The sequence below is a fragment of the Pipistrellus hanaki genome (assembly GCF_964339955.1).
Source record: "Pipistrellus hanaki genome assembly, chromosome: 7".
NCBI classification, from domain to species: domain Eukaryota; kingdom Metazoa; phylum Chordata; class Mammalia; order Chiroptera; family Vespertilionidae; genus Pipistrellus; species Pipistrellus hanaki.
The window spans coordinates 38,488,037-38,632,215 of NC_140509.1; the positions used below are offsets into that span (position 1 = coordinate 38,488,037).

General features: G+C 39.3%; 2 protein-coding genes across 5 annotated transcripts; both read left to right on the forward strand.

Annotated features, from left to right (window-relative positions):
- The first annotated feature begins 44,874 nt into the window (after positions 1 to 44,874).
- Positions 44,875 to 50,294, forward strand: RIPPLY2 (ripply transcriptional repressor 2). The gene is made up of 4 exons (XM_084890637.1): positions 44,875 to 45,896; positions 46,096 to 46,180; positions 46,488 to 46,543; positions 50,021 to 50,294. Exons 1-4 carry the CDS (start codon positions 45,811 to 45,813, stop codon positions 50,166 to 50,168), a joined length of 375 nt encoding a protein of 124 aa, XP_084746763.1. The 5' UTR covers positions 44,875 to 45,810; the 3' UTR covers positions 50,169 to 50,294.
- Positions 50,295 to 52,571: 2,277 nt separating this feature from the next.
- CYB5R4 (cytochrome b5 reductase 4) lies at positions 52,572 to 105,564 on the forward strand. Of its 4 annotated transcripts, XM_084889149.1 has the most exons (16): positions 52,581 to 52,806; positions 57,402 to 57,555; positions 66,070 to 66,170; positions 67,929 to 68,010; positions 73,972 to 74,001; positions 78,291 to 78,351; positions 79,974 to 80,031; positions 82,259 to 82,352; positions 85,136 to 85,168; positions 86,046 to 86,168; positions 92,203 to 92,343; positions 94,144 to 94,296; positions 97,339 to 97,489; positions 98,015 to 98,101; positions 103,509 to 103,673; positions 105,045 to 105,564. In XM_084889149.1, the coding sequence occupies exons 1-16, from the start codon at positions 52,732 to 52,734 to the stop codon at positions 105,100 to 105,102; spliced, it is 1,566 nt and encodes a 521-aa protein (XP_084745275.1). In that variant the 5' UTR covers positions 52,581 to 52,731; the 3' UTR covers positions 105,103 to 105,564. The 4 variants fall into 4 exon arrangements, with proteins under 4 accessions (XP_084745274.1, XP_084745275.1, XP_084745272.1 ...); XM_084889146.1 differs by lacking the exon at positions 73,972 to 74,001 and having other exon boundaries at positions 52,593 to 52,806; XM_084889147.1 differs by lacking the exons at positions 92,203 to 92,343; positions 94,144 to 94,296 and having other exon boundaries at positions 52,593 to 52,806.
- The last annotated feature ends 38,615 nt before the right edge of the window (positions 105,565 to 144,179 follow it).

A 144,179-nucleotide genomic window follows, 5' to 3' on the forward strand; every position in this document is an offset into this window, starting at 1 on the left:
ATCATACTTAATGGTGAGATATGCAAAGTTTACCTGCTAAGATCAGGAACAGGGCAACTATGTCCTTTTCACCGTTGCTTTTCAATGTGTCTTAGCTGATGCAGTAAGACAAAAAAGGGAAATAAAAGTTATATTTATAGGGCAGTGAAATTGCTCTGTGCAATACTATAAGGAGGAGAAAATGTAGGTTTACATTTTTCAGTACACAAAACACAGAGTTTATTTTTGTTATTATTTATTATTTTATTACTAGAGGCCCAGTGCATGAAATTCATGTACAGTTGGGTCTCTAGGCGTGGCCAGCAACCAGGGCCAATCAGGTTCCCTGCCTCCCCACCTCTCCACCTCCCTGTCTCCTCCTTCCCTTGCTCCCTCAGCACCCAGCCACCACCACTGGTCACCCACCATGATCCACACCACCCCCTGGTGGTCAGCACACATCACAGGGAACAATTGAACTCCCAGGCTCCTGGTCGAACTCCTGAGGGGACACTTTGCATATTGGCCTTTTATATATATAGATTTTCCATAGAACAACTTCTAACCTACTTTTGCCCAATTCTGTATAGGGATGGACATGTGTCATTATATATTTGTCAAAACCCATGGACTGTAATATCAAGAATGACTCCTAATGTAAACTATGGGCTTTGGATGATAATGAGGTGTCAATGTAGGTTTATCAGGTGGTAATAAATGTACTACTCTAGTGGGGATGTTTGATAGTTGGAAAGGCTGTATGTGCATGAGGTAAGGGGTAAGTGGGAACTCTAGACTTTTCACTCAGTTTTACTATGAACCTAAAACTGCTCCAAAAAGAAAGTTTGTTACTTCAGAAAATTAAATGGGGAACTTTACTGAATTATATTCAGTATGTACAACCCATAGAACATTGTTTTTAATCCATGTTTAGCCAGTTCAGGGAGAGGTGACACTGTCACCGTCACTAGTTACTCTCCCTTGTAACATTTCCAAGACCCTCACTTCCAAAAGTTTCTATTCCTTTCCTAGATCTAACAGGGTGAAATTGGAGATAAGTGCTAAACATTTTTAGAAAAGTTATTTTTCAATCTGCACGATAGTTCTGCTGATTTTATTAATAAGAAACTTGACTCTTCACTAGAAAACCTCCAACCAGACCAGATTCATCTATGCAACAAACCAAACTGTGACTTAATGTTTCACATCATCGTAGTCTTTGAATTTATTTTTTTCCTAAAACTGATAGAGGCTTTTAGATAATCTTGATCCAGACCCAATCATAAATCATGTTTTTCTTGTTGACTTATATTTCCCACAGACCTGCAAAGATCTCTTAACTTACCAATATTTGCTTATTGTTTATGTGGTCAGAGAAATGCTGAGAAATTTTGTTCTAATATATTTCATGAACTGAGTGAGAATTTTGTAAATAGGAAAGATTCTAGGAACCATCTCATAAAATACTTCATTTCATAGGTAAGAAGCCTGAGTAAACTTAATGACCTGATTGGGGTGTCATTACAAATTAGCAGCAAACTTCAGACTAGACCCTAGTTCTCATTACTCCAGAAATAAAGAATTCTGAGTTCCCATAATTCAAAGTGTTGGCCTCAAAAAAAAAAAAAAAAAAGGGAGAATATTTACATACAGGCTTATGCTTTTGACAATTAAAATTTTGAGGAATATGAATTACTAATTTGACCAACAAGAGTCAATGCATCGACTCATACTTTCTTGAGCTTTGTAGCATTAGCTTGCAGTAGCAATGCACTGTAACACAACTCAGAAGACAAAAGAATTTATGGCAGGATATGACTTCAGCTTGGTTTCTCCGTAAATAGAAGCAGCTCTATTTAGAGAACAGGTGTGTTATTAGGGAAAACACACTGACTTTACACTTCGAGTGCACTCCACTGAAGTACTCAGTTCCTGACAAAGAGAATCGAGGACATATGCTGAATACTTAATGACATGCTGTTTTGTGGTCTCTCCCAAACCACAATGTGAAGGTAGTAGTTGTTTGTGTAGAGTGATGATTATATTTGGTGCATTATGTTCCATTTGGTATGTAATATATACCATGTCAAAATCGGTAGAGCTGTGCTCCTGAGGAAGAGAAGCAATGTTTTTATTGGTGCATAAATCAGTTCTCCCAAATAGAATGCATCTTCATGAGAGACAAGCAAAAAAACAAGTTATTCTCCTTACTTAAGCTTTTTAATGTGTCCTTCCCCTAAGATGACTTTTCCTTTAAGTGAAATAATGTGTTTATTTCTTTCATATAGCTGAATTTACTCCCCACTTCGTTAAAAAAAAAAAAAAAGTACTCAAGAACTTTTAAGATGTTTTTAGGTTTCTACTAAAAAGCAAGCTAGACACTTTCCTACTTCAAACTTCATTCAAATATTTTGAAGCTACTTGCCTGACATTTCTTTCCCTTACTCATGCTCAAACAGCTATTCTAATTTTAACTTTTCCACTGATAACTTCTCTTTAGGAATAACTTTGATTTTATTCCTGATTTACACTCATTATAGAGTTGCCCTAGCAAGCAGTGTATTGATTCCCCCCCTTTAATTATTTCTTGTTCCTATTTAATATTGATATTTTTGAAAGTGTTATTACATCTCAAAAATTCAGTGCTAACTATATAAAATTCCTTTGTCACTAGTGATGAAACATTATAACATTCTTTTCCTGTGTCACAGCCCCCTATGTTGCTGAACTCACTGATCATTTGTTCATTTCCATCATTTCTTCACACTTAGGTATACAGGATTTACACCAGGATGCAAATAACTGAAAAACTATTAGGTGGCAGAAATTATATATTGATTGGCCATTCTTAAAGTTCATATTTTTTTTCTTCTAGACATTTCTGATTATCCTAGCACTTCTCCTTATCACTGCCAATGAGAGTGCTGATGATTTACTAAAGCAGATACACTGAGAGCCTGTACAAATACCCATGACCCAGCTAACCAAACCAGAAGGGAGGGCACGGTAAATTATCTTTTCTTATGAAAAGTGAGATAATTTATATTAGAGCGACTTGTGTATGTAGCATAAGATCGTGTAAATGTAAATCCAAAGTATTAAGATGCTGAGGTGTGGACAGTGTACAGAGGGTAGAAGCACTTATTTCTAAGACTCAATCCTGCCACTAACCACTTAACACCATTCTGGGAAGTCATTTAATTATCCTTTTCTATTGGGTCGGCAGCTAAGTAATTGCGGGTTTCACACATATATGGCTTCAGTTGAATTTTTAGTTTGCAGACGTAGTACAAATGTAAAACACATTTTGTTATTTGATAGTTGGCTATTCAGCTGTTAATCAGTAAAAAAAGTTTTTTGATCTGTTTTGTAGTTTTCGTTTGGCGTTCGTTGAAAAATGGAAAATCAAAAGGAACATTTTCGTCATATTTTGCTTTTTTATTTCCGCAAAGGGAAAACGCATCGCAAGCTCATAAAAAGTTATGTGCTGTTTATGGTGACGAAGCCTTAAAAGAACGGCAGTGTCAAAATTGGTTTGCCAAATTTCGTTCTGGTGATTTTTCACTCAAAGATGAAAAACGCTCTGGTCGTCCAGTTGAAGTTGATGACGCCCTAATCAAAGCAATAATCAATTCAGACTGTCACAGTACAACACGTGAGATTGCAGAGAAGCTTCATGTATCACATACATGCATTGAAAATCACTTAAAACAACTTAGCTATGTTCAAAAACTCGATACATGGGTTCCTCACGAACTGAAAGAATCACAGTTAACGCAACGCATTAGCAGCTGCAATTTGCTAAAGAAACGTAATGAAAATGATCCATTTTTAAAACGACTGATAACTGGCGATGAAAAATGGGTTGTTTACAACAATATCAAGCGGAAAAGATCGTGGAGCAGGCCAGGTGAACCAACTCAAACAACATCAAAAGCTGATATTCATCAAAAGAAGGTTTTGTTATCAGTTTGGTGGGATTACAAAGGAATTGTCTACTTTGAACTCTTACCACCCAACCGAACGATCAATTCTGATGTCTACATTGAACAACTAACGAAATTAAACAATGCAGTTGAAGAAAAGCGGCCCGAATTGACAAATCGAAAAGGTGTTGTATTCCATCATGACAATGCAAGGCCACACACATCTTTGGTCACTCGGCAAAAATTAATGGAGCTTGGTTGGGATGTTTTGCCACATCCACCATATAGTCCTGACCTTGCACCATCTGATTACTTTTTGTTTTGATCTTTACAAAACTCCTTGAATGGTAAAAATTTCAATAATGATGATGATGTCAAATCGTACCTGATTCAGTTTTTTGCTAATAAAAACCAGAAGTTTTTTGAACGTGGGATTATGATGCTGCCTGAAAGATGGCAAAAGGTCATTGATCAAAATGGGCAATACATTACAGAATAAAGTTATTAAGTTCCATGAAAAAATTGTCTTTGATTTTCTTTAAAAAATCCGCAATTACTTAGTTGCCGACCCAATATTTGTGCTTGTATCTATTTGAAAATTAGTCTAGCTCCAAATCTATCATGTTTTTATTACAATTTATTACAATTATTTTCCTATATCTTTCTCACCTATTAAAATTTTGTTCTCCTTTAAGATAAGAATCCTATTGCATTAATTTCTCCATAACTCATGCATAGCCCTGTCATTGATTCAAAGTAAATGATCTTTTTTTTTTTTTTTTTGTATATATTTTATTGATTTTACTCAGAGAGGAATTGAGAGGGACAGAGAGTTAGAAACGTCAATGAGAGAGAAACACCGACCAACTGCCTCTTGCACACCCCCCACTGGGGATGTGCCCGCAACCAAGGTACATGCCCTTGACCGGAATCAAACCTGGGACCTTTCAGTCTGCAGGCCAACGCTCTATCCACTGAGCCAAATCGGTCCCAGCCAAAGTAAATGATCTTATGAGTCATGCCATAATGTTTAAGGCCTTTGGTACAAAGTCTGGTAACTTTTTTTCAGTTTGATTTTAAATAAGTTTTGTGGGGGGGAAATTTACTAGAAAGTGTATTTGGGGAGTGCTATCCAATCTATATATATAAAAGCCAAGTGACTGAAACCACAAAATGACTGGAATGACTGTTTGCTATGATGCCAACCTACCCGATCGGGGCCCAATTGCCCCTCCCAACCTCCCATGGCCCCTCCCCATGGCTGGCCCCGCTCCCGATCAGCCCCGATTGGAGTGGGTTGACCAGACCTTACCCATGCAGAAATTCGTGCACCGGGCCTCTAGTAGAAATATAATACAAGACACAAATATGAGGCACATATGTAATATTAAGTTTTCCAGAAGCCACACTCAAAGTAGAAATAAAGGCATAATTAATATTAAAAATAGATTTACTTATGTAATATATCCAAAAGTATTATTTTAACATATAGTCAATAAAAAAATTACAAAAAATATAAAATAACCTTTGTGTAAGGAAGTGAATTGAGGGATGCGATGTGCAGGGGATCATTTTCTCAGACAAAACCTCTGTGGAGTATCAGCTGCAGTCTAATCCGGAGGTGGCTGTCAAAGTTTAAATGTATGCACGTGAATCTCCCACTGAAAGGGGAGTTCTGTGTGTCAGAGCCTGCCAAAGGGAGCCTACGTCCCTCCTTCTGTCAGACAGCTCAGCTCCCACACCACGAAACCACGGCAGTGCTGTGAATGCATCGTTTACGGTGTGCTCTTCAGTGAGCACCATATCCAGCTGTCCTGCTTCTTGCTTCTGCAGGTTTCATCAGGCTCCAAAACGGGTGGCTGTCTGGGGCAGTGTGTTCAGAAGGATCCTGTTAGAAGGATTTGCAGCCTATGTCTGAGCTCACTAGAACAATGTGCTCTTGGTATGGGATGTGGCAGTGCATGTGCTAACGGTTTGCCCTCTATGTTGAGTATGTTTGATATTAATAATGTCTAATACTTAGTAAATACTTACTCTGCCAGGCGCATCTATGAAGCACTTCATGACTGATAGCTCATTTAATCCTTTCAGCAATTTGAGATATGTAACATTGTTATCACCATTTTACAAATGAGGAAAATGATGCCTAGAGACATTAAGTTGTTCAAGATTACATGTCTGTCGAGCAGTTGGTCTGTGAGTTATGTGCAGGCAGTAATTTTCCAGGATTTATATGCTTAACACTATGCATACTGTTTAGATATATTCACCTGAGAAGTATCTTATCTAATCTCACTGGTAATGATACTAAAATTGATGAAACTATGAAGTCTCTGAAATCCTCAGCCATCTGTCCTGGCCTTTCCTTAAAGGGACAAACTGACAGGCATGGGCAGGGGGACACTGACTCCTTCCTTAAGTGGACTTGAAATGACATGTCTCCAAAGTATGGTCTTTCAGATGCATCAATGTGGAAATTTTAGGAGGCTGTGGGCTCAATGAATTCATTGCTATGTATTTCTTTGCTTCTTTCCTAGGAAAGACACTAGCCATGTGACCAATGATTTTGCTTTAAATGTTTTTTTTTACTAAAAGGCTCATTAAGATGCCTTTTAATATATTTTATTGATTTTTACAGAGAGGAAGGGAGAGAGATAGAGAGCTAGAAATGTCGAAGAGAGAGAAACATCAACTAGCTCCCTCTTGCACACCCCCTACCGGGGATGTGCCCGCAATCAATGTACATGCCCCTGACCGGAATCGAACCTGCGACCTTTCAGTCCATAGACCGACGCTCTACCACTGAGCCAAACTGGTTTCAGCAAGATGCCTTTTGTCTAATTAACCTGACAGCAGAACATCAATCAGCATATCCCAAGAAGTGCATCGATAGTCTTCACTTATTATAGTGTTTGGAACACAACAGAATACTTACTGTATTGAGAAAAAATAGAAACTTTTTTTAATGAAATGCCTGCTTTAAATATGATTTATTTATTGTTTTGTTTTTTTTTTTTTTTTTTGTGTGTGTGTGTGTGTGTGTGTGTGTGTGTGTTTTCCTGTAAATAGCATGGAATCTGTTTCCAAATTTTTTCTGAAGCAGGGTAGTCTCATGTAGCCAAAAAAACATAATGATTTCTCTCTAAATTAGTTCCATATTGCATTGAAATAGCATATCTCTCTTGGACAAAATATATCAGGACAATAAAATGTAACAATGCTTGTTTTTGTTAAATAGGCATGTTACTGAGGGGAAGAAGACAGTGGTTGGCAAAGATTTTTATTCTTTGGTAAAATTTAGGAAACATACTCACAGGTAGTTTTGCATTATGTACTCATACTCTGATCTTCACAAGAAGAGGATAGATGAACTATCTCTGCCACGCCTTCACATCCCATTCTATTTAAAGACACAAATGGGTACCCATTTTACTAGTAAGTCTTAGATTCTGCATCATAAAATGTAGAAGAAAAGGCTTTGGCTTTAAAAATTTTGAAGACTAGAGTTGTGAAATACCCTCATTCATGTTAATGCTATGACTTAATATTATTATGATGATTAAATCTTAACATAGTTCCCCTCACATATTTATTTTGCTCAGAAATGTCAACTTACAAACCTGTCATACTCAATAGACATATTTTGAGTTACTACTGAGCACTAGCCTCTGTGACAGGTAGCATTAGTTGCAAAATAGACATTGATCAAATACATGAGTTGATTTGTTAAATGCCATTGTTGAATAGCATTCATTAGTATGCCAAAGCATATTTAACAAAAAATTATAGTTTCAGTATTGGTATACTAGTAATTAATATTTATATTTTTCAAAAATGCAATGGGTCCTGGCTGGTGTGGGTCAGTTAGTTCTACATCATCCCATGTACAAAAAGTCACTGGTTAGATTCCCAGTCAGGGCACATGCCCAGGTTGCAAGTTCAATCTTTGGTTGGGTTGCATTCGGGAGGTAACTGTTTGATGTTTCTCTCTCACATCATACAAAATTCTCTGATTTTGAACCACCGTAATATTTCTTCATCCACTTTCCCCTTGGAGTCTCAGTGTAGGCTCCCTACTTGTTCTCCAAGCCTCTTCCTGGCCTTGCTCTTTCACTAATCCCACCTTTTGAGCCAATATTATCTGTTTCATTTCTACTCCCTTCCCACCCACAGTGAGATTTGGTACTAAGCTCTTGTCTTAGTCGATCTTAGAGTTGCAGCTTTCCTCTTATGTTGTTTATATTTTGAGAGCAAGGCTCTTGCATTTGAGCTCTCCCATAGCCCTACTTCTTAGGGCCCCACTTCTTAAGGCCACAGGCCCCTGCCTAGGTGTCCATTCTGAGGCCTTCCTCCATTAACTTGCCTATCTCACCAATTCTATGATATGAGTACCAGGGCTCTGCCTTTTCCTTGTTTGGCCATGCCTCAAGATCGGAGATTGTCCTGAAAACCCAACCTAATAGCAAGAGTCTTGACCCTGTGGACAGACCTCCCCAGGAGCCACTGCCCTCCCCTGTATAGCTTTCTGGCATCACACTCCTGCACTTTCCCCATCCCTCATCAATCCAGCTCCGTTAGAGCTGGACATCTTCCACCCACTGCTGACTGTTTGCTTGAATCCTCAACAAAACTCTTCGAACGGTTCAGCCAGGCCAGGAGCTGTACCACTAATCCTTTGCCACAAAGGACCCCTCAAAAAATATTCAAAAAGAGAGGAGTATCTGTGCAGTGTCTAGTCAGAACACAGCCAAGCCAGTCAGAGAGACACAAGTTGTTACCTACATAAGTGTCAAGGCTAGAAATAAGAATGACCTGGAAGGCTGAAACTGGTTTGGTTCAGTGGATAGAGCATCAGCCTATGGACAGAAAGGTCCCGGGTTTGATTCCGGTCAAGGGCATATAACTTGGTTGCAGGCATATCCCCAGTAAGGGGTGTGCAGGAGGCAGCTGATCAATGATTCTCTCTCATCGATGTTTCTAACTCTCTATCCCTCTCTCTTCCTCTCTGTAAAAATCAATAAGATATATATTTTTTAAATGACCCGGACGCATGAATACATGGAACAGACTGTCCGGTGCTTAAGGGGAGAGGGGTGGGGGTGACTGGATAAAGATGGTGAAGGGGTTAGGGAAAGAACATATATGCATACTCCAGGAACATGGACCATAGTTTGGTGATGACCAAGTGCGGGGAATTGGGGGGAGTGGAGGTGAGCAAGGGGATGGGAGGAGTCACTTGCAATAATGTCAGCATTAAACATTTTAAATACAAATACTAAATTTTAAAAAATTGAATGAAAAAAGGAAATAATTAGGCAAAGTGGGACTCAAGACAGATTAGGCACAGGTGGAACAAGGCCTGGTGCACAGCAGGGTCTGTAAGAAAGTCATCCTGCCGATGGGATACCGGGGCCAGCAGGATTGGTGTGCTTTTGAGGATCTGGGTAGGGTGAGGACAGGGCCTTAAGTGGTGATCTGCACCAGAAAAGTGCCCGCTGTTGGCCCTCTGCCCCATTTCACTCTGAGTAAACTGCCATGACTCACTAAAAAGGAAAATTCCCAAAATACAGCAGTCAGATCCAACAGCATCCTTCTGAGTCACCAAACTGACATCCTCAACTCTGCCAGGGCATTTAGATGAAAATGAGCAGTTTTATTTTTAAATACATTTTTAAATTATTTTCTTATTTCATAGTAACTATAGAAAATAAGGAAAATACAAATAAGTAAAAAGAAGAAACAGGAAAATCAGCAACAAATATACCACTTGTATTTAAGTACTGTTAATATAAAATAATTTGGGTGTATCCTTTATACAAAATTATCTGACTACTTTTTAATTTTGTATATTTAGTTATTTGAAATAATCTGATAGTTTTTTTTTTAAAGTATGTTCTGAACAGCCTCATACTAACTTCAACTGGTTTACAAAGAATTTTAAGTGAGAGATTGTGGAGACAGGCAAAGAAAGCAAAAAGACTAAGACCGGAGAAGTGTTAACTATAATAGAAACAAAACACTATATTTTGGGGGGGGGGGGAAATCTGATTTTTAAAGAAAAATAAACACTCCAATTACCAACTTGTTCTTAGAGCTCTCACTACTTAGATTTCGATTCAACTTAAATTATTCGTAAATTGCAATTGTAACTGTATTTGTATGGATGAAGCCTGTAGTCAATATCTAGAGGGCAGTCATTCTGTGAAAATACGGTTCCAAGCAAGATCCCAGCCTCACTCAGCGATTCTAAATGTTCGGTTTTTCCAAGACAGTGAAGCCCATTGGATGTGGTCAGTCCCGTGCTGGTTGGATGCACCGCTGTGAGGTTTTTCTGCAGATGTTTGTCTTGTTTCTGTTTGTTTGCTCGTTTTCTTCCTACCAGGAGATGTCTGTCCTGGCCATGAGACCTCCTACCTTCCAGTGTGGAATTACTGCTTTTCCCAATAGACCACAAAGCTCAGTCAATTCTATCAGCATCTTCCTAAACATTGCTGGAACATTTAAACTCCTCTCTGAATTGTCTTGTTCTTCTTATCCAGAGAGATATCCTTAAACTGTCAAATAATAAATGTCTTCTTTCTATAGTAGAGGCTTGGTTTCAATATTTTCAAACTCACCTGTCCGTGTTACCCTGTGATGTATTACTTGACCACCTTTACAGGAGTTAAACCGGGGTATTCAGTTCTTCTATACGTGGCTTATCTGAAGCCCCTTGCAGTGAAATACTGTATCATTTTAAAAAATGAGCAAGATGTGATGATTTGTGATAATTTATGGGCATATGAATTCTGTGGCCCAGCCTTTCTAAGTTAATTTTAAAAATAACAACTAAAATAAACCTTGTGGGACCTGTATGACTGCTATATTCTCATAACTTCCCTGGCCTGCCCTATGCTTTTGGTGTTCATCCTTCCAATTTCTTTGATTCTCTTTATAAATTCTTCTTATTGTCCCAACACATGGTATAATTTAGCCGTTGAGTCCATATAACCAGAGAACGCTTTTTTAATGAAATCATTAGCAGTGTTCTCTGACACTTCTCAGAATTATGTAGCCCAGGAGCCATTTCTCCCACTCCCCCTTCCTTTCCACCCAGGTCCTGACCACATTCTGCCTCTTCCAGAAGAGTGGTTTCCAATCATCGGACTTGCCCCCCCCCCCCCCCCCCCCCCCCCCCCCCCGAGCAGGATTTTAGTGACGGGACAGAGGTATGAACAGTGTAAAAATCTCTCAGGTTGGGTTTTGCAGCAGCCAATCACTTTCTTGCGCTAGTAGGTTGTGTTACTTATCTCTCCTTTTCCCTGCTCTGACATGTTTCTCCGTGTCAACTTTTCATTATATTGTGAACCTTTAGAACACCACCAGGTTTCTGAGAACCCAGAGGATGCCGTTGTGTTCTGGAGTTGTTGCTGCCTCTGTTCCTCCGGTACACCACCCGATTCCTACAACGTCTGTTCAGCTGCGTGTTTCATTTTCCTTACCGTTTACCTCAAGGGCTCTGGGTGGATTTATCTCTTGTTTAAAACTACTGCTGAAACTGGTTTGGCTCAGTGGATAGAGTGTCGATCTGTGGACTGAAAGGTCCCAGGTTCGATTCCAGTCAAGGGCATGTATAATACATTGGTTGTGGGCACATCCCCGATAGGGGGAGTGCAGGAGGCAACTGGTCAATGTTTCTCTCTCATTGATGTTCCTAACTCTCTATTCCTCTCCCTTCCTCTCTGTAAAAAAATCAATAAAATATATCTTTGTAAAAATTAAAAAAAATAAAACCAGCTATATCCTTAAACCAAGTTTTAATGCTTTAAGCTTCCATGACTCCTCTTTTAATGCTCAGGTTTTCTGGTGTTTGACTTGTTTTCTCTTGTCCTGAAACATGACAACCTTTTCTCACCCTGCTATCAGAACATAAAAATAGATGCCCATCAAACTTTTAATGTAAAACTCTTTAGTACCCACATTCAAGAAAATATTCTGTGTGTGTTTATTATTGATACAGAAATGTTTAAAAAATGTTTAAAATGACTTACATTTGAAAAATGAAACATTAGCATTCCCTGGAGCTGACTCACATGGAGTAGGATATTTTAAAAATCAGTAAACATAAATTCTGTGGTCTCATTCTCAATAATTTTCCAAGCCACCATTTTTCAATGTGCCCATTTGCTTAAATGTCCAGTCACTGTTTCTTGATGACTAAAGTTATGATTCCATTCTGAGACTGAAAACTTGTTAAATGAGCTTTTGGGATCATATGGTGCACTCTAGTGGGGTCTACTTGAATTACAAACAGTCCTGTTTCCAACTCTTCCCCCCACCATTTTGGGAGAGGGTGGGGCATGACAAGAGGCAGAAATTAGTTAAAAATATACTATGACCTAATATTCATGATTTTTAAAGCTGGAGAACTTGAGCAAAAGAGACATAGTTCTGGAAAGGACATGGAGATGCACATTTCCTTCCATCGCGTCTAATTAGCACTTCACCGAAGGCAATCCAGAAGACAGATTGCTAGCCTAAGCATGTGTGAAGCAGAGGTGTGATCATGCGACATAACCATGCTTGTGTTCACTTTGAGAACATTTCAAATAGATGTTAAACATCGTTATCATCAAATATTTACACAGCATTGCTTGTGTACATGAAATTGTACTAGATATTATAATTCGTTTTCCCCGAGCTACTTTATACATTATAACTAACAAGCTGCTGCACACAACTGTTTCTTTATAGGTCAAATCATGCAATAGAGGAACTGAAATAGAACTCTTCTAGGATGTGGCAATGTCATGCCATTGTGGGAAATGGCTATGCTCTATCAATCATGTTCAGGGGTCAGAGACAGTCCAGCATGGGGAATTTCTAATCCATTCTCCTGTAATATAGCACATATTTGTTTCTCTGTATTTTTTAAGAAAGGCAACACCAATAGCCAGTGTAGGTGTGAGGCTGCACAAGGTTGCAAAGCAGAAAGGACCGAGGTAGGCAGTTCCTCTTTGCGCTCTTTCACCAGTCAGCTGGGAGACTGGGCAAGCCCATGGATAGTCTAGGCCTCCCCTTCCTCCTCTGTAAAGTGGGAAGGTTGTCCATATGTTTTTCTTCATTGGTTGGTTCATGAGTTGATGTTATCAGTGAGATTGCATTGTTCACAAGAAGAAAGATTATACTCCAACTTGACAAATAGATGCTAAAACTGGGTACTAGAAAATAAAATACTATGAAATGGGCCCATTCCCCAGAAATTCACATGTAGTGCATCTCAGGAAAGAATGTGTCTTACGCCAGTAACAATTACCTCCTATAAAGTTTTTGTCTGTCATAAGTCATTCCCACATCACAACATAGGTGTGTTCTCTCTATGAATAAAACAATGGTTAGAAATGTCACACTGTGGTATCCATGTTGACATTAGACCTGGCTAAACCAATGAAATTTAATCAGATTTTTAATCTTTTCTGTAGATACTAAAGATCCAAAAAGGGTAATTAAGTCTGCTTTCATGAAATATTCTAATCTTAAATTTATGAAGTACTAAAAGCACATTTGAGAGATGGAAACATTTAATATAATGGAAGACCTTAGGGTGACTATATTTATACACAACAGAAACTCTCATTTGGGAAGGGCATGCATTTGCTTTAGCTGTTTTCTTCCTGTTACATAAGGACCTGGGCACCAGCCAATGGACATCTTGCTACAGAGAATTGACAGATGCCTTAGGAGTAAAAGTGGAGGTAAGCCAAGAAGTCCAAATTCACACACTTCATATCACTATGGACAAAGCAGTTGCTTTAATGAAAGATATTTCATTAAATATTCCATGCTATTTCAAAAAGTATAGAACATATATACACACCCCATAGACACAGACAACAGTCTGATGAAGGACAAGGGAGGGGGAAGTGGGAGTGGTTAGAGGTGGGCAAAGGCAGGGGGAAAGGGGACAACTGCAATTATGTCAACATTAAAAATGTTTTAATAAAATAAATAAATAACTGGGAAATGTTCATTTAGATAGAAAAAATAAATAAAAACAAATTACAAATTTTCAAAACACTGCTTAAACATTTCAAATGAAAAATCATACTCTTTGAGCACCTTCTCCTATGATAATTTTATAGTAGTACATTTTAATTAAGAAAAGAAAAATAATTCAGATTTAGCATGGCAGATTGAACTTTTTAAAAAATATCTACTCTGGGAAAGTTGTTGTTTCTGCCCTGTTCTCACTTGCCTTTCTTCTTCACCTGCCATATTATATGGGTCCCTACAGTCCTCTTATCTGCCCTCTATACTCATCGCTCTGTGAACTCCAGAGAGAACTCTCGGCTCTCATGGTTCTAGCTGGAACATCTACATGGATGACCTCTATTTCTCTACTCCCATCTAACCCCGTTAGTATGCTCCAATTGTATTTTCCCACCCATCTGAAAGACAGGCCTCTTCAAAATCACATCAGCACCCTACAATCAAGAATTTAAAACCTACCTCATCCTTGCCCTTCCTAACCTGACTCCACATTGATCTCAAGGATATAATAAAATTTGGAGTAAATTTTGACCAGATCCTCTTTGTCATACTCTAAATCTCAGACTCTCTTCAAGGTGATTCATTGAAAATGTCTCTTTATCTTTCTATCAGAATAAATTCTCCTTTTTTTTTCCTATTTATAAGTGAACCCAACCTTGATAGTATACTTTGAGTGTCTGAATATTACAATTTATCAGAGTTTAGCTCATGATTCACATCTTTTGTTAAGCCTTCCTAAATATTATTTTTTTTAAGTTTCTTTACTGATTAAGGTATTACATATTTGTCCTCATCCCCCCATTCCCATCCCAAACCCCTCCCCATTAATGCCCCCGTCCCCCTGTTGTTCGTGACCACTGGTTAGGATTATATGCATGCATGCAAGTCCTTTGATTGATCTCTACCTCTTATCCTCACCCTCCCCTACCTTCCCTCTGAGGTTTGACCGTCTGATCAATGCTTCCCTGTCTCCGGGTCTGTTCTTGTTCATTGGTTTATGTTGTTCATTATTTCCCATAGATGAGTGAGATCATGTGATACTAAAATACACATAAAAGAACAGAAAATGAGACAAGCAATAATGTATAATATCAAACATTGCATAATATGGCTGTGAGTAGAGCTAAATAGAGGGATGATAGAGAAACTGACTGGCTTGGAGTCTCCAAACTTCTCTCTCATTGCTTAACTTAGAACCAAAATTGACCCAGTTCAGAAAAAGGAGTTGTGGCTGAATTTGCCAAGTGGATTAAATAAATGTAAATAAGAATATTAAGTATGTTATGTAAATATTATGCAATGTTGATATTACACATACAGGTTTTTGGTCCTTTGTTGGTGAGATTATTTTTTTTTTTCCAAATGCCAAAACAGATCTAAATCTCTATTTTGGGAGGTGAGTCATAGTTATATGCATATTCATGTTATTGCCTCTCAGGAACACGTGATGTTTTATCCTTGCTCTTATATGATAAAAATGATAGGCCATTGTGCTACAAAGATAATGCTATGTCCTAATTTGAAGAGGGTTCAATGGGTAGGCCCCTTCTATCCTCCAAAAGTGGTGATAAAACAGCAAAGATAAACCACTTGCTCTATTTGTTGCAGTTTGAGAAATATACCTTCCTAGAAAAGCCCCAGAGATCCTTTTTGCAATAAATAACAATAACAATAGGCCAATTCCATTCACTTCCCCCCAGTAAGGAAACATCTTCAGTTGTGTGATTATAGGAGAATTTGACTGAGGATCATCCATAACTCAGTTATATCACTTCTAATTTGGAGATGGGGAGATGTGGAAGAAGTAACCCCTGATATTTCCCAAGAATTCAGTACCGGAATCAGAATTTAAAAAAAAAATAATAAAAAATCTTGTTGTCTGACTGGTATGGTTCAGTGGTTGAGCCTAACCTATGAACCAGGAGGTCATGGTTAGATTCTTGGTCAGGGCACATGCCCAGGTTGCAGGCTTGATCCCCAGTGTGAGGTGTGCAGAAGGCAGCCTATCAATGACTTTTTCTCATGACTGATGCTTCTAGCTTTCTCTCCTCTCCCTTGTATATATATATATATATAAAATGATTTCTTGCCCTGGCTGGGTGGATCAGTTGGTCCCATACACCAAAAGGTTGCAGGTTTGATTCCTGGTCAGGGCATATACCTAGGCTGCAGGTTTGATCTGTGGTCTGGGCATGCAGGGGATGTGATTGATTGAATATTTACCTCTCCCTCCCTCTCTCTGAAAATCAATAAAAACATATCCTCATGTGAAGATTAAAAAAAAAAAAAAGATTTCTTTGTGCTCTCACATATTAGCCACAAACTGAGGGAATGTATTGTAATTAATGCACTATGCCATTTGTACTTTCTATTTATTTATATCTAATTAAGTATTTCCCCAAAGAGTATAAGCTTGTGAAGGGTTACAGATGTCTACCCCTTTCTCCTCCTACTCACTCTTCCTACTCTTTCTGCTCCACTCCCTTCTCCTTCTACTTTGAATTCTCAAACAGTATTGGTTAAATAATAGATATGTAGTAAATATGTGCAGGTTAAATAAAGAATTTTTTTTTAGAACATTGAGAAAAGTTCCGTTTATCTGTTTCTGGTAATGGAATAAGTTATGTTCAGCTTCTCTTCCTAATTTGACTTTATAAGGTTAATATTTACTAAATTCCCAGGAAATCTTGAAACATGGGAAAATATGGGGAAAACCACTTAGATTTACGAAGATAAGGACATAAGCACAACACTCCTATTGTTTGGTTCTTCGCTAAGATAATAACATCTGTCAAAAACTACCATGCGCCATCCAAAGTATCAGAGATTAAAAACACAAACAGTAAGTCAATTGATGACTCACCAAAGGGATACAAGTTTGAAAGGAAGAAAACAGCTGAAGCAAATGCATGCCCTTAGAATAATATATATAAGTACATAGTTTTGCACATTATATAATGAGTAATAAAGACTAGAACAATGGAAAAACAGTGAGGATAGAAGAGGAGGGAAGGGAAGGAGAAGGTGGAAGTCTGATGGTGATTATCTAGTTGCCATGTCATTGTGAAGCTACACGACAAGAAGATGTAGGGGGGGAAGATGACTAAATTAACTTTTCTGTTCTCTTATCATTAGCATCCTATTGTTGCCAAGACTCAGGAAAGTGTTTCATTCCTGCAAGGTTTCTTGTGCTTCAATAATATGATTGTTTTATATTATTGTGGTAAAAATGTGTTCCATTTCTTGATTCAAAAAGTGATCAATGATGGGGGGTGAAAAGTGCAAAAACTGAGAAGCTCTGATGTACTCACAGAAACATGTGCTGATCCATGGGGGTTTATATTTTCTCAGGGGATAACCCAGCCATCAACAACAAAAATGCTCCTGAAGAGAACTAGAAACTGAGACCATATCACCCAAACTGAAGAGTAGTAACAATGAAAGGTAATAGCCACCATTCATTGAATTCTTACTATATGCCAGGCACAGCTAAGTGCTATACAGTTATGATTTCATTGATCCACACAAAACCTTATAAATTAGAAACAATCATCATCCCAGTTTTATAGATAAGCAAACAAAGGCACAGAGGAATGATTTGCTTGAAGTTAGAAAATTATCAGAACCAGGATGTGAACACAGGCAATCTGATTTTAATTTTCATGTCTTAGTGAAAAAAAAAATGTTTCATTCTTATTATATGCCATTATACCACAGTGCATTTTAATACATTTTAGGTCATTTTGTTATAATAAATGTGAATCCAATTTTGCGGGGGGGGGGGGGGGGGGGCGGGGGAAGATATCTCCTAACAAGAAGTCCTGGTGGTTAACTGGGATCAAAATTTAAGAAAACAACAATACAAAGGCCTAGCTGCCCTTTCAGTACAGGGACCTCTCATGCAAACTGCACAAATGAGAGCTGCTCTGGCCAGGGGCAACAATTTGTGGAGCTTGCTATGTGGGAGGCAGAGGCAGGATCCGACAACAAGAGAAGTGCAGGCGCTGGCAAGTGGATGTCCAGAAGTGCAGGCACCAGCATCGGCTCCACTCCTCCATTCCACTTTTTCACTCTAAAGGATCTTCTTTTGCCTATAAATCTTTATATCCAAAAGGCATTTACTCTTGGAAATAACAAAAGATCATTTTATTCTATAAACAGATTCCTTCATATTGGTTTGGGTGAAGGCTCCACAGAAGCAAATGTCCAGCGAAATGATTCAGGCTCCCTGTTTCAAGCTGCTCTGACGATCACACACACGGTGTGTTGCACGGAATGGTAGACTTCCAGTGGGAAAGGAGATGTGGGCAAGAAGCTAATATTACTGATCTAGGATATCAACATGATCTCTGGGAAGTCTCCCCCTTCCAGTCCTAGAAGGCAAATGACTGTTATTATGGTTATCCTTCTTATTTTATCTATTCACAAAACCCTACAATTGTGTGGGTATCCAAATCGTTGATTTATGAGGCAAAGAGATTTAATGGATTATCCTTAATTATAAACTGAGTTAACTTTTTCAACTAGGGCCAGAACTGATTCTACATGGTCAAGGAGATGGCAGGATTTGGAGTAAGAAGTCCAGCTCACCAGCTCTTCTCTAAGTTATAGATGTTTCCATTCTCACTTTCCTTCTCATTTGTCTCATTCTTTCCTTCCTTCACATAAGTACCCAAATTGGCCCAATGGCCAAATGACCAGATAGAGGTTTTTTGTTCCCCTAGTATTCTTGCTTGATGATGGCTATAGGTTATAAATTTCATCCCCTCCCCTTTTAGGAATGAAAGACATGAGGTAACAAGAAAATCTTTACAGGGATAGAAGTTGCAAAGAATATTTTGACCATTCTGACCTGCCTTGGGCAGTTTTAATTTACTTATCTTTTATCTATATCCTCACATAGATAGAAAAATAGATCTATTTGTGTCTCTTATAGTTCACTCCAGCTCTTCCCTTATTAAATGTTTCCTTAGAATATACCCTAATGCTTTGTGCTAAAACATCTTACCTCATTATCCAAATACTAATAATCAAAATTACATAACTTTGAACAATCACTTATAAAGATTCCCCAAGTTGTGAGAAAAAAAATATTCAAGAAAGAAATGTCATGCTTTTTAACAAGAAAGGGTGATAGACAGTGAGAAATCACATGCTCAGGTAAGAAGTGTGACTTTCACCTCTTGTTGGATGCCTGGCAGGATTTCTTAGAAGAGGAAAAAGAGGATCCACTATGTGATTGATATTTGCACTTTGAAATTTGTCCCTCGCCTGAAATCAGGTCTCGGTGTTTACTCAGCCACATTATTCCTCTGTGTGATGACTCACAGGAAACAATGCATGATTTTTTAAACAGAAAAACAAGCGCAGCTCTCTTTTCCTGAGCATCTGAATGATGAAAGGATAGAAAATGTCTTCCCACAGTCCCACTCAATCCTCACTCAGTTCCGAAGAGAACATAAATGCTGACATTTTTTTTCTGGCCTACGCAATGGGAACTATAAAAAGATGCTGGGAGTGGATTTGATAAAAGGTTTTCTTGCCAGCTATAATTCCAGTGTGTGTGTGTGTGTGTGTGTGTGTGTGTGTGTGTGTGTGTGTTTGGTAAATATCACTAGGCTTTTCCTGCATTTCTCTCTTTTTTAAAATATATTTTATTGATTTTTTTACAGAGAGGAAGAGAGAGGGATAGAGAGTTAGAAACATTGATGAGAGAGAATCATCAATCAGCTGCCTCTTGCACACCCCCTATTGGGGATTTGCTCACAACCAAGGTACATGCCCTAGACTGGAACCGAACCCTGGGACCTTTCAGTCCGCAGGCTGACACTCCGTCCGCTGAGCCAAACCGGTTCCAGCTGCATTTCTCTTTTATATCTTTAGAGAGAAATATCATAAAGGTCTGAAGTGTATAAACATATAGATTATGATTACAATGGGAAAGCAAAATACAGCCAAGTTATCAATGATGTATACTTCAGCTTTGCACAATCCCAGCATTATATTAAATCATCCTTGGTAGAATACTAAGCATGCTTGTAAAAAAATGTTACTTAGAGTACAATATATGCACTTTTTTGGGTTTTTATTGCATCAAGAAAACTGGTAATCAGCAAACATTGATTGGATTAAGGATTGCCAAGAGCATCATTTCAATTTGGGGTTTATTTATTTACTTTGCTTGGAGCTTTTTCAATTTATTTTATGCTCTTGTCAATTTGATCTGCACCACTCTTCATTTAGAGTCTAGTAGATACTGGCTCTTAGGTATGTACTTAAGACAGAGACTGAATTCCACTTATTCATGGGCATGCTATCCCTATAAAATGCTTAAACATTCAAATCAGACAAAAGGATGAGCATAAAGTCTTAATTTCCCAGTGAACACTCATGTTCTTTTATATCATAAACTGAAGATTGATACTCAAGAAATACATAGTGAATACAGACCCTTAAATATAGATTTTTTTAAAAAATAATAGCAACTTTATAGAGATTTACAATTGCCAGAAACATCTGGGGGTAAATTACTTTAACTATTTTTTAACAATAATCCATTGAGGTACAAATTTAAATAAATGACAGGAGCAAAAATAAGTAAAAAGATTATTCTGGTATTATGTAGAGACATTATGATATCCATATGGGAAATGTAGTATGTTCTTATCTTGTAAAAATATAATTCTCTGAATCTAAAGAACTAACTTTCCAATAGAACTGACTGTGGTGATGGAAATGTTCTATATCTTCTCTCTCCATTGCAGTAGCCATTATCTCCATGTGGCACTTGCAATGTAGCTAATGTAATGGAGGATCTAAATTTTAATTTTATTTAAATTAATTTAAATAAAGATATCCACATATGATTAATAGCTACCATATTGCACAATTTAATTCTAGTGGGGGAAAGCTTATTTTTGATCCTCAAAGAAAAGTTATACTACAGTGACAAGGATGAGATAAAAGTAGACACTTAAAAATTAATAGGCATGAAGAAAACATCTGATTTAAAAAAATTATCCAAAACAAACATAGAACTTACAAAATTCAACAAGAAAATAACCTCATTTTAAAAATGGGCCAAGGACCTTAACAGATATCTCATCAAAGAAGATACATAGAATGCAAATAAGCATATGAAAAGATATTCTACATCATATGTCAGGAGGGAAATGCAAATTAAAACAGCAAGGAGATACTACTATACATCTATGATAATGGCCACCAATCCAGAACACTGATAATACCAAGTGCTGGCAAGAATGTGGAGCGACAAAAACTTTTCTTTGTTGCTGATGGGATTGCAAAATAGTGTAGTTACTTTGGAAGAGAGGTTGGTGGTTTCTCTTAAAACAAAACATACTCAGCAATCATGCTCCTTGGTATTTATTCAAATGAGTTAAAAACTTGTCCACACAAAAACCTGCACACTGAAATTTATAGTAGGTTTATTTGAAATTGCCCAAACTTGGGAGCAATCAAGAAGATATCCTTCAGCCCGGCTGGCATAACTCAGTGGTTGAACTTTGACCTATGAACCAGGAGGTCACAATTCGATTCCAGGTCAGGGCACATGCCCAGGTTGTGGACTCAATTCCCAGTGTGGGGTGTGCAGGAGGCAGCCAATCAATGATTCTCTCTCATTACTGATGTTTCTATTTCTCTCTCCTTGCTCTCTTCCTCTCTGAAATCAATAAAAATGTATTTTTAAAAAAGATATCCTTCAATAGGTGAATGGATATAATCAATGGGCATAATCTGGAAATAAATTTTAAAGTAGGATCTAACTCTAAAGGTTTAGACAGCTTTTTAGGAAAATAATTTTTCACTTAGTTTTGACCTCTCTCTGAAACTTTTGACTCAGCTAAAAATTCCTTGAAATTCTGTTATCTTCTAGAGTTCTTTGGCATTAATGTCCAGATTCTACTTCCTCTCTTCTATTCCTTCTTATTCCCCTTTTCTGGCTCCTTGGTATTTCTTTATTTATATGCTTCCTGTTTGGGGCTTTGTCTCCTGAGCCCTTAAGATGCTTCCATTGATACCTGCTTGTTCCACCCAGTCCCTCAGTTCACTTTTCACATCCATAACTGTTTTTCACTCCCAAACCAGCACCTTGAGCCCCAGACTTCATTTAAGCTGTCTCATGCTTCTCCATTGCAGGATCCTTCTGACTGAATGTCCCACAAAACCCAGCATCAGACAACTTGACTCAATGATTTCTAACACCTTCTGACCCTATTAGGCTATAGGTATTTCATTTTCATCTAAATCTTATTGACCTTCCACATTTTACCTTCTGTGGGTGGTAAAATTATTCTTCTATTCTTGAGACTAGAAAAATTGGTATTTATAACATTACCCTTTCATTTATCCCCTGAGAGCAACTCATCAACAAATCAATCCAAATAAATAATTGTTCCCTGTAATGTCTCTTATATTCACTTAGCCTGCTTTTCTCCAGGGCAAACTGGAGGCCTGGGGCTCTAAGAGGTAAGGCAGCCTAGGCATGGGAGTGGGAAGGGGGGCATGGCCATGTGATCAGAGCACAGAGCACTTGGGGTTAAGGTTTCATGAATCAATAAGAGGTCAAAGCGACTCCATGGGAGAGGATTGAGAACAACAATGAGAAATATGGGAAAGGTTTTGCAGTATAGAACCTGCAAGACAGAGTGAGCAGCTTTGAGAAGCAAGGTCCAAAAAGAGTTCTAGAAGCAGTTGGATGTAGGTCAAAAACTTTGATAAACTTCTGTTGATGAATTTAGGGACAGGGTTACAGATTTTTTTTTTCTTTTTCCTGATACATCACCCTAGTTTAAGCTCACAGATACATATACTACTTAATTGCTTTCTTTCTTTCTGCTTTCTTCTTAATTGTGTTACTTTTGGAAAATTAGGAAAACTTCCAGTGCCTTAGATCCTCATCTGAACAAATCATCATACCCATCTCATAAAGTCATTTGAGGATTAACATGTTAATATTAGAACACTTAGAACAGGCCCTGACACACAATAAATGTTATATACACATTGATTATTGCCATTATTTCTATAACAATTTTTAACTGGTTCATCTATCTCCAGACTCTATCACCTCCATTCCATCTTGCATATAATTTAGTGATTTTTTTTGATACTTCCTTTGGCCTTCAGATGGTCCCAAATTACCCAACTCCTCTATTGACATTCTCGACTTTCACCATTCAAGGCCCATCTACTCTTTGCTCCCCAGTGCTTCTCCTCATGACCTACTTACTGTTTCCTGCAGAAGTCAAGACCTTTCATACCAGCTTACCTGGTATGTTGTTCTCCTTCCCCCCAAAAATACTCCTTTCTTACCTTCTGCCTGTCTCAGTTCTAACCACTTGTCAGGGCGCAGCTGAATTCTACTTCTTCTATGGCAGTGGAGGTAGGGTGTGTAGCTAATAACATCAAGTAGAATGCCTGGCATACTGTGTCTAATAAATGCCTGGCACACTGTGTCTTATTTCTTTCTCTACTATTCAACACTATAGATTTTATAACTGTTTATTGCTTGATTGACAATTGGTTTAAGGATATATGTTGTATCAGTTTAGAAAGCATTCAGTTGCACGTCATAGAATACCACATTCGTGGAAGGTTAAACCCTAAGAATATGTACTGTGTGCTTCCAACATTTCATCAACTCAAAAATGTCTCTCTGCCCTTTGTGTTCACCATTCTCAGACAATTGGGTTTTCATCCATGTGTGTGTTACCTCACCATCCTGGGACTGCTATTACAGCTCAGGCATTACATCCTCAGGTAAGCATTCCAAGATGGAAGGAAGTGTCAGTGGTAAGTGTGTCATCTCTAGCTTAGAGGCTAGAAATTAAGAGTGTCTGGGAAAGGAGAAAAGTGACGCCACTATTGGTTTAGATCACATGTGTCAAACACAAGGCCCGCGGGCCAAATCCAGCCCGCCAGGCCTTGCAATGTGGCCCGCACCACGCTGTCATCACTGCACTCCGCTGTCAGTTTATGATATTGTCAGTTTATGACTGTTCAGTAAACCATTCGGCCCGCGATTTAGGCTGGATTTTAGATTTTGGCCCCTTCTCTGATTGAGTTCGACACCCCTAGTTTAGATAATTAATCCCTCGGAATTACTACCTTAAAAAAAATGGGGTTCTGTTGAGAAAAAGAGAAAAATAATTCCTGAGTAGGCATCTTAGGTAGTGTCTGCACTTCTCTTGCATTTTCACTCTCAATTATAGTCTCTTCTAAGGGAGAAATAGCATCTTTATTCTACGGTGTGTACAGTAACATGAAAACATGCAGCCCCTCAGTAAGCCATTGTTTGACTGTTGAAGTCCTCACTGCTGTCTGGGACATTTCATGTACATGCACCGCAGGTCCATCTTAGAGTCACAAACAGTGAAAGTAACAAAGGTCCAAGAAGCACACTGTGAGCCAATAGACACTTAGATTGAGCACAGTTTATATGAAGCTCAAAAGTCAAAACACAAATTTTGAAAAGTTTTCCTGCTACTTTCTGCCTCACATAAACATTACGTGCTTCACTGAGCTGGAAGCCCTTTAATTATCTTTTCAGGAAGCCTTGCTGAGAATGTAGATTCTAAAGCTACCAACCAGAGCAGCCTCCTGCCAGCTCATGCTCTGAAACAGGCATCAACTCCAAATAATAGTTCCCTTCCCCACATAGAATAGTACTTATCTGACACAAAGTAATTAAGGTCTACATCCAGTAAAATCTCTCATTACATCATGTGGTCTCAGCTCCTCGAAAGCCACTCACCCATCTGGTTGCATTAATTTTGCCATTTGCCGGCATGTGGTTTGTGTGTGTAGTGAGGGGGTGTGTGGAGAACGGAGGACTGCTGGGTGTTTGGAGTAACACGTTACCACATGTGCATGGTCGGGTTTGTAATGTGTACCCAATCACTTCGTCCCTCTGCTCAAGTTAGAAAGGGACAGATGCTCCCGGTGACACCACTCTTAGATTTAAACTCTCATACATTCCCTGTTCTGTGTTTCTTTAGAGCATCGTATTGTGGAAAATATTAATGTTTTATAATTAATTGGATGAAAAGATATAACCCAGAAATTCTTCAGCTATGAAAGTAAAATTCTACAGATCAAGGGAATAACAGCAATTCTAGATAAAAGCCACCCTGAGTTTTTGAGCCATTGGGGAGAAATATGTTTCAAAAGAAAAGAAAAAGGTTACATAATAGATTCAGTCTACTTATGTATTCCCAAATTATGCATATGCAGATTAATTTGTACACATTGTGCAAGATTGGAGTAGATAGTGAAAAATTCCAAATATTACCAGTTGACTGGGTTATATAACACTCCATACCCACATGTTTTGGACCCAATGCTTTATTTTTCTTTCAGTGGCTTTGAAAGCACAAAAATGCAATAAATAAGTCTGCATAAGGAACACAGGCCCAATTTATATAATGGTTATTGTCAAAGCCAGAAAATATTCAACATAGGGTTTTGGATGGTCCAAAGTTGCTTTTGATAAAGCTATCCTAAGAAGTCACTGAGTAAATACAGATTATATAGCTGATGTGTTCTGTAAATCATGAAGGGTGATTCCACTGAAACATAATTAAAAACAAAGGAGATAGATATTCCACACAAGCCAACATTACAATGATTATCATCTAACAACCAATAAGAGTTGCAAATTTTATCCATTTTTTTCAATATGCCTTTTTTGTAGTTTTTAAAGGAAATATGCCAACCGAAACTGGAATGAGCACTTGATATGCTCTCCTCATACTAACTACAGTGATCTTGCCTTGATATTAATCATTACAGCCAGGCTCAGATGGAAGGGGTGACTGGAAGAAGCAGAGAGGGAAAGGATCAAAGTGGCACCATACCACACTGTGTTCATGATTGTTCTTTCTCATTTAAAAAAATATTTTTTATTGGTTTCATAGAGGAAGGGAAAGAGAGAGAGAGATAGAAACATCAATACTGAGAGAGAATCATTGATCGGCTGCTACCTGAACACCTCACACTGGGGATAGCGACTGCAACACAGGCATGTTCCCTGACCAGGAATCAAACCATGACCTCCTGGCTCATAGGTTGATGCTCAACCACTGAACCATGCCAGGCAGACTGTTCTTTCCCATTGTTCGCTCTGAATCATGCTCTTAGACCCATGTAGTCCATGCTGATGTTCCCATGACTGATGGAGGGCATTAGAAGAGCCAGTGTCATGGTTAGAGTTGAGATTCTGAAAGGGTGAAATCATACTCCACTAAGCTTCCCTATGGGCAAACTGCTTAACCTTTCTACATTTTAGGTTCTTTTTTATAAATTGGGGATAGCAGCAGTAACTATCTCAAGATTATAGGCAGCCGAAACTGTTTTTGCTCAGTGGATAGAGCATCGACCTGTGGACTGAAGGGTCTGGGGTTCGATACCTTGGTTGCGGGCACATCCCCAGTAGGGGGTGTGCAAGAGGCAGCTGATCAATGATTCTCTCTCATTGATATTTCTAACTCTATCCCTCTCTCTTCCTCTCTGTAGAAAATCAATAAAATATATACTAAAAAAAAAAAGATTATAGGCAGATTGAGTGAAATATTATTTCATAAATTATTTATCCCATAATAACAAGCCCTATAAATGTTAACTATTATCATTATTATTTTAGCTATAATGGCTATAAGAGTGATAAAAGAGAGGTTTTCATGCACTCATTTCTTTGCTTAAAAGAAGCACTTGGTTGCTGTGCCCATTATATTGGGGCAGGCATAATGGCTTTGGGCACAACACAAGACCTTGGTAAAATCTCAAATAGGTGAATTTGCCTCTAAAATTTCCTCACCACCCTTTCAGTGCCCACCTCTCCTCCCTTCTAAACTCCTGCTGCCTCAGTGGTTTAGAGTCACTCACTGAAGTTTACCTTAACAGGTAAAACTGTCACTCAGTCATCTCCCACCAACGCTCCTGTGCAGAGTCCCTTTTCTTCAGATACCTGCCTTAATTCATGCTAAGGTGTAACATTTTCTGGTCTGTTGGTACATTATATTAACTTTTCCAGATAATAAACCTGCATGTTAACAGGGCCCAGTAGAGACACAGTGCCTTACACAAATGAGTCAGTCTCAGGTGGAATTTCAGAGCTTGAAGTAGGCCCTTGGGGTACACAGCTTGGTGCAGAGAAGATGTTCAGCAGCTGGCAAATTAATTCACACAGGAGGTTCTGCCCACACAGAGATGGCTTGGCAGGAGGTTGTGAGGCCCTGTGCTGCTCTGATGAAGCATACAGCTTATTTAGAGAGAGAAGTATATCAATCTATACTAATAAAAGACTAGGTGGCCCTCATGCACAATGTCATCACAAGATGGCTGCCACAAGACAGTTGCCACAAGATGGCCACGCACACAGTGGAGGTGGGGCCCAGCGGCTGCTCCATGCAGTGAGGCCTGGGGGGATCCCACAGCTCCACGCAGCATGGAGGAGGCTGGTCTCTACATCTTTGCCCCTCATGCAGAGGAGGCGGGTCCGGTGGAGGAGGTGGGTCACGGCAGGGGAGGGCTGTTGTGGGCAATCAGGTGGGGGAGGGGGAAGGGCAATTGTGGGTGATCCGGCCGACAGGGGAGCAGTTAGGCATCAATTAGGGTGGCAGGGCAGAAGTGGTTAGGGACAATCAGGCAGACAGGCAAGCAGTTAGGAACCAGTGGTCCGGGATTGTGAGAGGGATGTCTGACTGCCGGTTTATGCCCAATCCCTGCGGCAGTCAGACATCCCTTGAGTGGACCCATATTGGAGAGGGTGCAGGCCAGGCTGAGGGACAACCCTCCCCCAATGAACGAATTTCATGCACCAGGCCGCTGATTAGATAATAATAGAACAAAACCCATGGCATAGTATCATCTATAATAATTAAAGCATAATATGCTAATTAGACTGGGTATCCTTCCAGAGGAACTTCTGGACAAAGCCGGGGCTGTGAGGAAAGCCCAGGTCCCGGGTACCTGTCGGCGGCCAGATGAAAGCCCAGGTCCTGGGTGCCTGTCGGCGGCCAGATGGAAGCCCAGGTCCTGGGTGCCAGAGGCAAGCCAGTGCCGGCAGCCGGGGAAGGAAAGCCTACTCTAATAATTGTCAAGGTAATATTATTTGAGAATATATAAAAATGCCTAGTTATTTAGTAGTGATAGCTAGTATTTATTGACTGCTTACTAATGGCGTATTTTATTGTGGTTAAATACACATAACATAAAATTTACCATTAGTGACATTTAGTAAATTCACAGTGTTTTGCAACAATCACCACTATTCCAGGACATTTTCATCACTCCAAAAGAAAACCCCATTTCCATTACACACTTCATTCTCCCCTCCCACCAGTCCCTGGCAACTACTAATCTGCTTGCTTTCTCTATGGGTTTACCTGTATATTTCATACAAATTATATATATATTGTATATAGTCTTTTATTATATTATATATAGTCTTTAAATTATATTATATATAGTCTTTTGGATCTTTTCCTTAGCATATATTTCAAGTTTTTATCCAGGTTGTAGCATATATCAGTACTTCTTTAATTTTTATGGCTGAATAATATTCAATCTTATGGATATGCCATATTTTGTTTATCCATTCATTCATCTGCTGATGGACATATGGATTATTTGCATGTTTTGTCTGTTGGGAATAGTGCTGCTCTGAACATTCATGTACACGTTTTTGGGGGGACACCTGTTCTCAATTCTTCTCAGGAGTGAAATTAATGGGTTTTATGTTAATTGTATGTTTAATTTATTGAGGAACTGCCAAACTGTTTTTTCATAGTCTCCATTTTATATTACCACCAGCAATGTGTGAGGATCCTAATTTCACCACATCCTCACTGACATTAGTTAATTTTTATCTTTTTAAAATTCTAGTCTGCCTTATGAAGTGGCATCTCATTGTGGTTTTGATTTGCATCTTCCTAATGACTAATGACATTGAGCATCTTTTCAGGTGCTTGTTGGCCACTGGTATGGCTTTTGTTTTTGTAGCATTTTAAATACCTTATCTTGATTAGTTCTTACCAAAGATCTGACAGATACTGTATAGATAAGTAAACTGAGATGTTGTAAGTACGATTAGGTAAATTGTCATGGCTGAATAGGGTTCAAACCAATTTTCACACTCTGTATCTAGAGGAAATGAGCCTGGAAATGATGGACTTAGGTTACTGAACAGTATGTGGACCTCCCAGGGTAATAAAAATATCCAAGGACCGTGGGGTTATGATGAAGGCGTGTTGGAAACAGCCCACCTGTGAGGCAGGCCTGTTGCAGAGACTGAGCCGCACGCAGCCGGGCCAGTGAGCCCGTTGTTGAATGGTCTCCCCAGGCATTCAGCTTTCACTAAGGAGGCTTGGAGGAGCCTCTGTAGTCATTGGAAACTTTTCTTTCCATTTTGTTTTTCATTGTTAAAAAAAAAAAAAGAAAGAGAAAAATGAGAATAAGAAATAACCTGGTATAACTACCAATATCTAATTTTTTTTTCAAAAAATGCCATTTTACTTGATTAACTAGAATACTGCGATAAGAATGTAGAAGATGGAGAACTTAGATTTACATAACCCAATAGGAAGAAAATCCAGACTAGATTTCAAAGAGCTTTTTATTATTCGAGATAATCAAAGATCTTTGGAATAGGACAGGTGAGTAAAGAACCCATGCCCCAGAGCCAGGACATGCCTTACCCACAGCCTGACTGACGTGAGAGCCCAAAAGAAGAGTGTCTTTCCCCTGACAGGTACCACCTGTGCCACGTACGCAGAGGTGCCACAGGCAGGCCATGTGGTATTGGTAAATGGTTGAACTTTACACATACCTTACTCAACTACCCTGCCTCCTCTTTAGATGACTCTGCCATGGATTACATAATTCGAAAATAAAGATAAATAATGCACAAATAGTAATGAGAGCTCCCACAAAGTGCCTTGAACACTGCAGTTTCCATGAAGAGTCCGCCCTGGTAAACAAAAAAGATGCCCCAAAATCACATGGAGATGGAGCCAAACGAGGGCGACTTTGAAGTTCCAGTCAATTTTACCCCAAATACTGAATAATCTTTTACTCTCTATGAGATGCTATTAAATCAGAAGCACAGTCAAGTGTATACTGGGACTAGTTAGAGCAGCCAAAGGCTTAATGTCAGTCATTTTAAGTATTGACAGATCCCACTAACGGGACAAAGCTCGCTGCCCATGCCCTGTGGGAGCAAGGTATTATCCCCTGTACTGTGAGGGTAACACTCGCCTGTCAGAGACCTCCTGGACCAAGCGGGGTGTTTTCATTAGCACGCAGAGGCAGATCTCCAGCAACACCAGAGCTTTCTGTTTACTCTAAAGGAAGTGCAAAGTATAAATGTTTACCAAATCTGGACTGGACTGCCTGGTCCCCAGATGAATTTAGCTGTTGTCGCTATTGTTTTCTTAAATGTGTCTCAACATGGACGAAGCAGTTTTGGACAGAAAGGAAGCACGACTCACACTAATAGCTTTTCTCCTGGGATCTGGGCCTCCCGCTGAAAAATGGCAACATTTTTCTTAGCAAGGAGGGTGTCTGTGGTCACATCGCCCATATAAAATATAGTTAGTTACAGTTTTCAGAAATGCTTTTTAAGGCAAATGAGTTTTAAAATATTTCCCCCCAGAATCGTCTCTCCTCATACTGGGGGGGGGGGGGGGGGGAAAGGGGGGGCTGAGAATCTCTCGGCAAAAGTAACATTTACCTCCAGATCAGGCATTAATGGAAACAACTGGAGAGCATTTGCTGGCCCAGGACTGATATCTGGAGCATTTGTTTCCTGGAGAGTGCGGTGAGATAAAGCAAGCTCTTTTGTCCCCCGAGTCCAAAACACAGATGCCTTAAAAGCCTGCTTTAGTGCAGAGCTTAATCAGAGATGGAACTGAACTGTGAAAGATCCTTCAAGATCTTTCTATGTATGACTGGCTGTATTTAGCACGTACAACCCAGCTGAATTTATTTGAATCCCCTGGATGTTATAAAAATACTCAGTGGACCTTTCAGAGCAGTTACATGTCTATTTGAACTGTGCAATTCCAAATTAAAAAACTCTATATATATATATATATCACGCATATTATGGTTATTGGGAATAAGAAGCTCTGCCCTTTTCTGTGCATCTTCCCTCTAACTGAATGTAAAGTATGGATTTCTTCTCCATTGTTTCCGTTTCTCAGGGAAGAAGCGTCTGTTTGGTAGCTGAGAACACAGTTCTCACTAACGAGTTAGAAGAGCGTAGGGGGTTCTGCTGGGCCCCTTTCTCCATGCTCAGCAGGCCAGCACAAGGTGCCTGGAAAAGCTGCCGAAGGTGTCTGACAGCCTCCTCCCACCCCATTCCCAAATCAGAGAATATGAGCAAAGCTATTCTCGGCTCTAGTGGGGAGGAGAAGGGTGAGTCACCATCCTTCAGCCAGTCCTCTGCTGAAATGGTGGCTTAATGCTTATGGCTGTTGATCAGGTTACCACCCATACAGAGGAGGCTGGCCCTATTCCTGTTATTGGAAGCTCCAAGGACAGCCACAGAGCCTGAGCAGCTTGTAAGCTCTTAACTCCTACCTCCAGGAAATAGCTTAAGAGGCCAAATATCTCAAGAGGCCAGAATGGGGAAAAGCTGCCAGGCTCAGCACAGTTCATCTCTTACCTGGGAGTACCAGTAGAACTGGCATAGCCACTTGCCCGATCTGTCTCGGTGAGCACGGTGGATGGATGCCATTATGCAGAACCATCATGCACAATATCTAACTCCTGAAGATCTTGGAGGGGAGCATACAAAACCCAGCCATGCAGCCATTCATTCATCAATCACACATTTATAAAATGCCTCCATAGTATTGGTTTCTAGAATCTCATTGGGTAGCAAGGGCACAATGATAAAGAAATGTGTTTTTTCCCCTCAGAGAGCTTGCCATCTACTGTAAAGACATAGATTGATGTGAACAAATGATTATAACGTAGGATTGGTTCTAGGCCAGATGTGTGTCTACGGAGCGAGAGGTACTGAGGAGGAGAGGAGTTATCTCTGCTCGGGGGGACAAGGAGACAAAGGAAACCTTCACAGAGCAGGTGCTGTTGGAGCTGAGCCTATTGGTCCCTCCAAACACCTACTTCCTGTGCCTCCAGAGCTAGGTGCTAGCAGTTACCAACTTCTGTCCAGCAGCTGAGCACTCAGACCTCTTGCTTCCATCGTCAGATCTCCTACTACTGATATCCATCTGCTACCCCTCCTATAAGGAGTCTTGTGATTGCCTTGGGCCCACCCAAATAATTCAGAATAATATCCCATCTCGAGATCCTGCATCACATCTGCAAAGTCCGTTTATCATAACAGAGTCAGTTCTGGGGATTAGGATGGAGGTATCTTTGTGAAGATGGGGGGTGTCCATTATTTTGCCTACTGTAGGTCATATGCTGTTGAGTGTAAGAATGTCTATAGGGCTCTCAGGAACTATTATAGGTTTCAACAGTTGGCCGGATTTTCATGTGAGAAAATAACGATGTCGGTAGAGCAGAGACAAAGACTTCAGACAAGTCTAGGTGGGTTGGTGGTGAGGACCTGAAATGGGAGGAGGACAATGTGTATGGAGGAAAAGGACATAAAATAGCCATAGAATATACATTTCAGTCACTCTGAATGTGAAAATTTGATTGCTCTGTTCTTTTTCCACCTTTTTTTTTTTCTGAGTTAAAGGGGTGGAATGTGGTTATTGCTTACCCCTTCAGAGGATTCAAATACTGAACCCCCCATGCCCTTAGAGAAAGGGGTTTGACTATTTCGCCCTGCTGAGGAGCCTATAGATGGCTTCCCAGTTGTCTACCAAACAGTGTGACAGGGAGAAACATTTACCCATCACCCAATGGTGGAGGGTGGCAACAGAAGGCGATAACCCCCCTGACCTGAGGGCTGTGCATGGGGCCTGCGAGCAGGTTCTGTGGTGTTAGAACCACTGCCCTAGGGCAGGCAGAAAAGACGCTCAGAGCATGCAGGAAGCAAGGGTCTGGCAGAAAAGATGCCCACAGCATGCTGGAAGCCAGGTACTGTCCGTGTGAAGCCGTTCCAGCCGCCACAGCACTGTTTGCCAAAACCAAGGCTGTGAACAGAGCTGAGGCTGAAAGGGGGTAAGGGACCAGCAGGTGTCTGATGCAAGCTCCTTTCCTGACAACACCCTAATCTCTTTCTGGGGAATCCTTGGGGTCATGAAATCCTCGTTCTTATCTCCCACTTCCAAGAAGCTGAAAAACAACGGTACAGACCTGTCTTCTGTATGACCTACGCACCCCTCTCGGGTAGTGGATGACTGAGAGGCAGGCTGTGCACACCATGAAAGGTCCTGGAAGGATCAAGTGCAGTTTCCCACAGTTGTGGTCAACTTGATAACATCCTTTTATAGTGGCAAGGACATCCATGACCTTGAATCCTGAGAAAGCATAAGCAAGGATGGAACAGTTTAAAAAGATCAGTCTTAACACAGCGGCAGCCTCAGCAATAACAAGCTGACTCTGCTGTCTCATGGATGACGGTCCATATTCCCTGCTCCCTGCACCAGCCTCTCTGAATTTCTTTGTTCTTGCCATCCCTTCGTTCGAACTCCAGCATCCTTTTGGGTCTATAAACCCCTGGTGTTATTCTACCAAATTTACTTTCCCTTAAGTTAGCCACAGTCAGACTGATAGAACAATCAATGAGCAAGATCGCAGACAAGGTGTGGAGTGGGGCAGGGGAGAAGAAAGACCAGCTCCCTCCCGGAATGGTCAGGCTTGAACTAATTGCATAACATCCAGTATATATTATGTATGTTATGTGAACATATACTGGTATGTATAATGTATACTAGTATTATGGCACATTTTTAAGTAGAATGAAATTATCGGTAGAAACTAGCTCAGGCACGATCTTGCTAAAATTAACAATCATTAAGGAAAAAAATCCCCCTCATTTTTGCTTCCTCAGTTATCAGTAATAGTCTTATCAAAATAAGAGTCTACATTTCAGATTTTATACGGACCTAGAGATTGTTTTGGTTCCGCTTCAATCCAACTCTCCTTTAATGGTATCTGATAAGATAGGTGAAAGTGTGGATCGGATATACACCGTTCTCTCAGTCCTCCCCTAAAATCCTATCACATGACGGAACAGGAATGGAAGAAAGCATAGGTGCTCAAGGGCAAAGAGAAGAGGAGTGAATGCAGGCCTGGTAACTGACACATGGGGCGGAGGAAAGCTGACACCTTCCCCAGCAGTGGGAGATGGCCGCAGCAACCAGAAACAAGCTGATTCACACTGCAGAGCCCTGGGGAGCCTCGAGGATCAGAGGTAGCAGGTATCTTTGACGATGACAATGCGGGGAGGTGCTGAACACAGAAGAATTAGTTCAGGATCTATCCTTGCTGTAGTTAGACTCTCCTTCCCTATACCCAGTACAGGCACCAGGCCCTCTGCCCTCCCCCACCACAGCTGGATCCTGACAAGTTCTAGATCTGATCCCAATAGGCACAGCTGAAGTGGGGGTGAGGCCCTGTACTGAGATGATAGAGGCATTAAACGTGCCTGTTACACTCTAAAAACTTTTCAGATAAAGCAAAAAATCAGTTGCCATATACATTACAAAGTTTTCAATAGTTATGTTTCTAGCTTACCATAACCTTTCTTTGCTAGCATGTATAAACAGAACATCAGGCCCTCCTAGGGTTGACACCTGCCTGGCTCTTGATAACACTCTGTTGTGGGAACGGGATGAATCCATGGCCCTGGACCCCACCTGGAAAGGAAGCCTGCTCTCCCTGGCAAGCCACCCAGACACTGTGCATTCTGGTCAGTACTTCCTGTGTTCGGCTTCGGTCATTAATTCTTCATAGCACAGCGGTGAGAGAGCACCGTCTCTGGAGTCGAGTTGCTGAGTTCAAACTTGAGCTCTGCCAGTTACCCGCTAACTTGGCTAAACGATCTTAGGCAAGTTAGTTAACTTTCCAGTGCCTCTTTATCTAAAATAATTTTAAATGCTTCCAAATCTTTGATAGTTATCATATGCTAAGGACTTACTTCCGTTTTTCTATTAAAAAACTACTCAAAAATTACATTGTGCTCAAAGACAGAATTTGAAGAACTTCATGTCTGCGTCGCCTCAAAATTTATATGTTGAAATCTTCACCCCAAAGTGTGAGCTTAGGTTGGGTCCTGGGCCAGGAAAAGGAAAAAAGGTATTATAGGCATTATTGAAATAAATGGTGGCACTTGAATATGGACTGGAGATTAGATAGTAATTATTGTATCAATGTAGAACTTCCTGATTTTGTTAATTGTGCTGTGATTATGAAAGAAATTGATCTTGATTTTGAAATACACAATGAAAAGTATTTAGGGACAAAGGGGCATGTTGTCTGCAACTTAATTTCAAATAATTGAGAAAAGTGTGTGTGTGTGTGTGTGTGTGTGTGTGTGTGTGTGTGTCTGTGTGTGCACGCGTGTGTGTAGAGACAGAGAACAATAAACCAAGTGAGGCAAAATGTTTAACAGTTGATGAACCTACATAAAGTGCATATAAGAATATTTGCACCTTTTCATAAGTTTAAAATGACACAACATTAAAATTTATAAAAACAATATACTATGAACAAAAGATTTCCTCCTGAACATAATCTTCTCCAGGTAGCATTCAGTGATTAAGAGGGATCCCTGTAGACTAATTTACCTGTCATATCTCCTTTCCAAACTTATAAAAAATTTGATTTCAAACCATACCCAGTGCTATGATCAAAGGCAAGATAGATCCAGCCTCCCAGAGCCCACTGTATCTGAGTATATGAGACAGGAAGCCAACTAGTTTATGAATTATTCTTCTGATAATATTTCCTGTAGGTGGTTTTAAGTAGTACCTGCTATTGAACAAAGTGTGGCCGAATCTGTTAGTAGCCACATAAATATTAATTTTTTCTTGGTAACAAATCTCCTGATTTTTTTTTTAAGTAAGGCTATAGGGTAGCTTATAATAAAAGATAAATTCCCCAGTTTTTCTTGCAGCTAGGTGTGGTTATGTGATTAAATTCTGACCAAAGAGACTAAAAATTAAAGTTAAAAGGCAACTTCCAAGATACCTCCTCAAAAGACATCAGTCATAGGCCCTTTGCCTCTTCTTTGTCTCTTCTACCATAGTATTACCTGGACTATAGATGTGATGCCAGGATCTCTAGCAGCTGCCTTGGGCAATAAAGGCACGTTCCATACCCTAAGGATAGTGGAACAGAAAGAGAGAAGGAAACTGTGTGTCCCTGAATACAAAGAGCTGTCATAACAAACCTGGTAGATTATTTTATATGTGAGAAAAATAAACTTTTATTTTGTTTAAATCAGTGCTAATTTGAGTTTCAATTTATATTAAATTGAAATTAAATTATATTATATTAAATTAAATAAAAATGTATAATTGATTTCAGAGTGGAAGAGGGAGGGAGAGAGAGATAGAAATATCAATGATGAGAGAGAAATCATTAATTGGCTGCCTCCTGCACATCCCGTACTGGGAACTGAGCCTGCAACCCGGTCCTGAATAAGAACTAACTGGGAATCGAACTGTGACCTCCTGGTTCATAGCCTGATATTCAATCACTGAACCACACCAGCTAGACTGGTTTTTGTTTTGTTTTAAATAAAGAGCTAAGATCTGATGTGGACTCATAATTTCTAAGAAATTTTCAGGAGATGGTTCACTTCATGAGCATGGATCCCAGCAATGTTTCTCTCTAGAGCCTAATAGATGCTTCTCATAGTTTCAGTTGATGAATATTTTAGAATGAATGAAAATATTTTTAAATAAAAACAACTCTAAAATGTTGCCTATAGCATCATTAGAAATACATCCCAATTTAGTATTGTTTTGATTACAGCAATTTGCTTCAAAGATCACAATAAATATATTTCTATCTGTATACATATTTGATCAAAGGTAAATTTGATCTGGTATTCCAACTTGTTAAAATTATAGAGAGATTTTTTATTATATTGATTTTAATTTATGATTATATTATTTTATGATTTGCTTCCATAGCATTCTGCATTAATGTATCATAAAGTAAAGTGAATCAAGCAGGTCAGGCTGAGTTATGCCAAAGGAACAAGCAACTCCAAAAATCTCACTACTTTAAAACAACAAACATTTACTTCTGGTCAGCAGAGGGCCCTGCTCCATTTTGTCCTCATTCAAGCTGATGGACTCTCCTCCATTTAGACAAGGGGGTAGGGAACATAACAAATTGCTAATTGGTTTTTAGAGCTTCCATTCACATTTTATTGACCAAATGATGTGTCATTTCCACTCACATTCTATTGGCCAAATAAGTCACATGACCACACCTGACTTCAAGGAGCAGGGAAGAAGTGTACCAGGCAAAGCTTTTAGGATGAGCATCCCAAAATTATTGAAGAACACTAGTCATTACCAGATATAGCATTTCACAATTAATTCTGAGCTCATGTCTTCTCATTTCAGTCTTCCCCTGAATTTACTTTCAGCAATTTTTAAAGATAAGAAAGGTTTGGTTGGCTGATAGACTAAGCCAACTACATTTATTATGGATAGTAATATTTTCCTGAGGAGACCGAGGATTGGATCTAACTTTTCTAATCTGCTGTATTTGCTTCTGACTACCTGATGATGAAAGGCAAAACAACATGGCTTCTTAAAGTCTTATCAGTGAAGCCTATATTATCTAAGGTCAGTGGTTCATTAGTGTGCAGGGCTCCTGGGGAACTCTAGAATGCAGATAAGTCCACAAAATGCTTCCTTTTCCAGATATATCTGCCTGTGGCCAGCTTTTCTCCATGCACTGCATCCAAGACAACATATTGCAAGAGACTGAATGCAGAGCAGAAATGAGAATCCAATCTTCTTTTATTAAGCCAAACATTAAAGAGATGTGCAAAAAATCAATTCTGGAGAACATATTTTTAGGTAAATGTATATTTATGTTAATATGCAAAGAATTAATAAGAACATGCAATTGAAAATATTCTCACTTTTAATTTTGAATATAGTAAATATTGATAGGTATAATCTACATAAACCAAAGGTTTTGTGGGCCCTCGGTAAATTTTATTTTAACTTTTTGTTTTGAAATAATTATCCTCAATATATTTTAATAGTTAAAAAAGGTCCTGAGACTAAAATGTGTGAGAACCACTGTCTTAGATAATACTACCCTGCTTGGTAAATTTAAGTTTCAAAATAAAGAACTAAGTAGTATTTTCTCTACAATGAGGATTTTAAGGGTCAATAATATAATGATGACAATTTGTATTTACAAAATGGAACATGGCATTGTGAAAACTTTGCCTGTTGGTGCGGAGAGTAGTTTGACATATGTATATTGAAATACCAAATAAATTATGCACTTAGATTAAGAAAGAGTATGTTCAGTTAATCTAGTTAAGACTACCTGAGAATCAAACCAGTCACTTAATGAAGATTTATACAACTGGAAATAACTAAAATTAACCTAAAAGAGGTTAAAAGTAAAATACGAAAATTTATATTCTCATAGAAGAAGTCCAGATGTTAGATGTTTCCACAGATGGTTATTTGATAGGCTCTGCAGCATCAGAATATTCCAGTGTCTTTACATCCTTCCAACCTGCTAGTTTCAGGATCTTGGCTCATGTAAACTTTCGTTAGCTCAAAATCCTGATTTCAAACGTAAATACAAGATCGAAAGGTATAACATGGAGGAGTGATATGTTTCTTACATGCTTTTCTTTTAGGCAGCAAGAAATACTTTTCCCACAGTCACACTGGCAATCTAGCACTGACTCCTTTTCAAAAATCACTGACAGAATAAGTTCACATGATTGCTCAAACCAATCAGTGGCAAGAGGAATGAGGTTGCCATGATTGGCATAGGCCAGTCATGATTCTCTCTTTGTGTTTGTGGAAGGGCCTAGCTTTTCCGAAAGCACTTGATTTCTTCATATCTACACAAAATTGTGCATTCAGTATAGAATAAGACCAACATATGCTTTTAGCAAGAATGGGGGCGGGGGGAAGTGGAGAGGATAGGCAACTAGTAGGTTCTTACACGATCATGACAACTGAAATTTCTCATCATAGTAGCTGAGGCTGTTATGGAATAATGGGAACGTTTCAGAGAAGTTTCCTAAAAATTATACTTGCCTGTTTTTGTTTTTTTCCTTTTCTTTCAGTTAATCATTAGTCATTGAATTTCTAGCAGCATAGGAAGTCTCATTTTCTTAAATCTTCATTGACAGTTCATTATTAACTTTTAATCTTCTGTAAATTCCATATATATCTCATTTAATAACAACAGAAAATAAATTTTACTCAACCTCAGACTACTACATTTTGTTTTCTTACTTAAATTATCATGCCTATGTCATTGCTGACATATTATAGTACCACACCTTTTAAACTTAATGCTTTCAGTTAAAATTTGGCTTCCAATTAAACCGGGAGCCATTCGCATATTTAAAGAATATAAATTTAATTTTTAAGTACAATAAGTTTTCTACATAATGAGTACAAATCAGAAACAAATACAAAAAAAAAATACTAGTCAATATGTACTTTACTTTATGGAACAACCTACCTACATACCAGCTGTGTGGTCTCCCCCTAATAGTATGAGCCAACCAGGAAGGTGCCTATTTTCTGCTATGATTTTGTGTTGTCTGGCTATATCGCAGGAATGGTTTATAGATCAGTTAGAAATTGTGTTAGTTTTTTTTTTCATGTCTTAGTTTGAATGTCCTCTCTTCAGAGGCTCTGCTTGACCACCCTGTTTAAAAGAGGCCTCCTCTAATTACTTTGTATTAAATCACTCTTCTAATTCTTTCCATAGCACTCTTGCAAATCTGTAATTATCTCCTTTTGCATTTGTTTATTTTCTGTTTCCCATTTAGAATATAAGCACTATGAGAGCTGGAAAATATGTTGGTCTTATTCTATACTGTATGCACAAAGCTTAATACAGTGCCTGGCACATAGTGGTTGATCAATAGATATTTGAGTGTAGATTTCTCTTCTGAATTATCTCTCTATTTTATGCTATATCTGAAAGCAAAATTTAAAACCAAACCCTGATGTTTATTACGTTTTGGCGTTGATATTTAATAACATACAATATTAAAATTGAATAGTTAACAGATACTTAACATAAGTTGTCAAACGTGATAAACAGTAAAATATAGGAAAATTTATTTTATGTCAAATGATATATTCCTATATTTTTTATAGCTTATTAGGTATGAAAAATGGACCTGTTTGGAACCAGCACAGAAGTTTAGAAATGTCTAGAAGTGAAGCCATCAAGAACTCATAGTAGTTTATTTGTACAAATCTGCAAATATTTTGTACCTTCAATATACTTGGAATTGGAGTTGCCTCAGGAGTCTCATTGTGGTTTTAATAATATACACCCAACTGTAACTATAACATAAAGCATGGACTACTTCAGGCCTTTTAATAATATATGTAATTGTTGTTATTAACCAAGTAAGAAAGTTACTTGAAGAGTAACGAAATGTGGCTGTTTTCAATAGAGATATTCCCATGTATGAGTGTGATTAGCACAGACTTGCTAAATCTCTCTCTGAGCCATCTGTGAGCACCTTCTTGGCTTAAAACAACACACACTAGCTTTGCTCCGTTCTAAGCAGTTTGTACCACAACTGTTATCTTTACTTAAACCTGGGAAGATTCTCAAGTGCCTGAAGCTTGGAAAGCCACCTTTCGCTAAGAATCTGATCTTTAAATAAAGAAAAAAAAAAGACTTCAATTAAATCAATGATCTCAAATGAGATTTTTTTGGCATAAATGTTGACCACAGAAATTCCCTTCCAATTTTAATGGGGAGAGGGGGGGAGATATATTAGCTTACTAATAACTTTAGAATACGTTCATGTGTTAACTTTTTCATGATGCAAAATAAGATTCCTAATAACTTGAGTATATTAGCTTGCTCTTTAATTCGATCCCAAGTTAGGGGGATGCAAATGCTCCTATTGCACTGGCCTCCTTGTGAGCTCTGAGTTCTGGCGAACCCACCATAGTGGAGAACTCACTGACAAAGACCTCACAGATGGTTTGTCCCTGCACTCAATAGTTGGAGGCCTAGCTCCTTATTGCAGCCCCAATACAATCTTTTCTAAAGAACCTGCTCTGACCAGAACATCCAACATGGAGTGTCAGGGAGATTGCCCTGCAGTAAAACTACCTAAGAAGTGCCTGGAGACCAGTGTAAATGCAATAGAGGCCTTCAAACCAATTCTAAAGTTCTAATAGACATAATAACAACCACTTTCCTTCCAAAGTTGCATGTTCTTAAAAACCTACACCTCAGAAATATTTAAAATGGGCTTGAATTTGATTGTGGTGTTTAGTTCTTCAAGCCCAGACTGAGTGTGGTTAGAAATCCTTTAATGTCATATTTGAAGTTTTTATTTTGAGGTATGCTTTGCCCACCATAAAATGCACCCAATTTAATTGCTGAGGGTAATGGCGTTCAGTAAGTTATAGAGTTGTGTACCAATCACACCAATCCAATGTTAGACATTTCTATCACTCCCAAAAAGATCCCTTGTGCATATTAAGTTTAGGGTTTTGTATTGGATTTTTTTCATAACTTTTCTGCATAAAAATAATATATTTGGAATAAAATGTTAAAATGTTAATAAACTTAACTCTGTTGGCATTCAGAGACAAATGATTAATTTTCCTACAAAAGTATGTACACTGAATCATGAAGAAACAGAAAATATGAACAGATTGACTAGTAAGAAGATAAACCTCTCAACAAACTAAAGTCCAGAACCAAGATAGCTTCACTAGTGAACTCTTCCGAACATTTAGAGAATGAATATGTTCCAAAAATAGAAGAGGAGGTAATACTTCCAAACTCATGTTACCCTGTTACCAAAACCAAACAGGGACACTATAAAAAAAGATCTCACTTATATTTGGAATCTATAAAGCAAAACAAAGCACCAAACTCAGATATAGAGAATAGATTAGTTGTTGCCAGAGAGAGGCAGGGAGTGTGGGTGAGTGGAATGGGTGAAGGTGGTCAAAAGATACAAACTTTCAGTTATAAAAGAAGTCCCAGGGATGTAATGTATAGCCTGGTGCCTATAGCTAGTAATATTCTAATGCATGTTTGGAAGTTGTTAAGAAAGTAAGTTTTAAAATTTCTCATCATAAGAAATAGAATTTATAATTGGCATGGTGATGGATGTTAACTAGACTTCCTGTAATGATCATCTTGCAATATATATAAAATATACAAATATCAAATCACTATACATGAAATGATTATAATGTTATATGTCAATTATATCTCAATTTTATTTATTTTTATTTTTTAAAATATTTTTTATTAATTTTTTACAGAGAGGAAGAGAGAGGGACAGAGAGTTAGAAATATCGATCAGTTGCCTCCCGCACATCCCACTGGGGATGTGTCCACAACCAAGGTACATGCCCTTGACCTGAATCGAACCTGGGATCCTTTGGTCCACAAGCCGATGCTCTATCCACTGAGCCACACCGGTTTCGGCAATTATATCTCAATTTTAAATACACTGGGGGGACCACATAGAATTCTGAAACAAATTTAAAATGTAGCATGAATAAGTAATATTGGCCTGCCCACACTGGAAGCCAGTTTCAACACGTGTGTAAATGGTGGCATAAACAGAATTTACAAATAGAAAATTTGGGATTTTCTAGCTCTATTAATCCATATTTATATTTCCCAGTCCAGCTAAACTTGGTCAATCTTGCCATATATTTATCAATTGATTTTTCCTTTTTCTTTTTAGTAATGCACTATTTTTTTTTCATGATTTCAAGACAATTGATGTTCTCTCACAGTATAACATTCTTCCATACCAGATTTGATTAAGCTTGTTTACCCAGGGTTCCTAGACATGGATTGCATCATTTATATATCGTTTATATACACACTAGAGGCCTGGTGCACGGATTTGTGCAGTGGGGTCCCCCAGCCTGACCTGCGGGGATCAGGCCAAAACTGGCTCTCTGACATCCCCTGAGCGGTCCCAGATTGTGAGAGGACACACCCTGGAATCAGGCTTCCTCCTCTCTGGTTCTGGGTGGGTCACCTAAGAACCACAGTTGCCAAGTCACCGCAGCTTGGCAGCTCCTGCTCTGAGCCTCTACCCCCTGGTGGTCAGTGCGCATCATAGCTACCGGTCAGGGTATCTGCCTTCTGGTGGTCATTGTGCCACCAGGGAGACAGTCTGATGGTTGGATGTTCACTTAGGCTTTTATATATATAGATCATTGTATATCACTAATGCACATTCTCTAACATAGGGGTGTCGAACTCAATCAGAGAAGGGGCCAAAATCTAAAATTCAGCCTAAATCGCGGGCCGAATGGTTTACTGAACAGTCATAAACTGACAATGTCATAAACTGACAGCGGAGTGCAGTGATGACAGCGTGGTGTGGGCCACATTGCAAGGCCTGGCGGGCTGGATTTGGCCCGCGGGCCTTGTGTTTGACACATGTGCTCTAACACATAAGAATCTTCCTCAGGGCTACTAACTTTATTTCTTCCTTCCTCCTAGGGGACCATAAGACATCATCCAGTCCCTTCTCTCTAGAGGCTCTGTTCTCCTGCCTCCTCTCATTATCTTATTCTTTCTTGCACCCTAAAAAAGAAACTCCCTCTATTGACTCAGAATTTTCCTTCTGATTCTTTTTTCCCCTTCAAAGGGTAGCATCCCTTGTTTTTATTTCTTTACCTCTACAGTTCAGCTTACAAAAAAAAAAAAGCTTCTATCTGCATACAAGCAATATGTTGTTTTAAAATCACTTAAACTCCTTAATTGCCTAATTCAATTAACACATATCCTTATCTTGTTGACCCCTTGGTGACACTTAATGTCTTGGACCTTTCCTTCCTTGTTGAAATTCTTTCATTCGTTTTCCACCATACCTGCTCCACAAATGTACCTTTTCCAACTTCACCATCCCTTTTCAGTGAGATCATAGTTGTTTTGTTTATTTATTTTATTTACTTATTTTTCATACTTTCTCAGTTTACAATTAAATGTTGCTCTCCAGAGCTCTGTCCTTGGTTCTGTTTTCAAGCTACAAAGTTTATCTGGGAAAACCAATCAATTCCTAGAGTTTTAGTTGCCACCTAGTCTATTATGATTCCATCTAAATCTTTAGCCTAAACTCCCTGCTGACCTCTAGACCTTATGTTTCTAGTTGTCCCCTAGGTGCCTTCTCCACCTATGTGTTATTAAGCTTTCTAAAATCTATTAGATCACTTCGGAGTTATTTTTTTTCAGGTCAGATGATTTGATGTTGTTTTTTATTTGTTAATAGAGTGCAAGATAAAGAGGTCAGTGCCTATTTAGTCAGGGGCACTGACCTCTTTATCTTTAGAGTGTCACATTAAAAAAAAAAAATGACTACAGCCAACACAACAATAGCTATCTGGTGTGAATGAATCAAAATTAGACCTATTTTTTTGTTGATAGATTGGAAAAAAAAACACATTTATTAGTGTGCCATAAACTTTTCGTAGTTTATGTTTGCCATAAGATGAAAAGGGTTGAAAATCACTGTTCTAGGCCCTAGAATCTAGGGCATTGAGACAGACACTAAGTACCTCTCATTACAGATTTCATTATATGAAGCAAACTGCATCTCACTTTCCTAATAGGCCTTAGATATTAACCCAATGGATTCTTTTCTTATGAGTAACTGAATGAATAGCAGAGACACTATATGTAGATTCAAAGTTTATTTTTTATCCTCAACTTTTAAGCAGAAGTCAGCTCTAATATTTAAAACATTTTGGAAAAATATGGCATTTATATATCATCTTTCCTTTGAAACACGACACTTATCACACTTGAGGGACCTCTGTAGTACCTGAGGGGTGATTTAAACAAGAGAAACAGGTCACAGAGAAGTTGACTAACTTGCCCCATATCATAGCTTTCAAGATATCATTATCATTCTATGCATACTCTGCCCCCACAAAATAATTTTCTAATTATCATTGAGTGACAAACTGCCAACTAGAGACAGAATTCTGTATGTAAAACTCAAGACTTATAGTCAGGGGACAAATAATATGTTGGGAAATTTCACGACATTGTATTATGACTCCCATTTCTGGCCCTCTTGGTTAGAACATTTAAGGTTGTACCATTTATCTCTTCTGAATTTCTCTTCCAATAATAATAGGCAGATGTATGAACACAGATTTTCTTTTTATAAGGGGCCCATTCATTCACCCATTTTGTATCATGCCGGAAAGAGAAGTTAAGGCCATTCCTTTCTATGTATTCGCCTCCCATTTTTCCAGCACGGGGTGCAGAACTCCTTTCATTTGCCAAAGGCCAAAAAGCCTGGATGGAGACTTGGGCGAGCCAAGCATTCATTACCAGCCACTTGGCCCATTTGCAGAAATACACAAAAAGTGTAGAATCCCTTAATTTTATCCCCTCCTAATCTTTTCACTTGGAAATGGGCTGCTCGAGCGAATGTTGTTTTTCTCTCCGGAGCCATGTGTGAAAGAGCGATTAACACTCGCTCGACAAACCCCTTCCCGGGCCATTTGGGAGCTGCACCACGCGTTCACACCCGGGTCCAGCCCGTTTCGCCTTCACGCGCAGCCTTTTTGTTTTTGCGGCGGCGATCGGGGCCGAGAGGGGCGGGGAGGGAGCGAACCCCTCCATGGGCAGCAGGCCTGGGGAGGCTATATAAGCTGCGCTGGGCCCGGGCCCGGCTGGTGAAGGAAGGGGCAGGCTTTCCCACGAGCTGGCCGGGGCCCGCTGCGCCATGGAGACCGCGGAGCGCGCGCACCGCTGCCGCCTGCAGCCCGCGGCCCCCGACGGCCCCGCGCGGCCCGGGAGCGCGGACTCTGGGTACCGCCCTGACCGCCCTGCACTTCCTTTCCCGCATCCCTCCGGCCCAGCCCGTGCCTCTCCAGCTCCTCCTCTCCGCCCCCGCCCTCCACTCCCCTTCCCTCCCCACCCCTTCCCCGCGGTCCAAGCTCGGCTGCGATCGGTTCTGCCGAGTCTGGGCTCACGTCTCCTGTGCGCGCCTTTGCTCCCCACCCCGCAGATCCGGAGGCTTCTGGAGGCCGTGGGTGGACGCGCGAGGAAAGCAGGAGGAGGAGGAGGGCGCCCCGCACCACGCCGGGGAGGTGGTGAGTGAGCCGCGCGTGTCTGGCCGCGCCTCCGGAGGGGCCACTCCGGGGCTGGGGACGCCGGCCCGAGGGAGACACGCGCCCGGCCAGCCCCTCGCTTAGGATCGCGCTCGCCTGTGGTCCTACCCGTGGCCGTGTTGGTGCTGATGAGAGCAATTGCGACACGGGGATCGGGCCAAAAGCGAGGCTTGCAAAGAGCCCTGGGGTCACATTCCCTGAGGGTGCGAGGGACGCTTGGCCGCGCGCGGGTTTCCAGATTCTAGAAAGAGGTGAGTGATAACTCTGATTCATCTCCTTGCGTCCCCAGATGCCCTGGATGACCGAAGCCTCTGGAAAGCTTTCGGGATACAGGCACCCAGTTAGGTGAGTGACAGGCCAAACCTAAGGTCTCCTGCTGCTCCAGCCCCTGGAGAGAGCAGGAGACTTTGTATAGCCCAGCTCAGCAGCTGGTCCTGCCTTTTTTTTTTTTTTTTTTCTTTTTTTTTTCTGTTGGAAAATCCTGTAGATAGTATCTTCAGGGTTACTTTGTCTTCCCAATCCCAGGGGTCTTTTACTCATGGAAATGAAAAATGTAGGCGCTCACACTCTCCCTTAGAAGATCTGTTAAATCAGTAAAAGCTTAAGGAATCGTGTACAAATAGGGAGAGTGAATGATGATACAGTAAAAGTTGAACGTTGACATCGTGTGCCTGCAAAAGTTGTTTGTTTGTTTTTTTAAGGTTAAGGGGTCCCAATGCAATTGACTTCACGCCAGGCAAAGTGTGCACTAGTATATTCTTATCCTCCTGCCAACCAGAAGGAAGAAAGATGTTCACAGTTGCAGTTTTCTAGCAAACGGAGCAGAGTGAGCTTGCCACCCGGAGGAGAAGATAGAAATGTGATGAACATTCTAAAGGCCCCTAAGGGTCATAAAAGGGATCACAAGCTGTAGGGCATCAGAATGAGGAGCTAGTTTCCTATTCTAATCACAGGAGGCCCACCTTTCTGTAGGATTCTCTGTAGCTTTTATTCTGGTATCATAACTTTCAAGATATCATTATCATTCTATGCATACTCTGCCCCCACAAGATAATTTTCTAATTATCATTGAGTGACAACTTGCCAGCTAGAGACAGAATTGATATCTTTGCAGTTTGCCTGCTTCAGAGAGCTGTTAGGTGACGAGCTATATGAAGTTTGTAAGATATGCATGTGTTTATAAATAACACGTTGCTTAATTTCCTACCATGTGCTAGCACTAGTGCAGGACACAGGGGGGAAAAATGATCAGGGGCCCCTGGGAAGTGTTGTGAGAGAGTTCAATTTGGTCAGTGTTACACTTCAGGGAGTAGGGAAGAGTCAGAGAAGTGTATTGTGGTCTTCAAGTCAGCCAAATGACTGCAGGTGCGGAAGGCATGGCCAGAAGAAACAGCGTAGGGAGAGAGATAACAGGGCCATGGGACAGCATGGCTCCTCTGGGAGCATCAAGTTGCTGGAATTTGGGAAGCCAGCGGCCAGATCTTGTGCACCTTGGTACAGAGTTTTGTCCTGGTCCTGTAGGTAGTATTGGGGATCACTCAAAGGATTTTAACCAGAAGAGTAGTGTGATCAGACTTATATTTCAGAAAAATCACAGAGGAAATGGTATATACTATTATAGTAGTCTTAGGACGCCAATGTGAAATTGGAAGTCGTTGCTGCTGTTCAGACAAGAATGATAAGGAGCCATTCTCAGGCTTTGGAGGTGGAATGGGACTGGGTGAGTTTAGGGTATAGCTAGGTGACAGTAGGTTTAGGCTTATATTGGCTATGGTAGATGAAGAAGAGGTAAAAAGACAGAATGGCTCTCAAGTTTGTGGCTGATGACCAGGTTGAATGCTGTATTAATATATTGAAATTAGGGCTAAAACAGATTTGGGAAGCAAGATAATGGGTCCAGTTTCCATTTATGGTATTTAATGTGCCTACAGGGCATCCCAGTGGCAATGTCCATTAGGGAATTGCATATATAATTCAGGGACTCATCATCAAGTTCTTAAGTGGAAAGGCAGACTTGGGAGTTTTGGTAAATGAACAGTTGGAGAGATCATGGCAGTGGGTCAGGTTATTCTGAGAAGTCAAAGAAGGGAGATGATCACTTGTGATAAACCATGGGGGAAAGCCAACACCTAACTGTATATAAAGAAAGAAGCTCCACAAAGGAGACAGAGAAGACTTATTCAGAAGGGGGAATTCAGGAATGTATGGGGTGCCTGGAAGAAAAATGGCCAGTGAGACATTCTGGGGAGGATATGATAGCAATTAAACAAGCTTCTTTGGGTTGAGCAATTCCAGTAACACATTAAAAAATCAATTTGTTTCATATATCAGCAATTCTTTTCTATTCTGAACTACTATAGAATTATGTTTGTACTTCTCTTAGGTTTATTTTACTTTTAAAATTTTCTATCTTGAGTAGTATTGTGTGTTTCTAATTCTTTTTACCCAATTGTCAACTTCTTGAGGATAAGAATTGTGATTCATTCCTCTTTGAATTATGAGTTATATCCGGCATAAGAAAGCACTGAAATATCTACTGAATGACTGCATCATTAATGGTTACTAATTTGACATCAATGTTATTAACTATTTTGTACCACATTGCTAAAACAGTTATAAACTACATTGCCTTTTTTTTTTTTCCTTTTAAAATGGAGTATACTGAGCATAATGTACCATCTCCTTGTTAGAGTCACTATTACATGAGTTCATGGGCTAGTTACTCTGATATGACTACACTGTTGTTGGACATTCAGCCTTATCCCTGCTCTTTTCCTTTCCATGGATGAAAACTAATAGATCAGATGGCAAGTTTGGTATTTTTCAAAAATTTGAAATTATGAGATAAACATGTTTACATGCGAATTATTTGTATGAAACTAGTGTCATTCTCATTCTCAATATGGTGTCCCAAATTTAATTGGATGGGGAAAGGGAAGGGAGATGGAATCAAGATTGGGCTCAGAGGTAGCCTTGGTGTACCTCAAGTTGTGAGTGCATAAGCAAACTTTAAAAAATATTGCTTTTTGTACTTTTCTGAACTTACATTGGCTACTTCTGTAAGAGTTAAATGTGTGAGCTTTAAGCAAGATTCTAGGTAATTTCTATAAGGGCATAACATTTTATTGTGTGTGTGTGTGTGTGTGTGTGTGTTTTTTAAGGTGTCTGTCAGAATTTTTAGTGTAATGGTAGGATTCATTTTTCTCCCCTAAGAAATTTGGAAATTTGAAGACAAGCCTGTTGTTGTTTTTTAAAAGAATAAATATATCGCCGAAACTGGTTTGGCTCAGTGGATAGAGCTTCAGCCTGCGGACTGAGGGGTCCCGGGTTCCATTCCGGTCAAGGGCATGTTCCATTCCGGTTGTGGGCACATCCCCAGTGGGGAGTGTGAAGGAGGCAGCTGATTGATGTTTCTCTCTCATCGATGTTTCTAATTCTCTATCTCTTTCCCTTTTTCTCTGTTAAAAAAATCAATAAAATATATTTTAAAAAAAAGAAAAAAGGAAAAAAGAATAAATATATATATAATGCCTGAAGTAAGCTAAATATTGATCTTAGGTTTACACAGGGTTCAGTGTGAATTTGTTTGACTCAATTTACAACTTGGATAAAGATTTAAAATAATCAGTTATTGATACTTTGGCAAGTAGACTCTATCAAAGCTGTGAAAGTAGCACTTTTAAACCTATGTCTTAAGACTGTGTTTAAGGGCATAAATTAATTGTTCAAAATACATGGAGTTCTTGACTTTGAACATTTCATGAGTATAAAGATTCTAAATATAAAAAAGATAAAGTGTATTATGTTGTCTGCTTTTTTCAGACTATTTTGGCCAAAATCAAAGTGTTATGATTACTTATATCAAGAAGCAGAAGCTCTCCTGAAAAATTTTCCAATTCAAGCCACAATTTCATTTTATGAAGATTCTGATAGTGAAGATGAAATTGAGGAACTGATGTGCGAAAATTAATCTGATTAGTTGCTTTTGATGATATAAGCATTTGTAGGATTTTAATTTAGTGTGCAAATGTATCATAATTCTTTAAATTTATTTATTTGTATGTAAATTATTAATAAAATGAATATTTTGTAAGTACTATAGTAGTTGGGCCTTTTTTAAAAATCCCTACACTGTTATTCAATGCTGGAATTTAAAAGTAGGTGCCATTTGCAAATATCTTGATTGTACTGTAAACATTTGGAGCTTATAAAAGATCATTTTGATCTCAAACTAGGAAGTTTATCTTCAGTAATAATTTTGTAAATATTTAGTTATATTTTTGCATAGAATGACAATATTTTCAAACTAAATCTTATAACGTCTGCTATTTCCTATTGATTTCCATTGGATATTATAGTTACAGATGAATATTATTTGATAATGAAGAAAATCACCTTATGTCCCTATTACAATTATTGTTATGTATTTGCTAGCAGATGGTGAAAGGCATTTTAAATCATTGTCTGTAATTGAGAATGGTAATTAGTGTCAGGACTATTAAATTTTAGGCATTTTAAAGGAATGATGAGTCAAGCAATTCTCTCTTTAACACTCTTCTGCTATCCTTAAATCCAGTAGTAAAATAGCATGGGTGTTCAATACTTACGGCAGTACATTGAGGAATCCCCAGAATTAAAATGTTTAAATGGGCATTACTTAAATGGAGTCTAAAAAGGGCAGCCGAAAGGTCAGAGTTTGATAGTATTTTTTCTACTTTCTGTCCAAGGGAGAATTTGGGCAGATAAGAAACATTCTCCAACAATATCACTTTCCTTTGCTCTAGTTTTCTGCTCTGATATTCTCATGAAATCACTTTCTTATGGAAAGAGAAATAAGAAATTCTCAGTGTTTATTGTTTTAAAGTAGATTTATAGAAGAATACAATTATTTTAATGTGAGAGAAAAAGAGTACTTTGCAAGGTAAAGGTAATAGAATAAACTATAGAAATGAATGAAGTTCCTTTTAGCTCAAATACAATTTTTTTCACAATATTCATTTCAATTGCAAATAAAGAATGTTTCTGGGATATTTCAGAATGATAATAAGCAGAGGCAAAGGTCTGTGATTGGTTATATAGCTAAGAAATGCCTCTTACTTGAATGGCTACTTATATCCCCTCACTTTCTCTTCTAATTAAAGAAAAAAAATAACAGACATTAATTTACAGGCACTTTAAAGACAAGGCAATTGAAATAGAGCAAGTTCAAATCATAGTTCACACTCAGGAAAAACTATTAATGGAATAAGGATGTGGAGAGTTATTTAGAACTATATTTCTTCTGAAAACTTTCTCCCTTCACTGCATTCTGTCCTCAGGATGTGTGTGTTCCCCAAGGAAAATACTCACCAGGTCTCCAATCTGAAACCTAGAGATTTAAAGACTGTTGTTTGAGTACTTGGTGTTTGTGCTTCTCATCAATATGTTGGAATAGATTGAAGAACCACTGCCATTTATTGAGTGCCTTCTTTTATTTTTTTCTTTATTGATTAAGGTATTACATATGTGTCCTTATCCCCCCACTATAATATGATGTATCTCAAAATCATCATGCTGAATGAAAAAAGCTGGGTGCCACCAAAGAGTGCATATTTACATGATGCCATGCATTCAGAATTCAAGAAAATACAAATTAATTTGTATACCCAATGATATGTATGAGGGCCTTCCTTTGACCAGGCACTGTCTTATACAGTTTACGTCATCTTATTTAATCCTTACTAAAACATAAATTCATTATGCAGATGGGAAACTGAGGGATTGATAGACTAAAGTACCCTGCATAAGGCTGCTCTAATGCAGAGGTACCTGACTTTTACATACTGCAATTGGGGGTTTGCTGCGTCAGTATACAATTCCTTGTATCTTTCAGGGAAGGCAGGAAGTTAGATGAAGAGGAAAAACTCATAAACAGGTGAATGGAGCAGAAGACTTTACTAATGTCTTTGACTCATAAAGTCAGTCACTAGCGATGGTTCTTAAAGGAGAAGTCTTCACCCCACAGGAGTGTGGCTGTTTGCATTTGACACCTTGGCTTTTAAAGCTTCTCCTTCCAGTACAGCTTGGTGCCTTAGAGGAGAGGGTTTCAGAGAAATCAAAATTCTAAGTTGTATAATGCTAGTAGAGCTTGTTTCACAGTGGACAGACACTCGTGGGTGTGTCTGCAAGCATTTGGTCTTAGACTCGGTCAGCACCAAGGCTAAGGAACAGTTTCACTCTCTTTATCTTAAGCAGAATAGCTGTCACGTCCTTGAGGTGCTGAAGTTCAGGCAGAACTAACGGAGCATGCGTACTCCGTTCCCCCTCCCCGGCCTCTCCCCAGCTACCTCCCTGTCCATCACGTTGGCCCCGCCCCCGGCGGCTGGACGTGCTGCGTCACGGCGCGCCTCACCCCGGGCGACCCCGGAAGTGGGTCGGGGGCTTGGCCTCTGCCCGGCCCCAGAGCCGGAGCGGGAGGTGTAACTCCGGAGGGATCCGGCCGAGCGATCCTGTCCAGCGGCGGACCCCGGGCGGGGCCCGGGCCTGGGTCCAGGATGCTGAACATCCCGTCTCAGGCCTTCCCCGCCCCCAGCTCGCAGCAGCGCGTCGCCTCCGGGGGGCGTAGCAAGGTAAGCGGCCGGCACCCGCGGGCGTTTTGTGTTACCGCTCAGCCGGTTCTCCGCTTCCTCCCTTCTCCCACCCCAAGTTCTAACAGTCGGCCCTTCCTTTCCTAGTTCCTTTTCCTTTTCCTCTTCCTGATCCCATGCTGCCTCCAGCCCTCCAACTCTCCTAACCGCCCTCTCACCTCCTAGGCGCTCTCCTTCCCAGCCTTTATCCCGATCTGTCAGTTCCCTCTTCCAAGTCTCCCCGCGAACGACATTCACATGTAAGCGATAGGCCTGGCCCTGTGCTTCCTGAGGAAGGGACTGAGGATTAGCTTTCTTCCCTTAACCTATCCTCCTCTCTGGCCTTTTGTTCTCTTTCTGAGGGAGTTCTCAGTGATGTGGGGTCCAGCGGAGGGGAAAGGTTGGGCGGTGGAGACAGTGAGCGGTGACTATCCCTGCAGGGGTGGGCGGGGACTCCCCGAGCTAGGGGAGATGGGAGAAGGGAGACCACCTGTCTGCAAACCTCCTGTGTCAGGAGACTTATCCAAGTCATACTGCCCTTCTTTCTTCCCTGATACTTCAGTTTTTGTTTTTGTTTTTGTTTTGTGTGTGTGTGTGTGTGTGTGTGTGTGTGTGTGTGTTTTAACCACTGCCTTTTCTACTGATAACACTTGATGACTTTGAAGCGAATATACTCTTTAAGTTTTTGTTGAACATAAGTTACTGTTAACAACAGGTGGAATACAAGTGTATTTTGCATTTGCAAAACTTAATAAAATCGTCTCCTTTGCTCGTTGCAACATGAATTGCTTGCTCTTGTTATTTGTTAGTTCCTCATTCTGTAACCACATTGTGTTTTGTTTTTGAGACTTCCACCTGCTTGGACCACTCCTTTTTCATTTCTGGGCTCTTGGGTCTCAGCATCATTTGGGATCTCTCTCTCTCTCTCTCTCTCTCTCTCTCTCTCTCTCTCTCTATATATATATATATATATATATATATATATATATATATATTTTTTTTTTCCCTCCACTAAGACCTGGAGTTTGACTCTAGATCTGAATTATGGATTCAGGGATCTGTACCTTTCATTAGCTTTTCAGAAATCTGTAAACCCAACTATAGTAATAGTACAGCTGAGATTTATTCAATGCTTACTGATGGCCATGTATGTTCTAAATGTTCTCAATGCTTTACTTGTATTAACCCGTTTAACCTTTACAATGATCCTATGAAGTGCATGCATGCATTTGTTATCTCCATTTCACAGAAAAGGAATCTGGTGAAGAATGTTGCCTTAGATCTTACAGGCTTGATGTGATGTGACTCTGTGGCTGTGGTTTTTTATTTATTGCTCCACATATCATCCAGCCATTTAATTATTTGCCCCCTCTTCCTTGATATCTGACCTGTTTCTCTTCTTAGGCTGTAAGGAGGGGCTATAGGGTCAAGCCTCGGACTGACCTGTGGCAGGGCCATATACAAGTCCCAGCTTGAAAGGCAGAGCCCTCCTAGCACAATTAATCTTGACCTTAGTCCTTCCTTGTTCATAGATAGGCTGTGGGAGGTGCCGCAAGTGCTGCCAAAACAAGGCTTGAGTAAGAAACTGGCAAGAACATTGTAAACATGTTGACCACTCCCCTTGTTTTGCTTTGTGTGCTCTGACTATAAAATAAAGCTTCAGCTTACAGGCTGTGTCACTGTTTCCTCATCCAGGCAGTGATCCACCTGGCCCCAACTGTATTCTCCTGTCTGTTTTCCCAGAGAAAGAATTTATGCCCTTCTCCTGCCCTTCTCCATTTAAGCTACTAGTCATTTTCTCGATATCAATTTAAAGGACACAATTTAGAGGCAAAGACAAAAGATTCACAGGTGGTGATGGCAAGAGTGAATCTTTGGGTCCAAAAAGAGAACAAAATAAGATTATTATGCAACTCAAAGGGAAGATAAGATTGTGGTGTTGTTTTTTTTGTGTTTTTTTCTTCCTTTGTGAAACAAGCTACTCTTGAACATGTTAGAAGCTGTGTCAGGATTGTATGAAATGGTTAGACTGAGAAATAGAACCTAGTTGGGGAGATTGTATATCATAATAGTTAAAAAGCACAGACTTAAAAAAATATGTTTTTATTGATTTCAGAGTGGAAGGGATAGGGAGAGATAGAAACATCAGTGATGAGAGAGAATCATCAATTGGCTGCCTCCTGCATATCTTCCACTGGATTGAGCCCAAAACCCAGGCATCTGCCCCAATTGGGAATCAAACTGCGAACTCCTGGTTCCACTGAGCAACACCAGCTGGGCAAGTACAGACTTTCCAACGAGAAAGACCCAAGACCCAGATTCTTTTCCCAGCTCTACTACTTAACCTTTTTGACTCAGGTGTAAATGGAATGACAGTACCCATTTTATAGGGTTGTTTATAGGATTAAATGAGATAATGTTTCTCATAGCACAGTCTTGGTATACTGAAAGCACTCACTAAATGTAACTAAATACCTCTCATCTTTTATTTAATATCAAGGATTGTTGTGTACAACCCTTAGCACAGTGGCTGGCTAAAGTATAATATGCACTCAGTATTTGATAGCTATTATATTTCTACCAACACTAGTAAATAAATATTTACTGAGAACCAACCTTATTCTACAGATAGGTCTCTATTTTCAAGGAGTTTAGTCTAGAAGGCTTCATGGATAGTAAACAGGCAGTTATAAATGCCATAAATACTGCAATAGTGTGTTATGATAAGTTGGGGTCAGAGAAGGCTTCTGGAGGAAATGATGTCTGTGGTGGAGATCCAGGCATGGAGTAAGTGTTTCATTGCAGTCAAGGAGTCTGTTTCTATTTTCCCATTTAGCTAAAACATATAAATGGGAAGGAGTAAAAGTTAAACCATGGAGCTAGTGAGGTAACCACTATAGGAAATTTAGAGGCATCATTATAAGGTAATCTGGGGAGCCACCAAAGGAGGAGGGAGGGCCCATGATTAGATTGGCATTTTCAAAAGATTGCTTTTAACTACTACCATGTAGAATGTGGAATCCATACAGACAAGAGAGACAAGTGAATTTGGTTTGGGATGGGAAAGATCATAATATTACACTTTACTTTGTTTATTGGGAACAGAAGACCTAGAAAGATTCAGTGATGGTAAGATGAGATGATGTAGGTTGATAGGAAGGAATGTAAAATTGGAAAGGCACCATAGACCTGTAAACTTGGTTATTTTGGGGGTAAATAAATGCCTGAAATAGGTAAGACTCAGGGGAGTGGGGTATATACATGTCTTAGCTGTTCTGGCTGCTATAACAACATACCATTGGCCAGGAGGCAGATAAACAATAGAAATTTATTTCTCAAGGTTCTGCAGGCTGGGAAGTTCAAGATCAATGCTCTAACCAATGGCCAATTCTGTGTCTCATGAAGGCCTCATTCCTGTTTCATAGCTGACTTTTCCCTTGTCTTCAAAGGGCTGAGGCATCTCTTCCAGGCCTCTTTTATAAGGACCTTGATCCCATTCATGAAGATACTACCACATCACCTACCAAAAGCATCACTTCCTAATTACCATCACATTAGAGTTTAGGATGTCAACATAAGGATTTGGCTGAGGGTTGGGAGGCACAAACATTCAGTCTCTAACATTAAACTTTCTTGAATGTGTCTGCTTTTACATTAAACATCCCTCTGGTCCCATGTTACAAACTAGTTACTATACAAGTTTTGATAGTAGTCCTACTCCATAGGGATGTCTGGGAAGTTTATACTGGGTTGTCTTAACTGGTTAGAACACTAATAAATACCTCTCATCTAAAAGTTTTAAAAATTTATTTTGGGGAAAAACACAAACACAAATACAAGAAACCAAACATCCCATTATAAATCATCTGGGCAAGGGTAGGTAAACTTTTCTGCAAAGGGCCAGATAATAAATATGTTAGACTTTGAGGGCCACATAAGTATTCAGTCTCTTCACCACCACCCATGTGAAAATTATCCTTAGCTCAAGGGCTATATGGAAGCAGGCATGGGCTGATTTACCAGTCCCTTGCTTATAGTGTTACAGTGTTATTTTCCATTATTTGATAACCTTTGTTTTTCAGTGAATTCTTGGAAAATTAATTGCTGCTTAGTGATTTCCAGTGTTCTGTGTATATTAACAATAAAAAAAAAAAAAACAACCAATTTTAGCCAGTTGTTTATATTTTCTTCTGTCAAATCTCTCTTGATTTTTAAGGCAAAGAAATTTTGGTCTAAATTGGTAAGTGACTATAACATATTAGTGACAGAGCCAGGACCAAAAGCTGTTTTCTGACTCCACGATTAATACAGTTCATGCTACCATTACGATGAACATTTGTGTGACAGAATTTCTAAGCCCTGCCTCATAGCCCAGGAATTTTATATAATGTTCTGTCTATAATTCTTGTTGTAAGAAAATGATTTTGACAGTCTCCTAAAGCTGTAAAGTATATTTGTAAAATTGTTAGATTTGCATTTTCTTATTCTTTTGAATGGGAATAAGAGTAATGAAGTAGCCTGAAGACAAGCAGCAGGAGGAAAGAAAAAGCAACTAACTTAAAGAAGCCACATATAATTCTTCCCTGTTCCTTTTTTAGGTACCTCTAAAACAGGGCAGAAGTCTTATGGATTGGATTAGACTGACCAAAAGTGGAAAGGACTTAACAGGATTAAAAGGCAGGTTAATTGAAGTAACTGAAGAAGAACTTAAAAAACACAACACAAAAGATGATTGTTGGATATGCATAAGAGGTAGGTGGTATTTATGAAGTACTGCAAAAAACGTTGGGTGGGCCTTCCTGTTGTAATGCTTCCTGTTATTTGATTCACAAGTAGATAATAAAAATGTGCCCTATGCTGGGTAATAAGTTTTATAATTCCAAATTTGGGCAGTATTTCTTCCTTCTTTACCAGTTTATATAGTATCCACACTATGTCCTCTTTTAAAGAAAAGAAGTGTTTGCCAGGCAATTTAATACCAAAGTAGTAAAATTACTCTGTAACACCTAGTTTATAAAGAATAGTGTTCCACCTTAGTGCTTTATAACAGAATTATGTCAGAAAAATGTCTCTGAGAATCTAAAGTAAATCAAAGCCCATATTAAAGCCCGATCTTTAGTTCTCACTTATAGCCATCTTTATAATTTAAAGTATGTTTCTTAGCAATATTAGTTACCTGATTTTTCTAGCCTATAGCAATTTAGAAGCTTCAAATTAGAAATGAGTGGATTAAAGAAGGTGAGCAGGAATATAAGAGGGTGGCTGGTAAAAGCAGACTTTATGGTATCTAACAGCCTGACAACTATATTGGAGTGAAATAATAAAAGGGCACAGAACTGTAACAATAGGCCTTCATAGCAGTGTTCTCCAGTCACTCAGACGTGGTTAAATATGTCCGCTATTCTCTGTTGAAAATGTGTCATTTATTGCTATTACCACAATTGCAAATTTGTTGTTGTATAATTTAGGTGTATTGTCAGTCATACTAATTACACTAACCTTTATGAAGACAGGGACACTTATTCCATACAGGCCCTGCCTTAGAGTTTCAATTGTAGTAGGAGAAGATAAATGACTATTTGACAAGTCTGAGTGAAGTGCCCTCAAAGGGCTGTAAAGAAAGTGGTATCAGATTGAAGAGAGGGAGGCATGTGGGTTAGGAAAACCAGAGATACTTCATGGTAGAGATGAACTTTGAAGTGACGGACAGGATTTCATCAGGAAATGAGGAGGAGGTACATCCAAATAGAGGGAAAGATCTCAACAGGAGAACAGACCCAGGAAAGTCTGAGGTATGTGCTGGAGCTTGGCTAACTAACTGGTGGAGAACTATAAGAAAGAGGACTACAAAGGAGTGTTAGGCCAGGTTGTGGAGGACCTGGAAAGCCAGGCTGAGGAATGTGTTCTTAGTTTAGACAGCGCTGTGAGTTACGGGAGGTTTTGAATGTGGGGACAGTGTGATCAGAGTGTGCCTTGGGAAGACCAGTTTGGTGGCGGTGTAGTCAGTTGAAATGAGACTAGGAAGGCATTTAGCTCCGTACAGAAGTTCAGATGGCAGTAGGTGAACCAGGATTTTGACAAAGACAGTGAAGAGTTATAGGATGAATGTGAGACAGGTTACTGTAATTTCTAACAGGATCCTAAATGAAAGTAAAAGAAAGCACATGACTAAACGTAACTATCTTAGCTGTTCTAATTTAAAATATTAATTCCTTAAAGGGGGGATGTGTGCCAACGTTAGCTTTACAGGTCAGAAATAATGTTTGGACTCCAGTTTTAATCAAAGCTGTAGAGTTGAGAAGCAAAGTATTATAGTATCTTTTTTTTTTTTTAAGTTTTAAATTTTTTATTTACTTTAACAACTGACCCATTTTTAAATCAGGTTAAAATTCAGCTGACTGGGCTGTGGGAGGCACAGTTAGTCTCTTCAAGAAGTAATTTTTATAGGTAATATTTTGGGGACTTTTTTTGGGGGGAAGATATAGGAGTATTTCTGCCAAGTCGAGTCATGTTCATAAAAATGAAGTGTGAGAAGAGTACTTGGCTGGCAACAGCCTTAATTGTATAAACTGTGAAATGTGGGCATTCTCTAAGGTAGGAAATACGGAGTTTCTAATTTGTTCACTCAATTCTTACCATTTTCTGTAAAGTTTGTAATTTCTTTAATGCAGTAGGAGTTAAAACATTAAGGGGATGGGTGGGGGAAAGATTGGTTTTTCAAAATCTTTGTTAAATTTCCCACTTATTCGTGCTTTTGTGGTTTTCTCCCTTATTGCTTTTTCTCCCTCTTAAGAACTAAAAGTGATTTACAAACATGTAAAGCTTTGAGCAAACATCTAAATTGCTCATGTGTGAGAGTTCTATAGAATCTAAATCAGGCCAAAACCTGTTTGGCTCAGTGGATAGAGCGTCAGCCTGCGGACTGAAAGGTCCCAGGTTCGATTTCGGTCAAGGGCATGTACCTTGATTGTGGGCACATCCCCAGTAGTGGGTGTGCAGGAGGCAGCTGATTGATGTTTCTCTCTCATCGATGTTTCTAACTCTCTATCCCTCTCTCTTCCTCTCTGTAAAAAAATCAATAAAAATATATTTTAAAAAAAACTTCATTGTTAAAAAAAGAAAAAAAGAATCTAAATCAGACTTTTTTTTTTTTCCTGTAATACATTTTACTGTAGTATGTAGTCACTGTGGATAATGATGTGTTAAGTTGTGAAATCATCATTTGCAGCATGGTACAATCTTTTATCTTAATGAGGATGAGAGGAAATGTGGCTTGCCCAGTAATCCATTTGAATAAATGATATTTAGAAATAGTTGATTACAATAAATAGATTGGTGGCCCTATTTTAAAAATTTAGTGGATCAAGTTCTCCAAGAAATGAACTTGCTTTGATTTCTCTTCATACTAATTGTCATATACTAGTAAATTAGAGGTCTGCTTGTGACCCCAGACAAAGTGACTTTAAATAGGTTGGTATTTTTCTAATATATATTAATGGGCATTTTTTTTTGAGCCTCATTTTAGAATTTGAGCTGTGGCCTGAAGAAATCATATGTTCTATTTCCTTTGTACAGCTTCATATTTCCTTTTTGGGGGTTTGCACACTGTGGGATTGGCTAAATAATTAAGATTGCTTAAGGGCCATTTTGTCATTAATTATTTTTAACTAAACTCTTTATTTTGAAAAAAGTTTCAGACTTACAAAAAAAGCTGCAAGAGTTATGCAGCCATAAACCCTTCACCTGCCTGAATTTACTCATTGTTGATAACATCTTCATTATATTTTGATGAATTTATTTTATTTACATTGTTAATGTATTCTTCATATCTCTTTGTCTTCATTTTAGTAGTCATTCTAAGTTTATGATACACATTTTTACTTACCAATATTATACCATCTCACATGCAGTGTAAGAACCTTATATACTTCTATTTCACTCTCCTATGTCTTGCACTGTTATTCATTTTACTTGTACATGTTATAAATCTCACAACATGTTATCATGTTTGTTTTAGACAGTCACTTACCTTTTAAAGAGATTAACATAACAAATGGTGCATGGGATGACTCTCAACCATCTGAGCCACACCGGCTGGACCTGATATCATGTTTTTTTATTTTTAGTATTTTCACTAGACTTTTTTATAGTTATTTTTATCTCTGCTGAACTTTCCCATCTGTAAAATGTCATCCACATTTTCAGATAGTCTTTTAAGATATTAATTATAGTTATTTTAGTGCCCCTATCTGATAGTTCCAACATTGCAGCATCTCTATTGTATTGCTTTTCCCCCTCTTGACTGAGTTGTTTTATCTTTTGTAAAAATGCATCTTATAATTTTTGGTTGAGTGTTACACATTGCATATCGAAGAATAGTAAAATTTATACTCAGAATTAGGTATACTTTTCCTGGCAGGCAATTAAGTTAATTTAGTCTAGTTAGTTGTTGAGCTGGGTTTGGTGTTTATTGTTGCTATTGATATCATCAGTGCACCACACACCTCAAATTCCTTCAGCAGTGGGTTATTGCTACCTTGTGTTTTGTATGGGTCCAGCACTGCTAGAGGATTTTTCTCATTGTCCCTGTTCTACTCTTAGCTTACAGCTTGCTCTACATAGCTGGGCAGGTTCCCTCTTTATGCTCTTGCTCTTCTCCCAGTGGCAGACTGCTCTTGCTTGTTACTTGGTGCAAGACTTGGGACAAAAGATGTTTTGCAATTGTCGTATTTTAGCCCCTGTCTTAGGCAGATCCCGTGCACCTGAGCCCCTGGGGCTGAGTTTTCTTAGTACTTTTGTCACTTCTCCAGTGGCCATGTTCTCTGTCTCCTACTCAGGGCACAGAATAATTTAAACAGAATGTGATAGAGGGTCTCTGAGTACTTCCGAAGGTCATCTGGGCAAAACTACCAAAGATCATCTTATGTGACCTTATTAGTATTAGGAAAAACAATAAACTAAAAGGAAATTTACCAGTAAAAGCATTAAAAATTAACCAACATTCTGAGCAGTCAGTTATATTTTGAAGAAAGTTGATCAGGTTGAAAGGTAATGACACCAGATGGAAGTTTAGATCTTTAGGAAATGGTAAATATATGAGTAAAGAGATGAAAATACTTTTTTCCCTTTAAAAAATGCATGACTATTTAAAGCAAAAATTATAACATTGTATTGTGACGTTATATAAAATATAGGGATAGAGAGTGGTAAATTGTTCTTATATTAAATGTGAAAGGATATACAATATTAACCTAAGTAAACTGGGTAATGTTAAGTATATATATATATTATAAGCTCTAGGACAGCCACTGAAAATATAATACAAAGAGGTATAGCTAAACACCAATAATAAGAAATTCTGAAAAATATTAGATTAACTCAAAAGAAGTCAGGAAATAAAGAAACAGAGACACAAACAAAATCTTCAGGGTTGTGGTAGGGAAGAAAACTTGGGGCTGGGGAAAGAAATTAATAAAATTGTAGTTCTAAATTCAGAAAGAATTCTGACAAAGTTTCAGAATATACGAAGCAAACATTAACAGAATTGCAAGATAATTAAAATGCACAATCGTGTTGCACGTTTTTTTTTACATCCTCTCTTAGCAGTTAGAAGAACTAAATAAACACCAGTAGACCTAAAATAATCATATGCAGTTTCTCCACGGAACACCAGATGGCACAGTAGTCACAGTGCTTGCAAAAATGGATGTGTACTTGAATATAGTGAAATATGCAGTTCTTTTATTATGTGAACATACCCTTTTCCTTCGTTTATTTTAGTGCCAACAAAATGAACAGTGGTAATTAATTAAATAAACAGGAATCTGCAATATGGTGCCGTAATACTTGGCCCATCCATAATAGGCATTAAATACATTTTTTTTTTTTTTTTGAATGAATGTAATGTGGGGCTTTGAAGTTAAATCTGTGATTAAATTTTGAAACAAAAATTATTTTAAAATCTAATTATAAAAATACTGCTTTTACTAAGAGCAGTAGTTCTCGAACTTTTTGGTTTTAAGCTCTCTGTACTCTTTTAAAAATTACTGTGGGCCTCAAAGAGCTTTGTGATGGCCCTTTATGAGGAGCCATTGATATTTACCTTTCAGAAATGAAAATTAAGAAATGCAAAGGATATTTTAAAGTTGAAAGTTAAAAATAAGTTCAGTGTGTTATGAATAATACATATTTGTGAAAAATACATTAAAAATTTAGTGAGAAATTTTGTATTTTACATTTTAGCAGATATTTTTACTGTATTGTTTAATAGATGACCACAGTAGTCTCATGTCACCTTTTCTATTTAATCTTATACACCTGTGAAAGAATGATATTTAAAAAAAAAAAAAAAATTGAGATAGCATCTTCATAATACTACCAAAAAGTTTTGGTCTTGGACCACTCAAAGAGTCTTGAGCTCCCTCAGGAGCCCCTGGACCATGCTTTAGACTCTGAATTACAAAATAGGGCAGAGGGAAAAAGAAAAGTTATTAGTGAGTATATGTCCTGAATCATGGAGATGCAGGTCACTCCTTGGTGGAGGGCTATTAGGTTCCTGTGTATGGTTGCCTAACCTGAAAAGTAGTGAGAGCCTCAAATGGGGGATAGATTAAATAGGTAAGTACAAAACGTCACTTAAGTCTAACACTGTACTATCTCACATAGAGTTGCAGGGTTGAGAATAAGTTGGAGCATGCTGTAATCCAGTTCTGAGTCCCGTTATCTGAAAAATGTGGTGTGACTCAGGTTCTATAGGTGGGAAAAGGCATTTTCCTCTATGCAGTGTTGGAATAGTGCCTGAAAAAGAGCTCTCTGAAATTAGAATGTTCACATATTGCTGTTGAGAATGGAAAACAGTTGGGCAGTTCCTCAATAGGTTCAACATAGATAGCTATGTGACCCAAAAATTCACTTCTAAATGTATACTCAAAAGAAATAAAAATATGTATATGTTTTTGTATATGTCTATACAAAAACTCATACATGAATGTTCATAGCAGTATTATTTATAACTAGAGGCCTGGTGCGTGAATTCGTGCACTAGTGCGGCCCCTGTGGGATTGGACTGAAACTGGCTCTCTGACATCCTCCGAGGGGGTCCTGGCTTGCTAAAGGGTGCAGACCAGGCCGAGGGACCCCACCGGTGCACGATCGGGGCGGGGGAGGGATGCAGGAGCTTAGCCAACCATCGAGGGACTGCAGGAGGGCTGCAGGTCATGTCCTGCCCGTCTCACTCAGTCCTGATCAGCCAGACCCCAAACAGCAAGCTAACCTACCAGTTGGAACATCTGCCCCCTGGTGGTTAGTACACGTCATAGCGACTGGTTGACCGGTCAACTGTCTGCCCCCCTGGTGGTCAGTGCATGCCATAGCAAGCAGTTGAGTGGCCTTAGCATAGCAATAGCATATTGCACTTTGATTAGTTGAATGGCCAACCAGTCGACCAGGATTTAGCATATTAGCCTTTTATTATATAGGATAGCCCCAAAGTGGAAACAATGTAGATGTTCATGAACTGATAAAAGAATAAACAAAATGTGGCATGCCCATCCATGGAATGTTACTCAGCCATTAAAAGAAATGAAGTATTAATGCATGCAACAGCATGAATGAACTTTGAAAATATTATACTGAGTAAAAGAAGGCAAACTTAAAAGACCACATTCTATATGTTTCCATTTACACAAAATGCCCAAAATATGCATTCTGAAGAGGGAGAAAGTACATTTTACCTAGGGCTGGGGAAGGTGGAAGGGATGCTAAATGAATAATGTTTCTTTATATTGTTAGGTTGTACTATCTGTTGTGGTCAATGGCCCCTACATAGGGATTCATAATTCTTCACAATATCAATAGCAAATGCTCAAAGGGAGTTTTTGTCTTTTAAAGAACTAGTGAATCTCTCTTCTTTTGTGGTTTGTTTGCTTGTGTCCTTGTAATGCTTTTTAAGATTGGATAATGAGACCACTGTTACTAATATCTCTTTTGGCTTTGGCTGCTAGGAAGTTCAGGACTAATTACAACCATAGTAACATTGTTAACTAGGTTAGGCGACTAGTGTATTTCTTTTACATGTTTTGGTGTGGTTCTTTAAATTTTGCACACAAATGCAAGTATTTTCTTGTAAGATGCCTGTGGTCTTTATCAGTAGCAGTTGGGATTTAAATTACAACAAATATAAGAAGTATATGTGAAAAACTAGAGGCAGCAGCTGCCAAGATGGAAAAGAGCTCTTTTTATGTAAAATGGGAACTTTAGTTTTCAGTCACTAAAGTAATATTGATCCTTAACTAGGTTTTTAAACAAACAATAAGCTCCTAGACACTGGTACTTCTCAAGCAGATTCTAGGTGACAGTCTGTCTGTAGCTTCTGTAGAGGGGAATCCTGTACTGGATGAGAGGTCAGACTTAAGACTATCATTCTGTGATTGAATTGGCCGTGTAAGTTTCTGACTGTACATAGCACTCAGTGGTAATTTTAAAATGGGTAATTTTTATTCTAAGAATTTATTTGAGAGTCAAAGTTTTAGACGTATAATACAAAATAGATAGTTTAGTGTGAAACTATTAAAACAGGTACTACTAGTGCATTGCCTAAAGAACTCAGTATAGTGATTGTTCTGAATGTGTGTTTTCTGTTGCATAGCACCTCTGCTAGGCTGAATTCGCTATAAAATGTACCCCTGAATATTGCTGGGGCATTTAAAAATGATGTATTTAAACATTAGAGTATATGTTCCTAACAGAACTGGTGTATTTTAACTTTAATAAATTGCTGCTGCCCCTCCTCCACCTCCATCTCTTCCTCCTCCTTTTTCCTCCTTTTAAAAAAAATACCATTTTTCCTAGTTTCATTGAGATGTGATTGAAAATAACACTGTATAAATTTATTGTTTGGTGAAACTAAGTTGCTCTTCTTAGCATTAGTCAGTCATTTTATTGGATCTACTCCTGGTTAGAGTTTAAAAACAAAATATGAAACAAAATAAAGTATTAGCAAAGAGAAGATAGCTAGACAGACTGACAGACTGACTCCAATAGATAGACAGACAATAGATTGACTCCCTCTGCTATTAAAGTTCCCCCATGTAAATGGATTTAAAAGCACCATTCCTGATGTTTCATGAGTCTGTTTTTGCCTGTTTCTTAACACTTGAGCATAATAAATAGGATATATTTTCAAAGATTTATTGGAACTTATATTTGTAATTTGTACAAGTTTTAAGAAGTTCATTTAGGATATTATTTCTCCTTGCTTTGACATAGGGTTTGTTTACAATGTTAGCCCATATATGGAGTATCATCCTGGTGGAGAAGATGAATTAATGAAAGCAGCAGGCTCAGATGGAACAGACCTTTTTGATCAGGTAAGATCTGATCAAAGACCTTTTTGATGAGGTAAGATTACTGAAAGTAATCATTGTATTATAATGGGAAAGTACTCACAGATTTAGCAGTGTGATAGTTGTAGGAAAAAAAGAAAACAGTTGCGTACATTTCAGATTAAGTAACAACAGTTCATTTAGGTTGCCTCTGAATTATTTTACTAAATTTTTAAAGATGATTTTAAATCTGTGTCTAGAAATCTACTCTTTCATAAAAAATTTTTAAAAATATGTTATTAATTTTTAGAGAGAAAGGGAAGGAGAGGGAGAGAGATATATAGAAATATCAGTGAGAGAAAAACATGGATCAGCTGTCTCCTGCACTCCCCCCCATTGGGAATCAAGCTTACAACCTAGGCATGTGCCTTGACCAGGAATTGAATTGGCAACCTCTTGGTGCATGGGTCAATACTCAACCCTTGAAGCACATCTACTGAACTAGTTGTCTACTCTTAAGTGCTTATTGCCTCTGTTGGCAGTTGTTTACTCAGTTTTTATAAATTTTGATAATGATTATGACTGACTTATGGGAGGCAGTGATGATGAGAGGGAAGCAGAGATAGTGCTTTACACATTATTGGATGCTCCAAAAATATTTGGTAAGTGAAATTTTAATTTATGTTAATAAATGAGTGTCTAATTATAATTACATATATTTTCTTTACATATTTTCTATTTTAGTATATATTTATTTGCTCAGGAACATACATAAAGATTCTGACATCAGAAGTATTTGACCTGATTATTTTAGTGATTACATAGTATTTTATCAAATAATATAATTTTCCTATACTGGTCTTTTACAATTGGACATTTAGGATGTTTCCAATATTTTGATGATATAAATAGTGCTATGATGAGTATCCTGGTACTTGTATCTTTGTGTATGTACAAAAATGCAAATATTTTTAAGTAAATTTCAAAATGAATGAAAGAGCTGCATATTTTAAGGCTTTTATTGTATGTATATTGGGAAGGTACCCTTCAGAAAAGTTGTTTAAATTAAATTCCCACTATAAGTCTGGCAACAAATACCCTAATTCATTTTCCTTTAAGTGACAGTCTTACTGTGTTCCTTTTCAAGAAAATGTCTGTCAGATGCTTGACTGAATAATAGCTTGTTTATAGGTTATTCTTTTTCTCCTAAGCCAGGAACAGTCTTTCAGGAAGAAAACTCACTTTAATTTGCAAATCAAACACTTGCCTAAGGGATTTTCTGCAGGGTATCATCTTATCTTACAGTAGAAGTGCTTTTGTGGACTTCCATTTTGTCACACAGAATATAGAAAAAACTTGTACTCAAGAGTTGAGATTTAAGAAAATTAATATTTTCTATTTCCTGAAAGATGTTAAATGAAACCATGGGTCTGGTGAAGAATATGATTGAAATCACTACCTTAATTTATGCTAAGATGAAAGCAGCTTTATCCGCCATTACACTTTTGACATTAGTGCCAATGTTAACACAGTGGAAAAGGCAACTTTTTTGTATATTTTGAAACTAATCGAGACCTCATGGATATCTGAAAGGGCATCAAAACCTCTAGGGGTCTATAGGCAACACTTTGGGAATATTATTACCCTGTGTATGCTGCCTTTCCATCACTCCCTTGTTGGAAAATAATCTGCTTCTTCATTTTTCAGAGCAGTGGAAAAATGTTTTAGTTTTGCTCAGAATAAAATCAGAGCATCTCATGGAGTTAGTCATGTTGCTTTTCTATCATTTCTATCCCATACCAGGTTCATCGTTGGGTCAATTATGAATCTATGCTGAAAGAATGCCTGGTTGGCAGGATGGCAGTGAAACCTGCTGTTCCCAAAGGTAAGTGGTGCCAGTGCTAAGCTGGCATTGATGTGTAACACACATGTACTTTTTTTTAACTTGGATTTCAACAAATAGATTTAAATAAATCACTATTTGTTCTCATTTTCACTGGCCACTATAAAGGTTTTACTTTAGTTCTTCTTTAGAATAAAACAGTGACTAACTCTTCCTTTATAGTCAGGGATTCATCATTGATCTCTACTGGCCTGAGACTTATGGCAGAGAATATTATTATATGGGCTAACTCTATAACTGTCCAAACTGGGACAGGTTTGATTCTGTTAGTACTCATGCTGGGATAACGTGGTGAATTGACTCTGACAACTCAGGGCATGTGTTCACTCTATAATCATAACTCCTGGATGCAATAAGAACAGAGGATGAAACAGAGATGAAGTTAGACTAGAGGATGAAAATAGATTAAGTAGAAATAGAGAATGAAAACATGAAGTGGGAACAGAGAGTGAAACGAGATAAAATGGAAATAATAGGTGGAAAGAGACTTGCTGAGATGAGGATTTGTGGAGGTGGGGTGGGAGTGGGGAGACTGTGGATATATTGAAGAGGAATTTTATGTATGGCCTTTTCTCAGTATCAGACCCTTGACACCATCATTTAGGTGGGGTCACCTGCCAGACATCAATGCCGGGGCATCCAGAATTGGCATTTTGTGGGCATCCGCACAGTTGGGCAGTGAAGTTTTCATTTTATCTGGTGGTTTCTACTATGGCATTGGTGAAATGCCCACGTATCTAGGAAGGAAACAGAAAATCCAGCAGAGTCAGAATATAAAACACCAAAGGCCCAGTGCACAAGATTCATGCACTGGGTGGGAGTCCCTCAGCCCGGCTTGTGCCCTTTCATAATCCGGGAGCCCTCGGGGGATGTCCGACTGCTGGCTTAGGCCCTCTCTGCAGTTGGACATCTTTAGCGCTGTTATGGAGGTGGGCTGCTGTGCTTGCCAGTTTCAGCCTGGCTTGTGGTTGAGCCGTGCTCCCCTGTTGGAATTCACTGACCACCAGGGTGCAGCTCCTGAATTGAATGTCTGCCTCCTGGTGGTCAGTGTGCATCGTAGCGACCAGTCATTCCGCTGTTTAGTTGATTTGCATGTTACCCTTTTATTATATAGGATAATACTAGTGGATCCTTATAAAGCTAACTGTAATTTTTATATTCTATTGTCTTTAAAAAATATGGTTTATGCTTTAGAAAGATATCAATAAAGAATAAAAAAGGAAACTTTGAAAAGTTAAGCTTTAGTTGCTGATAATTTCTTTACATTCTCTGGCAAAGATGAAAATGTTCTTACTCTTTGCCCTTATTCTAGTACTTTTCTGTCTTGGTAGCCACTAAGCCCCATGTGGCTATCTAGCACTCAAAATATGCTTAGTCCAAATTGAGATGTGCTGAAAGTATAAAGTATACACTGCATTTTGAGACTACGTCTCATAATTTTTATATTGAGTATACATTGAAATAATAGTCTAGATATAGTATACTAAGTAAAGATATATTATTAAAATTTATTTATTTTTACATTGCTAATAGACAATTAGAAATTATATTTGTGGCTCGCATTGCATTTCTTTTGGACATTCTTGATCATAAATGAACTTTTAAAAAATTCACTATGAATCTCATTTCTAAAATCTCATATTTTCCAATGGTATAGTGCAATCTCAGGAATGTTTCTTCTTTTAATTTCTCATTGCTTTATCATGGTTTCTAATACTTTATGTTTTAGTTTTCACACCCACTCTCAGGCAATTAATAACTATAATTCTCTTAGAACCATGGATCCAGAGAATACTTACGAGGTGGAGGAGGTGCTTAGAGCTGCTCTCACACCCTCAGTTTAAAAGTGAGGATTCTGAGGCTAGTTTGTATATGTACATTTCCAAAGGTTAAAGTTATTTAATTATCCACTTATACATAGTCAGTTTTCTTTTGACAGTGGGTTTTAACTGGGGTTGAGTTTGTTCCTGGGAGATTTTGGCCATGTCTGGAGACATTTTGGTTGCCACAACTAAGCTAAATGCTCCTGGCATTCTAGTGGTTAGAGGAGAGGTTCAGGATGCTGTTAAGTACCCTATAATGCACAGGATAGATTCCCACAATAAAGAATTATCTAGCCCCCAATTGTAATAGTTTTCAAGTAGAGAAACCCTCATATATGAATTAGTTATTTATCCTTAAAAAATTATGTTATTAGTGGCATATGTCTGTGAAGTTGGTATGTAAGCAAGACAGCATTGAATGGGCTGGAAGTTCAGCTCCTAAAGAGTCAGTGTTCTTTTTCCTAAGAGCATCAGTTTCCTCATTGGTAAAATGGGGACAGTCCAGGGCTCAAGTGGGTGGGCAAAACACAAGCTCAGAGGCTAATGTTGGGGGAAGCAAGACCGTTACTAGTGGAGGAAAAGGGGCAGGGTGTCCTGATGAAATTGGCCTTTATTGAAGGAACAAATTTGTTATCTCAGGTTGCCTTAATTTGCTTTTGCTACTAAAGAGTCTCTTGTATTAGTTTAATCCTGGGATTTTTCAGAGTGTGTATTTTGAACTATCCTATTTTTATTGTAATTCTAGTGGCAAACTGCTTCTAGGATAAGGAGTAATTCTAGACCTTCAAGTTTGAGACAGATATAACATTTAAAGATGATTCAGAAGATGATTTCAAAGATGAATAGAGGAAAGTTAAAGGTAAAGAGAATTAAGAAATATATAAATTATGAAATTTTATAAGATATGAGAAATGAGTATATAACTTTTGAAACAAAATCAAGAATTAGGCCTAAGTTGTGTTATGAGGAGTTCCATTTAGAGATAATAGAAGAAGTCTAGAGAAAAATGGTTGTCAAACACATTGTAGAGTCAAAGAGTCTTCTGGCAAGGCTAAGCAGTGAAGGCAACACGATGGTATGTTTTGGACTTTGTGACTAAGACCTCTGGTAACAAGACTAAACCTTTATCTGATGGTTTCATGATATCAATCTTTTAGAGTCAGAAGAAAAAATGTGATAGGTAGCTACATGATAAATGGAAAACATTCTGATATAAATGCTCAGTATATGTCTTCCTAAAATGTTTTTTTCAAGGCCTTTCTGACAAATGCCTGTATAGTTTTAAAATGTAGCTAAAATATTACTTTAGTGGAGTCTTTCTAATTCCTTGTAAGTACAGATACCACCCTCTGTAGGCTTCCATACCACCTTCTACATACATCTTTTACAGCATTTATCACATTGTATTAAAAAGAACATAATAACATTTTGATTTTAGTTAGATTTACTTAATTTTTGGGTAAATAGTGCATTCACATGATTCAAGAATGAGAAGTCATACTTGTCTCCCATCTACCCTTCTCTCCTTCCATGCACACACAAAGGTAACCATATTACTACTTTTATTTTTATCATTCCAAATTATCTTAATTCATGTAATAGGCAAACTATCTATATATTTACATTGCCCTAACTTTTTATCCAAATAGTTTCTTATTATGTCAGTACCCCTGTAAAGATGATGATCAACAGTATATGTTAAAAGGATGAGCATACTGGCAAAGCAGGGTTTTTGTTTCTTTTTTACCCCAGGCAGGGGGATCTGCCTGTGCCTCCACTCAGCAGAGGTGAACTAGATTGGGGTCACCATTAAAAGTGCTTACCTAGCCCCCTTACCAAAGAAGAGCAGGATGCTGGTAGGTCACATTGCTAGTCTTCCTAATGACCCCAAACTCTCCAGAAAGCAGAGGTTCCAAGCAGAGTAATGCAGTTCATACAACATTATGAGAAAAGATAAATTCTCTTGGCCATGGAGCCAACCAAATGATAGAATTAGTTATCAAGACAGAATAAGAGATTCATGGTCAGCAAAGTGTCTCATGTGACTAAAATGATCCAGATATAAATATGCTTATTAGCCAAAAATTTGTCTTTTTATTTCTGTGACTCACTTTTTGAAAAGAGCTGCAAAAGTAGACTAATGGAGTTTTTAAAGGTAATTTAGATCATTTTTCTACTGATACTTTTTGTATTAAAAAAAGAACCAGGGAACAATTACTAATTTATCAGGATCCAGAAAATTCTGACAGATTCAAATCAATTCAGATCAAGCAAGAAGTAAATACATATTTTTCAGTAGAAACTAATTACTTGGGCAATTTCTCAAAATCTGTGAGCCTCTTAGATAACAACAAGTTGTTTTACATGATAAATGAAATTCATCAAACTGACAGCTGTGGGTACACTGAAAATAGATTTACTTGTGATACTGCTGTGTGTTCTAAGATAAAACAAAGAATCACAACTGCAATAGCAAAGACAGATGAAACTGATTGAATGAGAGTGACTAAACAGGGACATCAGCGGTCCCTTAAAATTATAATGACTAGATTTTTATCTGGCATTTGATCATAGCTCATTTTGAGGCATAGTCTAAATGGTTTTTAGGTCTTCTGTGTTTTCAGTGAGTATTAACTCTAGCAATGTTTTAGTTAGTGTGGTGCTAAGTTTCGGAAAAGATGGAGTCTAATTTTGGCTTTGCTGCTTAAGAGCTGTGGATTTTCAGTCATAAATAGAATATAACATGATAATTTCCTATATGTTGTTAAGATTCCTTTCAGCTATGAAATTATTTTGGCAAATGATGAAAATAAACAAACAGGCTGGTCATCTGGCCCCCTTAAACATGATTATTTTATGACAGGTGTGTGAAAGGGAGGTTATTATGGGATCCTCTGGTTGATTGAAAATCAGGTAAAAAAAAATGTGAAAGCTTTGATTCAACTTTCTTTTTCTATAAAACAAGGTATTATCACACTAACAAGTGATATCTTTCAATTTATTGCTTGGTATTTTGTGTTAGCTTGTCATTCAGTTTTTTGTTTTTGTTTTTTAAACAATGGCAACTTGCTGAGGGTGTTATTTTGACCATATGGTATAACTCTTGTGAACATGCTATATAGATTGGTGAGTTGGCTCTCATCCTGAAAAACGATACCTGTTAAATTTTTTTCTGGATTGTAACACTAATAATTGCATTTTATATACATGTGAAAGTCAACATATTTTCAGCATTATGGCCATTTAAATTTGGAGTAACAGTGGTGATTTTAAATACTGACCTAGATAAAAAAGAAACATAATAAAGTGTTATCCTTTGGGTTGTTAATATATATGTTTCATTTCTAGAATATAATCTATAAATTCTTATTAATTTTGACTAATTTAAAATATGATAACCTGGGGAAAATGTGGGTTTTTATATACATTCTTTAAAAGTTAATCAGGATATTAGAAAAATAATCAAATAAGTAGATAAAAAGCCCAGTGAAATGCCTGGAGAGATGGCCTGCCAATCTTCAGAGAAGAAATTTGTTTGAAATGTGAGCCTTTATTTATCTCTCAGACCTTAAAAGAAAGCCCTTCAAAAAAAAGGGCTGATATCTTTAAGTCAATAATATTAACTGACTGGAGGCTCGGTGCATGGAAATTCATGCACACGGGGGCTGGGATGGGGGGGAGGGTCCCTCAGCCCAGCCTGCGCCCTCTTACAGTCTGAGACCCTTGGGGAATGCCCACCTGGTGGCCTAGACCTGCTCCCTGAGAACAGATGTCTAAAAGAAATAATCATATCCTTGGGTAAGGATTTTTTAAAAAAGTAATTTTTCAATAGCATGAAAATTCATTGCTGGTGGGGCTGAGGGGACTGGGGACTCTGGCAGCAGGTATGTGGAGGGGTTGGACCCACCTGGGGGCCGGCCCAGCTGTGCAGCATGCCTGCAACCCCTTCCCCCTTCCCCAGCAGGGCTGAGGGGATTGGGCGCAGCTATCTTGTGGGTATGGGCTCCGCCATCTTGCAAGAACATGATGGGCAATTAGCATATTACCTCTTTATTATATAGGATATTCTTTTTGGTATTATAATATTCTTATCTGACTTTTTTTCTAAATCACTGTACAGACTATCATGAGGAAAAGAAAGTCTTAAATGGTAAGTTATACATTTATAGCGAAAAACGAATCATACTCATTTGATAATATATAATATTGCTTTATAGAATTACCTGGGGTGTTCAGATATATTTTAAGATATAAACTTAAAGGATTGACAGAACTCTATAGATCCCATATTCCAGCCATTACTCTTATAGCAGTCCCCTCTATAACATCCCTGAACGTGTGTTCATCTGTCCTCCAGCTTGAAGACTTGTAGTCATTAGGAAGCAAAACTGAACGAGTCACCTCCCTCGGCCATGTGAGGTCAATTCCAGTATTTACGTACAGATGCTCATAGCCTGTTAACCCACTCTTCTCTAGCTGGGCTCAGCAACAGTGCCTTCTTCAGCCATTCAGTATGACTTGGAATTATGACTGAACTATATTAATGTATGTTTGGTAATAGGGTTTTTTTCCTCTTTGCATAAGAAAGTTTTAGAAATTCAGCTAATAAGCTAAATTGCCAGGTTAGTTATTTGTATATAAAAAAAAGCCTAAGTGGCCATCCGACCATCCAACTGGTAGCTATGATGCACACTGACCACCAAGGGGCAGACGATCAATGCAGGAGCTGCCGAGCTGTGGTGACACCCGGAACCAGAGAGGAGGGAGCCTGATTCCAGGCTGCATCACTCAAGAACCACCCTCTCGCAGTCCGGGACCCCTTGGGGGATGTCGGAGAGCCAGTTTCAGCCTGATGCCTGCAGGCCAGGCCTCTAGTGTTTTTATAAGTAGAGAAAATAGTCTGTACTGTAGACTAATGTGTGCAGTTTGCAATATAACAACCAAAGTTGCTTATCCAATAGTATAACACTGCATAAATGAGGCACTGATCTTAAATTTCATCTGATGATTGGCTCTTCTGTAATTCTATACAAACAATCTTCACTTAAAGACTAATTACTGATGGACTGGACATTTCATTTCCTGCCACATATGGCTTCCAGAACCTTTACTTTCTTATTGCCCTGTTTTGGATGCACTGCATTTAACTACTATAAAGTTAAAGGTGGCCCTAAAAATGGACTATAACATACCAGTGGCTTGGCTAGCACAGTTACCTCTTCAGACCTTAGATCTCTGAGATTGTTATGCACACACATATACATGCATGGGCAAGCAAGTAGGTTTATACTTATAAGGAAAAAATTATAATAATAATACAAGAATAAACTTTGTTTAACCTACTCACAAATGTAAACCTACTTTTGCTGAATTAGCTGCCTCTCATGTTCAGCTCATTTAAGTCTTCGTGGTAGGTGTATGTATTTGTAGATGTGATCTACCTGCCTTCTAAGTCTTTATTCATACAGTTGTTTAAAATCCTGCTATAGTATTCCATTAGAGACTTGATCCCTTCAATTTGATATCAGTCCATTAATCAGAATGGAGAGGAATAATATCTATTCAGTCCAACTTGCTTTATCTAATTATTTTACTCCACCTCACATTAATCTCAAATTCCTTCAACTTATCCCAAGGATATAATGTGTAAAGTGTGTATTATTTGGCCTATGGCATTATTTTCTCCTAATAATTTATATGTGTATGGTACTATGTAGTTTTTAGAATGTTTTTATTCTGTTTATGGTTTCTTCTTATAGAAATTCTTAGATTGTGATGTGTTTATTTATATAAAAGACCTCCAAAAGCTTATATATACACACACACACACACACACATATATATATATATATCTTTTTAAAAATAAACCTTTATTGTTCAGATTATTACAGTTGTTTCTCTTCCCCCCTCCCCATAGCTCCCTTCCACCCTGTACTCACCCTCCCCCCTGCCTTTACCTTCCCCCCCCCGCCCCCCCGCCCCCCCCCCCCCCCCCCCCCCCCCGCCACTGTCCTCATCCATAGGTGTACAATTTTTGTCTATTCTCTTTCCGGGGCCCCCCCCCCACATCTCCTCCCCTCCAAGAATTGTCAGTCCACTCCCTTTCTGTGCCACTGATTCTATTATATTTACCAGTTTGTTCTGAATCATCAGATTTTTTACTCACTTGCTTTTTAGATTCATTTGTTGATAGATATGTATTTGTTGTCACTTTGTTGTTCATAATTTTTATCTTTACCTTTTTTTTTCTTCTTCCTCTTCTTAAAGAATACCTTTCAGCATTTTATATAATACTGGCTTGGTGGTGATGAACTCCTTTAGCTTTTCCTTATCTGTGAAGCTCTCTATCTGACCTTCAATTCTAAATGATAGCTTTGCTGGGTAGGGTCTTGGTATTCATTACTTTGAATATTTCTTGCCACTCCCTTCTGGCCTGCATAGTTTCTGTTGAGAAATCAGCTGACAATCGTAAGGGTACTTGTTTGTAGGTAACTGTTTTCTCCTGCTGCTTTTTATAATCTCTCTTTGTCTTTTGCCTTTGGCATTTTAAGTATGATGTGTCTTGGTGTCTCTTTGGATTCCTTTTGTTTGGGGTTCTCTATGCTTCCTGGACTTGTAAGTCTATTTCTTTCACCAGGTAGAGGAAGTTTTTCTGTCATTATTTATTCAAATAGGTTTTCTATATCTTGCCCTCTCTCTTCTTCTGGCACCCAGATAATTCAGATGTTGGTACCCTTGAAGTTGTCCCAGAGGCTCCTTACCCTTTCTTCATATTTTTGGATTCTTTTTTCTTTTCCATTTGGGTGTTTTTTGTTTCTTTTCAAATCTTTGACTTGATTCTTGGGATCCTCTGTTCTGCTGTTTGAGCTCTGTATATTATTCTTTATTTCAGTCAGTGTAAGCTCAATTTCTAGTTGGTCCTTTTTCATATTCTTGAGAGTCTCACTAAAATTTCTCAGAGGTTTCTAGAAGATTAATGAGTAACCCTGTAACTGTGGTTTTGAACTCTATATATCTCTTAATAAAATATCTTTTAGGGCTTCTCAAAAACTTAATTTCATTTTTTCTTGTTTTTACCATTTTAGAAAGAATATATTTTGATTTATTGTAGTCTTATCTCTTTTATTATACCTGTAGTTTTGTGGTAGAGCATTCTTCTTTAGGCTCACTAATTGCTTCATATCTTTGGCCTTATGTCATATATCAGACTTCCTTTGTTTATCTGAAAATTAAGTGTATTTTGCAGTGTTCCTTGGGATGAGATGGTCACTAAGTGAAGGAGGCCTGAATTCAGGGCTCTCAGTCAGCCTCATTCTAAAAATATGGCTGTTTGACACCTGTGCTTGCACTTAAGCTTGTGTTTCAACAGATTTTCCAACTAAAAAGCATCTTGAAAATCTCTAAACTAGTTTGTCTTTAAGGCATCTCCCAACTCTAACTTTATATAAATACTGTGACTTCTAATTTGAGAATTTCAAGGAACTAAACATTACTTTCCTTTGAGAAATAATATATAATCAATGTAGTGATTTTCAAAAGTCTTTTAGCAGCAGTACTCTTTTTCCAAAGAAAATTTTATAGATACAACAGTGCATTCCTGTTGTTGGAGGAAAATATTTTATGTTTATAGAATCTACAGAATTCTTCCATGTCTCAAAGTTTTCTAGTACAACTTGAAAACCACAGCTTTAATGGATGTTTAGAATGTTTTATTGATGTATGCCCAAAAGAAGGACTGAAATGGAAAAAAACAATACCGCATGTCATGAGGTTGTAGAACAACTGAAAAATGTAAATTGGTACAACCACTTTAGAAAATTGTTTAATAGTGCATAAAGCTAAGCATATGCACACCATATACCTATCAGAAATGTAGATATATGTTTTTTAAAAATATACATGTACAATAATATTTATAACAGCACTTTGCATAATAGTGAAAACTGCCCAAATGTCTGTCAACAGGAAAATGAATAAATTTTGGTACATTTATACAGTGTAATAAATACCACTCATTAATAAAAACAAACAAACTACTGAGGCATTCAACAGCATGGATAAAACCTCAGAAAGCTCCAAGTTTGATTTATTGCTATCAATCAATTTGACATAAGAACTATAATGTCTATAATGCTGGACAAAAAGAAGTCAGATCAAAAGAGAACTTGTCATATGATTCCATTTTTAGAAAGGTCAAATACAGGTATAATATAATTATGATAAAAGATTGATTGCCTTTGGAAGGGTGGTGGTCAGGAGGGGTTACAAACAGGGTGCTGGGTACAGGGTTTGTTTTACTTTATGAACATTTATTGAGTAGTACATCTGTGATTTTTGTCTTTTTATAATGTTTCAATAAGAAGCTTACTGAAAAGGTTAAAATAAAGAAAAGTGCTGCATTGATGAACTGTGGCTATTTTGTTTGTTTTCTTTGTGAAGGCATGCTTCCCAAGAGCCAAGTGCCAGATGCACTTGCCAAAGAAGGCCTAGTTTCTCCAAGGTATGCATTCTTGTTTTACTCTTTCAAAATTAAGTCAGTTTTAGACCAAAATATTTTTAGACATTAAAAAATAAAACAGCGATGGGTTTGATTTATTGCTTACTATATTACTCATGTTTCTTTGACCCAAGAACTTTCTTTATCAGACATTATTGGAGAATGACCTATTCTGTAAATTTGAGTTTTTAATATAACTAAAGTTTGATTCTTTTTAACCTTTATCGGACGAAAGGGAACTTTAGTTCCCGGCAAGGAGTGGTTAAAAGATAACTTTAATACATTTTCTTTATAAATGTTTTTACTTTTCATAAATAACTCAAAGAAATAGATAAGATAGAGGCAATAAAGTATATGCCTGCAGAGCTGAATTTAAATGCCCAAAAAAGCTCTGGCCGGGAGACCCCACTATGGGAATTTAAATGCCATCTTTTAAAGGTTAAACACCAACACTTTAATAAGACTATAAAAATATTTTTATAATAAAATATACATTTATGGTAGAAAACTTGGAAAATGCAGAGAAATACAAAAGAAAATGATAAAAATCAATTGTCAATACCATCAACCTTAGATATATGGTCTTAATATTTGGTTTATTCCTCCCAGTTTGATTCATATAATACCTACTTCAATATTATTCACTCTTGAAAATATTAATATTATGATATATTCTATGCCCAATTTCCTATGTTATTAAATATTTTATAAAAGCATTTTTGTCTGCATTTTCATTATATGACTGTACCATAATTTATTGAACTTTTCTGTTCTTTGTATATCTAATTTTTTATACCTTTTTAATAGAAATCTTTCAAAATGTATTTAACACCAACAGTCTTAATAAATTTAGCTATATATATATATATATCAATATATATATCAATATATATATATATATATATATATATATATTTATTTATTTATTTATATTTCAAATGTCCTCAGGGTTATTTATGTTCTTTGTAGTTTTTTCTCTTTCTGCCTTTCTCCCTATCATTGGTCTATATTATGTAGCAGCATCCTCCTATGGTTGTTAAATTATTTCATATGCAATCTTCTACATTGTTTTATATATTTTAAGGCCCTAAGGATACTTCCTCTAGGATTTATTTATGGGTGCCTGTATGTAGGTAATAAGTTCAAAACACTAACAGTTTGATTAACACCTGTTTACAAAGCAGAAGACTTAGTTTTACCTTAAGTTTTACTGTTTACTCAATAAACCACCTTGAAGAATTAATTTCTTGAGTAATAATATTTGTGCCAGGGAGGAATAAAGGTAATTATAAGCAAGTATTATAGATTTTTGTTATGTTCCTTAAAAAAAATATTGTGTTTTGTTTGTTCTGATGAAAGAAGATTTTAGTAAGGAGATGTATAACTTTTATAAAAAGTGTCTTGTCAGAAATACCTGTTTGTGTCTTTTTTTAATACAAGTTGAAACATGGAAGTATAGGTATTTTAAATTTGGAAAAAATTACCAGTTATATAATGGTAAGACCACTGATTATTTAAGAAAAAAAGTTTACCTAGATAATATATTTCTCACCATAGATTTTTAGCTATTTTAATGTTAATGCACATGATTATTAATATAATAATTCTTTTTTAATATTTTACAGCTATGACTGGTTCCAAACAGACTCTTTAGTCACCATTGTCATATATACTAAACAGAAGGTAAACATATCTTTAAGATCGAAAAAAGATAAGTGTTAACTATGTGCCAGGTACTTTCCTAAGCACTTTTCTTATATTAACTTATTTACCCCTCACCATTTATCTCTATGAGGTAAATACTTTTGTCATTTCTGCTTACAGATAAGGAAACAAAGAGAGATTAAGTTATTTACCTAAAGTCACATAGCACGTGGCAGATCTAGCATTTTGAACCCTCGCTGGCTAGCTCCATTGCATATGCTCTTAACAACCACACTATAGCCTCTTAGAAAAAACTAGACTAGAAGCATTATATATGCTTTTCTATTATTTTTTTTTTTTAAGCAAGGATGGCAAAGTAAGAATCCCACTTAACTTCACCATGAGAGCTAATTTCCTGACCATAAATTAGGATTTGAGAGACAGGAGAGACTATGCTGTGGCTTAGAATAGGTAAACCACTAATGGGGTTCAGATGCCCTCTTGAAATTAAAATTCAGGGCATAACTCATTCAACATCTCTTGAGCACCTACATTATTTGCAGTGCTCTCTTAGATGTCAGGGATCTAATAATATGCCAGATACATAGAGACTTGGCTTTTATTGGGTTTATAGTTCAGTTGGGAAATCAGACAAATAATCAGGCAACTTACATTATTTCCATACACATCCTCCAGCAACTGACAAGGTCCCCACACTTGAGAAACCATGTGGATTTAAAGACAAGTTCTAGAAGCTAGGAGTTTCTGAGAATCCATGCTACTTCTGTGGTAGCAAAACCACATCTGAGCCCGTGAGTTCCTCAGACTCCTACAGCAGGACTTGACCATTCCATAAGAGCCACCAGCCTCCGCCTGATGCAGCCCAGAGTGCCACAGACACAGCTTGTCCCGCCTTCCACTCCCCCTCGTATTGTCTCATTGCACGCACCATCCAAAACCAATAGGGAAGCGCCTAAGGAAGCTGGGGTTTACTGCCATTAGTAATATCAGTGAGGCACAGACGACTATGTGTTACTATGTGTTCAGTGTAGGGTATAAATCAACAATTCTCAACCTTTTCATTTCATTGCACACATTAACTACTAAAATTCTGCAGCACACCAAAAAATATGCTATTTTTTTTTTTTTTGACAATTTAACAAAAAATGGGTATAATTTTTTACACTGAACGGCTATTGTGTTGGTTGCTGTCATTTTTATTTTATTTTATTTGACAGTCTACGGGAAAAGAGATCCGTAGTAGCCCTGCCTAAATAGTCAGGTATTGCATTATTAAGTTTTTTATTGAATTAATTGGAGTGACATTGGTTCACAAAACCATACAGATTTCAAGTGCACACACAATTCAATAAAACACCATCTGCACACTGCATGGTGCACCCACCACCCCAAGCATACACTTTGCCTCTTTATCCCCCAGCTCTTTGCCTAGGCCCCACCCTCCTCTCTCCCTCTGGCTGTCCCCACACTTTTATCTGTCTGTGTGCTATGCCAGTGTTTTTCAACCTTTTTTGGGCAAAGGCACACTTGTTTCATGAAAAAAATCACGAGGCACACCACCATTAGAAAATGTTAAAAAATTTAACTCTGTGCCTATATTGACTATATATAAAGTAATTCTCTTGAATAGGAATCAAATAAACACAAAGAAAGTATTTTATAATTACTTTATTATGAAATATTAAGTAAACAAAATAGTGAAAAATTATAAAATTCTTGTCTTGTCTGCACCTACGGCACACCAGGCAACATCTCGCGGCACACTAGAGTGCCGCGGAACAGCGGTTGAAAAACGCTGTGCTATGCATGTTTTTTGTTTAATCCTCTCACCTTCTTTCATCTAGTTCCCCATTCTTCTGCCCTCTGGCAACTGTCAGTCTGTTCCATGTATCTATGCCTCTGTTTCTATTTTTGGCTAAGTTCAAGTGTAGGTATTATATCTTTTAAAAATTCTTTTGGCCTAGCTTGTGTTTCTCAGTATTTTTTTTTTTTTTCCTAAGGAGAAGAAAAGGGAAGGGTAAGAGGTCCCCAATTAGATTCCTGGTGAGGGCACATGCTCAGGTTTCGGGCTCCATCCTTAGTAGGGGGTATGCAGGAAGCAGCTGATCAATTATTATTATTGATGTTTCTATCTCTCCCTCTCCCTTTCTCTCTGAAATAATAAAAATGTATATATTTTTAAAAGTATACTTGTAGAAGTTTGGCAAAAATCTTTTAATCTTTCTCTTTTTGCTTTCTATTTAAGGATGTCAATTTAGATTCAGTAATTGTTGATCATCAGTATGATTCCTTTAGAGCAGAAACTATCATCAAGGATTATTCATATCTTATACATATTGGTAAGTACTTTATGCTTTATTAGTGGAAACAATTCCAGTGTCCTTTACATATGCTTGGTCTGAAGTCTAGGTACTAAGTATTTATCTTCAATTATTTTTTAATCCTCACCCAAGGGTATGTTCTTTTTATTGATCTTTTTTTTTTTTTTTTTTTTTTTTTTTTACAGAGAGAGGAAAGGAGGGGAGAGAAAGAGGGGGGGTGGGGGGAAGAGAGCAAAATATTGACAAGAAAGAGAAGCTTCAATCAGTTGCCTACAGTATGTGCCCTGACCAGCCCAAAACCCAGATATGTGCCCTGACTGGGAATTGAGCCTGCAACCTTTTGGTGCACAAGATGATGTTCCAGCCAACTTAGCCACCCATCCAGGGCTATCTGCTATTATTTTGGTTTAATATTTAATATGCTATCATTTGGGTTTATCATTTTTATCACTTTTTTTTTTCCTGGTATTTCTTTCTATTAATGAAATTGCTAGCAACTGGCAGTATAACCTCACCTTTCCCAAATTTAAGTAATTAGTTGTAATCAAAATAAATAATAATATGAAATATTTGTTGGCTCAGCTTTGTAAGACTCTTCTGGACACCTACAAACTAATCTCTGGAAGCCTGTGTGTCACATGCTTCTAGGAGGCATCCGTCACTGGGTGCTAGTTTCATCGGCCTGGTTCTTAACCTCTGGTCTCAAGGAAGTCAGGCTGCACTGAAGCAGCATGGACTGCAAGGTTGTATTATATCCCTCCGTGGTCAGAGACCAATTGTACCATTCACTTCTGTCTGGTTTGAAAGATTACAGATCTATCAAAAGACAGAAAATCAGGACTGAGATCTGGAATAAAAGATACCAGATTCTGACTCCATTTTTGACCCATAACGAACTTGACTCTAGGATTTCACTCTTTTCTCCTTTTATGAAGATGATATTCTAATTAGAAGGTAGTCATGAAATAAACAAAACAACAGCAAGAAGAAAATAATCTTGGTAATTGGTTTAAGCATGAATTCTTATGTAAAGACCCTTTCATTTACTTTTGTAAAACACAGACTGAAGTTCTCTAGATCTCAGCTGACTCAGGATTCTGCTTGTTGCTTTGTTAGTGAAGAGCCTATCGTCCTGAATTTGGTCAGAGTTGATAAATGTCTTTTTCTTATTTCCTTTCATTTATTAATCAAAATCAAATCTTTCTCCTAGAAATGTGTCCTATCCTGCCTAAAGTCTAATGTAAATTGCCTCTTATGGGAGATGTCTAGAAAACACTTAGATGTCTAGAAAAGTATACGTTATTTATTAGCACTGTCATAATTTTTCTTTAAATGAAACCTCTGTGTCAGCATCTATTATGTTTCAAATATTATGGCTAATAGTGTTCACACTGCATGTAGCTAGCATATCTCTGCACATTTATTAAAAAAGAAACAAAAATTCCACATTCAAAAATATGAAACTCTTAGTTGGTAATATTGGATCAGAAAACTAAAATAAGGTAAAATTTTAAGTTTCAGATAACCATATTATCACAGTGAAATCTAGAGCAAATGTTTGTAAAAAATACTTCTGGAATGTAAGTTCCAGGGATTTTTCTGTTTCACCAATGGCTGTGCCCATGACACCTAGAAAGTGCATGGCACACACAGATGCTCAGTAAACTCTCTTCGATAACTGGAGCATTCAGCTTTAGAGAACAACGAGAAAGGAGAAGCCGAGCTAACCTGGTCTGGCCAATGTTCACATGTGCATGTGTACACCCTGAGCATGTGTGCACGCCTCGCTCCCTCCCCTGCTCTCTTCTTGGTTTGTAGAGTCATCAGTCTGGGACCCACACTTGGAGTAGTTTAGGTTACCACCTGTGAGCAATTGAGCGTTCACTCTTTAATTAATAGGGAGAGAATTAAGCAAAATTGAAGAAATGTATGTACAATAGTATGTTTAAATGATTTGACTCTACATTTTGGTTGTATACAATTCCTTTCTATTAGTCTCTCAGAATTTATCTTATTTATCTTGAGAGATTTGAAATAGAGCATAAAAGAACCATTTAAATGATGTTCATGAACTGTGTGAATTAAAGTTTTTTTTTCTATTTTTTCATATTCAATATTATTCTGTATTAGTTTCAGGTGTACAATATAATGGTTAGACAATCATATACTTTACAGAGTGATCACCCTAATATTTCAAGTAATTCCCCTGGTCCACACATAGCTATTACAATATTGTATTTTCCCCCCATTCACCTCTCCCTGGCCACTCCCACTCACCAGCACATGCCCTCACCTCCCTACTGTCTGTGTCCATTGGTAATGCTTATATGCATGCATACAAGTCCTTTGGTTGATCTCTTTGCCCCGCCCCCTCCCCTGCCTTCCCTCTGAGGGTTGATAGTCAGTTTGATGCTTCTCTGTCTCTGAATCTATTTTTGTTCATCAGTTTATGTTCACTATATTCCACAAATGAGTGAGATCATGTGATATTTATCTTTCTCCGATTGGCTTATTTCATTTAGCATAATGCTCTCTAGGTCCATCTATGCTATTGCAAATGTTAAGAGTTCCTTTTTTACAGTAGCATAGTATTCCATTGTGTAGATGTACCACAGTTTTTTAATCCATTTGTCTGCTGATGGGCCCTTAGGTTGTTTTGAAATCTTAGCTATTGTAAAATGTGCTTCTATGAACATAGGGGTGCATATATCCTTTCTGATTGGTGTTTCTGATTTCTTGGGATTTATTTCTAGAAGTGGCATTACTGGGTTTTAACTAAATATATAAATTTTCTTTTTCAGAGCTAAGCCATGAGATTCAAGAAGATTTTTCTGGTATGCTTTACTAAAAAATAATTATGTATATTCATACTTATACACATATGCACATATATACAATACATACATATGAAGGAGGGGGAAATTATCATTTGTTTTATTTTTTATATTTATATTCCTGTGTCAAAATAAAGATGTGATATTTTTTAGATAAACAAATACATTAATTTTTAAACATATTCTCCCTCTGATTTCAGGCCCCACCTCCCTTTTTTCTTTCCCTTGTTCCTTCTGTCACTTTACTCTTCCCTTTTCTTCTCCTTAGGAAAGAAAATTGTCAGCCTTTTATTTTTCCTCCCTCCCTCCCTCCTTTTCATTATCTCTACCCTACTCCCGACATTCAGCTTGTAGAAATGTTCTAGACTAGATAAATTTTTCTTTTTTGAATGTTTAATGTTGATTAAGTATATTAAATTGTAAATATTGCTGCATATAAATATACAATGTGGATTTTACACAGCTATTTAACAACAGAAGACTAGTTATAGAGTGGTCCATTCAATGGCTGATTTGTATATATCAGCCCTCTCCTTTTTTTATATATGTTAAGTAGTTACCATGGCTATATTTGAGCTTGTATGAAAATTAGCAATACATATTAGTTTTGTCCTTGATGAATTAATTTGAAAAAAGTTAATCTAAATTTAAAATAAATTAAACCTGGCTGGCCAGTGGTGCTCAGTGGTTGAGCATCTAACATCATATAAGGTATAAAACTTTTTATGAATATGTGCACAAAATCGTATTTATTTTATTAATTATCAGTGTCATTCATACAGATTGGGACAATTGGATTGTTTGAGAAAGATTGATTTTAAAGTAAAATTTTATATATAGTATTAATGAACGTAAATGAAATTTATATTCTTTTCAGTGCGGGTTGTTGCAAATGTGGGAAAGATAGAGATTGTCCTAAAGAAAAAGGAGAATACTTCTTGGGAGTGTCTTGGTCATCCCCTGGAGAATCATAATTCACTTATTCCAAAGAAAGATACAGGTATGCTGTGCTGCTATTTTGAGTCCTGTGTTTAAGAAATTGTTGATTGGCACATTTGTTTCAGGCGTGAAAGGCCATTTTGGGATGAGCTTTCACTTGTATCTCCTTCTATTTGAAATAGGGGAGGGGTGTGTGTGGAAGGATTGAACAAAAAAGGAAAAACTCGTGGATATGGACAACAGTGAGGTGATTGCTGGGAGAGTGAGGGGGAGCGCTGTAGGAAGTTATGGGGGGATAAATGGTGATGGGTGGAGACTTGACTTGGGGTGGTAAACACACAATGCGGTGTACAGATGACATGTACCTGAAACCCCTATAATTTTGTTAACCATTGTCACCCAATAAATTCAATAAAAAGGGGGAAAAAAGTTGAAATGGGGCACTTTTTTTAACAGATTAAATTTCAGATTCTACTATCTAATGTTTAGGCATAACATGAAGTCATTAGGTAATGATACCTGAATGGAGAAGCCACTTATGTTTAGAATGCTGCCCAACCATTCACTTCTTCAGTTTTATTTTCATAAAAGGTGCCAAAACAAGTTTAAATTAATGCCTTCTATGCTCATCTTTTTTTTTTCTTCTATTAAAAAGGCATGTTTATTGTTTTTCTGCTTACCTAAACCAGTTTCTCAGTTTACTCCTAAAGGATGTAATTCATTTCCTTTCTTCATCTCATTTTTTCATTCACTTCCTTTATATTTAAGCATTTTATCTTAGTATAACATATTTATAGAAAAGTGTTCATATTTATGTTCTACTTACTGAATTTTCAGAGTCAACACACTCTATTTTCTCTCTGAAAATTGGTAGGAATGGCTCCTTCTTCCAAATGTTTAGAAGTTTCATAATTTGATATGCCTTAGTATGGGTCTCTCTTCATTCTTTGGGCAGGATATCCATCCTTTTGTGCTAATCTTTGCTATGGAAACTTAATGGTCCTTACTTTTCTTCTACATGATCTGTTTTGTCTTTCTAGAAATTTTTTTAAACCTCCTTAACCAGTCCTTTAATTGTCTTATCTTTTCTCTCTTATTTTCAGTTTAGTCCTTTTGTTCTGCTTTGTGGAAGATGTTAATTTAGCTGACTTCCAGCTCTTTTATTGAATTACTTATTTCTATTCTCATATTTTAACTGCTAAGATCTCTTGATTTTTGTTTCTTTGTTTTAGTATCCTATTCTAATTAGCTTCTCTTATGGTTTTAAAAATTACCATAGTGTTTTTTCTTCTCTGTGAAATTTCTGTGTCCTCAAAGTTTCTTTGTTTTTTGTTTTTTTGTTTTATTGATTTGAGAGAGAGTAAGGGGAAGAGAAAGGGGGAGAGTGAGAGAGAGAGACAGACACGCCAGTAGCCTCCCATATGCACTAGGTTAGGGGGATGGAGCCCGCAGCCTGGGTATGTGCCATGACCTATAATTGAACCAGCAACCCTTCTGTGCATAGGATGATGCTCAACCAATTGAGCCACACTTAGAGAAAAACTTGTGGATTTTTTGTTTTGTTTTGTTTTTAATATTAGATGCTTTCTTTGAATGTCTGTTTATCCTTGACTATCTGCTCATATTTCAAAGTGGAACTCTAAAAGCTGATTGGAAACTGTGCATATAGGTATGATTTGTTGACATTAACATTTTCAATGTATGGCTGATCATTTCTTTGGGAAGTCTGATGCCATTATTTTGTCAGAGTCTCCAGAGTGAACATTCTCCTACCTTGCACCCAACAGTTCAGAAGTCATATGGGGGAAAAATGCTAGGTGCCTGTAGACTTCAGTAATTTTCTTTTCCTGTGTCTAAATACAGTCACATTCTGAGGAACTGGGGTTATGACTTTAGCGTATGAAAATTGAAGGGGACACAGTTTGGCCTATAACATAAACCCAAATTCAGAGGTCCTATGTTCTACCCTCTGGAGAGCAAGCTTCCAATGTTTTGCCAGAATAAGAGAGGTTCAGTTATGTGACTGTGCTAAATAGGGGAGGACTTCAGTAAAGTTGAGAGTGGGAGGGCATCTAAGCTTCTCAAATGAACTTTGTATCCGGAAAGTAGTTCTAGCTTTGCCTTCCCTCTGACCCAGAGGTATTTGGTCCTGCCAATGTCTGAGCCTTAAAGGGGTCTTGTATTGCAAACGTGTTGTTGATTTTTGACGTTCTGTACTTCTCTAGTTTAGGATTTAGCTTTATTGACCCTGTCAGTTATCAATCATCCCTTTGGCTTCTCAGCTCGCAAAATTTTCTTGCTATTTAAAATTTTCATTCTTCTATCCTTGCAGGTTTATGCCTTAAAAAACAACCAAACACACACACACACAAAAATCTTTGTTTTTATTTGGGGTGTGGGAGAGGTAGAAGGAGCTAACTGCATGTATTCAGTTTACCATCTTTAAATATTTAAAATTATGTAAACGCTAGAGGCCCGATGCACGAAATTCATGCGAGAGCAGGCCTTCCTTTCCCAGGCTGCCTGCACCGGCTTCCCTCTGGCACCGGGACCCGGGCTGCCCTTGAGTTCCCTCGCAGCCCTGGCTTTGTCTGGAACGCCATCCAGTCTAATTAGCATGTTATGCTTTTATTATTATAGATGATTGTGGATAATATTTTAATCTTCAGAAAAGTATCAGATAGCCATATTTTCAGAACTTACTACGTGTTGAAGGCTCTTTTAGGTACTGTGTTATGAAACAAATCAAAGGCATCAGAAATTATTTCCCCAGGTGGAGGAAAAACTGTACACGAAATATGATATTGAAGAATACTTTTTGCCCTGCCGATGGCTCAGTTAACTAAAACATTATCTTGATATGCCAAGCTTGTGGACTTGATCACCCAGTCAGGGCACATACAAGAATCAGCCAATGAATGCATAAATAAGTGGAACTACAAATTGATGTCTCCCTCTCTCTAAAATTTTTTTAAAAGAATACTCTTATAATGAAACAAGCTGATAAGGGCACACTATCTAGTACAAATAGAGCATATTCTGAGGTAATCTCAAGGGAACGGATGCAGATGAATTTGACCTTGAATGACTCACTGAAGAAGGTGGATTTCAAGCAATGTTTTGAAAGTAGCTTTCAAAAAAATTACAAAAACTATAAAAGTATTTCCAGGTAGAGCTTCAAATTGTTGTTACTGGTACTTACTGTGCTAGGTATTTTGCAGGTTGTGGAGGGGGGAAGAGTAAGCCATGTGTGGGAATGGTTAAATAGATTCATTTTACCAGAGCAGGAGTTTTGAATTTTGTGGTATTAGGTAGGGAGAGAGAATGTCAAGGAATAACAGTATGATCTAACAGACCTGAAGAGATTAGGTAAAAGAATAAAATAAAGAGATATTATGAAAATGAAATCTCTTGCTGTTATAAAAGCCAAGTCCAAGAAATAAATGATATTGAGAACCAAGGCCGATCTTCATTTGGAAATAGAATGAATATTGCTCAGTTACTCTTCTCAGTAATTTCCCAAGGCTTTCCATGAACTCTTTATCCCAGCCATACATTTCTCCTTGAGGTATGAACCACCATAGGTAGCTTTAGCTTTCTTGTCTGAAATTGGAGCCAGGCATGCATTTTTCAGTAAATTAGGTTTCCTACTTTGTTAAATGACTCAAAGTTTAAGGGATATTTCCATAGTATGTGACTAAATTAACAAAAGTAATTTCTTATTTTTTTCTTTCTTTTCTTAAACCAGAATAAAAGCTGTAGATTTTTAAAAAATGAATCATTTTGAATTATGGCACTTTGTTATTCTTAAATTTATATTTTTTAATAAATAGTTTTATTGATTTCAGGGAGGAAGGGAAGGAGAGAGAAATAGAAACATCATTGGTGAGAGAATCATCGATTGGATGAATCCTGCATACCCTATAATTGTGTCTTTCTGGTTCATAGGTTGACACCACTGAGCCACACTGGCCAGGCTGTAGATTATTTTATTCACTGTAGCAAAGCTGAATATTTATATCATCAAAGTGTCATGATTCACTTGGTGTCAGTATCTTTTTTTTTTTTAATTTATTTTATTGATTTTTTACAGAGAGGAGGAGAGAGGGATAGAGAGCTAAAAACATTGATGAGAAAGAAACATCGACCAGCTGCCTCTTGCACACCCCCTACCGGGGATGTGCCCGCAACCAATGTACATGCCCTTGACTGGAATCGAACCCAGGACCTTTCAGTCCACAGACCGATGCTCTACCACTGAGCCAAACCGGTTTCGGCATGATGCCAGTATCTTTAAATGTTTACTCCATAACATGGTTCTTAGGTTTTCGGTATAAATAACAAATTATTGATTAGTATACTGGCTTCCTCCAACTGAAATTTCTTAGTTAAAAGAATTTTACTTTGAAAATAATCAAAAATTTCTTAGTTAAAAGAATTTTACTTTGAAAATAATAATACTTTAATGCAGTGTCTTCTCCTGTCAAATTTAGAATTTACTTTGACATTTTCTTGTGTAATTGTCTATGCTTACAGAGCCAAAAACCTGACACTTAAACTTAAATAATGGCATTGTCCAGACTACAGTAGCCAGCACATCTGATGTCTACTCCTTTTTCCTCTTATTGTGTCAGCGATAGCTTTCTCTGTCCTCAGTCCAATTGAAATAGAAAAACTTTCTTAAATTTTTCTTAAAACTTTTAGAATCGATAGCTAAGATATTCTTTTGAAATGATAGCAGCCTTTTGTAGGAAACATGTTAAAATTAGTATAGTCAAATAAAACAAACAGCAGAATAACTGAACAACTGAACAATGGTTGTTATGACATACACCGACCACCAGGGTGCACACACGAGGAGCATGGCAGGCATCGGTTGCAGTGGGATGGTGGATCAGGTGAACAAGGGTGCCAGACCAAAGTGGGGCACCAGTCACTGTCATTGAGGCTAGCCTCTGGTGGTTACTGAAAATTCTTTGCTGCTGTGCACCACAGTCCCGCCAGGCACTTGCACCTGCTGCTGGCACAGGCCCCGCTCGCACCTGCTACCGGTGCTAGAGCCACCGCTCACACCCACTGCTGGCGCCTGGCGCCGGCCCGAATCACTCGGCATCATCAGTGGGTGCGAGTTGTGGCTGCTGGCCCAGATCATCCTACAGGGCTTCTCCACCTCCCCCTGCTCCTGAGGGGCAATCAGGGCTGGCAGCTGCCTCTCACACTTGCTGCCAGCGACAGCCCCGCTTGCATCGCTGATGACGCCAGCTCTGCTCGCACCCCCTGCTGGTGCCAACCCTAGTCACTCTGTGCCATCAGCGGGTGTAAGCGGGGCTGGCGCCGTCAGGCCATGGGAGTGACAGTGATAGTGGGAGCAGGGCTGCTGGCAGATGGGTCTGGGGCTGGGTGGGTCATAGAGGATGGGCTGAGACCCGCCCCTGCGCCCACCACAGCCTCTCTGCCCACAGTTCCTTTAACAGTGCACAAATTCATGCACTAAGCTCCCGGTGTGTGTGTGTGTGTGTGTGTGTGTGTGTAATATAGTACTAACATAGAGATACAGGAATGTATATTTTTCCGGTCTTTATCAAATAAATATTTCTAAAGCTATTTAGTAGTACTAATATTGTTAAAGTTTCAATAGTTGAGTCTCAGAACTTTTCTATAAGAAAATAATTTTCAATGTAAATTTGTTGCTTGTCAAATATTTTCACATCTACAATTTATATAACTGGTTAATATAAGGCTTTAAAATGGAATTATAAAGTGAATTTAAGAAGAAATAAATTAGGTTTTAATTACTTAGAATGTAATTTTAATATGCTCTAATAGACATGAGGAATATAATACTCATTTATTTTATAAAGTTTATTTTCAAATTACAGAAGTATTCACAGGTTTCGAAAAATAGATATCTCAGGAAATAAAATGGAAAAATTATCACTACACAATTTTCAAAGTACTGATAAATTTTAAAAACTTGTAGGTCTTTTAGTGAATTTTCAAGTTCAACCAAAGAGGAAAAACTGAGTTACTTAATGGGTCTAGTATTATTCTTACTTAACTTATTCATCAATAAGAGAAAATGAATCACTTTTTAGGTTTGTACTACAGAAAGTGCCAGTTAATTTCCAAGGAAGATGCCACTCATGATACGAAGCTTTTCTGCTTGATGCTGCCACCAAGCACTCACCTTCAGGTGCCAATTGGGCAACATGTTTACCTCAAGCTAACTATTGCAGGTAAGGCAAGCAGAGCCTTTGGAGGAGCAGTTTCTTCTTTTATAAGCTGTTCAAAACCAGTTCAGTCTCTTCAGAAAGCACCCATTTAGATTATCATTAAGTGTGTGGGAGCAGCTGGATTCAGGGATGGCCAGATTCTAGGTTTGGGGATGCAGTGCTCCTGCGTGTTGGAACCACAGCCATGCCATCGTACTGCATGGAACAGAGAAACTGCCACTAGTCACAGACAGGGGTCTGTCATTTATTATTAACAGCCTTAGAGGAAAGAGGTGCAGGAGTGCACAAATGCCCCTCGTAAGACAACTCCTGCAAACATACCATCTCTTAGAAGCCACTTGCATTCTTGTCATTTACAAAGTTGAATGATGATAAATTATTGTATTTCCTTATCTGTGCCACCAGTATAAGAAGAGCTGTAAATTCCTTACTGTGTGAAGTCTTTTTCTCTCCTTTTCATCCTAAAATTACCTCCTTTATTTGTTTTAAATACCTTTCTTACTGATGTGTAACATTTTCTTGGCTTTTTGAAGCTGCAAAATGTAACATTCTCATGTCAGCCAAGGTGTTTCCAGCCATCAATCTAACAGACTCCCAGTAGGGCTCTGGAGGAGGTGGTTGGTTACGATGGCACTATAAAGTTTCACTCTTCATCATCTAATGCCACGTCATCATTCAATAACTGATATCTTCCCCAGTGCAGTATAATTTACAAATACATTCATTTTGTATATGTCAAGCAGCCATGTGTAGTATTGTGCTCTTGTAAATTTGTGATGATTCCCCTCTCTTTGGAATTTGGCCTGCTAAAAATATAACATGAAACTAGAGGCCACATGCACAAAATTTGTACAACAGTAGGCCTTCCTTCCCCCGGCTGCCAGCACCCGGCACCTGGGCTTCCCTCCGGCCGCTGGAAGACACCTGGGACCTGGACTTCGTCCGGAAAGTCGTCCAGTCTAATTAGCATATTATGTTTTTATTATAACATGAAATATTAACATTACGCTTTTTAAAAACTTCTTGCCCTAACTGGTTTGGCTCAGTGGATAGGGCATCGGCCTGCAGCCTGAAGGGTCCCAGATTCGATTCCAGTCAAGGACATGTACCTTGGTTTCAGGCACATCCCCAATAGGGGGTGTGCAGGAGGCAGCTGATCGATGTTTCCCTCTCATTGATGTTTTTCTCTATCCCTCTCCTTCTCTCTGTTAAAAAAAAAAAAAAAAAAAAAAAAAAAAAAAAATCAATAAAATATATATATATATTTTAAAAACTATTCTTAAAAGTAGTTGGATTAATATTCTTTTCATCCAGTTACCAAAACAGTATATACTATATTAAACATTAAAACCATTTAAAATGTATAAAGTAAAATGTGAAATTCTTCCCTTTCTCCATTGTGAAAAACTTATATATAATTAAAATTATGTCAGTACCTACTTAAATCTCTATGTAAACTTTTTATGCCATTTTTGTTGTGGCTTATTTCAAAGTTTATATATTGATAGAAGAGATGATTGAGAATTTTTTAACATAAATCCCAATTGTATGTCATACTTAATAAAAACAGATTGTTTATATTATAGATAAAATATTGATTTGTTAAAATTATTTCAGCTCACATTAACTCGGGGTATATAACTATCTGTACTATACACACATAGACCATAGAATTACAAAAACATTAGGTTTACAGTTTTTAATATAGACTGATTAATTGCATCATAAAATTTGTGTGTTTTATCTTCATTCAGAGCTTTTTAGATTTTTAGAATTGAATTTCTTTGTCATGACTTTTTCTAGGTACTGAAATAGTGAAGCCATATACACCTGTATCTGATTCCTTACTCTCAGAGTTTAAGGAACCAGTTATTCCCAATAATAAATACATCTACTTTCTGATCAAAATCTATCCTGCTGGACTCTTTACACCAGAACTTGATCATCTTCAGATTGGTTAGTATTTTATGTTTGGGTTTTTTTTTGTTTGTTTGTTTACCCCATTTGTGTTCTAGGTTGGATCACATGTTACACTGCCCTCTAGTTATCTCCAGCTGGGAGTCTATCAAATATCTTAAACGCAACATGTCTGCAACCAAAATCATGTTTTCTTTGTCTCACCCAGCCTATCATTACTCCATACTCATCTCTATTATTTGCAGCATCACTCACTGTCCATTCTTACCCAACCTGGAGATTTAAGCCATCTCTGAGTCTTCCCATTTTCTTCCTCCCAATCTAATCAGGGACTGTGTTCTGTTGAGTCTACCTCCCCATGACTTTCCAATCTTTTCTGTCCCTTCAGCCACCCTCTTAGGTCAAGCCTTCAGCATTTCTCTCTTGGCCTCTAGCTGATCTCTCTTAGTTGCCTCTAACTGGGGTCTTTTTCTTTCTGTTTATCTGAATTTTCCAGTTCTTTTCCCAAACTGCCCTGAGAATAGATTTAACCATGTTGCTCTGCAGCTTTAAAGCCTCTGCTGAGTCTCCATTTCCTAATTGATTAAGTCCCCTGCGTGACCTACAAATACTCTCATGATCTTTCCAGTTTCATCTCTCAGTGTACAGATCTTATGCTCCTCAGAGCTCCACAAGCCTGGCATACTCACTCAGAGGTGCCTTTCCTCTGAGTGGCCTCACCTAGGATGCCCATCAACCCTGTGTCTATAAAGTGCCCTTTTGTAAAGAACCAAACCGAAATATCACTTCTACAAACATTCCCCTCCTCAGAACCCCTGCAAATCCTAACACCTTGTTCATAGCTCTAGAATAAGAATAAATAGTATTTCTTCTTTACAAGATTTTGAATTTAAAGGGAGAGTGTCTTATTTATCTTTGTATTTCCTGCACCTAGCATAGCAGTTGGCAAATAAAAGGCTCCCAATAAATATACTTTAAAAGAATGACTAAAAAGACTATAATGAAATTGATTAAGGTTTAGAGAATTTTCTTTCTGCTTACTCCTTTTTTTATGCCTTTAGTTTTTCACTGCCTGAACCCAACAGTAAAAGTGTTCTTCCCCTTTTTAAGGCAGTGTTAACAATCCAGTGCAGCAACGGTGAGGTAGATCACTAAAATTTGGAAATATAAAAATTACATTGTTTCCTGAAAGTTTAAGCTTAGAAATATTTATGCAGTGATGTGATGAATCATCTTGGGTTACATAAATCAAAATATTGACTATAAATGTGAACATAAAGAATTTTGGAATACCCACAAATCTAGTTATGCTATCTATTTTGTGAAGGACTGACACGTGATTTTAATACAGCAAGTGGAAACAACCAGCGGTATTGTAGCCTGTTTTTAGAGCTTGGATGAGCAGAGCAAGGTGGAAAGTGAGCCTAGAACATGGAAAAGGAAAGCCTGCCGCTCAGGATCAGTGTGTTTTCACCTCCTTCCACAGGGCTAGACATGGCACGCACACTTGTTTCACTTAGAGGCATGTATGCTGGCATGGTAGTGATCACTGCAGCCTCATTATGTCCCAGACAAACTGCACTATAATGTTAACCACTTTGTTCAATCCTTTGGTCACCAAGCAACTTTTATGTGATTGTTTTGGCCTATCAAATGTCACTTGAATGAGATGCCCTAGATGGGGTGTGTAATTTTCGGGTGAGTAGATGCAGATAGCCTGGCTGGAAGTCAATGACCTTTCTGGAATGTGTACTTGAATCTCTTGTGAACTCGATTAGCAAGAGGTACATTGCCCAAGTCCAATCAGTGAAATGATGTTGGAAGTACTGGACTATGGACAAAAATTATCAAGTTAGTATTGTTCTGTGAAGCTTTTTTAGTTATATCCTGGGGATATTCTGATCTTACAGTCCCTTTCAAATTATAACAAGGAGCTCTGTTACTTCTAACACTTACTTAATCCATTACTGCAAGATTCTTACTATCCTGCTATGAAAAATAAAGGAAAAAATAGGAAGATCCAGCATTTAAAAATTCAAATTGTTTTTTTTTAAATATGGACAGCTTTATTTTTCATTTTTCAAATTACAAGGAAAATTTCTGAAATGTCCTAAAGGCAGTTCTGTAATATGTGTGGTACTTACTAGTGGTAATTATTTCAACTGCATTTCAGAAAATAGTTTTTCTCAGCTATTTTGATTCTATATTGTGAAGTAGCATGCTCCAAGTAATTTCTGAACTTTGTTTTTATGGAAGTGAATTAAGAACAAACTCTTCTTTCTTTAATCAATTGGTCTTTTAAAAGATTTGATGGAAGTGAAGTCCGCACATTTACTAACATAAGATTTTGCAATATATTTTTACTTCAATTTTCTCTCCTGCTAGTCTTAATACTATGGTTAAGACTCAATATGTGGCCTGGCCAAGTATCTCAGTTGGTTGGAGCATCATCCTGTACATCAGAAAGGTTGCGGGTTCAGTTCCTGGTCAGGGCACATACTTAGGTTTGATCCCAGTTGGGGCAATTACAAGAGGCAACCAACTGATGTTTCTCTCTCACATCGATAATTCTCTTCCTTTCTCTCTCTCTGAAATCAATAAACATGTCCTCTGGTGAGGATTAAAAACAAAAAAAGAATCAGTATGTAAGTGGAAAATACATTTTTTCTACCCTGTACTGTGCAAGACAGGGAGACATGGACTATGCTTTTATGTGCTTATAATTTAATTTAGCATTCTATGTAGAGCCTGTTTTTATTGGTAATTTGTACTTAAATACTTGGCAGTAGTTTGGAAATCAGTGACTGCAGATGGTTTGGGAAATCAATTGTGTAATTAAATGAGCAAAATAAAACCTTAATAATTTGATTATAGTGATATTATCCAAGCATACTTGGGGGCCTAATAAATATTCTTAAAACTTCTTACATACTATCCTAAATAAAAAAGATGGGGACTGAAAGCTAAGCATTCATCCAGTGACTCACCAGTATTCTAAATTCAGCTAGGTGTAGCCTTCTCAGTTTCCCTGATTTTTTTTTTTTTTTTTTTTTCTGATTTCGTTTATATTTTATTGTTTAGGAGATTTTGTTTCCGTAAGCAATCCTGAGGGCAATTTTAAAATAGCCCAGTTCCAAGAATTAGAAGATCTCTTTTTATTGGCAGCTGGAACAGGCTTCACACCAATGGTTAAAATACTGAATTATGCTTTGACCAATATATCCAGTCTCAGGTATGTAATTTTATCTTTAATTACTATCCTTTATGAGGCTGTTAGATTAGTACAAGGTATTCTAAGTTGTTTAATTCCTCACTGCACCTTAATAGATACGTTCTCATTCTCTCATTCATTTCTTAACTCTGCTTCCTCAAGTCCTAGCTATATTATAAACATAATTCTTTTATATATATATATTTTTTTTACAAAGAGGAATAGAGAGGGATAGAGAGTTAGAAACATCTATGAGAGAGAAACATCAATCAACTGCCTCTTGCACACCCCCCATTGGGATTGTGCCCGCAACCAAGGTACATGCCCTTGACTGGAATCGAACCTGGGACCTTTCAGTCTACAGGCTGACGCTCTATCCACTGAGCCATACTGGTTTTGGCTAAACACAATTTTTTTATTTTGATGCTTTTAATTACCTAATTGCTCTAAAAAACATTTTTGCTAGTTTACTTTTAGATCAATTCATGCATATTTTAAATGTAATTGAAAAAGTTCTGAGTTGTTTTTTTTTTTGTTTTTTTTAAGGAAGGTGAAGCTGATGTTCTTCAATAAAACAGAAGATGATATAATTTGGAGAAGTCAATTGGAGAGATTAGCATTTAAAGATAAAAGGTATTAAATTGGTACTAACTCTACATTTAAATATTCATACGTGTATAGTCAGTCTTGGCAATATTTCCTTTGGGTGGAATTTTTAATTGACAAGGAAGCTTCGTCAAAGAAACAAAAGCTAATCAATAATTTTCTAAATGTAAATAATGTTACTACCCTCCCCTCAAAGAAATAGTTTGCTAAGATCAATGTGACATCATATATGTATCAATATATGGGTTTTATGTTTATATTATGTTATCCATATATTGGGTTTCACTGTAGCCAATTTGGTAATTGAAGATTTAAATAAATTTGGTGGATAGATTATGCAAAAATAAACACGTTTCTTTACTGCCTTTAATATGCTCATGTCCATAGTGACTTTCCATGGTTTACATGCTTCTCTTTGTTTGTGTTTATTGACATTAACATTTGCTGATAGCTGTATCATCAGTGGTCCTCAGGGCAAGCAATAGAAAAAGTTTGAGTTAGGCTGAACTTAGAGGTACAGTGAGGCAGCAAGGATAGCAAAGTGAAAATTGTTTCACTGGAAAAAGTGCCCTAGCACAGGCCTCTGAGACAATAAGATAATTTAAATGGATGTATGCCCATTTCCACTAAGAAATCTGAAAGCAGTAGGAAATTCTAAATAAACTTTTTAGAAGAAGAGTGAATTGGATGATAACCTAACATAATGTCTGTACTTATCAAAAGCTATTTCTCATAATTTCAGGACTGTGTAAGAGTAAATATGAAGTAAATATGGTATTGATCATTATATGCCTTATAAAATGAAAGATCTCACAAATTTAGCTTTCTCTGGGAGCTCCAGGTTCTTCTTAATATTTACTGAATATTGTTAATAAGATAATACTGAGGTCTTTTCTAGTGTTTTTTTTTTCCTTCCCGTTGTCCCATCCTCCTTGTTTTCTTTTAATAAATGACTTCCACAATAAAGGATGACCTGAACTTACTTATCCTCGAAATATTTACTCTTCTTACATAGTCAAGACATAAACCTAAGAATATTTACAATATGTAGGTAATTGTATGGCAATTGGAACATGATTTAGAAAAAAAAATACAAAGTCCTAGGTTTATAAGTGTCTTTTACACTAATTTTCAAAGTGGAGAATTGAAAGTAGCACTTATTGAAAACCCTGAAGACCTAAATTCTAGTTTTTATTCTACCTTTACTAGGTTGAAACTTTATTCAAAAATTACTTATATAGTTTTGTGGGCCTGTTTCTTTAGCTTCAAATAAAACGATATCTTTATTACTTCATAAGGCTATTGTGAGGAATAGAAAAGGGTGTCTGCTTTGGAAACTGTGACGCCTACCTCAGATACTTTGAATTGAGGTGATGGAGGACCTCTATACATGTGTTTTGTTTTTGTGCTATTCGAGTTCCTGTTTTCCTAAACATTTAAAATAATTTAAACACACATAAATAGGCTTTTTTTAAAAAGTATTTTTGGCTGTGTTCGTATATTCTTTAAGATAGTTTCGTTATAAAAGAAAAGGAGATCAGAGCTCATGGAAGAAGAGGCTTCTGAACTGGGCTTTGGGAAATGGCATTTTGTGAACAGAAAAAGAAATTTGGGTTGTAGGATTCCATGAGCAAAAAAACATGAGGGCCAGGATGTTCAGGGCATTTTAGCACAAGAGCAGGGTCCAGTTTTGTTGAAGTAAATACAGTCCATGAAGGAGAACAGTGAAATAACTAAAAATAAAACCATAAACTTTATGTGGAATCTTAGTGGTGATGGCTTCTAATCCTCCTGCCTTACAATTGAAGAAACTGGCTGGGCTACAGTAAGGTGATGGGTATAATTCATACATTAAATAACTATGTATTAGATGGATATCAGAAGGCCCAGCCACACTGGGCAGCTCACCTCTTCATTACTGACAGGCTCTGTAAACAACGGCCCACTGAGCTTCTGTACTCTGCTGTCAGCACTGGGATGCCTGGTTTGTTATTCCCCTTTAAGACAACAGAAGCCAGTGATCGCAGTAAATCAAATAATGTGCCTTAACCCCTTCCCTCCCCCTCCTACCCCCCCAGCCTGTGATAATCACAGATATGTGGGTCTCTAGTCTGGACTCTGTTGCCACTTTCTGTTCTTCCCAGATGCTCCTCATATGGGGTGTTTCATAGAATGTTCATGTGTTCTCCCTTAAGGGCTCTGTCATTAAAATACACACACACACACACACACACACACAAAAAAAAAAAAAAAAACACAAAAAAACAACAACAAAACAAAACAAAACAAAAAAGACACACAAACAAACAAACAAACAAAAACCTGAAAATAAATAAATCTTCAAGATTTACTCTGAACTTAGCATATTTAAGGCTTTGAGAAATTCTAAATAAATCTATTTAACTTTTTCTTTTTTAAAACCCACTATCCCAAATTTATTTTATAGTTGGACTTTTTTCATGGAATACCACTAACATCTTGAGGAATACTAGTGTTTAATAGATTCATTTTGAGAAATGTTTCCACAATATGTGCATTTTGTATAATTTTAACTCTTAGCTGTTCATATAAGCTGTTTTTCCCGGGAGCAAAATACCATGTTTTCCTGCTCTTTCTAGTGTTTTTCTTTAGCTATTGAAACCAGAAAAGGCGGAGGCCCCAAATACTATAAAATCCTCTTCTGTGGGCAGTGACAAACCACAGAAGCTGTGAAAGCAAAGACAGTGTAAGATGGGGTCTGGGTATTAAGGAGAACTGCTGGCAGTGGTATGTCAGGTGGATTAAGGCTAAGGGTGTTAGAGCAGGATTTTAGACAAGAAATACAAGGCCAGTATTTGGAGCTGTCCACCAAAAGTGGAATGTACGGGACATACTTAAGGAAAACGACAAGGGTAGGTTTTTAAAGTTGATTGGTTAGAGGAGAATTGTTGGATGATGGCAGGCTCTGCTCATGTGCCCTCAGCCTCAGGCTGTAATGGCGCTAGGCAGTAAGTTGGCCTTCACTCAGAACACTTCAGGAGAGGTGACTGAGTCCACAGGAACCATCTGCATCTTGATGTGGTATAAGAAATCCTTCATTAAAATATTCTTGAGTCTTAACTTGTGATGGCACCTGCTCCAATGAAGCTCTTTTCTAGTCGTGAGAAGGAAGAGATAAGCAGGATAGTAAGCTTTTAAAAGTATCCTTAAAAGTTGCATTTATGCCCCTCTTCACTCTTTCTATGGAGTTAAGTGATATCCCAAGAGACCATTATGCTAATAAATACAAATGCATGAGAAGTGTGCACCATCTTTATAAGGAGCTTGGATACTTATCACTCTTTAGCAGAAGCATGCAGGAAGTATGCCACTGATTAGCCTTTTTTTCTTCTTTAAAGTATCTCAGAAAAGGAAAGTTACAATATTGTCAGATGACAGGAATTGCCAGTATATAAGACGTATGTATCTGACCATTTTTATTCCAAATAATTTTTATTTTTAATTTAACAAGGTGATTGCTATCTTGGTCCCCTCTCCAGTCCTTTAATGCTATTTCCCTGCGTCTCAAAACCAGCAAGGTGGCATTAAATCCTTCTCATGCTTGAAATCTCTGATTTCTTCTTTTGTTTCATCTCTCTCAATTCAGCCAGAGAAAAAATATCTGCTTGTCAGGACTGTGTGATTAGATAGATAGCAATTAGTATACAGGGTGGAGTAGAAGTAGGTATATGTGAGTATGTGAAACCGTTTATTCTTGAATTATTTATTAATTATTGTATTATTTTCTATATGGACAACTATAAACCTACTTTGCCCCACTCTGTATCTGCTAAAGCTAAATGGGAACCTTGAAGATAAGAAAAAAACATAATTCTCTAGAGCTTTTTAAATATAAAATCAGATTAGAAAAAGAGATGATGTAGTATTCGCACCTTGTTGCACAAATGGACAAAGAAAGCCTAGAGGCTGGGGGCTGTGTGAGAGCCGGGCCGGTTCTCTCTCCCCGGCTGGCCCTCTGAGTTGGTCTGTGTGCTTGTGCCAGGCTCCTCAGCTCTTGAGAACCTTAACCCACCTGCAGCACAGTGGCCTGAGCTGCTGCACCAGCCACAACCTGTTTCTGTTCTCATATTTGACTCACAAGGCTCCTTCACAAGATAAGCTGTTCAACTTTTTTTAAAGATTAAAATTAATATGTAATTAATTCCTTTTACTCTTGAGAAAATATGTCAGTTACTAACTAAAAAATGTGCAGATGCATTGATCCAATGCTGTTGAAAATGGTAAGAATTACTTGTGTTTTGCTAAAATGGAGCAAAGGGAACAGGCACAGCATACAATTTTGAATCATTTATTCTTCACCAGCCATTTGCTGAACAGGTTACAAAACTGTGGTGGGAAATGGTCTGTAGTCACATTGTGAAACTTGGTTTGATGTTGTTCTTTCCCATTTTAATTCTGAGGGTTGAGGCCCTTGAGACAACAATGGTACGAAGTCAAATAGACTCTTGGTACCCTTTCCTCTCTCCCCACCTCCTTAGTGCTTCCCATGTGTTCACCGCCAGGGAAACAGTGATAGCCAAAGCGAAATGGTCCCTGCTTTTACGGGATTTATGGTCGAGTGGGGAAGGTAGACATTAATAAAATTATCATTTTGGTGACCGAGTATTTAAAACCTGAAGTAAGGTCTATGAAGAAAAGGAAAGGAAAGTATTTCTACAACACATATAACAAAGGACCCTAAAGGCCACAGTGCTTCCCTGTGGAAATGGTGCTTAGCTGACAACTGAAGAATGGGACATGATGGAAGCGTTACAGAAAGAAGCAAGAATGGACGTGTATGGCAGTGAAGACTCAAAGAAGCGACAGTTAGCTGGGAGCTAGGTCTTGGTGAGGATGTGGTCATGGGGGGAGATGCAGAGAGAGGTCCCCGGAATAAACCCCAGGTTTCTGGTTGTGCAACCAAGGGGACTTTGGCACCATCCTCAAAGAGAATGTCAGGTTGGGGCAGAGATTGTAAGATTAGGTTGAGGCCTTTGAGACAGCAACAGTACGAAGTCGAATAGAATGTTGGTTATAAGGATCTAGAACTCATGAAAGGTTTGAGTCGGAGATTAAAGTGCACATGTCAATGATGATTACTCTTTACTTGACTTACACAAGCAGAATATTAATAGGAATAGGTAATTCTTTGAGATCCCTTTCTAATGAGTTCAATAAAAGATGCCAAATTACTCCTCTTTTCTGTAGCAAAAGCTAATCCTTAGTAAATATAGGTTTACCTGTATGTTTTTGTTAAACCTTTGTTTATAATCCACTGTAGTGCTTTTCTAGCGAGTGTATCAGTTTTTATATACTATATCATTTTCAAGAGGGTAAAAAGATGTTTTAGTGAACTTGAGGCATGTTAATCATATGTTAAAATAATGACTTTAAAAAAAATGTTTTCTACCTCTAGATTTGATGTTGAATTTGTTCTCTCAAAACCTACTTCTGAATGGAATGGCAAAAAGGGATGTATTTCACCAGGTCTTCTTTCTGAATTTTTGAAAAGAAGTTTAGACAACTCCAAAGTTCTCATCTGCATTTGTGGACCAGCCCCATTTACAGAACAAGGAATGAGGTGAGTAGCAACGTGGTAGAAAAAAGAGCCCTTATGTATGTGAAGTGCTTAGCACAGCGACTACATACAGTAAGTACTAAATAAATGTTTCTTATGTTCAGGAATGTTTTAAACAGCCATTTCTAAGATTTCATTCTCCATTTATAGTGTTTTCCTAGTTGAATTACCCATAAGCAGTATTTCTGCTTTTTTGGTTCAGTGGAGAGAGTAAAGATAGAATGCTGTGGGGATTAACTCCTTACTTTAAAAACTAGTGAATAAAGAAAGAAAGAAAAAAAAAAAAAACAAGCATTATTTTGCCTTTTCTATATTGGGTGTATTTCAGGGTAACCACATAATAAATGAGACTTTTTTCCTTTACAGAGTCCCTTACTTAATAAATGAAGAAAGAATGATAGAAGTAAATATCACGAATTTCAGACCCTAATGAACTAATAGATAGATCATAAGTCATGGATAATTGTTAGCATTCCAAAAGAGAGGCAGTCAGGTATTATGTGCTTCCTGATGAGAGAATACTATCTATGAAGTAGTCTTGTCAAAAAGAATTTGACCTGACCTAGGTTCTAGATCCAATTATTAAGTTACAGGCAATAAGAGGATTTAAGTTACAGGCAAAACGAGGACTGTGGGTTACTCGGTGCGTAAAGATCTAATTGCAGTACCCACAGAGGGAGAGAGAGATGGAAGGGAATCTTATTAAAAGACTAGAGGCCTGGTGTACCAATTTGTGCACTGGTGGGGTCCCTCAGCCAGTAGGGATCAGGCAAAACCGGCTCTCTGGCATCCCCAGAGGAGTCCCAGAATTCGAGAGGGCGCAGGCCATGCCGAGGGACCCCAGTGGTGCACGATTAGGACTGAGGAGAGATCTGGGAGGTTGGACAGCCAGGAGGGACTGCCGGAAGGTTCCAGGGCATGTCCGGCCGGTCTCACTCAATCCCGACTGGCCAGACTCCAGCAGCAAGCTAACCTACCGGTCAAGAGCATCTGCCCCCTGGTGGTCAATGCATCTCATAGTGAGCGGTTGAGCAGCTTTAGCATATGCTTTGATTGGTTGAATAGACACTTACCATATTGGGCTTTTAATATATAGGATTTTATCAGCTAATCATAATGAGTAGACTTTAAAAGAATATTGATTCAAATAAACTTTTAAAAATTATGGCACTTGTGAGACAGTTGGACACTGACTAGATACTTGGTAATATTAAAGAATTATTGTTAATTTTTTAGAAGTGATCATTGTGTTATTTTTTTTACAGTACATGGTAAGTGGGGAAAGTACTATGTTTTTTATGCTAAACTTTGATGTTACTTTTTAAATTTTAAACTCTTCCCCTAAGAAACTTGTGCTTTGTATTTGTTTTTCAGGATGTTGCATGATCTTAACTTTTCCAAAGATGAGATCCATGCTTTTACTGCATCATGAAGAGCTGTCGTCGTCTTTCACTCAACTGTTTTATCTAAATTTGTGATTGCTAAGGGTTTTTTTAAGACAACATTTTTGTATATACTAAAAGGTTAATGAGACTCCAGGCTTGTTTCTTAAATGAAATCAAATATTTCATCACTATGAATAACCTGTTGACTTTATTTTATACCATAACTTATTTTACTACTGCTATTTGACCCGGAAAGTCAATCATGACAACAAACACATGCAGGTTGTTTGTTATGAGTCACAAGGTTTCTTACTGTTTAAATTGTCTCACTGTTCTACGATGAGCTCCTGTGTTTTATGACACGATAAAGTAAATGATCATTTGGATCATGTTTCTATGCTGTAAAATGTCTTAGCAATACAGACTCAATTTTACATTGCACTGTTAACTCAGGAAATGATCATTTATGTTATTGTTATTAATATTAAAACATGTAATGTTATAACTTATTAAGTGATCTAAATAATTTCTCTCTCTCTCTCTCTCTGTGTGTGTGTGTGTGTGTGTGTGTGTGTGTGGCATTGATACAAAGTAGAATACAAATTTAAGTACTTTTTCATCTCTGACCTAGTAATGTATTTGAATGCAACAATATTGGGCCTGTGTCTAAGGGAAATTTTAAAAGGCAACAATAAAAGATCCCGGAGATGCCCCACACTGGCAGCTTACGTCAGGTGTGGTGGAAAATTTAAAAGAACCTTGACAGCTGGTTTTATTCTCAGCCCAAACCAGAGGCATTGGGAAAGAGAACGAAGGTGTCGCATCTGGTCCCATGGCCTAAAATAACCCTTTGGTGCTATGGCACGGGTTGAATTTAATTGTTGCTGAGGCCATCCCGACCATCTGGGAAAGGGAAGAGCACAACCAGCTGCTTCCACACAACTGGCCGTCCGGCAGGGAGCCCCCCTCAGTTTCGCACTGGACACTTACCCTCCCCCACTGCTGCTGTGTGCGCAGCTTCCACTGCCTTCCCAGGTTGGGATGCAGACAGACTCTCGAGACAAGTCTGTGTGTGCTTTCATGAGGAAACTATTGAATGCAAAGGCGACTGTTGCATAAGCTAATAGATTTTTCAGTCTTGTTTAAGATAGTAATGTTTTCACACAAATAGGGAGACGGGAAGGGTCTCCAATTTCCCTGCAAATGATTTTGGAATAGCTCAATCTTCACTGAATGAGGGATGCACCCAAGGGGAACCCAGTATTAATATTTCTCAAATTGCTAACACCAGCTTATGGAACTCCCTGTGTACAAGTGGCTTGTTGAACACAGTCATCTTTTCCTGTGCCTCCCTCTTCTTTTTTGTATTTTTTTATTGAATTTATTGGGGTGACATTGGTTAATTCAATTACATAGGATTCTCTAATACATCATCTGTATATTATAATGTGTGTTCACCATCCAGAGTCTAGTCGTCTTCCATCACCATTTCCCCTCTCTACCACCATTTATCCCTTTCCCTCCATAGCCCCCTTTCCCTCTGGTAATCACCATGCTGTTGTGTGTCTATGAGTGGCCAGTTCTACCCACATCACCATTCGCCCAGGCAGGATCTAGCTGTCCTGGGCCAGCAGCGCTCCTTGCTGGCTAACAGGAACATTCTTCTCTAGCTTCACACCTCCCCACTACCTCCTTCTCCTCCTCTAAGAGGGATCATGTACTGTCTGGACACTAACTCCTTCCTTTTTTCTCTCACCTCCAATCCTTTTCTAATCCACCGCATGCAAACAAAATCTCTGTTACTTCTTATATGTATCTCTTCTTCATTCCTTATTATATTTTAAAGTAAAAGAAAACCCATAAGCATCTTCTGGGTTATCTCTTGCACTCACATGATTTTATCAACATAACTATAATGATAAAAGGGTACTATGCTAATTAGATCGGACATCCTTCCCAACGAAGCCTAAGCCGGGGTGGAGGGAAGCCAGCCCAGGTCCCGGGTGCTAGAGGGAAACCAGTGCTAACAGCCCCAGGGAAGGAAGGCCTACTCTTGCACAAATTTTGTGCATCAGGCCTCTTGTATATTAATAATTCCCAAACTGAGAATCAGCTGAGCTTCAGTTTCCAATATCCACTTACCTGCTGGATATCACCTCAATATTTCTTCCACAAGCCTCTCAAACTCAACATGTCCCAAACTAAACTTATGCCATGATCATTTCTCCCCAAGTCTATCCCTCCTCTCAAATTCCATCTCTAATTCATTGGGACTATTTTCCACCTACCCAGCCTTTCTAGACCCATTGGCTATCAGCATCTCCCTCTCCAATCGGATCTCATGCCAGCTGACCACGCCCTCCCTCCACTGGGTTAGTACAGGAGCCTGATGATTGGTTCTACTGTTGAGGTGTGCTCTCACTGAAACCTACTGTCCATCCCAGGGTGTTCTAGCATGCTTTGGAGAGAAGATCCCCTAAACAGATCCAATATACAGTGGGCTACAGAGGGGAGTAGAGGTGGTAACTATTGTGCTTGAGCAGTGTGGAAAGAGAACTATATTCAGTCACTTTTGTTTAAAAATTCTGTTTGCTTGTTTCTTAAAAAAACAAAACACACACACACAAAAAAAAAAAACCCCACACCTGTTAATGAATTAGTTTTCTATTGCTGCCAGGGTAAATCAACACAAACTTAGTGGCTTAAAATAACACCCTGTATTATCTCCCATTTACCTGGCTTAGAAATCGGGGCACAACTGGGCCCAGCGGGGTCCTCTGTGAAGGCCTCCCAAGGCTGGACCCAGGTTGTCAATGGGGCTGGGTGCTTCTCTGGAGGCGGTGGGAGGCTGTGGGAGGCTGTGCTTCCAGGCTCGTCCAGGTGGCTGGCAGAATTCGGTTCCCTGTTGCTGCAGGCTGAGTTCCACTCTTCCTTGCTGGCTGTCAGCCTCGGGCCAGTCTTTGCGGTAAAAGCCACTCACATCCCTTCTCAGGCCGTCTGTGTGCTCCTCCAGCATCACGTATTCTCACGTGTGTCACGGGTCTCTGCCCCAGCTGGAGGAAGTCCTCTGCTTATAAGGCCTCAGGTGATTAGGGGCCTCACGTGATGGGAGTGGGACCACCACATCACCTGGGATGATCTCCAAACTGAAACTAACTTCTCCGCTGCTAAGTCTCTCTTGCCATTTAATATAGCATTGTCAACGTTGTAGGCATTAGGGTGCTGACATCTTGGGGGAGCCGTTCTGCTCGCCACAGTCTGTGAAGAACGGAGAAACCTGTCCAAGGTAAGATAATTGTGTCTTATCTAGATATCACCACGGGCCCCCAATGTGCACCTTAATGTAAATGGGAACAGTCAGAGGACACACAGCAGAGTACAGGCACACCTCAGATACTGCGGGTTCGCTTCCAGACCACGGTGATAAAGTGAGTCTCGCAATGAAGTGAGTCTAATCTTTTTACTGGTAGAGGGTCTTGCCTTCCATTTGCAAGAAATGCAGCGCCTGTGAAGTACAATAAAGTGGATGCAATAAAACAAGGTGTGCCTGTACCAGCTTCATTATGCTGGCCAAGACTTGGCTGCACTCTCCTCGGGTGCACCTACTCTGCCACATGAACTTGACCTAAGCTAGTTTGGGGCTGTTTTGCTGATAACCACAGGCCCCCAACTTTGGACCAATGAAGGAGACCCCGTTTGGTCTGTAATATTTTGAATTGGGGCTAAGCTATTGAAAAGGAAAAGTGAAACCCTGCCTGTCCCAGTCTCTTGCTGTCTTTCTGCTTTGTTTTGTGTGTGGGTGTGTGTGTGTGAATAATCTTCACCCTGGGTTGCCAGTTTGGCAGACCTCAAAGCAATGCCAGAGCAACTTATCTAAATGCAAAGACGTGTTTATTTTCTCCATTAAAGTTCCCTTCTGCAGCCCGATCCCCACTCATGCAATGGAGGCCCTGCGTTGGGTGCAGCACTCCAATACTGAGCCCTAGAGTGAGTCAGTGGTCCCACACCCGGAAAGCAAGCTGAGAGGACCCTGGCTGCTGCCCCCACCCTCCAGCAAGTGCTCGGCTCTTCGAGAGAAGCTTGCTATTGTCCCCATTCCCAACATTCAGGTCCAAGTCTTATGGGGGCCATAATATTTCATTTTTCTTGAATGAAATGATTGATTAGAAATGAAATTGCTGGGTTCTATGGTAACTGTATATTTAATTTTGTTTTAACCCTAATTTATTCCGTGTATATTTCTAGGCCTAATGTAAGTATGCATATCTGTTAATCGTGCTGTTTGAATATACTATTTTAAACTCTTAAGGAAATACTAAGTTGTTTATTTTGTTGTGTTTTGTTATTTTTACAAATGGTCCATACCATTTTATACTGTTCCCAGTATTGTAAGAGACTTTCAGGTATTCCACACAAGAGGCCTGATGCATGAAATTCGTGCAAGAGTAGGCCTTCCTTCCCCCTGGCTGCAGGCACTGGCTTCCCTCTGGCACCCAGGACCCAGGCCTCCCTTGCAGCCCCGGGTTTGTCTGGAAGGTCGTCCAGAAGGTCATCTGGTTAATTAGCATATTATGCTTTTATTATTACAGATTCTCACCAACTTTGAATTATTAATCTTTTAAATTTTAGTGTTAGTGCTGATTGAGGTTTTAATTTGCATTTGTCTGATGTGTAATGGTATTGAACATATCATCATCATCATGTGCTTATTGGCTTGGTGTATTATCTTTTGTAGGGTGTCTATTTAAATCTTTTACTATTTTTAAATTGAATTATTTTTCTCCTTGTTATAGAGTTGTAAGCATCCTTTACATATCCCATACCCAAGTCCCTTATCAGATATGCTTTATGAATATTTTCTGTTGTGTGACAGTAAATCATATGTGTGCTTTCACAGCTGTTAGTGTATAAGGCATGAACAAGCATAAAGACATACACCAATTTAGATTTGAGCAAAATAAATATTAGGACAGAAACCAACTGTGAAGTTGCCATGTGGATGACAGATCCTAGGAAGAGAACTCTGGTGGCAGATGAGGGGACGTCTGGAGGGGACAAGTCTGGAGGCAGTCAGCCAATGGGATGACAAGGCCCTTTCTACTCTGCTCCTATGGGGAACCCCGAAATAATGGAAGTCATAACTGTAGCCACGAAGGCAAGCGGGGGGACAGACCATTTCCATTGTGTAGTACATTCCGTCTGCTGCTTTGTAGCTTAGGATACTTGGAGGTAAACCTGCAAATGTGCCGGTAACTTTTTCGCATTCAGAGAGCTTGTGTTCTGACTTAGGATTTTCTAATTAGCCGTCTCGGCCCGCGGTGATAGAATAGCAGGGGGAGTGTTTGTTCTGTAGTGTTCGCTGAGGCAGCCTGTGTGGGTTCATTACCGTCTATTTCCTCTCATTTAGAACATGCTGGGGAAAGTAGTTGTTTGTGCTCTACAATTGCTCCTTAAGCACGTCTGAGGGAAAGGTGGCTGACGTTTTCAGTAAAGCACATTCAGGTGTTTGTTATGCTGAGGATTTCTCACTTTCTGAGCAAGTTGACGCTTTATTTGTATAACAGTTGTCACAGGCAGTTCTCGGGCTTGCCTCATTCTTGTGCGGTTTAGAAAAAATCACAGAAATCATTATGCAGCTTGTAGATTTTCATCGTTACCGTTCATATATTAAGTGCGATGTTTTTAAATATAGATAAGTACATTTTAAAATCTTTATTATGGTAAAGCTTTGGTGAGGTGGGAATTCTGCACAGTAAACTATGAAAAGAAGGAATACTCTCCCTCACCCCATGAAGATGTGGCAAAGGAAACGGAAAGGGAAGGCCCAGAGGCGGGGTTCCCTGTACTCAGCAGGGTTTCAGACGGAGCACAGCGCAGTCAAAAGTAACGGGGAGATGCCGCCTGCTCGCTGGCCCTGGAGCTCTGCCCCTTGAGGTGGGTGATTGAAAGACCTCTGGTCGCCTGGACCCACCAGGCTGGTGTGGGCTGCAGAGGAGAGCCTCAAACTTGGTCCTGGCAGGAGGTGCTCTGTGAGATGGAGAACAATATTCTTGTGATGGTGTTTTCAGCCCTAAAGTTTCTCCTTTTTGTTCTTTTGGCCATAAAATCTTACATATGTTATATATTGTGTTAGATATCTCATCTAATATTTATATAATGCTTTGCAATTGGCAAAGCCACTTCCAGCAACCCCGAAGTGGTTACTGGTTAACCTTTAACCACCAGTTTCCACGATGGCCCATGTCAGTGTGAGGTGACCGAACGTGGAGCTGGGAAGAGATGGCACCACTGGCTCTGTCCAGTGGGTAACAGTCTCAGGGGTGGCGTGGACCAGACACTGTGCATGTTTTCATTGAGTTGGTATTTGTTGGAGAGTGGGAATTTTTGAGCACTACTGAGGCCGTGGACTATGCCCCAGACAGAGTTGTCAGTGCTGACACCAGGCCAGGCCTTGAGATACAGTCTCATGGCCCCTTCCCAGCACGTAGGCCTTCTTTCTTAGAACACTGTCAGCTTTCTGAAGAACAGGATGGCCCTGTGAATAACATGGTTATCAATGGCATGACTCTGACATTGCTTGGAAAAACTGTTTTGTCTTGGGTTGCTTACTCTGCAAAAACAGTATGCTACTAATGTGCTTAAAAAGTGGTCTTGCAAAAAGGGTCGGGGCTGCTCTTTGGAGAAAGGTAGAGCAGTCGCTGGCTGGCTGGCCGCCCAGCCAGCTGGCTTATAAAAGCTCCCTAAATTTTAATTTGGTCTGGACTCCAGAGGTCTTTACTCGTGTTTGCTCCACAACAGTAAGTACTCTCTTTTACAGTGATGGTTTAAAGAAGCTAAGTGAGGTAAAGAAGTGGAGCCAGGACTAGAATTCTGAGGAATTTCTTTAAACACAACACATTGCTAGCTTGTATCAGTATAGCGGGTATATTTATAGCACAAAAATGGGCAGATGCTGCAAATGAACTCCCTCTCTGACCCGCGGGGAACAGTTGTTTCACACAACATCCCTGTTGGCCGCAGTACCTGCCTGCACACTCCCACCCCACTAGCGTGGCACTGGCAGAACTCTTTATCCAGAACCTTTCCATCCACGACTTTCAGACCGAAGGTCAAAATGGTGCGGTGGTTATGAAATCAATTTTGTGGGTTGCAGCAATTTTGTGAGTTTTACATTTTCATAAAATGGGACTGAGTAGAAAACACCAGAATGTATCACACATGGTAATTATAACTATTTTCTTTGAGCCTTGTTTTTGTTATATGTGTATGTTTACCTATGTATACAAAACTGTGGTTTGGATTGCAATATAAAATAAATTTCTTACTGTGATATGAAAAAAAATGTGAAAGACACTGGACTGCTTTGTCCTTTCATTTATGATTTGAAAAGCCGATTCTGCCATATCTCAGGTTTTCACATGTGAATCTGCCGATGCAGGGGCTCTCTATTCTGTTCCTAGGTCTCTGAGTCTGGCCCCGCCCTGAACCACATGGCTTCATTCATCTGGGTTTAGGGAAGTCTGCATGCTGCTAGGATAAGGATTTTTATCCTGAAGTTCTTAAAAATTGTCATATCTATACTTGGTTATTTTTAATATGAATTTTAAGACCAAGTTGTCAAATTCTATGAACAATACTGTTGGGATTGTGACTGAACTACCTCAGTTTTGTAGATTATTTGGGTGGGAAATAACAGCTTTATAATATTTGTTCTTCCTATCCTTGAACATGGTATATACATCAGGTCCTCAAATTACGTTATTTCACATCGTCGTTTTGTTATAACATTGATGAAAAGTCATAGGACAGTGGTAGCCAACTGGTGGTCCCTGGATCACTGGTGGTCGTGAGGTCTGAAAGGTTGACGACCACTGGCCTGGAGGGCCTGAAAGTGGTGGCCTTGTCCTGTGAGGTGAGGTGAGGTGAGGGGGTTTGTCTGTTGCTTCCGCAGGGGAGTAAGGATGGGGGAGCCAGCAAGATGGCAGACATCTTTGCATCCTAGAGCCCCAAACTTTAATGAAATATGCAAAGTCACAAAATGTCTGGTGAAAGTAGATCCTGCTTTTGTTTACGTTGTGGGGTTTTGTGTATATGTGGCAACTAATCAAAGTGCTATGTTGCCCAACTGGCATGGCTCAGTGGTTGAGCATTAATCAACGTATGAAACAGGAGGTCACAGTTCAATTCCCAGTCAGGGCACATGCCTGGGTTGTGGGCTCAATCCCAAGTGTGGGGCGTGCAGGAGGCAGCCAATCAATGATTCTCTCACATCATTTGTGTATCTATATCTCTCTTCTCTCCCTTCCTCTCTGAAATCTAATTTTAAAAATATATTTTTTTAAATGTTCTGTGTTATCCAGGTGGACATGGCAGGACTTGGGCAGCCAGTTGTTTCATTGATAGACAGGCAGCTGGAGAAAATATGAACAAGTGAGCAGTCAGAAATTCTCAAAACCATATGAGGGCTCTGGATTCTCACTTGCCATGTGCCTTGTGCTGGATGTATGTTTACATAAATATCTGCAGAGTAGGAGCCCCTAGCTAAGGCCTAGCTTACACTTTACTAAATGTATGTGGCTTGACAGTCTACCTTTAATCCTTGTTGGCCCAAGGGAGAGCACTAAAAAAAAAAAAAAATCTTAAAGAAGGCAGGGCACTTTATACATTGTGAAGGTAACCTTGTAACAACTACTTATAGGGGAAAATTAAGAAAATATACAAAATATGAAATCAAGTGGAGTTATAAGTCACTTTCTCTTTTTCCTTTTTCGTAGATTCTGTAATATGGTGATATACCTTTAGTTTCACATTTTGAATAAGTACTTATGGAGGCTGCATAATAATGCGAGGAACTGATCATGATAGAATGCTAAGCTGAAGAATTAGAATTAAAGAAGTACTTCACCATGTCTGCAGTGACGTAAAGTAAAAATGTAACGTGCAGACAGGTTGTGGAAGGGCTATTAAAAACTGCCACAATTAGGTTTTTCTGGGAAGCAGACTCTGAGTCTGAGTCCGATTCAAGGTGTTTGTCAGGTGGCCCTTAGGATCTACACCTGTGGCAGAGGGCCGGCAGAAGCAGGGTGGGCAGAAGGATGTTATGTAAACATACATCCAGCTTCCCCATTGGCCGCAATACTCAGTCATTGGAAGTGGGCTGCTCCAGGCAGGGGTCACCTCGGGATAGGCAGGTTGTTGATAATATGCCTGCTAGCTGCCAGTTCCTTCCTTGAAGAGGAACCTGAGCCACATGTGTCCATATCTGGGACAAAAACATATATATATGGCTAATATGCAAAGTGTCCCCTCAGGAGTTCCACCAGGAGACTGGGAGTTTGATCACTCACTATGACGTGAGCTGACCACCAGGGGGCAGCACAGAATGAAGGAAGGCCCTGGCCAGCGGCTGGAAGGCCCCTATCGGCCCTGATCACTGGCCAGGCCTAGGAACCCTACCTGTGCATAAATTTTGTGCACCAGGCCTCTAGTTTTGTACCTGCCTTTCTCTTCCTGCTTTCTGGCATTGAAAATGATGGAAGGGTGTGATGCTGGGGTCACACCCGCCATCTAATGAGCATTTGATGAAAAACAAGAGGACAGTAGGGTAACACTAAGGATGGTGAAGCAACAGGATAAATAGTCTGGGTCTTGATGGTGTTGTTGAGAGAGACGCCCAACCATCCTCAGACCATTTATTTCTGGGCTCCTCGTTAAGTAAACAACATGTGTCCATGATTTAAGCTACTCTTATTGGGCTGTGTTACTTGAAGCTAAAAGCATATCGGAAGGGAGGATAGATAAAAGAATGGGAAGAAAATAATACGTGAAGTTTACAAGCTGACTTGAGATGTGTAAGTTGGGAGAATTCTGTGAATATGGGAACTTAGCAAATAGAACTTAATGATGAGATCACCTGTGACTGTTACAGACTGAATCATCGTTTCATGTTCTAAAGACCTCCATGCTCATGATACAAAACAGTAATCCTTCCTTTGCCTCTAAGCTATTTGGAGCAGGTATGTGTGGACAAAAGGATACCAATGAGATTTTTGTTTATTGGTGTTATCCCTGTGTGGCCATTAAAAAACAAAGAAGCAGCTGAAACCGGTTTGGCTCAGTGGATAGAGCGTCGGCCTTTAGACTGAAGGGTCCCAGGTTTGATTCCGGTCAAGGGCATATACCTTGGTTGCAGGCACATCCCCTATGGGGGGTGTAGGAGGCGGCTGATCGATGTTTCTCTCCCTTCTATCCCTCTCCCTTCCTCTCTGTAAAAAAATTCAATAAAATATATTTAAAAACACACAACACACACAAAAGCACAATAGGACGATAAGAACACATATATAATACCTTAATTAATAAAGAAAAAAATAAATTAAAAAAGAAGCAACCCTTCCTTTATTTTTTTATTTTATTATTATTATTATTTTTTTTTTTTAGCAAAACCCTTTATTCAGCATACTGAGACACTGAGATTTCCAGAATTTGTTAAGAAAACTTCCATCCTGACAATTTCCATTATTACCTGTAATTCTAAGTGTAAGATGCTTCTCCTTTCATCATTCAGCGGCATGATCCCCGTGGAGCTGCGAGAAGCGCTTTAGTCCTCACTCTTAGGAGAGGGAGGTGTGTGCACATGACCGGCCCCGTGTCTGGCTGTGGACCAGGAGGGAAGAAAGGGAGGAACTAGGAGTGCAAATCACTTGCCAGAGCTCTCCCAGCAAATGAGACATTAAACGTCATTACAGGAAGATGTGTCCTGGAGGAAGTCTATCGGAATAGACTTCAGTGCTCCCCAGATTTTTATTCTTCCCCCTAACTCTCTCTGACTGCTGCTGCTTCTCAGAGGTAAATTTCAAGCTTTTACACGGCCACATATCAAAGGATGTGAAAGCTCCCTGATCATTATTTTAGATGAGCTTCAAGAACTGGGGAGTTCTGAATTGGGACATTATGGAAAATAGCCGTGAGTGTCTGGGCCGGCTTTTAAGGACAGAGTGAACGCGTTTGCAGAGGCGGCGGATGCCGGGTGAAGCCCCCTTCCCCTGCCCCTGCTCACCTGCCCACAGGCGCTCATATCCGTTTTGGAGAGGGCAGTTAGTCCCCCTGGGGGTGGGGGACACAGTTTTGCTGCTAGTTATATCCTCAGCTCTGTTTTGTTCTGGCTGTTAACTCTATGTGGACGACTGCACCCTTGTCCCAGTGAGATGATTTCTGGGTTCACAGCTGAGGTCCGCGGGGTCAGAGGTCAGCTGCCTGCTGGAGTCTGCTTCTCCCCAGAGTCAACACCCTGCCGCTCAGACGTCCGGCACATCTTCTCAGGCCGGCCTTTCGGCTGCTTGTAGGGTTTTGTGTTTACCTTTGACCCATCGAGTGCCCTGCAATGCAGCTCACACACATCACACACGTCACCCCCACGTAGCCTGGCTCTGCTCTAAGGATCCGCCTGTGGCTTTACCTCAGTGCATCAGGCAAACCCAGAACCAGGGGGAGGGCAGTGGGGCGGCTGGGAAGTCAGCGCTACTCAGTCTCACTGTGGCCTGAGCACTTCTGTGCACGCGCAGGCCTGCTCTCGCCTCGGTCTTCACGCTTCCTGCGAGTCCCTCGGCTCATCAGAGATGCCTCAGGAGTGCCCAGCTTCACACACCAGTGAAGCAAGCACCGCCTCTGCCTTCAGGGTGCCTACAGGCACTGAGTCAGACTAGGTGATCAGAGCAGAGAAAAAGGCCTGCACCCCACTACCATGCAAACCTTTAACGGATGGATCAAATGCATCCTAGATGGGGAGTGAGTTTTTAACCCCAAGCCAGAGACCTTGGCAGAGGAGGGACAATTTTATCTATCTATCTATTTATTTATTTATTTATTTATTTATTTTTAAAATATATTTTATTGATATTTTACAGAGAGGAAGGGAGAGAGATAGAGAGCTAGAAACGTTGATGAGAGAGAAACATCGACCAGCTGCCTCCTGCACACCCCCTATCGGGGATGTGCCCGCAACCAGCGTACATGCCCTTGACCGGTATCAAACCTGGGACCTTTCAGTCCGCAGACCGACGCTCTACCACTGAGCCAAACTGGTTTCGGCAGGAGGGACAATTTTAATCTGGTTTGAGAAAGAATAATAGTTGGCAGAGAGATAAAGTGAAGCAAAGCTATAAAACACCCCCACTGCACCCCATATTACAAACTATTCTTAGAGTTCTCTTTTTATTCTAAACTAGAGGCCGATGCATGAAATTTATGCATGGGTAGGGTCTCTAGGCCTGGCCAGGAATCAGGGCTGAAATGTGGGGTGACCAGCAGGGCCATTGGGGGCCTTGCTGGCACCTGCCTTGGAAATCCTAGCACTGCCTGCTCATTGGTCCTGCCCCCCCCTCATTACCAGCCCCCCCCCATCCCCAGGCCCACCCCCCCTCCCCGCTGCTGCTTGTCAGCTGGCCCCACCCCTGCCACTGGTCGCCTCCCTCTGCAGGGTGATCAGCAAGGAAATCAGGCAGGGAAGAGGGGGAGGCCCCTGGTACCGCCTTGGCTGGCCTGGGGCCTGTGGGCTGTGGGCAGCTCCTGTATTGAGTGTCTGCCCCCTGGTGGTCAGTGGACATCATAGAGACCAATCATTCCACCACTTTTGGTCGATTTGCATTTTAGGCTTTTATTATACAGGATGGGAGTATGACTACATTGGTCTGTGTTTCCCAAAGTGTGGGCCAAGAGCCCCTTTCCTAGAATCACAAAGGGGCTCGTTTTAAGTATGATTTTGTGGACTCCATTCCAGAGCTAAATCAGAATTTCTGGGTTTGGGGGCATGAGGGAATGGGGGTGGTGGTGGCGGTTGTGGGAATATAGGAAGGTAGGAATGCTGGGAGTGTGTACTTGAACCAGATTCCAAGTCTAAGACCTACAGCTGTTGGGAATACGGATTTTACTAACTTCATCTGTTCCCGACTGTGCCTGGATCCTGAGGTTCTTGTTCCAGACTCCCAGCTCCTCCCTGGGGGCGCAGGTTCAGCAGGTCTGAGGCACGGCCCTGCAATCTGCTTCACAAGGGGCCCAAGTGGTTTTTGTGATGGGGCAGGTTTAGAGAACTCTGATAAATAGCTGCTGAAAGCACATGTCATAATCAAGCTGACAGTTACTGAATCCTAACTAACTACTAAGCACTCTCCTGACTGATCGGTTAGCTCACCGAAAAACAATGGTGTAAGATAGGTGGCATTCTGACCCCTCTTTCATAGAGGAGAAAATGAGACTTAGCAAAAGTAACTTGAGGTCATACAGCTAGAGAGTGCTGGAGACAGAACTTGAACTCGTGTCCCAGGAGCCAAAGATCCCTGCTCTTTCCCATTGGGCTTCCCTGTCTTTCTTTTTATACCAGACTAACCACCAGAATGAGTGAGTTTTCTATTGCACTGCACCTGGGAGACCCTCCTCTATGTTGTTTTGTGATTTTTTGAACCAGGACATAATACTAAAGGCCATAAAAATCCATTTCTCTTTATTTTGCAGTGTTTTTCTGATCAAAACCTTTTTTTTTTTTTAGGGTTTCACTTTTAGTATTTCTGGTGTTTTTATTATAGGTCAAATTCTCTTAGTTATCAGAACACCTGAAGTTTGTTTCCACACCATTGGCTTCCCCTCCAGGGGCCCTGTTGACTTTGCCTCTGTGCTGTAGCCCAGAATTCTGCATTATTACTGCCAAGAGGCTAGAATGGATGTCACAAAATCTCCGAGCAGCTGCAACAAAGACGCTTGGGTCTTAGGAGGCCTTGATTTTTTTTTTTTTTTTTTTAACGATGTCTGGTGATCATGAATAAATTTTGAGCCAGGCTAATCTCTTGAGCTCATTAACTAGTTTTGGAATTTGTTGAAGAAAGCTCATAAAAAAATACTTTTCAGAAAACTACCTCCTGTATATACATATTGCCTGGATCTGTGATATATCATACATCATGGGAAGGTTTGTGTCAGGGTTAGAGAAGGACATGGAAAGTTCCCTCTTCCTAGAGGGGGAGAAGGAGATAAAGTTGATCTTATCCAAATGAATAGATATTCTATGTCGTGTTTTTTGTTTTGTTTTTTTCATTCAACTTCAAAAGTGGAAAGAGGAGCTTGATGGTGAGCATGCTAAGCCTGAATTGGAGGGAGGGTGACTTCTTGCAGGATTCTTTGGTTCTGGGAAGTCCAAACTGAGTAATGGATCATGAGTAGACCAAATGGACAGGAAAAACAAATGGAGGATCATTCTTAAAAAGTAATTGCATTTCTGTGACCAGATGAAACAGTGGCCTCTTTAATTATCAGGAATGCTTTAGGCACCAATCAGGCCTGACTGCTTCAGGGGCCTCTTTTTGTCTTTGTTTTTAATTTTTTTCCTTTGAAAGGTTTTAACTTCTTGAGGTACAATCAGCATAGAATACACTGTGTGTATTTAAAGTGTATAATGTGATATGTTTGGGCACCTGCATACAACTGTGAAACAATCACTGCAATCAAGACAATGGACAGGGCACTACCAGCCAAAATTTCCCTGTGAACCTGTGCATTCATAGCCTTCTGTAATCACAGCCTCCCTGTCCATCCCCAGGCAAACCACTGATCAGCTGTCACTATTGACTTGCATTTTCTAAAAGTAGAATCATATACAATGTATACTTTCTGTCTGTCACTCAACAGATTTATTTTGAAGTTGAATCCATGTTGTTGTGAGTATCCATGATGTTGTGTGTATTGCCTTTCTTATTACTGAGAAGTATTCCATTGCATGAATATACCAAGGTTGTTTATCCATTTATCTATAGATGGACTTTTGGGTCATTTCCGGTTTGCAGCCATTTTGAATAAAGCTGCTGTGTTTAATGCTTTGAGGAACCTCCACCATTTTACATGCCCACCAACAGAGCATGAGAGGAGCATTTAAAGGGCCTTTACATAACTGAGGCCTGCCTTCCTTTATCTAATACCAAAATTCAACAGTGGTAGTTTCTTCAAGATGGGCTGTATTGTGGAATCTGAAATGATATCAATGACTTCTTATACTTCGTAACATTAAAAGCCACTAGTCTACCTTGCACTTTAAATGGTTCCTTTACTCATGCATATTTCCACCAAAGCGCACATTGGTAATTAGTTCTCCAAGTTGTGCAGATTTTCCAAAGGTTGATATCTAAAAATTATACAATATAAAAAAATCACATTTATTAAAAGCTCCATCAATCTCATAAAAATATCTTGAAGTGTTAAGAAGCTGTCAAACCCACATTAGGATACAAGTTTTTCAAAACTCTAATCTCCTAAAGTTGAAACTTAATAAAAAATGACTATTGATCATGCATAAATTTTGAGTCAGGCTAATATTAATAATGCATACTATTTGAATTAAATATAAAATTAGGAAAAAAAAAAAAGTCAGTCCTGGCAGTGACAGGTGACTTTGTTAATTTTCCAAAAAATGTCTGCAAAATAAACTTGTCTGAATAACCATAGTTTGTATGTCTCTTGTTATTTCAAGTATAAATGGTCTATAAATTAAGCAGGTAGCTCAATTTGTAATTTCAAGTGCTTTTCCTTGAAACTACTGTCTTCCTTAGCACACAGCAGAATGGATACTGTATACTAACCATTTTGTCACACTCACTGTGATTCTGCATTCTTAATTGGCCTTTTATTTTTTTCTGTCCGCATGTAAGGTTGATACCCTCCCTGATGCAGAGCAATTACCTTAACTTATATTAAGGCACCAGGAGTTTTACCCACCATTGCTTTGGTGTCTGCAGTAAAATGTCAATACATTTGTCCCAAGGATAAACCATAAGATTCAAAAAAGTTGCTCGACACTTTGACTATTTCAGTGCCACTGTGGTTTGTTGCCGACAGTCACGTAACAGAACCTCTTCTTTGTGCTTACTGGTGCTGATACCTGATGAAAGCAGGCAAAAAGCATGTCCAGCCATTAGTCCACTTGGAAGGCAGGAGCACAAATCTGCAGAAGAGAGGTTAACGCAGTGTTCGTGTGTGCAGCTACACATTTTGTTGTTGTTAATCCTTACAGGAAGATATTTTTTTCCATTGATTTTTAGAGATTGGAAGGGAAGACGGGGGAGAGGCGGGGAAGGGTGTTAGAGGAGAGTGGGGGGGGGGTAGTGCCATTCAGAGGCCAGGCACTCGTCCTCATTAGAGCCCTGATCTGCCAGCCCTGGAGAAAGTATCCCATCTCTTACTCTCCACCTCTCCCTAGTCGGCATCGCCAAAACCTTCCGTAAGCTTCCAAGATCTCTGCTGATCCTGGTTTAATCACATTTTACTCCGCAAACTTTGTTTCTTCCAGCGCTGCCACCTCACTCGTACACCGTGCCATACCTAAGTCTCACGGCAGAATGAGCAGCAGCGTAGGCGGCAGGGTTAATGCTCACTAGTAAGAGAGCAGATCAAATAGTATTTCCAGACTCCAGAGGTCAGTCTCTGCTGAACCCATCATTTCTATCCTTTTAGTGTGTTTGCTGTGAGAGCAATCATATATGGGAGGTGGGGGGAATGACCTGGAACAGTAAGCAATAGATTGGGAGGAAACAAGGAAAATCATTAAAAATAAATCTGTGGAAAGTATATTCATTGCCCTAAAAATAAATTGCTTGAACCTACAAAATGTAAAGTTAAATTGTACTGAATGTGGCTGCTTAGTCATCTGAAAATACTTTGGAACAGTTGGGATATGTATTAGGGTTTTTCAGAGAAATAGAGCCAACAGGAGATATATAGATAGGTCGATAGATGGATAGACATAGTTAAATATATGTTTATAAGCACATGTAAATAATATATATTTATTTCTCTATAACTCTATTATGTATGGAGGGAGAGAGGTGAAGAGAGAGAAAGAGAGAGAGAGAGAGAGAGAGAGAGAGAGAGAGAGAGAGAGAGAGAGAGAGAATGAGCGCGCGCGAGAGCTCTTATCTCCAAGTAAGTGGCTCTGTCCAGTGAGTGGCATGGTTCCCTTTGGGTGGGAGCTGAGAGCTGGTGAGCCTCCTCTGGGTGGGAAGGCACCACCAACCGTTCTAGTGAACAACAGTGCCCTTCACCGCTCACCCCTCCTCTCCTGCCTCCTTTCTCACCACTAGAGTGTTTTAGTGGGAACACTGGCCCCTTTGTGGGTCTGGCCTCACTGCCTCTACACAGACCACCAACTCCATCACCCACCTGGTGCCCACTCCTCTTACCCACCCATGCCCATTTTGAAAGAGATTCCATCAGCTTGATAATGTCAACTTCAATTCTTCCTCCAGGAATCCTGTTACGACTCCTTAAGGCTGAGTGAGGGATTCTTTCTCTACTTCTCGTCCATAGCAGCCTTTGTTCATTTCTAGGGTGGCATTTATTGTCATGCACCTCCATTGTTGGCTGATTTAACTGTGCACATTAAACTAGGAGCTTCCTGATGGAAAAATAAACTCTACTATATCGAGGGATGAAAGAATCAGCCCAGTGAGCTCAGAGGACATCAGAAATTCTGAGTTACCGAAGGGATCACATTGGTGAATGGCAATGAAGACATATATGAGCCAACTCTTCCATAGCATTTGAGTGCTTGCAGATAGGGAAATCCTGCCATTTGTGTGGGTCGTGGCTACATGTGGGTAGGAGCTCATCAGCTAGACAAAATGCCAGATACTAAAAAAGCCCCGGCCATGGATTGTGACTTATAAATTATATAGTCATTGCTTCCTTACTCTCTTCTTTCCTGACAGCCATGCTGTAATGCAGCATTTGTGATGAGTTCTGCTATGAATCACAGCATAAAAAAAAAAAAAAAGAAAATCCTTTTCCTTTGCCTCTAAGATTTCATAGAAATTCATTGTGCAACAAAAACATTAATATTCTCTGAAAAGCTTTCCCTAGAACATTGCTTTTAGGGATTTCCAAATAGCTCAGAAGAAGGGTTTCAAAACTTCTCCTGTAAAGAACATCTCGAATCTAGCCCTTCTCAGAGGAAATGCCAGTCTTGATTTTTCTTGGCTTAATTTCATTTCAAGAATAGTACATTTCCTTCTTCCTCCTCTCAACCTTTGCTCCCTAGTCCCAGGAAGAAAAGGAGATGTACTAAAGCACCCACAGTGAGTAGATAATAAAGGTAAGGGCAGAAGTATTGAGGACTGGGAACAAAAATACATTAGAGATGGTAGGCAAACTAGAAATTCATTCTTTTAAAATGCCAATAAAAGCTTTGAAATGACTGATGAGAGAGAGAGAGAGAGAGAGAGAGAGAGAGAGAGAGAGAGAGAATAAGTAAATAATAGAAATGGGAAAATGGCCTTAACTACAGATATATGAGAAACAAGAAAATACTTTGAACAAAATTTTTTAGTAAATGAGAAGAGTTCGATGAAACAAACCCTTTTCTGGGTAAATATGTTGGTAAAACTGACTCAGAAAAGAAAAAAAAATCACAGAATCCTTGCTATGGTCTAAATTCTGTGCCCCCCACCCCATACCCCAGCCCCCCAAATCCATGCAGTACATTGAAACTGTAAGCCTTAAAGGTAATGGTGTTAGAGGATGGGCCTTTGGGAGATGCTCACCCCAGGAGAGGGGAGGCCTCAGGGGTGGGATCGGTGCTGCTATCATTTGTGGATAATAAAGAACATTATAAACTGATGAACCAAAAGATAGATATAGAGACAGTATATCAACAAGCAGACTGTCAAATTACAGCGGGGAGGGGAGGAAGATCTGGGGGAGATAATAGATCAACCGAAGGACTTTTATACATGCATATAAGTACAACCAATGGACATAAAACTCTGGGGAGGGAGGGGATGTGTGGGAGAGAGGGAGGGGGGCAAAAAAAAATCAATAAAATATATATAAAAAAAAAAAAAGAAAAGAAAAAAAGAAAAGGCCCAGAGACACCTGCAGCCCCTCGGCCCTGTGAGGGCACAGCAGGAAGGAGCCTCCTGTGAACCAGGAAGAGGCCCTTCGCCTATCTCAGCAGACGCAGACAAAACATTTTAAAAATTGATGATTTAGAAAACAAAGCACCTTTATTTGCAAACTTGAGCAGATGAAAATTGACTCAACCTAATAAAAATTTTAATGCACCTGAAACTGGTTTGGTTCAGTGCATAGAGTGTTGGCCTGTGGACTGAAGGGTCCCAGGTTCGATTCCGGTCAAGGGCATGTACGTTGGTTGCAGGCACATCCTCAGTAGGGGCTGAGCAAGAGGCAGCTAATCGATGATTCTCTCTCATCGATGTTTCTGGCTCTCTATCTCTCTCTCTTCCTCTCTCTAAAAAAATCAATAAAATGTATTTTAAAAAATTTTAATGCAACAGTAAAATCATACTTAATGTAGAAAACAGAATTTTAAAATTTGATAAAATTAACACATTAAAATTGTTTAAAATGCTTTTCAAACTAAACTAAAAAGGGACTTCTTTAATCTAATAACATTTGTTAAACTAAAGCAAACTAACTATTTAATGGTGAAACATTGGAAGCATTCCTTTAAAGTGATAAGGACTTTGCACTATTACTCTTTTATGGAGGGAGGAGGGGGTCAGCTTCCAGTACAGGAAAAAAGGGGAATTATAGATGTAAGAATTTCAAAGTAAGAAACAAAACCATCATCATTCACAGATAGTGTTCATTATCTAAATAGAAAGTTGAGCCAAAACCCGTTTGGCTCAGTGGATAGAGCATCAGCCTGCAGACTGAAAGGTCCCAGGTTTGATTCCTGTCAAGGGCATGTGCCTTGGTTGCGGGCACATCCCCACTGGGGGGGGGGGGGGGGGTGCAAGAGGCAGCTGATAGATGATTCTCTCTCATCGATGTTTTTAACTCTCTATCCCTCTCTTTTCCTCTCTGTAAAAAATCAATAAAATATATTTTTTTAAAAAGTTGAAGAGAAAAATAGAGCAATTATTATAATACAATAGCAACAAAATACAAGGTACTAAAATGGATGAAATGAAAATGTACATATTTTTATGAAGGGAATTATAAAACTTTATTGAAAGATATTAAAGAAATTCCATAGAAGTTGATATATAGTAAGTTTTTGAGATACAGTAAGTCTTTACTTAACACCTTCTACGGGGCTCTGTGACTTTAAGCAAATGATTTATAGAGTAACAAAACCAATCTTACTTTAGCTTAGGGGTGTAGAACTCAATCAGAGAAGGGGCCAAAATCTAAAATCCAGCCTAAATCGCGGGCCGAATGGTTTACTGAACAGTCATAAACTGACAATGTCATAAACTGACAGCGGAGTGCAGTGATGACAGCGCGGTGCGGGCCACATTGCAAGGCCTGGCGGGCTGGATTTGGCCCGCGGGCCTTGTGTTTGACACATGTGCTTTAGCTAGTGGTTGGCAAACTCTTTAGCCAACAGAGCCAAATATCAACAGTACAGCGATTGAAATTTCTTTTGAGAGCCAAATATTTTAAACTTAAACTTCTTCTAACGCCACTTCTTCAAAATAGACTTGCCCAGGCCGTGGTATTTTGTGGAAGAGCCACACTCAAGGAGCCAAAGAGCCACATGTGGCTCATGAGCCGCAGTTTGCCGACCACGGCTATAGGCTAATTGACTTAAGAAATATCCTATGTGGTGGAGCTTCTATCCCAAAGCAGCTGATTCTAATGCAGTTCATGTTCTCATCAAGGACAGGTCTTGCCCTACCAGGAGTTCTCTGTTTTTCCAAGGCAGAGGATAGAGAAACTTTCTTCGACGTCTGCATTCAAGTCCGAGGGTGAAGAAATAGGTTCGAGGGGAAATGAGAATAGAAGGAAGATGATGCGGGGAGAGAGGGCAGCTGGTAGAACGTCTGTCATGAAATTCCTGCGTGTGCCACGTGGCCGGGGAGGGCAGAGGAAGGGCTGGTGTGGAGCATCAAGACAAAGACGTGTCTGCATCTGCCAGCAGCCAGTGAAACCTCAGGAGAGGCGGAGATGTAAAAGGTGACACCACACTGAAGAAGCTGGGACTAAGAAAAGGGGCCTCATCTTGAGAAGAAACAAGAAACTCAGAAAAGAAGGCCAGTCTGGAGGGGGCGGCGATGCATTTTTACCCACACAGGTAAGGCTCCAGCTGGGTTTGCTTATGAATGGACTTAGAGTGCAGGTGACCAGGGCTCTGGGGTGTTACAGGCTGTCCATAGAAGAACCATAGAATGACACTATCACCAGCACTTCTGTCCAAAGAGACAGGAGATTCATAGTAAGAGGTGGGATGAACCAAAAAATATCTGTGGTAGGGGTCAGGTGATGGAGTGGTGTGGGGAAATGGATTAGTGGAGCAAGTAAGAGCTTGCATCTGTGAATTCGAGAGTGTCCACAATTAGGGCTTTTCTTTTCTTGTGATTTTGCCTGTCTGAGCGTTGGGGTTATTTTGTAAAAGGGGAAGGCATCACGCTGGGGATGAAAAACGATTTTTTGCCACTTGCTGCTTTAACTCTGTTACCATGGCAACTGATGGTCTCGGCCAGGAGGGAGGAATTTACTGCAGAGAGACCCTACATTAGACTGTTGTGATTTTGAAGGGAAATATTTACAGCTCTGTCTGTTGACATTGTGAAGCATGGTCCATTCAACTTGGTTTCCGGGATTTTTAAAGAGCTTATTCATTATTGACTCTATTAAATAATGTCACCGTTTCTGACTAGTTACCAGCAGGGTGGAAATGTATATATATCTCCTCTGCTGGTTGGAGTGTGTTTATCTTTTTCTCTCTGTTCTGCCAGTGATGAAATTCATTGATCTCCTCAGGCATTGGTGAGAAATGGGCATTTCAGTGAAGGCTGGGTGGGGAAGCTGGTTTATGCCACAGAGCTCAGAGCCTTTCACCTGCTCCCCACTGGGGACACGTTTCCCTCCTATCCTTCATTGTAGCCTGCCACACAGTCCCTCCTCTCCTACCTTCGTCCAGCCCTTCCTCCCTCCACATCTCCACTCCAAGGCAGACCCACAGGATAGTGCACACTCCTCCAGCTGGGCCTCCTCACACCCATCTATTAAAACCATCTTTTAAGGAAGTGAGATGTCATCTATAATAATAAAAGCATAATAGGCTAATTAGACCGAACAGCCGAATCACATTCTGGGTGTTATTCCGAACATCCTTCTGGACAAAGCAGCGGCAGCGGGGACCAAGACAGAGGTGGTTAGGGGCAATGGAGCAGGCAGATGAGTGGTTAGGGATAATCAGGCAGGCAGGCAGGTGAGTGGTTAGGGGCCATCAGGTAGGCCAGCAGTTAGGAGCTAGTTGTGAGAGGGATGTCCACCAAGGGACATCCCCTGAAGGATTCCAGATGCAAAAGGGTGCAGGCTGGGCATGAAGGACCCCTCTTCCCCATGCACAAATTTTGTGCACTGGGCCTCTAGTCATAAATAAAATCCTCCACTTAGCAGAATCTTTCTTTCTTAGATAAAGGGGGTACTTATAACTTTAAAATATTTTTTCTGTGTTTACTTGTTTGTCTTAAAAAAAAAAAAACCTGTGTGGTTTTAGGTTCTGCATGTGTTTGGTTTGAAAATCACATTTCTTGGTGTTTGAAGTAGAGTGCCTCTCCCGATTCCTACGGCAACAAAATCTGGGTATGCTGTTCTGCCCCCAAAGTATAAAGAGTCAAAGTGGGAGCCTGAGCCTTTCAGACCCAGATTTGTTTCATTTTTTTCTAGTGCAAGATTGCCTCCCACCTTAGTTCGCAAGGTGTGATTCTAATTCAGACAGAGTGCAGCACTTCAGACTTCAAATGATTCCTCACTCTGCTTCCCACCTTGCGTGGTGTTTCCCACTTTGAAAGATGATCTTGTTAATTAAATTAACCTTAATTGATGAAACATCTGTGTGTGAGGAGGGATTTGAAGGGTGAAACATTGAGGATTCTTAGGAATTCCAGCCTTGGTTTGGAACCAGCATCATTCCACCACCCTCACACACAGTTCATCGGAGAATTAAATACATAGAATCAGCTTGCACATACTCATCATTTAACTTTCTTAACCTTTCCCCCAAACTTGTTTTAACTTCACCTAAAAAGGAGGGGTTCTCCTTCACTCTTTATTCACCTATAGATTTGTTGAGGCACTATTATGGACTTCGAACAATATGGACATATATTCTGGACATTGTTCATGGTATGCTTGAATCTACCTATGACAGATTGCCATTTTATTTTATTTTATTATTTTTTAAAAATATATTTTATTGATTTTTTTACAGAGAGGAGAGAGAGATAGAGAGCTAGAAATGTCGATGAGAGAGAAACATCGACCAGCTGCCTCCTGCACACCCCCTACTGGGGATGTGCCCGCAACCAATGTAAATGATCCTTGACCAGAATCGAACCCAGGACCCCTCAGTCCGCAGACCGACGCTCTACCATGAGCCAAACCGGTTTTGGCCAGATTGCCATTTTATTTTACTTATAAGATAGTCAAAGTAAACACTAGATCCAAAATCTAAAGTTCTTTAGATTAACAGAAAAGAACTAATCTTTTTTTTCTTTTTTCTTTTTCTTTTTCTTTTTTTTTTTTTTTTTTTGAGAGTAATGACTAACTCAGAAATTTGAAATTTTTAAATATTTGGCACAATAGGAAATTTCCCTCTGAATTCTTAATTTAAATGACATTAATGCCTAGATCCTATTCATTTTAGCTGCCTGAATTAAAACATTTTAAGAGCCCTTATTTTTATTTCCCTCCCAAATGCAGACATTGTGCTAGGAGTAAAGATACTAAGAGAATAAAGACCAAAACTCACTCTCTCTTCTCAAGGAACTTACACTGAGTTTTGTAGGGGAGATAGATGAGTAAGTAAATATTATATTACAGTGTGTAATAAGGACAATGACAAAAGTAAGCAGGACATTCAAGGGTGACTAACCTGGCTTGGAGAAGTGGGAAGGAGTCAAGAAGTTTTCTCCAGAGTTGACACTGGTATTTAATCACCAAGATGAGCTTGCCTGATTGGTTGAGTTAAGGATGAGCAAGGGATGCTCTCCAGACTGAGGAAACAGCAACAAGGCAGACAAAATATTAATTGGCAGGTGAAACCATAATATAATAATAAAAAAAACAACCACTTATTGTGAACCTGCTATATGCCAGGCACTACATGGTACCGAATTTTTTATTATTCATAATTCAAAGCTCTATATGACATGTTATTATTAGTTCTTTTTCATAGGGAATGAAACAAAGGTTTAGAGAGGATGAGTACTTTCCCAAGGTCCAATAGTAGTGACTGAACTGCAGTCCAGCCCATCTGAGCCTGACTCCAGAGGGGCTTGCTTCCACTTCTTTTGGGTAGATTCAATGTGAAATTGGACTGAAAGAAGGCATATGTTTCTCTGGTTGATTCAATTTTATACCAAATGATGTGTTCCTTTATGATAATTATGGATAATGTATTCAATTAAAGATAACTGAAATGATTACATAGGGACTCAAGCATTTTAACAGCTTTTGGATATAAAATATAAAATATGAACCTGAGATTGAATTTGATGATTGGAACCTTTTTATGAAATATAAATGAAAAGCTATTTTTCTGATGTGTAAGGAAACCATTTCAATTTGATGATTGGAACCTTTTTATGAAATATAAATGAAAATCTATTTTTCTGATATGTAAGGAAACCATTTCCAAAACCAAAGCTTCATAAAGAAGTCCTATATCTGTTTATTTTATGACTAGAGGCCCGGTGCATGAATTCTTGCATGGGTGGGGTCTAGCTAGCCTGCCCAATTGGAGTGTAGGGGTCTGATTGGGGGCAGGGCTAGCCAGGGGGAGAGGTGGTGGGCAGTTGGCCAGCTGGCCCCACCTCGTGGTCAAACTCCCAGTAGAACTCCTGATAGAGGGGCAATTTTCATATTAGCCTTTTATTATATAAGATTGACGATGTAGAGGTTGGTGTTGGTGAGGTCACATCAGAAACATTCATAGGCTTTTTCTCCTCAAGGATAAAACAAAACAAAATGATAATATAAATTAATAGAACATTCAGTTTGGAAGTTTTAAATATAAGAATTATCAGAAAGTGCACACCCAAGTTATCGCCTTCCTCAAGTACAGTCAACATACAACAGATTGAGCTTGTGCATTTTCTTATGCCCCATAGGATAACAGCATTGATAGCAAGCCCACTATGCATCTTTTGAAATGTAATCTATTTCAATGGATTCAGGATCTATTTAGTGCACCCAAAGGATTGCCTTGTATTCTGTCCCTAGTGTTGTAAACATAGTAGAGCAGACTAGTAATTATTCCATTTCCTCAAAATGTTTGAAATTTATAAGCACAGAATGAGTGCCTGGATTTTCTTATTCCCAAGTATGTTTTTGTATCTCATACTCCATACAGTCAGCATAATTTGAGGCCACCATGCTGGTTTCTGTAAGCCATCATATGGGCTCCTAAGGATAAAAAGATTACATCTGACATCTGCCAATTGTAATGAGGCACCAAACATCTATTCCACTAATCATCAGCTAACCCATCAAACAATAAAACAGAGATGTGGGCATTGGGTATGGAGAGACATGAAAGGGCACAGTCAATTACGTCATAATTAGGGCTCCAAACACCTGTCACAAAGGTGGTGCATGTAGAAGGGCATTCCTGAGTGTGAGACCTGCAGCAGCAAAGCCATGGGGACATGAAAATGTGCAGATTTCAAAAACAGGAAGTTATAATCAGGCCAGAAAGAGAGTCTCCTGTGTGGAAGGAGGAAAGAAGAACGTGCCTCACAGTATTTTATTTCCTGGTTTTCTAGAGGGGTTATTGCTTCATTTATTTGTTAAGTTTATGAAGCTCCCTGACCTTATATTGCTCTCCATTTAATCAATACAATTCTATGTTTTACCTGAACCTTTTTCTGTCAGCATGGGGCTATATTATCCAGGCAATGCATAGCAGGCCATGAAAATAGATAGGGTGAGAGTACTTCCTTTTTTAATGAAAAGGTAGAAAGTTTGAAAAATATTAATAAAGTATAAAGTTATGCTTTATGGAATTTTTATTTATAAGATCCCGAGTTTAAACCTGTGTTTGAAAGAGGATTGTAGAATAGGTAAGCAGCATGAGAGATACCCCAGTAGAGATGTAATTATAGTCTTTGGAGAGAACTTGCCAACACATTCAGTGTGTTTCTAAGATAGCTATCCATGAGCCCTGAATTCTGAAACAATAACAATCCAAGTTCTTATATATATGACCAGGGAGGGATGAAGAGACAATATTTTTCAATAGTTGGCTCAATTAATTTTTTTTATTTTGTTAATAAAATATCTGAATATAAACTTTATAACAATGCCTGTCATGTGTTTTAGATATTCACTGAAATAGGAAAAGGAATATGCTTACCTGAATACTTACCCTGAGATGAAATATCCTCATGGAGGTGCTATCTATTCCTCTGTAAATAGCTCATAGGTGATGTGGGTTATCCTACAGCTTAAAAAGAAATCTCTAGTTAACAGTATGCATGCTGAAGTATTTACTTATGTCTGCAATTTGCTTGGAAATGCATAAAAATCAGATAGATTGATAGGTGGCTAGAGGGTTGGACTTGTGGGTAGATATATGAGAAAGCAAGGAAAGTGAATATTAATAAATGACTCTAGGTGATTTTTACTGTAACATTCTTTCAACTTTGCTATATGCTTAAAATTTTCCACTATAAAATGTTGGGGAAGATTGTGGAGTAAAAGCAATTACTATGTGGTTGTTAATTTCATGGCATTGATAGTGCTCCCAAATCATGGGCTTCCCATATTTAATTCCAACAGATAGAAATGGAGTCAGTCACAAAGCTTGATGATTTCTTTTTACTCTGACTTTCTCTCAAAGCTGCCCAACTGACTTGTGAAGAGGCTGAATGTCTTAACCTGAATGTCCAAAGTAAGGAGTTCTGGCCTCCAAGGATGGCGGGAACACCACCACATGAAGCCAATTTCAATGGAACATCTGCTACGGCAATTCTCCTAGTGCTATTTTGAAATCTGAAAAACTACTTTCCAAACACCGTTGTCTTGGCATTCCGTTGGAAGCAGTCCGACTTTGGTGGGTCATGCAGGAAACTTCCAAAGCGGTAGCCAGCTTTGTATCTCCCATCTTAGCATCCAGTATGTAAGGAGCATAACCTCCCACACCTTAGATTTTGGTCTCATACAGAGAAGTCTGGATGCCAGAAGTCAACTTCAAATAGGCTGTTGCTAGAGACTAAGTGTAGCAATGCTAATGAATGACTTTAATGAGACTAAAGGGCACATGACTAGATGGATCTCTTTTAAAAAGTCACTTGTCAGTTTTGACCTGTATGACACATAATTGCTGACATCCAGATCTTATAGGTTAAGCTAAAGGTTTACATTTTTAGCAGTGAGATAATGGATATAAAATGGTTTCTTGCCCTTCAGCCATTTTTGTTAAAATTCTTACTATTGTGTGTTGTATTATGTCCCACAAAAAAATGAGGTTGAGGTCCTAGCCCCACGTGCCTGTGAAGGTGACCTCTTTTGGAAATAGGTTCTTTGCAGGTGTAATCAGTTAAGATGAAGTCATGCTGGAGTTGGGTGGGCCCCTCACGACTAGCATAGTTTTAAGAAAACACAGACAGGCACCCAGGGAGGAACTCCATGCAATAATAAAGGCAGATATTAGGATGATGGAGCTACAAGCCAAGAATTGTCAGGATTACTGGCAACCACCAGAGGCTGCGAGAGAGGCACGGAATAGGCTCCCCCAGAGCCCCCAGAGGGAACCAAACTTGCCAATATCTTGATTTTGAACTTCTAGCTTCCAGAACTGTGAGAAATACATGTCTGCTGTTTTAAGCTATCAAGTTCATGGGATTTTACTATGACAGTCCTAGGATACAATTCACTGGCCAAAATGATGGCACAACTTCAAGAATCAATATCATACATAATCTCTTCCTGTTGTCTACAATATCACTGTTCATTTCTTTATATCTTAGAGCCATACCATGTCATAAATGATGATTTCAACCTCAGTTAGAAAATACTGAAATGAAAATACAGTTCACCAGTAGAAGCCATGCCTAATGGTGAGTCACATTTAGGTGGTAACACCAGAAAGACATTCTGGCCAGATTGTGATTTTTGCTCAGAGAAGGATGCTTATAACTCCTTTGGTAAAATTCATACTCTCCCTGCTAACAGACTTTCTTTCTCCAAATGAAAGAAGTGATGGAAAAATAACTTTGTAAAAAACACAAAGTTTAAGTAACTTCTGGCTTATTTAAAATACATTTCCCTCCTGCTTTTGTCCTGAATTTCCTCACTAAATTAGTATATTTTCCTGGTCTTGTACTTAGAACACAAGTACACATAAAGGTATGATATAATTTTTCTCCTTAGAAATAAGAAGTGAACCATTTTTAATCATTTATAATTATGAGTTTAATCTCCTTAATTTGTTGTGATTTTCATGGTAAAGTTTTTAAAATTTGGCAGAGGATGAAAGTAAAAAGAGTAAAACTTCAATCACCATTTTCCTTTATTAATTTAGAGCCACATCGCTGAGAAGCTGCATTTCTGGGCATCAGGATCTGAGGCAGCAAACCTTGAACTTCCCTAGAATTTGGGGTCATTTGCTGCTATTGAGTTAGACACAGTAAGTGATTGGCTAGAAGGACATAATCTGCATTATGTGTTCATTGCAACCTGTGTGGCTTAGGACAAGGATGGCCATCTTGAGTAATGAAAGGAGCCAGAAACTGCTCGGTGAAGAGATTTAGAATAAAATAATGCTTTCTCATGCTCTCATAACTGCTAAAAAATGGCTTTCCCCTGTTGCCACACCAGATAACCTTGTGAATCTCTACCTCCTGATGTCTTTGTAGCTCTCTCAAAGGAGGTACTACAAGCCTTTGGAATCCCAGCATCAAAAGTCATGATCAAATTTTTCTCTTTCTTTCTGTTCTATGGTTTTGGATTCCCTTCTAAAGAGACACGTGGTGCCCCAGGTAATGCGCTGGCTGCTTAGGAACAGTCAGGCTATTACAGTGAAAACAAGTGTGAGCGCCTAAGCATACTTTTCTGCTGGAAAATAAAAGTGCCAGTGTTCCAGCTGAAGGGGAATTTGATGGAATCTTTATACTGGTTGGTTTGGGGAGAGCTGTGGACTCTCTCAAGTGTGGGAGTCTATAAACCAGTGGTCTTCCTAATCCCAAACCATAACCTGGTCAGAGGCTATGTGACCTGTTGCATGATTTTACGTTTTGCCTCCCAAATCCTTATCAGTGTGTCCACCGGTTTGAAAGAAGTATTGATTGAGCATCTTTTTATTTTTAACCTATATTTCTCTCCTATACCCTATCAATTAAAGCCCTTGTGTGTCCATTAGAATGAAGTTTTTAAAAATTCTCTTCTTTAGATCTTGTGTCTCAAATGGAAATGACATAAAAACCATATCTGAGTCTATAATTGCTTTTTCCTGTGGTCACTTACCACATCCCATTTTACAACATGTTGCCTCTATGTAACTCTGAATCCCCAGACTGGTCATATAACACCGATAATTTAATCAGGTATCATTAGGGACAACTGATTGTTTTTTGCTGGGGATGAGGGGGTTGGCCTGTTTTTGAAGTAAACCTACCTGCTCCAGCAGCCTTCCTTTTCCTGCCTGAGGGTGTGTCTCAGAACATGGTTCTTAGCACATAGCTCTGGCTATTGCTTCATGGTCACTGCTCAGATCTCTCTTCCCAGCTCCCTTTCCAAACTCCTGCTACTCTACTAAGGCCATCCAATGGCTCACACTGCCCTCGCTTAACCAAGTTCTGAAAGCCTGCTGGGGTCACTGAGCACAGAGGCCCCTAAGGCTTTCCTTAAACAGACATAGTCAACAATCTATAGCTGTGCCAAGGGCTTCTACACTATTTAGGGCATTGAGCTTCTACAGATGATCCTTCAGTTAGATTTGCCCTGTCACCCTGGTTGGCACATTTACCACTCACTGTAGACATTTAAACATGTTTCAATAAATAGTTATTAAGTGAATGAAGTCTTCCAAAGGGTATTGCGGGCTTTGCCTAGAGAGTATGGAAATGAAACGCTACCCATACACAATGCTTAAGGCTGTTGCATTGACTGTTTTGCTTGGAGCCAAGGTGCTCTCCCAAGAGGAAATGATGGAGCTGTGAGTAAAGCGATGGCTGTTTGCTTGATGAGATGGTCTCTCTCCAAATCACTGGCCACTTGCAGCGGAATGAAGCTAAGAGCTGAGAACTCAGCTCTGGGGGAGAAGGTGGAACTAGCTCTTGGGGTCTCTGTGTACATAGTTTGGCTAATTATGAAAATTATAGGAAGAAATGATAGTCATGTTGTCTAAAAAGAATATGCAGGCTCATTATACTTAAGTAACAACCTGCAGAGACTGCAAAGTGGGTCCTGGTGCCAATCACCACTTCTCACTCTTAGGAGAATGATAATAACAAAGAAAGGGGTCAGGACTCAGGTGTGTGCCCCGTGGCTCTTGCCCTCGCCATCTGCACTGGATTAATTTCTGCCTTTTGCTCAGGGCCCTTTATGACTGAGTCTGTCTTTAAAATATTTAATATGCTCCAATTATAGAGTTTATGTACTGAATCTTTGTTGACTTCTAAGGGAGGGTTTGATTCCCTCCAGTAGGTTCTGGCTGGAAGAATCCCTCCCCTGTACTCCTCTGTGAGGGTAACTATAGAGTCTCTCTTTCCACCCAGCCATACCAGCTTATGCGGAAATTACAATTCAGTTGCTTTGTAATTTGTATTTGTATCCAGTATCATGTATTTTCTAAAAGCTCTAAAATAAACAATTATCTGACTGGATATCATGCTCCTGAGAATTTAACTGCCAAATCAGGGAGTCTCAGCATTGATTAAGTCAAACCTGGAAATATATTTAGAATTTTAAAATAATTTATACTTGCACTTGCTTTTTTAATGGCAGCCTGTATATTTTGGGAAGCAATGGCAGAGTTTATCTTGTTCACTAATTTATCCCCTAAGCCTAATACAGAGACAGGAATATAAAGGCAGTTAATAATATTAATTTTGATTCACAATAACATAATATCTAGCACTGCTGTACCATAAAAGTGGAATGAAGAGATGGCCTTTGGTCTGGCTGCCTAAGCTAGAGTGACTTGCATTAACTTCAGGGCCTTTCAACCCCATCTATATCTATCTATCTATCTATCTATCTATCTATCTATCTATCTATCTATTTATAAAAGGCTAAGCGACTGGCTGACCAGCTGACTGGCCAGGAGGTATGATGCACACTGATCACCAAGGGGAGATGCTCAAAGTAGGAGCTGCCAAGCAATAGCAACTTTGCAGAGTGCCCTCTCACACTCTGGGACCCCTCAGGGGAGGTCGGACTACTAGCTTTGGTCCCCACAGGCCAGGCTGAGGGACCCCACCTGCCGGAGAGACCCTGCTCATGCCCTTCAAGCCCCTGCACCACCCCAGGTGTGTGGCTGGGGAGGGACCTCAGGAGGTTGGCTCCAGGATGTACCCTGCTGGACACATTCTAATTAATTTCCTTTCAAAGTGCATGAATCCGTGCACCAGGCCTCTAGTTTTTATTATATTTCTGGTAGCATTTTCATATACTCACTCACTCACTTAGAAAATGCTCTCAATTGTTTTTTATGCCAAGTGCAGGTTTGGCACATGGGAGGAGTTTATGGAATGAATGAATAAGTGATCTTAGGAGGGCCGTTTGGCATCCTCATTGGACAACAATAATGTGGGAGCCTGGGCATGGAACAGGAAAGCAGGAAACAGGTGGGACCCTCCACTCAGACCCAATTGATGGAAGCAGAACTGGGACAAGAGGGGGCTTTACAAACTTAGGCAGGATAGTGGAATCAAAGGCACAGCTGCCCACTTTGTCCATCGTCTTGTGAGTGACAGCTGTGCACTCTTCACTGAAGAGTCCTCAGCCCACGTGCCGAGGTTTCCATGCATTTATCTTTGTAGATAGAGGAGGAAGGTTTTAAGATAGGGAATAAATTAAATGCTTTTTAAATATGTTCCTAAAGAAGTATTAGAGTATGTAAGAGTATAGATTCTGGAACAGACTCTAGATTTGAATCAGGGAAGCTGTGTGACCTTGGGCAACTCATTTAAACTCATAGTACCTCTGTTTCCTCAACTATAAAGCGGAGATAAAGACCATAACAATGCCTACCTAATTCATATAATTGTTATGGGAATGAAATGAGTTAATTTTCATAAAGTACTTATAACAGTGCATGAACAGTAGTAAATGATATATAAATGTATGTTAAATACAAACAATTGTCTTTGGGGAGAGTGTGATAGTCTCTGGTCTCTGATTCTGTTGCAAATACTCTCTATCTTCTTTAGAAGATACAGAAACCCATGATGGCTGCATGAAATTTAAGGAGTATGTGTTGTCTGTTTAAACCTTGCATCTCATGTGGAGTTAAACCTCTCCTGCCCAATGAGATGTCTGAAATAGAGCCACAGTTGACTGCTCTTTGGTTTTCATTCTGCTTCCAAAATCTGAGGGAACATCCATTAGAGTTTGGGAGGGACTGCTCTCCCATTAGCACTGCAAGCCCTGAGTTTTCATCAGAAGCTGGAGGGAAGAACTGGTTTTCAAACAATTTAATTGCTCTCTAAAGATGTACCTTGCTTAGTTTGTCTGATTTGTGAATTAAATTATTTCACCTGGTCCTGGAGGGCCCCGACAGCTCAATCTCTTCATCCCCACGTCATTGGTGACTTTCTAATGACTAAAGCCACCACACACTCATTCAGATTCTGAATCCAATTAGGTGGCATGATGCTTACTGACTCTTACAGCGGATTTATTTCATGAGGACTAAAGGAAATGAATGCTCTCTCCATTATTACAAAGTTCTTGGGAACATTGGTTTTTATCCTCTAAGGCTGAGCACGTACCAGTGCTGAGCCCAGAGGAATGAAAATAAAAGTAAGAGGAAATGGGCAGAAAATTATAATGATTGGGAAGTCTGGGGACAAGGTGAACTTTGTAGACTGAAGTGGTGGGGTTGGTAAGAGGCAGGCAGGAGGCAGGGTGAGGAACTCACTGATCCACGCACTACCTGGAAAATATCTGCATTCCTGCTTGGCATGATTGTCCTGTTTGACTGGGCACTTTTATTCAAACGTTCACCCATCTGGCAAGATTCAGCTTTGCTGAACTCAGAGTCAAAGAGCAGTTTATAATGAAAGCCCTTTATTTTGAATCTGAGAGAAATCTGTGTGATGGGAATGGCATCTATACTTGGGTTTCTAAATTCCATCCCTTTATCCTCTTAATAATAATCTAGACTATTTCTTCTCTGAGTACCAAGTCTCAGGTACTTACATATGGTATATCTCAAAGGCCATTTAAAATGGATACCTGTCTTGTCCTAGCTGTTTTGGCTCAGTGGTTAGAGCACCATCCTGACAACTGAAGGGTCCCAGGTTTGATCCTGGTCAAGGACATGTGCCTCAGTTGCAGGCTCAATCCCTGGCCCTGGTTGGGTCTCATGTGGGAGGCAACCAATTGATGTGTCCCTCTCACATTGATGTTTCTCTCTGTCTCTCTCTTGCCCTTCTACTCTCTCTAAAAAATAAAAATAAAAATAAAATCAGTGGAAAAATATCCTCAGGTGAGAATTAACAACAACAGAAAATGGATACTCGTCTTTGGTTTCTGGACCTCCCAAGAAGGCATGTAGCTGCCCCCACAGCCTTCTATGTGCTACTGAAAACCTGAACGCACCTTTCCCTCCTCCTTCACCAGACTCCTGACAGGTCACAAGGGTGGGACTGTCAAGTCAGACTCACACAAAGCAGAGATCTTACCCAGGCTCGAGCTTTACTGAGCGTTTCAAGGAGTCAAAGAGTAAGCAGGAACCTGTCTCGGACTGCCACCTCCATGTCCCCAGGCCCTTCCTCAAAGTCCTGGATCGCTTCTGGCCCGGGTGAATCTGCGCAGTCATGAAGCCATGTGTGCTGTCGAATCCCACTCACTCAGAAGAGGACCGTTTCAGTCTTAAGACCTCTTCCCTTTCTATTCAGCAGGCTCCATAGCTTACATGACTTTTCAGAGAGCTCTGCCCCAGAAATTCACTAATCTGTTTTGTTTAGCAAAAGCAATCCTAGGCAAGCTGGAACACATGGCTGAGCCTGTTCTCAGAGGAGGACTCTCACACTACCAATTCAATTACTTTGCTAAGCAGGAGACCTGCCGTTAATATCTTTACAAGGACATTGGATCAAGTCACATTCTTTACTTCCTGCAATCCATTCTCCTGCCCACTTCACAGCAGGGAGAATGGGTTGCTGACCGGCTGATCTTGTCCTCCTGTGATAAAGTGGCCGCTCACTGGCCGGCCTGGGGGAGCGTGGCTCTGGGGAACCCACACTGAAAGCATTCTTCCCAGAGCCCACTCTCCTCATGGTAGGGAAGAGCCACGTTCTGAGGCCCTCCAAAGCACCCGACAGTGAGACACTCCTTTTTCTACCTGAATTGGAAATTCTTCTTCCTGGCAAATCTTGCCCCTTATTACGCTTTGCTTGAGTTCCCCAAGCTGCCACCATTTCTTGTGAGAAGGAAGTCACCCAGCCCCAGAAGATGCTCCTGGGCACAAAACAAAACCACCGCATGCACAGAGAGCAGCTGCTCTGCGCCCCAGGAGGCGCCCAGGTTTTATGAAAGTCTCTCTGAGCAAAACCCATTCAGAGCTCGGAGTGACGCTCATCTGAAGCAGCCCATCCTTGATTACACTTTTCAAAAATATATATTTTATTGATTTTTTTTTTACAAACGTCAATGAGAGAGAAACATTCACCAGCCGCCTCCTGCACACCCCCCACCGGGGATGTGCCCACAACCAATGTACATGCCCCTGACTGGAATCAAACCCGGGACCCTTCAGTCCGCAGACCTACGCTCCACCACTGAGCCAAACCGGCTTCGGCTGATTACACTTTTCATGTGACTCTGAGATTGAAACTGAATTAGCTGTTACTTATGAGGACTGGCGGCTGCGGCTTTGTCACCAAATGGAGCATAAGCAGATTTGATTGTAGGTCCCTTTAACTCTGACCCTGTGTTCTCACTGCCTGCTACTTTGCTTCTCCTTAATTGCTTAGATCCCACCAAACAGCTTTGTCTCATTAATCGATGTTAATTTTTTTTTATTTTTATTTTTTGCAAACGAACAAGGGTGGCTGATGGTTTTGCCAGGGCACAGACCCCCATGCGTATGGAGCTCTCTTCAGGACTGAGCTTTGGCAGGTTTTCCCATCTACCTACGTAGATGTGAGTTTTAAGTTATTATCACCCGATGTTCTTCCCTTTCCCCTTCCAATGTTCTTTCAAGTATTACATATAATATATAAATGCATTACATGCCTTTATAAATATATGACACATTATGTGTACATATGTGTATATATATGTGTGTGTGTGCCCAGGATGCCACAAGATAACTCTACTTCTGGGTAAATGCAATCCAGTGATAATTCTGCAGAATTTAGTTCAAATATTGGAAAACTAAAGGTCAACATTTAATTGAAAAGAACATGCTGAGATGCAGTAAGAAATAATCATGCAACTCAAAACAATCCATGCTTTGAAATGAGGAGTACCTTAGATCCCTGTTTTGCGAAGGCATCAGTCCTATACACAGATCACCAAGCATTGCTGTAAATGATACGCAGATCCTTATTTTACCCTCTGGTTTCTTCAAAGTCATTATGAAATGTTATATAACCTTCAGTTTCCTCGGGACTATGATTTCACAAGAACAGCGTACTTTACAAACATAGTATAAGAATAGCATTTGATTTTTATGAGTTGTGGTTCTCCATCAACAAACACTGATAAAGCATGTGCTATGTGCCAGGTATGACATTTTATAAATTGAACAAATACATTAGCCTTTGAGAACCTCAGAGCTTAGAAATTAAAATACATTAGGCTTGTAAGAAGCACTGCTTCTAAGGTCTAATCTCTTTGCTACATTAAAAGTGCAGTGACTTTTAGGGAACACAGGGCTTGTCCCCCACTCCTGAAGTTGGAGCGGGGACTGTAGGAGTCCAGGCTCCTCCCTGCATGCTGGGGCCACAGGTGAGGTGACATGGCAGTGCCTGCGGCACTGGGCAGCAGCTAGTGGGGCTGGGCTTCATTCTTCCCTCACAACTCGGTGGGTGCTCCTGGGTAAGCACTGAATCTCTCAAGTCTTAGCTTCCTCGTGCACAGCGTGGAGTAACCCACCCCTGCTCATCTCATGCCCTCATCCTGCAGCCGAATGAGAAAATACGCACATAAACATTTTTGAAACTCTCAGGTATGTGAAAGCTCCCTGAAGGTACATGTTTTTGGCTGTTCTGCTCATGTTTGCATCTCTAGCATCAAGAGTGGGACTGAATTATGATGAATGCGCAATACATATTTATTAAATAAATGCCCATAATAATTAAAAATATCTTGCTTTTTTGCTCTAAACAATTCAAAATTTTGGTGGAGTCAAAAATATGAAGACCAGTATTAGTGAGAATTTGAGGAGAGGCAGAAGTAAGCTGAATGCTTCTGAGAAGCAGGTTTCTGTTCTTATTAAACCTGAGTTTCCTCCCCTGTAAAGTGGGGCTGGTAATAACAGTGGCTGCTTCACAGAATTGCTGTGAGCATTCCATGTGATATCTACAAAGCACCTGGCATGGAGCATGGAGTATGAGCTCTGAGGATTGGTGACTTCTCCTCTTGAGATCATAATATTACAATAGATTTAAAATTGCATGTGTGTGTGTGTTTGTGTGTCTGTCTGTCTGTCTGTCTATAAATGTGAGTTGTCCAGGAAGACGGGAGGAGAAGGGAGTTAACGGTGACAGGGCTGTGGCTGAGAGGGAGGGGCAGCCTCTCCCAGACAAATTCACTAGGCCAGGAGCTGCCAGATGCTCCTGGGAGATGAGGGAGAAACAAGCAGGGTGTGGAATGACTGGCCAGTGGTGCAGAGGAATCTGTGGAGGCAAGTGGTGATGGGTTTCCATTTGAGCCGTGTCACGTTGTGCTCTGCGCTGGGTAGGTTTGTGTTCTGTGATGGCAAGGGCACACTGGCTTGGTCCCAAACTGAAACCAGAGAATGAAATCCTTCATGTAAAGACGATGAGTGCAAAATCCCTCCTGGGCAAAGGAACCGGGAAGAGATAGGTGGAGGGCAGGTCGAACCCATGGGAAGCGGAAGCCATGCAGGGCTGCAGGCATGAACTTGTCCTCCTCCCTGGAGAGGGACAGGCAGACTGAGAGGCGTGAATCCCTACAGAACACCCCCGTGGCTGGAATCCCCAATGTCAGAACTGGAGTCACATGTTTTTCCATTTTGGGTGGTTCCTGCATGCTTTGATGTGATTTAAGGAACGATGGGAAGCAAGGAGCCAGGACAAGCCAGTCTCCTTTTCCACGGGCTGTTGGAGAATCAGTGGAATCTCACCCCAGTGCACCAATGCTTCTTCATTTCTGTGAGGATAAACAAATAAGAAGCCACCAGAACTTCAGTCTCAAACGCACAATTTAACTTTGAGAAAAAGAAATATGTGTGTGCCCGTGCATTAGAGTTTCTGGCTACAAGTTACGGCCACGAGGCTGTAGTTTCTCCCTGGTGCACTGCAAAATGTGTTCTAGTTGACATTTCAGAGTGGCTGGCAGCCCCGTCTCCCTGATTGAATGCCAAACATGAATTAAAATGCATTCAATGTTTTGTCTGCCTGGTGCCACGCTCTGTGGGTGGAAGTCTGTGCAGTTCTGCCGGAGGGAAAATAGGATGAACAACAAGAGGGAAGGAAGCTCCAGGCAAACACCGGAGCATCAGAAGGGAGGGCGTGGGGGGAATATCACAAGGAGGGGCCCTATGAGTGCCCCTAAATGCCCAGGACATTCCCTGGTGCCTGCCGCCTCCCTGAAACCAAGGCGACAGCTGGCAGAGGAAAGCAGTTTACCTATGTTCAAGAATAATTGTGCTAATTTGAAAAGAGCAGCAGTATAAAGCCCAGACAAGGCAATGAAACCTAATAGAGGCCAAGAGAAAGGACAAGGTGACGGCTCTCAGGTCACCGAGGACAGTAGGGGGAGAGCTTCTACCATTCACGACTCAGGAGAGATTCACAATTAGAACATGGCCCACTGCAGCCTGTGTGTCTCCTATCTTAGAGGCTCAGCTTTCCAAACATTTACCTCCTACTTATTTTCTGAAACTGAATTGAGCAACTGTATTGTTGAATTGAGTTGTGCTGTTTGCTTGGATGACTTTGCACAGTGGAGTACTTGTGTGTGTGTGTGTGTGTGTGTGTGTGTGTGTGTATGTGTGTGTATGTATGTGTGTATTGTGTGTGTGTGTGTGTGTGTGTGTGTGTGTGTGATTTTGCCTTACATTTGGAGGCATGGTACTTTTGAAGGAAATAACCAAATCAGAGAGGTAACTGTGTTGTACTATATATTTTAACGCCTGAAAGCAATGTCAATTTTTTTCTCTCAGCATTTTTTCCAGCTGGTCCTTGCCTCATTTTTGGACTCGCTGAAACACTGCCAAGTCTTCCTCCCAGACACAGTAGCTACTGGGGACGTGTTCTTCCCTGAGACAAGTCTGGAGTTTGCTGCTTCCTGCTGGGCACCTTGGCATAGGTCCCAGTCAAATAGAAAATAGATGGAGCTGTCCCAGGTCTTGGGTCAACACAGCCCCTGCCTTCCTGATCCTGAAAGCAGCCAGCCGTCTGGTGCCAGCAGGCGGTGCCAGAGCCCTCAGTCCCTTATTTACTCTCTACCTCCTTTAACCCTTCTCCTCTCCAACTTCACAGAGGGTTACCTAATGCCTCCAGGTATACCCCCCACCTCCACCCCCCTCCTCCACCCCCATTCATTCTGTTTCCAAATCTTTATTACTCAGACACTAGGTAACACACTTGTTGAGTTTTATTGTTGTTGCTCTTTTTCCACAAGACATTTCTTTGTAAGAGAGCAACCAAAGGACTTGTATGCATGCATATGAGCATAACCAATGGACACAGAGAGTAGCAGGGGGTGAGGGGATGCGTTGGGATGTGGGGCAGCCTGGGAGAGGTCAATGGGGGGG

What these genes read in the sequence shown, in the direction of transcription:
- RIPPLY2 (XM_084890637.1), top strand. Translation starts at nt 45,811, where the DNA reads ATGGAGACCGCGGAGCGCGCGCACCGCTGCCGCCTGCAGCCCGCGGCC. An exon ending in CGCACCACGCCGGGGAGGTG is followed by an intron (nt 46,181 to 46,487) that starts GTGAGTGAGCCG and finishes TTGCGTCCCCAG; the next exon opens with ATGCCCTGGATGACCGAAGC. An exon ending in GGATACAGGCACCCAGTTAG is followed by an intron (nt 46,544 to 50,020) that starts GTGAGTGACAGG and finishes TGCTTTTTTCAG; the next exon opens with ACTATTTTGGCCAAAATCAA.
- CYB5R4 (XM_084889149.1), top strand. Translation starts at nt 52,732, where the DNA reads ATGCTGAACATCCCGTCTCAGGCCTTCCCCGCCCCCAGCTCGCAGCAG. An exon ending in TTCATATCTTATACATATTG is followed by an intron (nt 82,353 to 85,135) that starts GTAAGTACTTTA and finishes TTTCTTTTTCAG; the next exon opens with AGCTAAGCCATGAGATTCAA. An exon ending in TTAGCATTTAAAGATAAAAG is followed by an intron (nt 98,102 to 103,508) that starts GTATTAAATTGG and finishes TTCTACCTCTAG; the next exon opens with ATTTGATGTTGAATTTGTTC.